Source organism: Somniosus microcephalus, chromosome 9 (assembly GCF_052327205.1).
Source record: "Somniosus microcephalus isolate GS21.2 chromosome 9, FLI_Smic_1.0, whole genome shotgun sequence".
NCBI lineage: Eukaryota > Metazoa > Chordata > Chondrichthyes > Squaliformes > Somniosidae > Somniosus > Somniosus microcephalus.
Genome location: NC_140995.1, coordinates 91047819 through 91191997, shown reverse-complemented (window position 1 = coordinate 91191997; position 144179 = coordinate 91047819). Strand labels below are relative to the sequence as shown.

Here is a 144179-nt window from a genome sequence, read left to right as displayed (position 1 = left end):
AGCATTCGTAATAAGGTGGATGAATTAGCTGCGCAAATAGAGGTAAACGAATATGATATGATTGGGATTATGGAAACATGGCTCCAGAGTGGCCAAGGCTGGGAACTCAATATCCCGGAGTATTCAATATTCAGGAAAGATAGGCAAAAAGGAAAAGGAGGTGGGGTAGCATTGCTGGTTAAAGAGAAGGATTAACACAATTGAAAGGAAGGATATTAGCTCTGATGATGTGGAATCTGTATGGGTAGAACTGAAAAATACCAAGGGGCAGAAAATGTTAGTGGGAGTGGTATATAGGCCTCCAAACAGTAATGCGGAGGTTGGGGATGGCATAAAACGGGAAATTAAAGAAGCGTGCAATAAGGGCACAGCAGTTATCATGGGTGACTTTAATCTACATATAGATTGGGCTAACCAAATTAGTAACAATACTGTGGAGGAAGAATTCCTGGAGTGTATAAGGGATGGTTTCCTGGACCAATATGTCGAGGAACCAACTAGAGATCAGGCCATCTTAGACTGGGTATTATGTAATGAGAAAGGATTAATTAGCAATCTTGTTGTGCGAGGCCCCTTGGGTCGGAGCGATCATAATATGATAGAATTCTTCATTAAAATGGAGAGTGAAATAGTTGACTCGGAGACTAGGGTCCTGAATTTAAATAAAGGAGACTACGATGGTATGAGGTGAGAGTTGGGTAGGATTGATTGGGGAATGTCACTCAAAGGGTTGATGGTGGATGGGCAATGGCAAACATTCAAAGATCGCATGGATGAACTACAGAATTTGTTCATCCCAATTTGGCATAAAAATAAAACAAAAAGGTGACTCAACCGTGGCTAACAAGGGAAATTAGGGATAGCATAAGATCCAAGGAGAGGACATATAAATTGGCCAGAAAAAGCAGTAAACCTGAGGATTGGGAACAGTTTAGGATTCAACAAAAGAGGATAAAGGGATTAATTAAGAGGGGGGAAATAGAGTATGAGAGTAAGCTTGCAAGGAACATAAAAACTGACTGTAAAAGCTTTTATAGATATGTGAAGAGAAAAAGATTGGTGAAGTCAAGCGTAGGTCCCTTGCAGTCAGAATCAGGGGAATTTATAATAGGGAACAAAGAAATGGCAGACCAATTAAATACATACTTTGGTTCTGTCTTCACAAAGGAGGACACAAATAACCTCCCAAAGATGTTGGGGAACACAGGGTCTAATGACAGGGAGGAACTAATAGAAATCAGTATTTGTAGGGAAATGGTGTTAGGGAAATTGATGGGATTGAGGGCTGATAAATCCCCAGGGTCTGATAATCTACATCCTAGGGTACTTAAGGAAGTGGCCCTAGAAATAGTAGATGCATTGTGGGTCATCTTCCAAAATTCGATAGACTCTGGAACAGTACCCATGGGTTGGTGGGTAGCTAATGTTACCCCACTGTTCAAAAAGGGTGGTAGAGAGAAAACAGGGAATTACAGACTGGTAAGCCTGACATCGGTAGTGGGGAAAATGTTAGAGTCCATTATAAAGGATGTATTAGCAGAGCACTTGGAAAAAAGTGACCGGATCGGACAAAGTCAACATGGATTTACAAAAGGTAAATCATGCTTGACTAATCTACTGGAATTTTTTGAGGATGTAACTGGTAAAATAGATAAGGGAGAACCAGTGGATGTGGTGTATTTGGATTTTCAAAAGGCTTTCGATAAGGTCCCGCATAAGAGATTAGCGTGTAAAATTAAGGCATATGGGATTGGGGGCAATGTATTGACTTGGATAGAGAACTGGTTGTCAGACAGAAAGCAAAGAGTTGGAATAAACGGCTCTTTTTCCGAGTGGCAGGCAGCGACTAGTGGGGTACCGCAGGGATCGGTCATTGGACCCCCGCTATTCACAATATATATTAATGATCTGGATGAGGGAACTAGATATAATATCTCCAAGTTTGCAGATGACACAAAGCTGGGTGGGCGTGTGTGCTGTGAGGAGGATGCCGAGAAACTCCAGTATGATTTGGACAGGTTGGGTGATTGGGCAGAAGCATGGCAGGTGCAATATAACATGGATAAATGCGAGGTTATCCACTTTGGTGTCAAAAACAGGAAGGCAGATTATTATCTGAATGGCAATAGATTGGGAGACGGGGAAGTGCAACGAGACCTGGGTGTCCTTGTGCACCAGCCGCTGAAAGTAAGCATACAGGTGCAGCAGGCGGTTAAAGAAGGCAAATGGTAATTTGGCCTTCGTAGCGAGAGGGTTTGAGTACAGGAACAAGGATGTCTTGCTGCAGTTGTACAGGGCCTTGGTGAGACCTCATCTGGAGTATTGTGTGCAGTTTTGGTTGCCTTATCTGAGGAAGGATGTCCTTGCCATGGAAGGAGTGCAGCGAAGATTCACCAGGCTGTTACCTGGGATGGCAAGAATGACGTATGAGGAGAGATTGGGTCAATTGGGCTTGTACTCACTGGAGTTTAGAAGAATGAGAGGGGATCTCATCGAAAGTTTTCTCCCTGATTCCTTTTGAAAGGAACCGTTCCTTTAGATTGGAAAATTGTGCATGTCACTCTGCTATTTAAGAATGGCGAGATAGGACAACCAGGGAAATATAGACCAGTTAGCCTAACATCTGTTGTTGGGAAATTGCTAGAGTTTATAATTAAGGATAGGGTGACTGAACACCTTGAACATTTTCAGTTTATCACAAAGAGCCAGCATGGATTTGTGAAAGGTTGGTCATGCCTGACAAACCTTGATGTAAGAAAACTACTAGGCACTTGGTCTAAGCATTAAACAAAGCTTTAATCAACTGTTTTACAACATGGAGGTCTAGTTGTGTCCTTCACTAGTTCCTGTTAAGAATGTCCCGCGCAAGCTGGGCCCATGCCCGATTATTTATACTCTCCCTGGACAGCGCCACCCGAAGGCCGCTCAGTATTATTTCATAAGTCTTTCTTTCATGAATGACTGATTCATGTCAAACCTGATTGAATTTTTTTGAGGAGGTGACTAAAGTAGTGGACAGGGGAATATCTATGGATGTTACTTATATGGACTTCCAGAAGGCATTTGATAAAGTCCCACAAAAGAGGGTGTTAACTACGGTAGAAGCCCACAGAATTGAGGGCAAGTTATTGACCTGGTTAGGAAATCGGCTGAGTGGCAGGAGACAGGTAGTAGGCATAGTGGGTAGGTACTCAAATTGGCAGGAGGTGACTAGTGGTGTCCTGCAGGGATCTGTGTTGGGGACTCAACTATTCACAGTATTTATTAACAACTTAGATGATGGCATAGAAAGTCATGTTTCCAAATTTGCCAATGACACAATGGTAGGCGGCATTGTAGGCAGTGTAGATGAAAGCATAAAATTACAAAGGGATATCGACAGATTAAGTGAATGGGCAAAACTGTGGCAAATGGTTTTCAATGTAAGCAAATGTGAGGTCCTAAAAAGGATAGAACAGGGTACATTGTAAATGGTGAAAAGCTAAAAACAGTGGAGGTCCAAAGAGACTTGGGGGTCCAGGTACATAGATCATCATTAAAATATCATGAACAGGTACAGAAAATAATCAAAAAGGTTAATGGAATGCTGGCTTTTATATCTGGAGGACTAGAATACAAAGGGGTAGAAGTTATGCTGCAGCTTTACAAAACACGGGTTAGACCACACCTGGAGTACTGTGAGCCGTTCTGGGCACCACACCTTAGGAAGGATATATTGGCCTTGGAGGGAGTGCAGTGTAGGTTTACCAGAATGATAACCGGACTTCAAGGGTTAGTTACAAGAAGCGATTACACAAATTAGGGTTGTAGTCCCTAGAATTTAGAATGTTAAGGGGTGAGCTGATTGAAGTTTTCAAGATATTAACGGGAACAGATAGGGTAGATAGAGAAAAACTATTTCTGCTGTTTGGGGTTTCTAGGATTATGGGGCATAGCCTAAAAATTACAGCCAGACCTTTCAGGAGTGAAGTTAGGAAACACTTCTACACACAAAAGGTGGTAGAAGTTTGGAATACTCTTCTGCAAACGGCAATTGATGCTCAATCATCGTTAATTTTAAATCGAAGATTGCTAGCTTTTTGTTAACTAAAGGTATTAAGGGATATGGGCCAAAGGCGGGTTAGGTCACAGATCAGCCATGATCTAATTGAATGGCGGAACAGGCTCGAGGGGCTCAATGGCCTACTCCTGTTCCTATGTCCCTATGTTCCTATGACTTCAATTTTACTCAGGCTCCTTGAGGCCACACTTGGTCAAATATGCCTTGATGTCAAGGGCAGTCACTCACCTCACCTCTGGAATTTAGCACTTTTGCTTATATTTGGATCAAGGCTGCAATGACACCTGGAGCCGAGTGGTCCTGGCAGAACCCAAACTGATAATTGGTGAGCAGGTTATTGGTCAGTAAGTGTTGTTTGATAGCACTGTCGATGGCACCTTCCATCACTTTTCTGATGATTGAGAGTAGACTGATGGGTGGTAATTGGCTGGATTGGATTTGTCCTGCTTTTTGTGGACTGGACATACCTGGGAAATTTTCCACATTGTCGGGTAAATGCCAGTGTAGTAGCTGTACTGGAACAGCTTGGCTAGAGGTGCGGCTAATTCTGGAGTACAAATCTTCAGCGCGACAGCTGGGATCTTGTCGGGACCCATAAACTTTACGGTATCCAATGCGCTCAGCCATTTCTTGATAATACGTGGAGTGAAGCGAATTGGCTGAAGACTGGCTTCTGTGATGGTGGGGACCTCAGGAGGAGGCCGACATGGATCATCCACTCAGCAGTTCTGGCTGAAGATGGTTGTGAACGCTTTAGCCTTGGCTTTCACGTGCAGGACTCTGCCATTATTGAAGATGGGGATGTTCACAGAGTTCATAGTTGTTTAATTGTCCACCACCATTCTCGACTGGATGTGGCAGGACTACAGAGCTTTGATCTGATCCGTTGGTCATGGGATCGCTTAGTTCTGTCAATAGCATGCTGCTTCTGCTTTTTAGCATGTATGTAGTCCTGTGGTGTAGCTGCACCAGGTTGGCACGTCATTTTTAGGTAGACCTGGTGCTGCTCCTGGCTCTTCTACACTCCTCATTGAACTAGGGTTGGTCCCTTGGTTTGATGGCAATGGTAGAGTGAGGGATATGCCAGGCCATGAGGTTACAGATTGTGGTGGAATACAATTCTGCTGCTACTGATGGCCCACAGCGCCTCATGGATGCCAAGTTTTGAGCTGCTAGATCTGTTCTAATCAATTCCTTTTAGCACAGTGATAGTGCCACACAACACGATGGATGGTGTCCTCAGTGTGAAGACGGGACTTCTTCTCCACAAGGACTGTGCGGTGGTCAATCCTACCAATACTCTCATGACAGATACATCTGTTGACAAATGCATCTGTGACAGGTAGATTGGTGAGACCGAGGTTTTTCCCTCAAGTTGGTTCTCTCACCACCTGCCGCAGGCCCAGTTTGGCAGCTATGTCCTCCAGGACTCGGCCAGCTCGGTCAGTAGTGGTGTTACTGAGCCACTGTTGGTGATGGACATTGAAGTCCCCCACTCAGAGTACATTCTGTGCCCTTGCTACCCTCAGTGCTTCTTCCAAGTGGTGTTTAATGTGGAGGAGTACTGACTCATCAGCTGAGGGAGAGCCCAGGAGGTTTTCTGACCTGATGCCATGAGACTTTATGGGGTCCAGTGTCAATGTTGAGGACTCCCAGGGCCACTCCCTCCTGTCTGGTGAGACAGGACATAACCAGGGATGGTGATGGAGGAGTCTGGGACATTGGCTGCATGGTATGATTAGTTGAATTTTGCTTGACTAGTCTGTGGGACAGCTCTCTCAATTTTGGCACAAGTCCCCAGTTAGTGAGGAAGACTTTGCAGGGTCTACTGGGCTGGGTGTGCCTTTGTCGTGTCTGGTGCGTAGGCCGATCCGTCTGGTTTTATTCTTTGTAGCGGTTTGGTAGGCCATTTCAGAGGGCAGTTAATAGTCAACCATATTGCTGTGGGTCTGGAGTCACATATAGGCCAGATCAGGTAAGGATGGCAGATTTCCTTCCCTAAAGGACTTTAGTGAACCAGATGGATTTTTATGACAATCCGATAATTTCATGGTCACCATTACTGATACTAGCTTTTTATTCCAGATTTATTTAATCTAGCAGCGTGGTGGGATTTGAACTCATGTCTCCAGATCATTAGTCCAGGCCAGATGGATTACTAGTCCAGTAATATAACCAAGCTACTATACCTACTTTAAGGAATCTGGCCAGGTAATACTGTCAGATTATCATAGAGTCATAACGGCACAGAAGGAGGCCATTCGGCCCATCGAGTCCATGCCGGCTCTCTGTAGAACAATCCAGTCATTCCCATTCCCCCCGCTCTATCCCCATAGCCCTGCTAGTTTATTTCCCTCAAGTGCCTATACAGTCTCCCCTTGAAAACATTGCGTATCTCCGCTTCCACCACTTCCGTCGGCAGCGAGTTCCAGGTCCTCACCACCATTATGTACCAAGTAGATGGCCCAAGATTCCCTGGGCCACCCCAGGTGTTGACTATCAACCTGTCACACATTTACTGCTTACTCATGCCAAGCACTCACACATTTCTTTCATTGTATCTCATGCATATTCATTCTTTAGCAGGAAACATGGTCAAGATGCAATGTACAAATGAAAACCTTGCCATACTTACATCTTCCAAGCACTTCACAAATAAAACCACTGTAACACAAACATGGTAATTTATTGGCACTCTAAATGGGTTGCAGGTTGGGTTCATGGCAGCCATTAATGATGGCCTGTATTTTGGGAAATGCAGCAACAGGGAGAATTGGCAGGCATGTAATGGTATTCATTGGAAAAAAGATAAAAGTGAAGGCCATGTTGACTGACACATCAATCACCCATCAATATGTATGTGGTTAGCACATGAGATGAAATTGCAGTGTTAGCTGGGAATAAGTCATGAATTTTGCCAATGGGGAGCTTTTGGAGGCGGGACTCCCACTTGTCGGGTTTCAGTCCCGCCTCCATCGACTTCTGGCCAACCCATGCTATTTTCCCTTGATTGATCTTGTTAGGCCCGCCCAACGGGTTTAGCAGGCCAATTAAGGGAAAGCCGGTGACAGAGAACATCAGCATATGACGTTTCATCTGTCAAATATTTTTGACAGATGAATTGTCATAATTTGACAGCTCTGTGAAGCTGTCAAACACTGACATTCTATGTTGTTTGACGAGTCCTTGAATTCAAGACTCACCAAACCTATTTTGTGAGCAGAAATGAGATGGTTGTTGCATCGGAGAATGCAGCAGCCATTCTGTCATCTCTGCCGGTGAGATACCTGAGTCTCCAGTTCCCCAACTGTTGAGGCATGCAGGAAGAAACAAAGGTGAGGAAACATTTTCTATCACTTTTCACTCACCTCACACACTTACCTCTTCACACTTGCACCCATCACTTACCTCCACAGCGCACTTTTGGACCCCCGCAGACCCACTGCTTACCTTGCTGACCCTGGCTGGGTTTCCCGACGTTGGGAAGCCCGTACTTGCAGGGATAAAATGGGGATAATCCTCTTAACTGCCTGTTAATTACTGTAATCCCCTTCCCGCCTCAGGGAAGCGGCTCCCAGCGCGGGTCGGGTACCCGCCTCCTGGGAAGATGGCACGGAGGCGGGTTGGGGACGGGATGGGCACCCGCCCCCAGATTCTGCCATTTTCCCGGCAGTCCTGCCTCCAAACCCGCCTCCCCAGGGCTGGCAAAATTCCCCCACAGTCATAACAGTTGAGGATAGGTGTAACCTTGCCCGCCACTGGTCTCCATTTGGAAATTGCCTACAGGTGTATTTGCTACAGATTGCAAAGCTCTAGAACTGTCTCCCTGCTGACCTGGAGTAAACTGGGGCAGTTGTCCTTGAACATTGACAGGTAGGTGTACCAAGACTTGTAGATATGGTATAGTGCCTGCTGTTCTTCCTGGTGTACTTTCTTTCATCTATTGCCACTTCAACTGTGTATTACACCGTATTTGAAGTGGTCTAAAAACATTTATTGTAAGGAGTAAATACCAATTGGTCTCCCCAAAATTGTTGCAAAACTATGTATCAATTTTTAAAAAATAGAAATATGGAGAACATTTCGAATAAAAACACAATACTAAAAAGATACCGCAACAAAGAAAAATTACACAGAAAGGTTATCCATATTTCTATATTTTTTAAATTGATATGTAGTTTCACAACAATTTTGGGGAGGCCACTTTAAGAATTCCTTTCCACATGGAACTTTCCTTGCTCCCATTCAAAATTGGAGCACAAGGGAAAAGAGCAAACCCAGAGCAAAAGCTGCAGGCCCTGTGGTGTATGTAACCTGTTCCACCTTAAGAGAACTTAAGCCTGTTCCACCTTAAGAGATGTACTACTTTCTCTGGCTGCTGTATACGTAATACCGGTGGTGACCACCGGTATATAAGCATTGTGTAGTAATATTGTATTTAGTATAGTCCTGACCTCCAACCAGTAAAGACCTGTTGAACTTTAATCTTGTAGTCTGTGTTAGTAATTACAACTAGAACACACAGACTTAACAGTGGCGACGAGTCCGATTCTTACCCTGCGGCAGTTTATATCCACGGCGGCTTCGTCCACAGAACGGACGTCGAAGAGAGGCTTCCACCCTCATCACCCTGCTGGAAGACACGTCGCGCAGCAGACATCGAGAAACCAGAGTGCAGAAGACATCCTGAACTCGAAGCCTCCATCAGCGGCTGTCAGCTATCTTCTTTCTACCTCGGTGGTGGGTAAGCCGGGCAGCGACGTGAACAGAAAGTCGGCCGCGTTGGCTGTACAGACGGGGAGGGAAGACGGAGGAATAAGGGCGGTGAGATCGATCGCGACCGGAGATAAGGGCCGGGCCGCATTCGGGCCGAAAGGCGCAGCGCGGGGACATCGATCGCGGCTGGTGATAAGGGCCGGGCCGCATTCGGGCTAAAAAGGCGCAGCGTCTGGGGCAACTGAAGGCGCGAGAGCCGCGGTGAAGCGGAGACAGCGTCGGGGGACGGGTGAAGACCACCAAGCGCGGGAAAACCGCCATTTTGTAGGCGGAGGACGAAGACAAGAGCGGGAAGCCGCCATCTTGGATAAAAATTAAAATAAATTAAATTGCAACGATGCCTAAACATGGGAACATTAATACCTTTGATAGCGACATCGAAGATTGGGCCATGTATGTAGAACGCATACAAAATTATTGTAAAGCAAATAAAATCCCAGATGAAGAGAAAGCACTAACATTATTAAACTTAATGGGTGCGAAGACATACGGGCAATTGAAACACCTTTTATCACCAGATGAACTGGCGGATAAGACGTTCGAGGAGATTGTTACTGTCCTGAAAAATCATGTAAACCCCACGCCGCTGATGCTAGCGGAACGATTTAAATTTTACAGCAGAAGGCAGCTGAAGGATGAAAGCAATGCTGAATATTTAATGGAATTGCGTAAGCTAGCAAAGTACTGTCAGTTTGGAATGAGACTGACAGAGGCGCTACGAGATAAATTTGTGTGTGGTTTATTAAAAGAAGATACACAAAAGCGACTGCTCGAGGAGAATGAGCTGACGCTTGAGAAAGCGGTCACTATGGCAGCAGCACACGAAGCCGCAGCGAGAGGCACGGCAGTAATGCAACTACGGTCACCGGAACTCAGTACAAATAAATTGGGTTTGAGTACTGTAAAATGTTATCGTTGTGGAAAGACAACGCACGATCAGAACCAGTGTTGGTTTAAAAACCAAGAATGCAGAACGTGTGGCAGGCTTGGCCACATAGCTAAAGTATGCCGGTCAGGAAAGAAGACCAGCAACAAAAAGTCACTGCAAGGAAAATACATAAAGGTACACAAGGTGACAAAGAACAGTTCGACCGAACAGAAGTCAGATTCAGACGCTAGCAGTAATGAACTGGGTAGCTTAAGAGTACACAACTTTGGTAAGGATGCAGATCTCCAGACAATTTGGGTCACCCTTCAGATAGCAGGAGTCCAAGTAAAGATGGAATTGGACACTGGATCGGCATTGACGGTCATGAATAAGAAAGATTACAAAAGGTTATTCCAACATATTCCCCTACGGGATACGGAGATTATATTGAAAACATACACGGGGCAAAGAGTGTACCCCATCGGAAAGATAGAGGTAAAAGTGGTCCACAAGGGCGAAGAAAGCCAAGTAATGGACTTATATGTGCTACCTGAAGGAGGTCCACCACTACTGGGACGGGAGTGGATTAGGAAAATGAATATGGACTGGCACTCCTTGAAGGCACTAACGGTAGATTCCGGGGAAACAGATGTCAAACCTAAACGATTGTCCAAAATATTGGATGATGCTAAAGAGGTGTTCCAGCAGGGACTGGGAACACTGAGAGGAATTACGGCAAACATCAAGATTGATGAACATGCACACCCAAAATTTTTTAAAGCCAGACCGGTACCCTATGCAATACGACCTACTGTAGAAGCGGAACTGGAAGCGCTAGAACGTTCAGGTGTACTGTCTAAGGTAGATTGGAGTGAGTGGGCTACGCCCATTGTTCCCGTTATGAAACGTCCTTCGAGCAACAAGCCAGGAGAACCAGGGAAGGTTCGCATCTGTGGAGATTTCAAAATCACCGTTAATCCGGTGCTTCACACGGTGCAGTATCCGCTTCCGCGGATTGAGGATATTTTTGCTTCGTTGTCTGGCAGGAAACACTTCACCAAGATAGACCTGGCGCAGGCGTACTTGCAGATGGAGGTTGAAGAAGAGTCACGCCAATACCTCACGATCAACACGCATCGAGGTTTGTACCGGTACAATAGGCTGGTTTTTGGAGTGGCATCGGCTCCAGCAATTTGGCAGAGGGCCATGGAGCAGGTATTACAGGGAATTCCAGGCACACAATGTTACCTGGACGATATTCTGATTACAGGTGATAGTGATGAAGAACACCTCGCAAACTTGGAACTGGTGCTCAACAGACTGAAAGAGTATGGACTTAGAGTTAATCGGCAGAAATGTGAGTTCTTCCAGAAGCGGATCTCGTACTGTGGTCATGTCATTGACTGGGAGGGGCTTCATAAGTCTCCTGACAAGATAGAGGCAGTTGTAAAGGCTCCCGCTCCGGATAATGTCTCTCAGTTGAGGTCGTTTCTAGAATTGATTAACTATTACCATAAATTTCTACCAAATCTATCCACGGTACTGCACCCGCTAAATGCTCTTTTACAGAAGGGGGTACCATGGGAATGGAGCGAAAACTGTAAGAAGGCATTTCGCAAAAGCAAAGAATTGATCACCTCAGAGGAAGTGTTGGCTCACTTCAACCCAACACTGCCTATTTGGTTGGCTTGTGATGCTTCTCCATATGGTATTGGGGCAGTACTCTCACACAAGTTGCCAAATGGCACGGAAAGGCCAGTCGCGTTTGCATCCAGATCATTGACCTCCGCTGAGCGCAACTATGCGCAGATCGATAGGGAGGCTCTCAGCCTTGTATGGGGAGTGAAGAAGTTTAATCATTACCTGCAGGGCCAAAAATTCACACTTCTGACAGACCATCAGCCGTTGGTATCCATTTTTAACCCTAAGAAGGGTGTTTCAGTGATGACAGCACAGCGTCTCCAGAGATGGTCCCTTTTCCTAGGGGCACATCAATATCAAATAGAATTCAAAGGTACGAAGCAGCATGGCAATGCTGATGGGCTGTCGCGCCTGCCACTACCTGAAGAAGAAGAAATGACGAAAGTTGACCCTGTTGAATTATTTCATTCGACCATCATCGAGTGTTTACCAGTCACCAATGCAAGTATTGAAAGAGAAACCAGGAACGACCCGACACTGTCCAGAGTCTACGAGGTGACAGTGAAAGGATGGCCAACACGTGGTGATCCTCTGTTACCGGCATTCTCGGCAAGGCGAGACCAGCTGTCCGTCTGCCATGGTACTTTGATGTACGGGACAAGAGTGATTATTCCTCCCAAGTTAAGGGAAAGAGTTCTAAAAGAACTGCATGAAGGTCATCTGGGGGGAGTTAAGATGAAAAGTCTTGCTAGGGCTTATGTATGGTGGCCGGGTATTGACCAACAGATAGAGGAGTTGACGAAAAGCTGCGCTGGGTGCCAAAAAGTGCAAAATGCACCTCCGATCGCACCACTACACCCATGGGAATGGCCTTCAGCCCCATGGCAACGCGTACATATTGACTTTGCTGGTCCATTCATGGACTCCATGTTCCTAATTGCGGTGGACGCACATTCCAAATGGCCAGAAGTGATCAAGATGAATACCACTACTTCAGAAAAGACAATTGCGGTGTTAAGAACAATATTCGCAAGGAACGGATTGCCAGAACAGATCTGTTCGGACAATGGACCACAGTTCGTGTCGGAAGAATTCCAAAAATTCTTAAAGAAGAATGGGATGAAACATTATACCTCTGCCCCATATCATCCGGCGACAAACGGGTTGGCCGAGAGATTTGTCCAAACATTCAAAAAGGCAATAAAGGCCATGAACGATGATCAGATTCCGCTACAGCACAAGGTGGACAATTTCCTAATGGCATATCGAAACGCCGCTCATGCAGTGACTAACCAAAGTCCTGCCATGATGTTTTATAACAGGAGGTTGCGGTCCAGGTTGGACTTGTTAAAACCAAATGTGCGGAGGGAAGTGGAAAACAAACAGTTCCGGCATATTAATAACAAGACCACTCGAAGTTTCGACGTAGGACAACCAGTGTTGGCAAGGGGCTATGGAAACGAAAAATGGCAGTCCGGAACAAGGACCTCTGATGTACACAGTAGATATTGGTAACAATGTGATAAGGCGTCATGCGGATCAACTGGTCGAGAGCAAGGGTCGAACCCATGGTTGCGACAGAGACAACTGTGGAAGACGTTAATGAACCTGAAGCATCTACCTCGGCAGGGAATGTACCTGATGATGATAACACCCAATGCATGGGAGACCAACTAGAGGAGTCACCTCAGCAACAGGAATCAGAGACCACTGAAAGGCATTATCCAAACCGAATCAGAAGGCCTCCTGACAGACTGAACCTTTGAACTGTTTATACCTGAAGTTATATATGTTATTATGTTATGTTAAATGGGGATATGACTGTTAAGCTAAAAAGGGAGGATTGTGGTGTATGTAACCTGTTCCACCTTAAGAGAACGTAAGCCTGTTCCACCTTAAGAGATGTACTACTTTCTCTGGCTGCTGTATACGTAATACCGGTGGTGACCACCGGTATATCAGCAGTGTGTAGTAATATTGTATTTAGTATAGTCCTGACCTCCAACCAGTAAAGACCTGTTGAACTTTAATCTTGTAGTCTGTGTTAGTAATTACAACTAGAACACACAGACTTAACAGGCCCCTATTACATTTTTTCTTGTAATTTTTCCACTCTTTTCCCCCCCTCCCTTTCCTTTTGTTTCTCTCTCACACCTGGCAGCTATCTCTTGCCCTGCCAGTACACTTCACACCTAATCTCAGCCTATTACCATCTCGTCTAGCTTTGAATACCTTTTATTGTCTCTTTTACCACTTTTGTTTCATTTACTTCTTTTGTTCCGATCGCAGCCCTGCCTTCGATCTATTTTCTTTTCTTTCCAGTTTTGAAGAAGGGTTCGACCCGAAACGTCAACTCAAATTTCTCTCCACGGATGTTGCCTGACCTGCTGAGTTTTTCCAGCATTTTCTGTTGTCATTTCAGATTTCCAACATCTGCAGTATTTTGCTATCGAATTAAACTTGGTGTTCGTTTAAGTAATCTTGCATCAAATCTGGGGCCTTAATGAAGCAAAGGACTTGCTCTTCCAATTCTGTGATTTCCCCCTGTACCCAGTGTGAACCTGCTCTCCAATCTGTGAATTCTTAATATAGACCATGCTACAAGGTATGAAGGTATTTTGTGTCAGTGTCAATCTGGCTCAGTGATCACATGCTTGCGTCTGAGTCAGAAGGTGTTGGGTTCAAAACCGGGCACTGTTTTAGTGCAGTGTTGAGTGAGAACTGTTTTGTTGGCTGTTCAGGTGGATGTAAAAGAGCCTATCACTATTCAAATTAAATCAGTGGGTTCTCCTGGTGTCCTGCTCAACAACCATTCCTTAAACAACACTACCAAAACAGATTAACTGGTTATTTATCTCATTTGCTGTTTGTGGGACCTTGCTGTCTGTAAAATGGCTGTTACATTTGCCTAGTGATTGTAATTCAAAGTAATTAATTGGCTGTGACGAGCTTTGGGATCTCCTGAGGACATGAAATTTGCAACATAAATGTAAGTTCTTTATTTATTGTTGTAAACTGTCAACTCTCATAAGCACGCCTGTACAGAAAGTGAAATAATAGCTGCATATGAACAGCTAATATGAGGACATTTCTTATTAGTTTTAAGGTATTAGCTTCTAAGAAAAAATACAAATGAATACATGTTTGATTTTTGCCATTTAAAAAATATATAACAGAATGTCATTTACTGCTTCCAGCAACTTGGAATTTGGAAAATGTACTTACGCTTCTTATTCCAAGTATTGTCGAATGTGATAACACCTATATCTGTTCAATAAGAATCTAGACTAATTTTCAAAGTATAATTTACAAATTGGCATCATAATCTATCTCATGGTATTAATTTAACAACAGATTTGTCACCAAGCTAGTAGCTGTTTTGTATTCACTGTTAGGAAAATTTGTGTCTGCTACTGCTGCTATTTCTGTCATGGTGGGAAAGAAACAGGATTTGGGTAAGATTATTAACCTGCATATTTTCAGTGGTCAGTAAGCCTAATGAAATTAAATACAGGAATGCATTGGAATGGTATATGATTACAGAGGTCATTTTCTGACATTTCATTGCCAGCAGAGAGCCAACCTGCCAATAGCGCAAATCAAACATTCAGGTGCATGCTGTGCATGATTTTCTGATTGTGGCTGAAAAGTCAAAGGAAATGCAATGAATTTCTGATGCACGATCTCAGCAGGCAAGGCTCCCCACCAGCGGTGCAATGTTGGAAAATTAACCCATGTAAACCAAAACAGATTTATTTGAACCATGTATAACTCATTGACATGAAGGTATTGGGAATAGTGTGTGCAATTTTGAACATTCTACCTTCAAAGGGATAGTGATGCAGTGGAAGTTCCACTTGCCTGGTATAGCATTAAGCTATTTAGAATTGGAGCTGCTAGGATCAATTTCTGGTTGTGCTGAGTTAGTTGATCTCAGCTGGGGTAGCAGTTGGAGTGCTACAATTGATGTCCCTGGGTTAGGTAAGGTAAAAATTAATGAGATGGTTCACCTGTGGAAGGTTCTGTAGGGCTGTTCTGTTGCACCCCAGTAAAAGTTAGCGTGATAAGTTCTCACGGAATCTCGCTTGATAGGAGTATGGATAATAGGATCAGAGATGGAGGTCAATGTACTCAGTTCATAGTACTTTTGATTTTCCAGTTACTCAGCCAGGAGCGGAGTCTCCTGAAATTTACCCAGGGTCTTCAGGAAAGAAGAAAATAGGAAATTAAAAATATGATGTAATGGAGAGAAGAGCAATGAGGACTTAAAACTAAGCAGCTAAAATTCCTCTATTTATCAAAAAAGTAGGTGTTCATAAAAAGTGATGGAATCTGGGAAGAAAGCACGAACAGACTATTCATGTTTGTTTGGTGCTTCTCTGAAGATTCCTAACTCCTCCAAAAATGGATTAACAAACCTAAATGAAAAATAGGTAAAGAGCAATCTATCAGATGTCAAAGCTTTGTTACAGGCCAATTACGAGATTAATTGTGCAGCATTGGAGGATCATTGAAAGGTTAGTATTTAACACCCGTTCAGACCCAGAGTTAATGATCCAGATTGCCTGCCTATGTCTCTGCTGATTTTTTGATTGACCTGGGGAAGATGCCAGCTCAAATGTGCTTGGGGACGTGCTCCCGTGTTCCTGTCTGCCCCCATTTTCTGGTGAATAGGACAATGTAAATTAAATTTTACTGATGGGAAATATGGCCTCCACGTCCATCATATTTCCTGTTTTTTTCCCCAACAGAACGCTGGATGTAGCTGCCGTTTGTTAGGTCCTGGCATCCAGCATTCTAAGCTTGACAGATGGGTTTTGGGGATTCTTTGAGGGTCTTGTGCAAGTGCTGTCAGATTATGGCTGTGGACAGGCTTACTGCTCAGTAAATAAATTTCAAGAAAAATATAATTTCTGGCAGAGGCCATGGAGCATACTTCCCATATGCAGGTGATGCTCGGGCTGGATATACAGTTGAGGTCATAGGGGCATCTCGAGGCATGCAGAAGGCAGAAGTCCCACCCTGTTAGAGATGTGCCCCCATTGTAAAATCCAGCCCAGTGAAGTTAAGGAGAAACGTCCCCTTTCAAATGTGACGATTTTAATATTTTTCTTAGAAATGAACCACAGAGCTTATTGTTACAATGTTAAAACGGCAACTAGAGAACTTTTGCACAGAAAAACTGCATTCAGAAAAGCTATACAGTCTGTTGAAACTGAAGCTGCAAGCAGACCTTCTTTACTGGGATTTATACATAACTTGAAGGAGGAAAATAAATTACTGCAGTGGGATGCAGAAGAGAGATTACCTCCGTACCATTGGACTCCATGTCACTGAGAGGCATTGTGGTTTCCCATGGGGAGAAGGATAATAGGAGGAACAATCATGCCTACAGTACTCTTGCACACCGCCTGTCAGCCAACTCACAGAATCATTGGTTGAGGCATAGAAATTTGTTATCTTCGTGCCCTCCTAACTGTGGTCAGTGTCTGGCCTGAGATGAAGATTTAATTTGGAAAAAAATAAAGGGAGTTTAAATCCATATTTATTCCTAATAGTATAACAGCAGCATTCAAAGATAAAACCATGATAATCATAACTCAGTGCTGTTTTGATAGCATCTGTGTGACCAGATGGCTGGTGAAAGGGTTAAGCATTAGCACTTTGGAAGTGTCAAGCTGATCCATTGATTGTTGATCTGGCTGAGTGACAATTCAGATTTTAATTTCTGTGCACCAGTTAACAGATGGGTACAAATATCAGGCTACCATCAAGGCGGGGGTGGGGTAGGGTGGGGTGGGGAGGGGGGTGGCTACAGTACTGAGGAGCAAAGATGATTGGCAGATATGTTGACATTTTATTTTCCCTTTTGATTTATAAAGGTATGTCAGTCCTTTTGAGTGATATGGCAGCTATTTTATTGTTTTCAAATCCCTCCATGGTCTTGCCCCTCCCTATCTCTGTAATCTCCTCCAGTCCCACAACCACCCTGAGATATCTGCGCTCCTCTAATTCTGGCCTCTTGAGCATCCCTGATTTTAAGTGCTCAACCATTGGTGACCGTGCCTTCAGCTGCCAAGGCCCTAAGCTCTGGAATTCCCTTCCTAAATCTCTCCACCTCACTACCTCTCTTTCCTCCTTTAAGGCACTCCTTAAAACCTACCTCTTTTCCAAGCTTTTGGTCATCTGCGGTAATTTCTCGTTATTTGGCTCGGTGTCAAATTTTGTTTTATAACGCTCCTGTGAAATGCCTTATGACGTTTTGTTACGTTAAAGGCGCTATATAATAAAATGACGCATGACTCTTTTGGCTCAGCCCCATCCCAAATAATAAAAAGTTTACCAGCACTTACTGGGCCGTAATTTGCGACCCCTACGGGTGCGTACGACGTGTGTGTGTGCCCGTAGGGGCCATGCAAGTTCCGGGTTTAGGCATGCAAAGCACATGCACGAAAACCCGGAACTTGCGATCTGTCAAGAATCTTTTTGACAGATCCACCGCATCCCCGGGAAAGGGGCCTCCGCAGGCGGAGAGTTGCGCTATTTGCCCACCGAATGTCCTTGAAATTCTTACGCTTGCTTTTACCAGCATAAGTATTTAAAAAAATAGAAAACCAAAATTTTATCACACATTAAAAACCCTGTCCAATAAGGTAAGTTTAAGTTACATTTTTAATTAAATGGCATTTTAATTAATTTTAAATATGTAATTAAAAAAAAACTTATTTCACGTGTTCGTGTATTTTTTAAGTGATCCCCATTTATACTTATGGGAGTTCCGTATATACGGAATCCCCATAAGTATGAATGGGGGGATTCCCCTTCTTTCATTGGTTGGGCCAGCCCACGTGATCCCAGGGGCATTTTCGAACTGCATGTGCCCCTGGGATATGTGGGCCTCTACCCACGGGTACCTGGAGAGGCCCAGGAGTGCGAGTCTTTGTACCACCAGGTAAATTCGTAAATTTTTTTGTAGGTCAGAGGCATCCGCCCACAGGAAGCCCCCGACCGCAAATTTTGGGCCATTATTACTATTCTATTTTTCAAAATAATTTCAAAAAATTATTTTAACATTTGCAATTTGGCTAATTATACAGAAATAGCAAAATGAATCAATTTCCATAGGACTCAGGGAATAAAAACCTTTTTTCCTATTGACTTTGGCTATCATAGAGGAACAAACATGGGGAAAGGTCGCCTATGTGCAAATCTCATGATAACAATAAATATCCAATGTCATCATTATTCTTTTATGAGGTATGAGTTAATCCCCACCCCCTCCCCTGCAAGATCACTCAGAACAACTAAAACAATTTCAGTTCAGAGAGAACAGAGCATTCATAACTCAAACACCACCACAATATGTAAAAAGAAAAAAGACTTGCATTTCTATAGTGCCTTTCATGACCACCAGATGTTCCAAAGCACTTTATAGCCAATGAAGTACTTTTGAAGTGTAGTCACTGTTGTAATGTGGGAAACGCGGCAGCCAATTTGCACACAGCAAGCTCTCACAAACTGCAATGTGATAATGACCAGATAATCTGTTTTAGTGATGTTGATTGAGGGATAAATATTTGCCAGGACACCAGGGATAACTCCCATGCTCCTCTTCGAATTAGTGCCATGGGTTATTTACGTCCACCTGAGAGGACAGACAGGGCCTTGGTTTAACGTCTCATCCGAAAGACGGCACCTCCGACAATGCAGCACTCCATCAGCACTGCACTGGAGTGTCAACCTAGATTTATGTGTTCAAGTACCTGGAATGGGACTATGAACCTACAACCTTCTGACTCAGAGCGAGTGTGCTACCCACTGAGCCACAGCTGATATGTAACAAGGTTAAATTCTACCATTTTTATACTTGAACTCTATGTGGACTCAGAGCCATTTCTTTCCATTTCCAGGACTATCATCACATCCATGGAGTTGCAAATAGCTTGCAGCAAGTGTGAAGCTCTGATGACTATTCACATCACAAATCACCAGGTCTGATTGGCTGCATTAGTAGCACTCTTGTCGCTGGGTCAGAAGGTTGTAAGCTTGAGCTCCATAATGAAGCTTAAACTCATAAGAGGAGACTTTCAATTGCCACCTGCCCGTTTCTCACCTGAAAAGCAGGTGATCGGTGGTTGAAAGCCTGGTGCGGACCTTGTGCATCCATTTGCCCACCTGAATCAACTTTCAAGCCGGCCTTTAAATGGGTGCTCAGCACTCCCGCCCAAAACCAGGCAGGAACCTGTTTAAATATCCTGTGCCTGTTGTTCGAGCCTGATTGTAACATCCAAGGAGAAATGGACACTGAGAGGGATCGCTGAAGGGCCTTCCACAAAGGTAAGTTTTTTTTAAAGATTTTTGTGGGGCCCTCCTTCAGGTCCCACTAAAATCTTCCGGCCCGGTGCCGACCTGCTATCGCTTCCCCCAGCATCCGCTCTGCGACCTCCTCCCAACAAGCCTTACCTATTCCAAAAAGAAAATACTGCAGATGCTGGAAATCTGAAATAAAAACAGAAAATGCTGGAGACACTCAGCAGATCAGGCAGCATCTGTGAAGAGAAAAACAGAGTTAATGTTTCAGGTCGATGATCTTTCATCAGAACTGGAGCAGAACTTCTTCAAGGTGGACATTCCTGGAAGAGAGGTGGCAGTGAATTAAACACTAATACAAAAAGGTTTTTAAGCCTTACCTATTATCCGGCTATGTGGAGTATCAGGCCCATTTTACTCCTGAGAAAACATGCAGCAGGCGCCCATTTGGTGCCGAGAATAGGTAATGAGGCCCGAACCTGTGAGTAGATTGGGCCTCCCGATTGCTGCAGGTAAGTAACTTGGGGCACTTGAATTGCCTACCTGCCCAGTTTCTGCTGAGTGGGTAGGGTTAAAAATCGCTCCCCTGAATTCCGTGTGTCCTTTTGTGTGTGCATTTTGGCTGCTGCTCCAGACCCAAGTCCCTTACCTCTATCTCCTTTTCTTTTTTCTCTTGGCTCCTCTCAGGCCCTACTCTCCTGTCTCCTCCCTTGCTGTCACCTACCTCCTTCCCATCTGCTCACCTTACTCGCCACTGACCCCTTAGACTCTGCCGGTGAAGAAAAGGTGGCAAAATAGATTTGAGGTGCAGATTAGCCATGATCTAATAGAATGCTGGAACAGGTTGAGGGGTTGAATAGCCTACTCCTCTTCCTATATTACCCCACTTAACCATTTTATCGCCACATCTTCAATCCCTACTCTCTACAGAAACCCACTTAGTTGTATCTTGAACTAATTTATACTGTCTATTTCAATGACATCCACTTGCAAATTATTCCACAACTTTGCTGCCCACTGGGCAAAGAGATTCTGTCTGATTTCCTTATTATTCCTAACTTCCTAATTTGTAACTTAAGACTCTTGGAATTTGAACCCTTCTTATATTAAGGAACATGCCTGGAACAATCTTGTAATTTGCCTCATAATCTAGATATCACCAATTAGGTTACTTCAAAGTCTCCTCTTTTCTAAATAAAGCAATTCCAACTCTTTTAACCTTTCCGCTTAACTTGTCCTGATACCAAGAATTATCTTCATCGCTCAGCTCAGTATCCTTACAAATTCAACATTATTTTTCCTCTGATTAATGGATTGAAATCCTTTATAAGCTCATTTTACTATACTAGTTACCATGTTTGCATTAAATTCCTGTGCATAATTTTAATAAAGTTTTTGACCTCATTATTTAGCACAAAGACAATCTTTCTATCTGTCCCTTCTATTACATGTACTTTTGACTAGCCATACAGGCAATATTAATTTCAAGTAATGAGAATGGATGCAGCTATGATAATAGAAGGAAGGCAACCTGTCCTACCCAGGTAATTTATTTGTATTCTGTCACATGCTGGCAATGTTAGTATGAATGGTCACTACTATGTTTGACCTTGAATCCCGTAGAACCATAAATGTTTACAGCATAGAAGGAGGCTATGTGGCCCTTGGTGTGTATGCAGGCACTTTGTTATATTCAAAACTAATCCCACTGCCCCACTTTTTCCCCATAACTCTGTAATTTGCTCTGCTTCAAAGGGAGTATGGTAGCATAGTGGTTATGTTACTGGACTAGTAATCCAGAGGCCTGGACTAATAATTCAGAGATGCGAGTTCAAATATCCCACCCTAGCAGCTGGGAAATTTAAATTCAGCGAATTAAATAAATCTGGAATTAAAAAGCTAGTATCCGTAATGGTGACCATGAAACTACTGGATTGTTGGAAAAACCCAACTGGTTCACTAATGTCCTTTAGGGAAGGAAATCTGCTGTCCTTACCTGGTCTGGCCTATATGTGGTTCCAGACCCACAGCAGTGTGGTTGACTCTGAACTGCCCTCTGAAATGGCCTAGCAAGCCACTCAGTTGTACCAAACCACTACAACAAAGTCAGCACTGTGGGAGTACCTTCACTGCAGCGGTTCAAGAAGGTGGCCCACCACCTCCTTCTCAAGGGAAACTAGTGATGGGCAATAAATGCCGGCCTTGCCAGTGACGCCCACATCCCATGAACGAATAAAACAAAACACAGTGGACCTTGCATCAACCATTCTCTGTGGGCTTTAATGCCCTTTCTATAAATGGGTGGCCAAAGCTGCCCACAGTACTTTATCTGTGGCTTAATCAATGTTTTATATAAATTGATTATTGCTTCTTTGCACTCTATGACCCTATTTATAAAACCCAAAATTCTTTTAGCTTTTTTATGGGTTTATCCATCTACACTTACACTTTCAGTGAATCATGCATTTAAACCTGTAGATCTCTCTGTTCACTCATATCTGTTGTGTATGTACCTTTAAGAGAATAACTGGTCTCAGACTGCAGTACCGGCAGTGACCACCCCTGTATAAAAGGCGCTAGAGAGCCTCTGTTTTGTTAGATTCGTTTATGCCTTTCACCAGTAAAGTTCTGTTTGTTTCTCTCCTGCTAGTCCGTGTCTCAATCATTCACGGACTTAACAATATCTTTCATTGGTTTTCTGTTAAGTATATACTCCCATTCCTTGGTTTCTTCTCACACGTATCCACATTCTGCCCATTCTACTAACCTGTTCATATCATCCATAAGTGTTTTACAGTCCTCCATACAGGTTTGTCAAACCTCCAACTTTTGTGTCATCAGCGAATTTAGATATTGCACTCCCTATACCCAAGCCGAAATGGACTGCTGGATGGAGTTTCTCACTTTGGTATGGGATATTCCCTCAGTTGAAATACATGACAATTAGTTACTCCCTAACCTATATCCATGCTATTCATCCAATTAGCAATGGAGGCCGCCATAATAGGAATATATACCATGTTGCTGTTCTCTTGCTGAGTTTGCTACATTATGCTGTTTATTTATTTGTACTCTTGAGTGTGACTTATACTTCCACGTGTACATGTCACATAATATAATTATCTGGCTACTATTAATTGGATTTGCCTAACAATACTCTTAATTCCTGTTTTCATCATTTTAATTTCATGTTGCAATTTGAGAAGAAGCATCCACACTCCTTACCTGAAATGTTAATTATAGTGATGCGTGGAAGTAGGCCAGCATCAAATGTACCCAGAAAATTGTTCCCTTTATTACTGTAATATTAGGATTTGTTTCAGCATTACTTTGTGTCTGCTGAAAACATTCAATATTAAGCAGCCTGGAGAATTTGGGATTCCCTGGATCTGCTGGGTCTAAGGATTAAAAGTTAAATCAGATACCATTATGCACGAACATATTTATGTTCTGCATTGTATTCCAATGCACATTGTACCATGTGCCATTTCTGACATGAAGCATACTCTACGATGTTGACATAAGTAGTGCATGTCTTCAAGCACCATTACATTTTGGCTATATTAAAATGGGCCACATTGGTGCATGCTCAGAAGTACCCACTCTGTTGGAAAGTTTGGTTTGAAGAATTGTTCTGAAACAATGCAAATAACGGTGCTTATTATAAATAAAAGTTATGAGTTGCCTTGTCAATTTCATAAATGGACAGTGGGGAACTGGCCAGATGGAAAATTGGGACATTTCCTGAGTGCCAACGTAAATGGTTCCTTTGCACTGTATTATCAATGCCCTCTTTCTTTCTGTGAGAATCGCAACAAATCCCACGCTTTTTTAGGGGGAGCTAGTCTGCCCCTGTAAATGGATTAATTGACAATATGGGCACTCTTGTCATTCTGAAAGAGAGGTAGCCATCAGTTTTTACTGCAGCGGTTCAAGAAGGCAGCTCACCACCAGCTTCTCAAGGGTAATTAGGGATGGGCAATAAATGCTGGCCTTGCCAGCGACGCCCACATCCCGGAACAAATTAAAAAAAACATAAGTTTTACAGATTGATCGCACAAACAATTTTTGGACATTTGAATATAATAGGCGAATACTATGTGATGTACATGAGGAGCTAAAGGACCATTTAAAGCATCAGGTTAACAAACTGTAATGGCAGCTGATGTGACCACACTGCTCAGTTTTTACACTGCAGGCACCTTTAAGATCCAAATCAAAACACCTGTGGACATCGGCTTACAATACCTCAAGTAGTTTGGTATGTTACAGCTACTTTGCCAAGGAGCATGCATCACCATACTGACTTCCCAATGTCTGCAAAACAGCAATAGTTGACCAAGGGGATGGTCTCTGCCACTGCCGAGTCTTCCAATATCTTTGTTTCATTCATACACATCTACCCAGCAATTCACCTTCTGAGATTGCACTAAAAGTAAAATCTTACATTCAATCAACATGGTATGTAATGTCAAGAATATCATCACATGTGTGCACAATTATTCTAGCAGCATCCATGACTCTTTCATCCTAGCCTGTTCTAAACCAAACAGAAGGAGAATTCAGTGTTGAATGAATGCCATTCATTAATCCACACACCTCAGTGTCCAGGATTTACATCTGCGTTGTCCTGAATTAATGCCAGTCTTTCTTTAGTGGGTAATAAAGAGCCTATGATCTGAAGCAGCATCCTGAGTGTAATAGCAAATATTCAAACCATGGATAAAAATAGCACAGTCAGGTTCAATTATTACAATGATAATCAGAGAGCTTACATTTACTATTTTAAAAAGGCAGAGCTGAATTCTATTTTCGCTGTGAGCATGGCTTCTGACACAGTGTGCTTTATAATAACTCAGGGTACTGCTTTCGATTTTCTAATTAGTGCCAATGATTGAATACTAACAAGATAATTTAAATCGCCATTTAATGACTATAGAAAAAGCTGCAGCAAACTCACCATTATAAGGCTAATTCCCTTACAAATATTTTGAAACACAGGTGGCTCAGCTGCACAGGGGAGGAAGAAAAAGAGTGGAAAAGCAATAGTGGGAGGGGATTCGATATTTGGGGAGCAGACAGGCGTTTCTGCGGCCACAGACGTGACTCCAGGATAGTATGTTGCCTCCCTGGTGCCTGGGTCAAGGATATCACTGACATTAACTGCAGGACACTTTTTGTGGGGAGGGTGAACAACCAGAGGTTGTTGTCCATATCGATACCAACAACATAGGCAGAAAGAGGGATGAGGTCCTGCAGGCAGAGTTTAGGGAGCTAGGAGAGAGATTAAAAAGCAGGACTTCAAAGTTAGTAATCTCCGGATTACTTCCGGTGGCACGTGCTAGTGAGTACAGGAATAGGAGGATAGAACAGATGAATGCGTGGCTGGAGAGATGGTGCAGAAGGGAGGGCTTTAGATTCCTGAGGCATTGGGACCGTTTCTGGGGAAGGTGGGACCTGTACAAGCTGGACGCGTTACACCTCAACAGAGCCGGGACCAATATTCTCGTGGGGAGGTTTGCTAGTGCTGTTGGGGAGGGTTTAAACTAGCTTGGTAGGGGGATGGGCACCAGCATATAGGAGTAGAAAAGAGGAATAAGGTGCATAAAAGAGTGAGTGTGTTGGATAGTACTAGAGAAGAAAGTAGTACTAGAGGCAGAAGTAGTAACATATTAGATAGGAGCAGACTAAGAATGACTACGAAAAATTCAAAAATGTGTTTAGAATGCATGTACATAAACACGCAAAGTGTGGTGAATAAGGTTGGTGAGTTACAAGCACAATTAGCCATGTGGCAATATGATGTTGTGGCAATAACAGAAACGTGGCTTAAAAACGGTTTGGACTGGGCACTTAATATTCAAGGGTACAAGGTGTTCAGAAAAGATAGGGAAAGAAAAAAGGGAGGTAGGGTGGCAGTGCTGATTAAGGAAGACATTGTAGTGTTGGAAAGGGAGGATGTTCTTGAGGGGACAAGGACAGAATCCATTTGGTTAGAGTTGAAGAGCAAAAAGGGTATGATCATGCTATTGGGGGTATTCTATAGGCCTCCAAATAGTGAGAGAGAGGTAGAGGAGCAAATCTGCAGGGAAATCGCAGAGATATGCAAGAGCTATAGAGTGGTGATATTGTGGGACTTTAGTTACCCAAATATCGATTGGGATAATGCTAGGGTAAAGGGAAAGGAGAGGGAGGAATTTCTGAAATGTGTTCAGGAGAATTTCCTTGACCAATATGTTCTTGGCCCAAGTAGGAAGGAGGCATTGCTGGATCTGGTGCTGGGGAATGAGGTGGGCCAGGTCGACCAAGTGTCTGTGGGAGAACACTTGGGTATGAGTGATCATCGAATCATAAGAGTTAGATTAGCAATGGAGAGGAGCAAGGAACAATCTAGAGTGGAACTTCTAAACTGGAATAGGGCTACCTTCAATGGGATGCGAAAGGATCTAGCCAGGGTAAAATGGAACCAAAGACTGACAGGAAAAACTGTAACAGAACAATGGGTGATCTTTAAGGAGGAGATGTTCCAAGTACAGGCTAGGTACATTCCAACAAGAGGGAAGGGTAAGGGAACCAAAGCAAGGGCTCCTTGGATGACGAGGGAGATAGAGAAGATGATGAAACAAAAAAAGAGGGTGTATGATGCATGTGAGGTGAATTCTTCAAGGGAGAACCAGACCAAATACAATAAGTTAAGAGGGGAAGTGAAGATGAAAATTAGATTGGCAAAGAGAGAATATGAGAGTAGAATGGCGGTTAACATAAAAGGGAACCTAAAAATCTTCTACTGGCATGTAAACAGTAAGCATGTAGTAAGAGGCGGGGTGGGGCTCATTAGCGACAAAGAAGGTGTTATATGCTTAGAGGCGCAGGGCAAGGCAAGAATACTCAATGAGTACTTGTATCAGTATTTATAAAGGGAGTTGTAGTGTATGTAACCTGTACCACCTTAAGAGGATACCTTAAGGTGATGGACTACTTTTTGATGGCTCCTGTACATTGTAGTACCGGTGGTGACCACACCGGTATATAAATCCTGCAGAGCAAAGTGTATCCCAGTTCAGCCCTGAGACTCAATCACTAAGAGTCTTCAGTGCATTTCTGGCTGTCTCAGTCAGCAGGAGGAGAAGGAGCAGCCAAACCAAGAGAGTGGAGAGTGGAAAGTGGTGGTCTCCTGACCAGGAAGAGGAGGAGAACGATAGACCACCACCTCCACCTCCTCCACCATCATCACAGCAACTGAGGTGCCTGGAGAGATAGGACAGAGGAGGAGAAGGAGAAAGGAGGCCAGCAACAACACCAACCAGGGGAGAGGCCTTTCCATTACTGCCTCCCCAAATTGGCCTCCACTTCAGGAGAGGGAGAGAGGGGAGAGAAACAACCAACAACCACCAACTGTTTGGAAGGAGGGAAGAACAAAATCATCTCTTCTGAACATCTGCAGGAGGGTGCTTTTTGGGGCACTCTCCCAAAGACTTTGTATTTTAGGTGGGGGGAGAAAAGAAGAAACAAGGTCGGATCATCAAGGGGTGTAGTGTGTGTGTGTGTGTGGCTCTTGTTAAAAGCTAGGCCACGCACACCACTAATAAGCACCCCTTCTATTGCCTGGCCTGGGAGAGCTGGAGCTGCCTAGGTGAAGTCTTTAATTCCATTAATTGCATCGTTAAGACCTGCTGCAGGACTGAGCCTGGGCATCTCCAGCTTTCCCAGGTGAAGACATCTTCTCCCCCTGCAAGAAGACCACCACCACCAAAGACTTTTAAATCCCATTGGAGAGTACACCCCTGCCAACACCCACCCACCATCCTGAGTGGCAACACTGCCCTTGCGGCCTCCCTCCTTCCCACCCCCCTCTCTCTCTCTCTTTGTCTCTCTCTGCCTATTTCTCTGAGGCACCTCATTTTCATCTCTTTTTATTAATTGCCTATTGAGCAGAGGGGAGAAGGCCCCTCTCCCAATTTAAATCAATAAGGGGGAGAGGTGTGCCTTCAATTTAAACAGCTCCCTCTGCTCAATAGAGGACCAAAAAAATACCTGAGGCCATTAAAACCTTCAGGCCTGTGACTTGGGGTGAGTGTAGCCCTTATAAAAGCACCCCAGAATGGCGACTGCATCTTCGCCGGTGGCGGGGCAAGCCAGGACTTATGCGGGAGTGGCAGCCACAGCCACAGCTGCTCCCACTGCTTCTGCTGCCCCGTCACCATTCAGATTAATAACAAAAAAGCTTGGGGTGAAGAGCTACACTCACCCAACTATGACCATTGAGGCCTGCGTTAAAGCCATGGCTGGGGTTGTCGGCCCCTCAGCCATCGTCGCGGCCTCAAAAATGTATGGGAAGGCTGTGTTCTTCCTGGGGTCGGAGCGGGCGGTGTCCCTGGCCGTCGCCAAGGGGCTCACCGTGGGCGGGACCTTCCTGCCGGTGGATCCTCTCGAGGCCATCGCGCAGAGGATCATCATTTCCAACGTCCCGCCCTATGTTCATGGTGAGCTCCTCCTTCCCCATTTACGTCAACTTGGGGAGGTGAGGTCGGGGACCACGCCCATCCCGCTCGGCTTCCGGGAGGCCAGCCTTCGCCACGTCTTCTCCTTCCGGCGCCAGCTGTTTATCCAGCTGGCGCGGGAGGAGGACACCGACGGGGCGTTCGTCGTCCTCCACGAGGGGACCGCCTATCACGTCTTTTGGATGTCGGACGGTGTACGGTGCCATGCCTGCAAGGAGGTGGGGCACATTAGGAAAAACTGCTCCGCCTCCAAGGCCGCCGGATCATCTCGTGCGGCCGAGGCTAGCACCACCGCCGCTCCTCCCCCCCGGATCTGCCTGCGCGTCGAGCACGTCTGATGCGCGGTTGACGTCGGGGGCCGATGCCACCAAGGCCTCTGGCGGCGGGGAGGAAGCATGACCGGCCGGAAAGCAGGCGCGGGGAAAAAATCCCCGTGGATGGCCAGCCCTTGCCCCTTGAGCCCCTTACACACGCGCTCCTCGCGGAGTTAATCGGGGCAGACGCAAGCGGGAGGGGCCTCGTGCCCGAGCCTGTGGCCGCAACCGCCGCAGTGGTAACGCCGATACCTGCGGCCGGGCTCGGGCCCGAGGAACCCGACAAACCTGCTCCGCCGGAGCGAGCTGAGGAGGAGGCCTTTGCAGACACGGAGGTCTCCCTCGCTCCCTCCGTGCTAAAAAGAAGGCGCGACCACCTGGAAGAGGAGGAGGACCGGGAGGAGGAAGGTCCCTCCGAGTAGGGGGAGTCGTTGCCCGCCGTGGGTACTGCGCCCCCCCACCCCCCGCTGTCGTCATCACCAGCGATCGGCAGGGGTCACCTGTCCCTCGGGAGGCTGAGGTAGGTGTGTCTGTCCGGCACGTGCCTCCCGGGGATGGGGACGAGACCCTGCCTGTGGGGGGGGTCACGGAACAAGCCGCAGCGGAAAATGAAATTGACATTCTATCGGTGCCGTTACCCCTCGCTGGGTTGGGCGGCCTGGGGTCTGGGTCGGGCGAGCTCGGGGATAATGAGCTCGCCCAATGCGACCCGGACATCTCCCAGGGGCTGCTCGACCTGGTAGAGGTTTTTATTCAAAACACCCCATCCGCTGGGTCGGAGGTTGGTGGCGGGGAGGAGGATGGCCCCCTGGCTGCGTCTCTGGTGCCGGACATACTGGAGGAGCTGGGAATTGTTCTCTCCCCGGTTTCTCCGGTCGTTCCGGTGTCTGGGGCGGAGGGGAGCTCTGAACCGCCGCCGTCTTCTGGCCCAGCACCCCTAGAGGAGCCCAGGGAGGAATCCTCTGCCGCCGATCCTGGGGGTGGGATCCGGGTGGAGGCGGGGCTGGCTGGTGTGGCCGAGCCATTCGCTGCGCACTGCGCGGCGGACGGGTCGGCCGCTGGTGACGACCCCCTGGAGGAGGATGGGGACTCGGTGATGGGCACGGAGGACGATTCGGACTCCAGCGCCGACGAGGCGATGGATGACCTCGTGCCCCTTGCCGAGTCTCCCCTCATTCCCGTAAGGGAACTCCGGGATTTTATGGCCACGTGCCTGGGTCGGCGCAATAAGGTCCGGCTGGCCCTCGACAGGTGGTCGGAGCTGGCGCTGCTCATCGTATCCGTCCGCACCGCCGTTAAGATCATGGGCGCGGATGAGGGTGTGAACCCGCTCGAGCTGCGTCGGCTCAGAACGTTTCTCACTGGGCTGCTGAGGAAGTGGCGGCTGACCAGCGGCTGCACTTCCTCCCCCCGTTAGGTGTAGGTAGAGGTTGCACTATGCTTCTGACATGAAGATAACCATAGCCAGCCTCAACATCAACGGCAGCAGGGAGGCGCGCCGCAGATTCAATAACTTCTCGGTCCTTTGGGACGGGAAGTATGCGGTGTGCTTCCTGCAAGAAACCCACACCGTTCCGGGAGACGAAGCCACGTGGCTCCTGGAGTGGCAAGGAGGGGTCAGCATGAGTCACCTCTCCAACAATTCCAGTGGGGTGGCTATCTTGCTGGCCCCGCATTTTCAGCCGGAGATCTTGGGGGTCAAGGAGCATGTGCCGGGCCGCTTGCTCCAGGTCACTGTTCGCCTGGGGGGCGTGCCGCTCCATCTAGTGAACGTGTACGCCCCTCAGGCCGGTGTGCAGCAAGTGCGCTTCTTTCAAGAAGTCTCCGCTCTTCTGGGCTCCATCGACGTGGGTGAGTGCGTCATCCTCGGGGGGGATTTTAACTGCACCCTCGAGGCGAGGGACCGTCCGGGTCCCCCGCGATGCCCGGCGGCGATGGAGAAGTTGAGGGAGCTGGTCGGGTCCTTCGACTTGGTGGACGTCTGGCGAAATCTTTATCCCGACTCCAGCGCCTTCACTAGCGTGAGGTCTGGAGGAGGAGGGTCCAGAATCGACCGCCTCTACATTTCCCGGGCGTATGTCTCCTGTGTTCCGGCGGCTTCCATGCGGCCGGTGTCGTGCATGGACCACCACCTGGTGTGGGTGGAGCTCGTTCCGCTGCGCACGCGGGGGTGGTCCGCGTACTGGCACTTTAACAACCTGCTGCTGGAGGACGCGCGGTTCCGGGATTCATTTCGTCGGTTCTGGGCCGACTGGAGAAGGAAGCAGGGGGCTTCCCCTCCTTGAGGCTGTGGTGGGCCGTGGGCAAGGCTCACGTCCGTCTCTTCTGTCAGGAGTACGTGAAGGGGTCGACCAAGAGGCGAGAGGCCCGGGTCGGGCGGTTGGAGAAGGAGGTGCTCGACCTGGAGTCCCGTCTCGGTCAAGTCGTCGGGGACCCGGCCCTGCGGAAGGTGTACGAAGAGAAGAAGGGCGCGCTGAAGGACCTGCAGCTCGTCGGGTCCCGAGGCGCGTACGTGAGGTCGCGGATCCAGCTCCTGCGGGACCTGGACCGCGGCTCCCCCTTCTTCTACTCGCTGGAAAAAAGACGGGGGGTCCGTAAGCAGCTCTTGGGGCTGCTGGCCAACGACGGATCTCTGGTCTCGGATCCGGAGGGAATCAGCGCGGAGACCCGCGCCTACTACGGGGCTCTGTTCTCTCCGGATCCATCCAGCGAGGATGCGCGCAGAGTTTTGTGGGAGGACCTGCCGAAGGTCAGTCCGGAGGGCGCCGAAAAATTGGACGCTCCGCTAAGCCTGGTGGAGCTGACCGGCGCCCTCCGCCAGCTCTCTAGGGGAAAGTCCCCGGGGCTGGACAGGCTGACCGTGGAGTTCCACAGGACGTTCTGGGACGTCTTGGGGGGCGACTACGCGCGGGTCCTGGGGGAAAGTTTGGCGACCGGGGAGATGCCCCTCTCTTGGCGCAGGGCGGTCATTGTCCTGCTGCCTAAGAAGGGCGATCTCCGCCTCCTTAAGAACTGGCGCCCGGTCTCCCTCCTCAGCACGGACTATAAAATCTTTGCCAGGGCCATGTCTGCTCGCCTTGGCACCGTGCTGGCCCACATGATCCAGCCCAACCAGTCCTACACGGTCCCGGGCCGGACCATCAACGATAACATCCATCTGGTCCGAGACCTGGTCCACCACTCCCAGAGGGCTGGTCTGTCGGTCGCCTTCCTCTCCCTGGATCAGGAGAAGGCGTTCGACAGGGTGGATCACGAGTATCTCTTCGGGACTCTGCGCGCATTCGGGTTTGGGACGCTTTTCGTCGCCCGGATCCGACTTCTGTACGCCGCCGCAAAGTGTCTGATTAAAGTTAATGGGTCCTTGATGGCGCCCCTTCGCTTCGGGAGGGGGGTGCGTCAGGGATGCCCCATGTCCAGTCAGTTATACGCCATTTGCGTGGAGCCATTCCTGCGCCTCTTGCGGAAGAGGTTGATGGGACTGGCTCTGCAAGGGCCGGGCATGGAGGTGGTCCTCTCAGCTTACGCCGATGGCGTGCTCCTCATGGTCACGGATCCCGCTGACTTGCGGAGGATGCGGGAATGCCAGCAGATTTACTCGGACGCATCCTCCACCAAGATCAACTGGGAGAAATGTTCCGGACTCCTGGTGGGTCAGTGGCAGGTGGACTCCCTGCCGGAGGAGTTCAGGCCTTTCGCCTGGAGCACCACACACCTCCTCTATTTGGGAGTCTACCATAGCCCTGCCGAGGACGCCTGGCCAGCGAACTGGCAAGAGCTGGAGGCCAAAGTCACCGCTCGCCTAGGACGCTGGACAGGACTGCTCCGAGTGTTGTCCTACAGGGGTCGAGCGCTGGTCATAAACCAGCTGGTGGCCGCCATGTTGTGGTACCGGTTGGTCACTTTGATCCCCCTCCCTGCGTTTGTCACCAAGATGCAGAAGAAGCTCATCGACTTCTTCTGGGACAAAAGGAAGCACTGGGTCTCTGCCGCAGTTCTGTGTCTCCCGCTTAGGGACGGCGGTCAGGCGCTGGTGTGCCTTCGCACCCAGGCTGCGACTTTCCGTCTTCAGATGCTGCAGAGATACCTGTACGTCGAGAATCCTCTGAGATGGTGTGCGCTGGCAACGTTTTTCTTCCGCCAGCTGCACGGCCTCAATTACGACACGCAGCTCCTGTTTGTGAAAGTGGGCGGCAGGCGTGCCGACCTGCAGGAGCTGCCTGTCTTCTACCAGGAACTACTATGGGTTTGGAACTACGTCGCTTCCAGGTGGAGCTCTCCCCCGTCAGGAGCGGCGGCTCTCCTTCGGGAGCCGCTGCTCAGGAATCCGCACCTCCATGAACGCGGGTTCGGGCGGCTGGCGGAGGGCAGGGCTGTGCCTGGCGGGGTGACCAGAGTCGGGGACCTGCTCGATGGCGGAGGAGCGGGCTGGATGGCGCCGGAGGAGCTGGCGTGGCGCCTGTCCTGGGCCAACGTCCGGCTCGCGGCCGAAGCCATCGAATCGGTGAAAGTGGCACTGGGCCCCGACTCCACTAGGTGTATCAAGGCGGCTCAAGCACATGGGGCGATCCCGTCCGAGCTTACCCCCGTCCGGACGGAATTCCTTATCGGCGTCCGGCCCCGAAACTCCCCTCGGGAGCTGGCGTCTCACAACTTGAGCCATCTCGAGGAAATACCCTCCGTGCCTTTTCATTCCGCGCAGAGGGGTTTCCTGTACGGGCTGCTCCTGCAAACTCTCCGCTTTGCCATCTTCGTCTACCGTCCGGACACGCCTTGGCGTGGCGTCTTGCCGACTGGCGGTGGCAGAGGTCCCCAATGGAGGGCTCTCTACGCGGGAGTCCTCCCTTGTTCCATCGGGGACTTGGCCTGGAGGGTGTTGCACGGAGCGGTCCCGTGCAATAAGGTTTTAAGTAGGTTCACGGACTCCCAGGCCGCCTGCATTTTTTGCGGCCTGGAGGAGTCCGTGTTTCACGTTTATATGGAGTGTGAGAGGTTGCAGCCCCTCTTTCACTACTTGAAGGGGCTGCTCCTCGATTTTTGGTTGCACTTCAGTCCCACGCTCTTGATCTACGGTCACCTGGTGCGGAGGGGAGCGGACAGGCTGGGGGACCTCCTTGTGGGCCTGCTCCTGGGCCTGGCTAAAAGAGCAATCAATTGGTCCAGGCAGTGGGCGGTCGAGGGGGTCGTCCAGCCGGATTGCCTGCCTCTCTTCCGCGGCCATGTTCGCGCCCGGGTGGCCCTGGAGATGGAGCACGCGGTGTCCACCGGTGTGCTTGAGTATTTCCACGACCGGTGGGCGCTGCGGGGACTGGAGTGCATCATCAACCCGGAAAACCAAATTTTAATTTGATTTGTTAAGATTTAGTTGAACTTTTGTTTATTTACAGTCCAATTGGGTTTTTTGGGTTCAAACAAAAAGAGGACCCTCAATCACTAAAGACCTGTTTACTTACTTCTGTAGTCTGTGTCCTGTTATTCAGTATAACTGCAATTGAAACCACAGACTCAACAGTGGCGACGAGTCTGATCTTACCTTGCGGCAGTTTTGCATCAAAGGAAGCTTCGTCCTCAGGAACGGGCGTCGAAAAAGGGCATCCGCCCTCAACATCCTGCATCGCACGGGAGGCCATCGGAAACCCGGGTTGGTTTGCTGACCACGAAGTCAAGCATCAGTGAGCATCCCTTCTACGACAGCGGCGGGTAAGCCCGATCGAGCGGCACGGGGGGGAAGTCGGCCGAGTTGTCAGGGGAGAAGGGGAGAGAAAATGATGAAAAGGGCGGTGAACACGACCGCAGCCGGTGTCAGGGGCCGGACTGCAATCGGGCAGAGACGCGCAGCAGCCAGAAAAGCGTTTATGGCCACAGGAACCGCGGGAGCGGCGGGGGAACAAGAGCAGCAACTCAGGGGAAAATAAAGGACCACTGGGAGGCGTGGACGGCAACAGCGCGGGAATCGCCATTTTCAGTCGGTGGGGGAAGAAGACACGCGCGGGAAAAGCCGCCAAGCGCGGGAAAAGCCGCCATTTTGAGAAAAAAAAAAAAAATAATATCCAAAGGGGAAAGAGAAACTCAGCAAGGATGCCAAAAATGGGTAACATCACTGCTTTTGATAACGATGTGGAAGATTGGGCCACTTATGTGGAACGCATCGAAGTTTACTGTACAACGAATGAGGTACCGGAGGATAAGAAAGCACTAACCCTATTAAACTCAATGGGTGCGAAGACGTACGGGTTATTGAGGAACCTTGTAACACCAGACAAACCGGTAGGGAAGAGTTTTGTGGATATTGTTACTATCCTGCAGGAGCATTTAAACCCCACGCCGCTGCTGATAGTGGAACAATTTAAATTCGACAAAAGAATTCAACTTAAAGAAGAAAGCAACGCTGAATTCCTAACAGAACTGCACAAGTTATCAAAGTACTGCCAGTTCGGAACAGGACTAGCAGACGCACTGAGAGATAAGTTTGTGTGTGGGCTCCTAAGGGAAGGAACCCAGAAGCGACTGCTGGAGGAAAAGGATCTTACGCTGGACAAAGCTTTCAGCATTGCAGCATCCCATGAGGCAGCAGCACGAGGTGCTGCAGAGATACAGCAAAGGCCATTGGAATTCAGCACCAATGAAATGGCATTGGGCACAGTAAAGTGCTATCGTTGTGGAAGGGCAACGCATGACCAGAACCAGTGCTGGTTCAAAGATAAAGAATGCAGGCAATGTGGCAAACTTGGTCACATAGCGAGAGTATGCCGGTCAGGAAAGAAGACCAGCAGCAAAAAGTCATCGCAGGAGAAGTACAAAAAAGTACACAAGGTGACAGAGAACAGTTCGGATGAACAGAAGACGGATTCAGACTCCAACAGTAAGCAACTGGGTTGTCTCAAAATACATAATGTGGGAAACACAGCAGACCACCAAACTATCTGGGTCACGCTTCGGATAGCAGGAGTCCAAGTGAAGATGGAATTGGACACTGGGTCGGCATTAACGGTCATGAACAAGCAAGATTACAAAAGGTTATTCTCGCACATTCCCCTGAGGGATATGGAGATTGTATTGAAAACATACACGGGGCAAATAGTATACCCCAAAGGAAAGATAAAAGTAAACGTGGTCTACAGTGGTAAAGAATTTCAGAAAATGGACTCGTATGTGTTACCTGATGGAGGTCCGCCACTACTGGGACGGGAATGGATCCGGAGAATAAATGTGGACTGGCATTCCATACAAGCACTGACTGTAGATGCCTGTAAGGAGGACGACGTCAAACCTAAACGACTGTCCAAAATCTTAGATGATGCTAAGGAGGTGTTCCAACAGGGACTTGGAACACTGAAAGGAATTACGGCAACCATCAAGGTTGAAGAACATGCAAACCCAAAATTTTTCAAAGCCAGACCAGTGCCTTATGCGATACGACCTGCTGTGGAAGCAGAGCTGGAAGGGCTAGAATGTTCAGGGGTACTGTCCAAGGTGGACTGGAGCGAATGGGCTACACCCATTGTTCCTGTCATGAAGCGTTCGTTGAGCAACAAGCCGGGGGAACCTGGGAAGGTTCGCATCTGTGGCGATTTCAAGATCACTGTTAATCCGGTTCTTCGCACGATGCAATATCCGCTTCCGCGGATTGAAGATATCTTCGCTTCGCTGTCTGGCGGGAAACACTTCACTAAGATAGACCTGGCGCAGGCGTACCTACAGATGGAAGTTGATGAAGCGTCACGTCAGTATCTCACGATCAACACGCATAAGGGCTTATATCGGTATAATAGACTGGTTTTTGGAGTGGCATCGGCTCCAGCAATTTGGCAAAGGGCCATGGAGCAGGTATTGCAGGGAATTCCAGGCACACAATGCTACCTGGATGACATCCTGATTACAGGAGATAACGATAACGATCACCTCGCGAATTTGGAGCAGGTGCTCATCAGATTGAAAGAATATGGGCTCAGAGTTAATCGCCAGAAATGCGCGTTCTTTCAAAAGCGAATCTCGTACTGCGGCCACGTCATTGACCGGGAGGGGCTCCATAAGTCACCTGACAAGATCGAAGCTGTTGTAAAAGCTCCTGCACCGGAGAATGTATCCCAGTTGAGGTCGTTCCTCGGGTTGGTTAACTATTACCATAAGTTTCTTCCAAATTTATCCACGGTGTTACCCCCGCTAAACACTCTTTTGCAAATGGGAATACCATGGAAGTGGAGCGATGATTGTAAGCGGGCTTTTCAAAAGAGCAAAGCACTGATCACCTCTAAGGAAGTGTTGGCTCACTTTAACCCAACGCTGCCTATTCGCTTAGCTTGTGATGCTTCTCCATATGGTATCGGGGCAGTGCTCTCACATAAGTTTCCAGATGGCTCGGAAAGGCCAGTCGCTTTTGTAAAGTCTGTGGGTTATATGGTGAATTAATACACAGACTACAAGAGTAACTTTAACAGGACCTTACTATTTGAAGGTCAGGGCGAATCTGCCCAATAAATCCTTACACAGCACTTATATACCGGTGTGGTCACTCCCGGTATTACAGTATACAGCAGCCAAGATAAAGTAGTGCAACACCTAAAATAGTTCTCTTAAAGGTGGACGGTTACATACAATAGTTCTCTTAAAGGTAGAACGGTTACATACACTACAATCCTCCCTTTTTAGCTTACAACATACTTATTCCCCATTAAACATAACATATATCCAACTTCATGTAAAAACAGTTCACAGATGTAGTCTCTGCGGAAACAGTTCACAGATTCAGTCTTTGCGGGAAACAGTTCACAGATTCAGTCTCTGCGGAAAACAGTTCACAGATTCAGTCTCGGTGTAGTCGGTTCACGTTGCTGGAGTGACTCATCCAATAGTCCTTCACTGGACTTAACAGCTTGAACTTCCGTCACTTCTGAACCAGCATTGTTGACTTCTAAAAGCTTGAGTACCTTGGGAAGTTTTTCTACTTCCAAACTGATTTGGCTCCGTACGGAGAGACCACGTGCGTGACCTGGTAGAGGTGATAATGGTTCAGATGGTCATCATCTTCTGCTTCGTCTTTTCCTTTTCTGCTTCTTGGAGACTCTCTGGGCTCCACTGTCAGCTGCCAGCTCATGCACCGTTCCTCCTTCTCGTCCTCCTTTTTCCATAGTAGCGCCACCATCTCCCGATGTTCCTTAGACTTTAGGTGATTCTTCATGGTTTCTGCACTTTGGGAGTTTTCATCACAAGCTGGGCAGAGCAGGTCATCGTAATATTCGGTGTCGTCCAACAGGTCATGGTAATATTCAGTGTCATCCTGAGCTAGGCCAGCGAGAGGGTCTTCTATTTCCTCCATACCCAGCTGGACGTTAGCCAGCTTTTGTTCCAAATCCAGACATCTTTCCTGAAGAGACTTCTTCATGCGTTCAGTTTCATCCAGCTTTTTCTGGGCTTCCTGCAAGTCTTTTACTACTGACCTCATTCGTGATTTCAATACTTCAACTTCATTGGGAGATTGATTGATTGTATTATTCAATCCCTCTACTGGAGCAGCTGTTTCAGCATTCTGTTGTTCAACATTGACATGAATCAGCGTACTTTTGGCATCCAAGGTTTGCTCTGCTGCCATCTTCTCAGTCTGTGTTGCAACCTCAGCTATTCCAATAACTTTTGGGAGCTCCAAACCCCTCTCCTTTGAAGATTTAGACTCATGTCCAAATTGTTCCCATTTCAGAGTCTTGTCCCTCAGCATATGAAGGAGTTGGCTGACCGTTGACTCTTCTGACCTCATCCGTTTCCCAATAGCTGCAGGGCTGTTTATAACCTTGCCCTGGGGCTCCTTTGCTGTTTCTACTTCACCATCATCTGCAGCCTCCACCATTCGAATTTCCACAAATGAATCGTCCGGTGATGCTGCACCCAACTTCAGTAGGAGCTCGGAATTCATGGCGACCAACTCAGCCTTTTCTGCCTGCAATCTGCTAACAAGCGCCCTCAGTTGCTGAACATCTTGCTCCACCAGATTAGAGCACGCACCTTCAGAAACCGAATCAGCTTTGATTCGTTTGGCCTCCTTGCGCAGACGGTTTGTGTGCTCCTGCTCCCTTTTCTCCCTCAGCTGTTTCTGTTGTCTTTCCAGATTCTCCCACTCTGTGTCAAAGAACGTTTTCATTGCTTTTATCTCTTGCTCGAGACGGCAACTCAATTGTTCTAATTGCTGTTGTAATTTGAAATGGAGTTGAGTTCGAGCCCGGTGTTCCTCAGACTTGTGCATGTCTGTAAACTGGACAGACTCAGAATTCTCTGCCAAACTATGTTGTTGTTGTTCAGTGGAATTCTGTTCTGAAACTTTGTTCTCCTTTGAAGCATCAGTATTTATGCACTCCTTCGTTTTTCCAACCTTAGTCAGCAAGTCCATTTTAGACTTGTCTTTCGCACCTGGGCTGGTCTTGTCGTCATCCATTTCAGAGTCTGAGCTGATTGTCTTCACCGAGTTCTCACTCGTTATTGCTTTTAGGTAGTGCCATTCCATGTTTATTTCCCTGATCCACTCCTGTCCCAGAAGTGGTGGACCTCCCTCAGGTAGTACATATAAGTCCATTCCTTGGTGTTCTTTGCCCCTGTCTCTCACCTTGACTTGTATCTTTCCCATGGGGTATACTTTATGCCCCGTGTATGTCTGCAATACGATCTTGGTATCTCTCAAGGGTATATGTGAGAATAGCCGGTTGTAATCCCTTCGATTTATGACTGATAGGGCTGATCCTGTGTCCAATTCCATTTTCACTTGGACTCCGGCTACTTTTAGTGTGACCCCGATAGTTTGTAGGTCAGCTTCCTTACTCACATTGTAAATTCTCAGACTACCCAGTTCTTGGCCGTTCGGGTCTGAATCCGAATTCTGTTCATCTGAACTCTTCTCAGCCACCTTGTATACCTTGCTGTACTTTTCCTGCGGTGACTTTTTTCTGTTGTTGGTCTTCTTTCCTGACCGGCATACTTTAGCTATGTGACCAAGCTTGCCACATTTTCTACATTCCTGGTTTTTAAACCAGCATTGGTTCTGGTCGTGTGTTGTCTTCCCACAACGATAACATTTTGTTGTACCCGAAGTCATTTGATCCACGCTGAGTACCGCTGCCTTCAGCTGCATTTCCGCAGTGCCTCTCGCGGCTGCTTCGTGTGATGCTGCAATAAGGACAGCCTTGTCAAGTGTAACATCGTTCTCTTCGAGCAGTCGCTTTTGTGTTCCTTCCTTCGACAACCCGCACACGAACTTGTCTCTCAATGCCTCTGTCAGATTTTCCCCAAACTGGCAGTATTTCGCTAGTCTACGCAGTTCGACCAAGTATTCCGCGTTGCTTTCCTCTTTCCGTTGCGTTCTCGCATAAAATTTGAATCGTTCCGCCAACATCAGTGGTGTGGGGTTCAAATGATCCTTCAGGACAGCAACAATATCAGCGAAAGTCTGATCCGCCGGTTTAGCTGGTGATAGAAGATGCTTCAATAGCCCGTATGTCTTCGCCCCCATTGCGTTTAATAAGGTGAGAGCTTTATCATCATCTGCTATTTTATTGGCCTCACAATATATCTCGATGCGTTCTATGTACGTGGCCCAATCTTCCACCTTGGAATCGAAGTTGTTGATGTTACCATGCTTAGGCATCTTCACTATCTTTTTGAGAAACCACAACGAATTTGTTCGTTACTTTTTTTTTCCAAAAATGGCGGTTTCCCGCGCTTGTCTTCTTCCCCGCCCACTTTCAAAATGGCGGTTTCCCGCTTCTGTCTTCTCCCCCGCCTACTGGCGGCTTCCTGCGTTTCTTCCCCTGGCGGGAGGGGTAAGCTTTCCTTCGGGCGACGACCGCTGGCTTTCGGAGTTCGCAGCCTGCGCGCCGGCTTCAGTGCGTTCCTTGTTCCCTTTTCTCGGCCGGCAACCGGCGCTGAGGACAACCCGTTGGCGGCGAACAGTTCCAGCCGCTGGGCGGAATCTCGCTCGGTCTCCCTCGCTCGGTCCCGTTCCCCCTTCACTCGGGCTCTGTCTCTCCCTCAGCGGCTTCCAATCGCGCCTCCCAGCCCTCTTGCAGTCCGGTCCTTTCCTCCCCCGGCTGCGGCTGAGTTCTCCGCGGTTTTATTTATTTTTATATCTTCCCGCGCCTTACGATCCCGGTCGCAGCGCCTCGTGGCCTCGGTAGCTGCCCGGCCTTTTTCGCCGGTCGCGGTCTAGCTGTCTCACGACGCTGTTGCATCTCCCAGCCCGCTTGTAGCCCGGTCTCTCACACCGGCTGCGTTCCCGCTTGTAGCCCGGTCTCTCACACCAGCTGCGTTCCCGCTTGTACCGCGGCTTCCGTGCCCTACGCTGCCCCAGTCTCAGCGCCTCTGGGCCCGACTTCTGTCCGGCTCCTTTCCCCCGACCGTGGTCGAGTTCACCGCCCTTATCCTCCGTTTCTTTTTATTTTCCCCCTACTCACAGTCAACGTGGCCGACTTGCTTCTCTTGGCTGATCGGCTCACTCACCGCCGTGGCAGAAGGGACAATAACAGCCTGTTGCTGATGGAAGGCTTTGTGTCTGAATCCTTCCTTCTTCCTTGCTCTGCAGACTCGAGTCTTCTCTCAGCAGAACGACGAGGGCGGGTGCCTCTTCTCGACGCTCGTTAACTGCTTCGGGTGTGTCGCTGCCGCAGGGTAAGATCGAACCCGTCGCCACTGTAAAGTCTGTGGGTTATATGGTGAATTAATACACAGACTACAAGAGTAACTTTAACAGGACTTTACTATTCGAAGGTCAGGGCGAATCTGCCCAATAAATCCTTACACAGCACTTATATACCGGTGTGGTCACTCCCGGTATTACAGTATACAGCAGCCAAGATAAAGTAGTGCAACACCTAAAATAGTTCTCTTAAAGGTGGACGGTTACATACAATAGTTCTCTTAAAGGTAGAACGGTTACATACACTACAGCTTTCGCATCCAGATCATTGACCTCCGCTGAGCGCAACTATGCTCAGATAGATAGGGAGGCTCTCAGCCTCGTGTGGGGAGTTAAGAAATGTAACCATTACCTGCAAGGCCAAAAGTTTACGCTGCTGACAGATCACCAGCCGTTGGTTTCCATTTTCAACCCTAAGAAGGGTGTTCCGGTAATGATGGCGCAGAGGCTTCAGAGATGGTCCCTTTTCCTAGGGGCACATCAATATGATATTGAATTCAAAGGTACAAAACAACATGGTAATGCTGATGGGCTGTCGCGCCTGCCACTATCTACAGCGGAAGAGGCACCGGCAGTTGACCCTGTAGAGATATTTCACTCAACCATCATCGAATGTTTACCAGTCACCAATGCGGGTATTGAGAGAGAGACCCGAAATGACCCGACACTGTCTCGGGTCTACGACTTGACAGTGAAGGGATGGCCAGCACATGGCGAACCACTGTTACCAGCATTCTCAGCCAGACGAGAACAGCTCTCCGTATGTCAAGGAACATTGATGTATGGAACAAGGGTGATTATTCCTCCAAAATTAAGAGAGAGAGTTCTGAAAGAATTGCACGAAGGTCATCTGGGGGGAGTCAAGATGAAAAGCCTTGCTAGGGCTTATGTGTGGTGGCCAGGTATCGACAAACAAATAGAGGATCTGACTAAAAGCTGCTCAGGGTGCCAAAAAGTTCAAAATGCACCTTCAATTGCACCGCTGCATCCGTGGGAATGGCCTTCAGCCCCATGGCAACGTGTGCATATCGACTTTGCAGGTCCATTCATGGATTCCATGTTTTTGATAACAGTAGACGCACATTCTAAATGGCCAGAAGTGATTAAGATGTCGACCACTACCTCTGAGAAGACGATCGCAGTTCTAAGAACCATATTTGCAAGGAATGGGTTGCCGGAGCAAATATGTTCAAACAACGGACCACAGTTCGTGTCAGAAGAATTCCAGAAATTCATGAAAAAGAATGGGGTGAAACACTATACATCTGCCCCATATCATCCGGCTACAAATGGGTTGGCCGAGAGATTTGTTCAAACGTTCAAAAAGGCGATCAAGGCCATGAGTGAAGACCATATTCCACTACAACACAAGGTGGACAATTTCCTGATGGCGTATCGAAATGCCACGCATTCAGTGACAAATCAAAGCCCTGCCATAATGTTCTATAACAGAAGGTTGCGGTCCCGGTTGGATTTGTTAAAACCCAATGTGCGAAGGGAAGTCGAAAACAAGCAATTCCAGCATGTAAATAACAAGGCCACTCGTAGTTTTGAAATAGGACAACCAGTGTTGGCCAGGGATAATAGGGATGACAAATGGCAACCTGGAACAATTCGTGCACGACAAGGACCCTTGATGTACATGGTAGACGTTGGAGAGAACGTAATACGACGTCATGCTGACCAACTTGTGGAATCGAGAACAAGGGTCGACCCCATGTCTACGGCAGAGACACCAGTTGAAGAACGTATTGAGCCTGTAGCATCTACCTCAGACTCGAACATACCTGATGATGTTCAATCCATAGGAGATCAAGTGGATGAGTCACCCCAGCAACGAGAACCAGAGACCCCTGAAAGGCATTATCCGGGCCGGATCAGGAGGCCTCCTCAGAGACTGAATCTTTGAACAGTTGTGTGTAAATTGTATATATGTTATCCATGTAATGTTTAATTTGGGGTGTACACTGTTAAGCTAAAAGGGGAGGAATTGTAGTGTATGTAACCTGTACCACCTTAAGAGGATAGCTTAAGGTGATGGACTACTTTTTGATGGCTCCTGTACATTGTAGTACCGATGGTGACCACACCGGTATATAAACCCTGCAGAGCAAAGTGTATCCCAGTTCAGCCCTGAGACTCAATCACTAAGAGTCTTCAGTGCATTTCTGGCTGTCTCAGTCAGCAGGAGGAGAAGGAGCAGCCAAACCAAGAGAGTGGAGAGTGGAAAGTGGTGGTCTCCTGACTAGGAAGAGGAGGAGAATGATAGACCACCATCTCCACCTCCTCCACCATCATCACAGCAACTGAGGTGCCTGGAGAGATAGGACAGAGGAGGAGAAGGAGAAAGGAGGCCAGCAACAACACCAACCAGGGGAGAGGCCTTTCCATTACTGCCTCCCCAAATTGGCCTCCACTTCAGGAGAGGGAGAGAGGGGAGAGAAACAACCAACAACCACCAACTGTTTGGAAGGAGGGAAGAACAAAATCATCTCTTCTGAACATCTGCAGGAGGGTGCTTTTTGGGGCACTCTCCCAAAGACTTTGTATTTTAGGTGGGGGGAGAAAAGAAGAAACAAGGCCGGATCATCAAGGGGTGTAGTGTGTGTGTGTGTGTGGCTCTTGTTAAAAGCTAGGCCACGCACACCACTAATAAGCACCCCTTCTATTGCCTGGCCTGGGAGAGCTGGAGCTGCCTAGGTGAAGTCTTTAATTCCATTAATTGCATCGTTAAGACCTGCTGCAGGACTGAGCCTGGGCTTCTCCAGCTTTCCCAGGTGAAGACATCTTCTCCCCCTGCCAGAAGACCACCACCACCAAAGACTTTTAAATCCCATCGGAGAGTGCACCCCTGCCAACACCCACCCACCATCCTGAGTGGCAACACTGCCCTTGCGGCCTCCCTCCTTCCCACCCCCCTCTCTCTCTCTCTTTGTCTCTCTCTGCCTATTTCTCTGAGGCACCTCATTTTCATCTCTTTTTATTAATTGCCTATTGAGCAGAGGGGAGAAGGCCCCTCTCCCAATTTAAATCAATAAGGGGGAGAGGTGTGCCTTCAATTTAAACAGCTCCCTCTGCTCAATAGAGGACCAAAAAAATACCTGAGGCCATTAAAACCTTCAGGCCTGTGACTTGGGGTGAGTGTAGCCCTTATAAAAGCACCCCAGAATGGCGACTGCATCTTCGCCGGTGGCGGGGCAAGCCAGGACTTATGCGGGAGTGGCAGCCACAGCCACAGCTGCTCCCACTGCTTCTGCTGCCCCGTCACCATTCAGATTAATAACAAAAAAGCTTGGGGTGAAGAGCTACACTCACCCCACTATGACCATTGAGGCCTGCGTTAAAGCCATGGCTGGGGTTGTCGGCCCCTCAGCCATCGTCGCGGCCTCAAAAATGTATGGGAAGGCTGTGTTCTTCCTGGGGTCGGAGCGGGCGGTGTCCCTGGCCGTCGCCAAGGGGCTCACCGTGGGCGGGACCTTCCTGCCGGTGGATCCTCTCGAGGCCATCGCGCAGAGGATCGTCATTTCCAACGTCCCGCCCTATGTTCCTGGTGAGCTCCTCCTTCCCCATTTACGTCAACTTGGGGAGGTGAGGTTGGGGATCACGCCCATCCCGCTCGGCTTCCGAGAGGCCAGCCTTCGCCACGTCTTCTCCTTCCGGCGCCAGCTGTTTATCCAGCGGGAGGAGGACACCGACGGGGCGTTCGTCGTCCTCCACGAGGGGACCACCTATCGCGTCTTTTGGATGTCGGACGGTGTGCGGTGCCATGCCTGCAAGGAGGTGGGGCACATTAGGAAAAACTGCCCCGCCTCCAAGGCCGCCGGATCATCTCGTGCGGCCGAGGCTGGCGCCGCCGCCGCTCCTCCCCCCGGATCTGCCTGCGCGTCGAGAACGTCTGATGCGCGGTTGACGTCGGGGGCCGATGCCACCAAGGCCTCCGACGCGGGGGAGGGAGCGTGTCCAGCCGGAAAGAAGGCGCGGGGAAAAAATAAACACCTTAGGGCAGGTCCCCCCGTGGATGGCCAGCCTTTGCCCCTTGAGCCCCTTACACCCGCGCTCCTCGCGGAGTTAATCGGGGCAGACGCGAACGGGAGGGGCCTCGTGCCCGAGCCTGTGGCCGCAACCGCCGCAGCGGTAACGCCGATACCTGCGGCTGGGCTCGGGCCCGAGGAACCCGACAAACCTGCTCCGCCGATGGAGCTGAGGAGGAGGCCTTTGCAGACATGGAGGTCTCCCTCGCTCCCTCCGTGCTAAAAAGGCGTGACCCCCTGGAAGAGGAGGAGGACCGGGAGGAGGAAGGTCCCTCCGAGCAGGGGGAGTCATCGCCCGCCGCGGGTGCGCCCCCCCCCCGCTGTCGTCATCACCAGCGATCGGCAGGGGTCGCCTGTCCCTCGGGAGGCTGAGGCAGATGTGTCTGTCCGGCGCTTGCCTCCCGGGGATGGGGACGAGACCCTGCCCGTGGGGGGGGTCACGGAACAACCCGCGGCGGAAAATGAAATTGACATTCTATCGGTGCCGTTACCCCTCGCCGGGTCGGGCGGCCTGGGGTCTGGGTCGGGCGAGCTCGGGGATAATGAGCTCGCCCAATGCGACCCGGACATCTCCCAGGGGCTGCTCGACCTGGTAGAGGTTTTTATTCAAAACACCCCATCCGCTGGGTCGGAGGTTGGTGGCGGGGAGGAGGATGGCCCCCTGGCTGCGTCTCTGGTGCCGGACGTACTGGAGGAGCTGGGAATTGTTCTCTCCCCGGTTTCACCAGTCGTTCCGGCGTCTGGGGAAGAGGGGAGCTCTGACCCGCCGCCGTCTTCTGGCCCAGCACCCCTAGAGGAGCCCAGGGAGGAATCCTCTGCCACCTCAACAGGAGGATAGTCAAGAAAGTAAACGGTCCGACAAACCCCCTCAGGGATCTGGAAAACATGAAACCCCCAAGAGGGAGGAACAAAAATCAGTTAAAATAATTAAAGATAAAGCAGCAAATGAAGCTCAGGATCCTGAGGATTAACAATCCCAGGATTGAAGGCCCGACACCCAGCCAGGGCCTTTTGAATTCCCCTATGCCTTGGCAACCTTGCCCACAAACACACAAGTGAAGGCCCTGTTTGATACGGGAGCTGATTACACTGTAATAGATCCTGCAATTATAAAAACTAAGTGGACAGGTTTGGGAAGCCCAATTTGTAAAAAATCATTAGGGGGATTCACACAAGACAAAACCAAAATAATTAATTTTTACAAGATACCTATTACTATATATGGAATTACGGTAACCCTAGACATAGGACTGGTACTACAATTGGCCTGTTCCCTCATTATAGGACAACCAGATATGAAACATTACCTTAAAATTTCAACCAGACCTGTAGAAGCATCCACAGACCAGGATGACAGGGAAAAACATGTTCGAACACAGCTTGATTAAACTTCCCTAGAGGGGGGAGGCAAAGACCTCCTCAAGCAACTCATTAACAAATACTATCCTTATCTACAACGCCATCCAAATCAATGTGCAAAGATAGAGCATCTCCCCATCATGGAGGGTGATGATACGGAGGAGGGAATCAGACAAATACCTATGAGACCGCTTACAGAGTAACATCAAGTTATTTAGTGTGATGGGTCGTCAATGACGATTAAAAAGAGACATCCCAACAATCCTCAGCTGGGATGGGGATAGTAGTAGGGACTTTGAGGTTCCTATTCTTTTTATCCAGAAGAATTACTGTCTACAACCCTTGGCCATAAGACAGCACAATATGCTGAAGCCACAGCATTACGGTATGCTTTAGAGAAAGCAAACCTTATTAAACCCACACTGTGGGAAGATACTCACCGTTCGAGAATGGAGAAAAAGAATTGTCAGCTGATTCATGTAAACGGGTATACCACTGGGACAGTACATGCAAAAGGAAACAGTCTTGCAGATGAACAAGTGAAACGTTCGGTCTGCATGACACCCCTTCGAGAGGGGTCTGCCAATGTTAGTGTAATCACTAGGGCAGAATGGCCAGCTAATCAGGATGAGGAACTGATTCAGCTATTAGACCCAACAAAAGAGAATCCACCACGATATCCACCAAAGTATTTTTACTCGGAAACCCCTACGGGTATTGTACTAGTTAAGTTGCCCAAAGGAAACCGAGAGGTACCCCCAAGACACAAACAAGAACAGCTTGTAACAGAAGCTCACGAGGGCATAAGTCAAGCACATTGTGGTGCCAGAACAACATTCTGCAAATTGACCTCCTTGTATTGGTGGCCAAGCATGCTTAAAGCCTGTAAAACATATGTGGCAAATTGTGAGCTATGCTATTTAACCAATAAGTCATCACTAATTAAGCCACCACCATTGGTTCCTGTGAAAGCTGATGAGCCAATGGGAAAATTCTTTATTGACTTTATTGGACCACTTCCCTCGTCTTTGGGATATAGACATGTTCTCGTTTGTGTAGATGGATGCACTTCCTTCTACTGGCTGATCCCCACAAAAACTGTTTTGGAAAACACACTTGCCAGGGCTATTTCTGATATAATTACTGTAGCTGGTGCACCCAAAATCTTACACTCTGATAAAGGTGGAGCCTTTGTATCTAAGGTCTTTAAAGACTACTGCAAACAAAGGGGAATTGGGTTAGCGCACAGCATGCCACGTCATCCGCAATCAGCGGGGCTGGTGGAACGTAAAAACCAGGAAGTAAAAAAGCTATTGGTCAAACTGTTGAGAATCAGGTGGAATAAGTGGACCACCATCATTCCGGAGGTGCAGCTATCACTCAAGATAAGATTTGAGAATGAGGATCTCTGAGGATAAGAAATGTAAGCTGTTTGTTTTTGAATTGTTAATGTTGCGACTGAATTCACCAGCTGTTAACTACATGTTGGTTCTTTAATAAATCTATATTTTTTTAGAATTGTCTCAGAGTACTTCTGTATCAAACTCACGAACTCAATTTCTGTACATCTTTTGTGAGGAGTTGCAGAATTCTGGGGGGGTTTTCCGGACCCTCATAATATCTGGAAGGTTACAGTCTAGTTAAACTTATTAAAGTACTACCTGGAGGACGGTAACATCTTCAAGTCATTCCTTTCCTTTAGGGAGAGATAGTCTGGAACTTTAGACCCATTTAAGCGTCTTACAGGATTCGGCTATCTCTGACTTTAGTTGAAGGCGAATGTCTGGGGAATACACCTGATCCGGGGTAGCCCGAAAAGGGCTAGGACTAGTAATTATCCCTTCAATACAACAACAACTTGTGTTTATATAGCGCCTTTAACATAGTAAAATGTCCCAAGGCACTTCACAGGAGTATTATAAGATAAAAAATTTGACACTGAGCCACGTAAGGAGAAATTAGGGCAGGTGACCAAAAGCTTGGTCAAAGAGGTAGGTTTAAAGGAGCATCTTAAAGGAGGAATACAGAGAAAGACAGTGACAAAATACAGGAAGACATTAATAAACTTGCAGAATGAGGGTGTAATTGGCAATTAATTTCAATACGGATAAATGCGAGGTAATACATTTTGGTAGGAAGAATAATGAGGCTACTTACTCCTTGGAAAATAAGGGGGAAAAATTTGGTTGATCTGCGCCTCCTTAAGCGGGCGCTAACGCGGTGCCAAGTAACTAGCAGCTGGGCGCGGTGCCGCTAACGCCTCCCACGAAATTCAGTGGGAGGTTAGTGGCGGTGGTAACCATTAGCACCCCGCGGCGCTGCGCAGCCGGTGGTGACGTCATCGCTGTGCACAGCGACCTGCTCGTGCCCCAGCTGCGATCTTTGGTAGCGCCCCCTGGCTTACCACCGGACGCTATGTCCGACAGGGTCAGAGGGGCATACCTGTGGCCGGGGCAGTGCAAATTAAAGGGAAGGTGCCGGGCGGCCATTTTTCTTGCTGGCTGCCTGCCAGCACCTGCCCCCTTTGCCGTCCCCGGCCTTCTGTGCAGCCCCCCCCCCACAGAGTGCTGGCTGCGCGCCGTGAGCCCAGCACTTCTCGAGTGCCAGACTCGTTTGCCGGCACTCCGATCCCTGGTGCCCCTGCTGGGCCCCGGGTCGCGCTGCACTAAGCCTCTCCCCTTTAATAAGGGGTGGAAGGCCTGCAGTACCGCGGCACGTATCACCGCGATATTCACTCGCAGCGCCCCGAGAGGGAGGCAGGGCACTTCCAGTGAAGTTAGCTCCCCAAAGGGGGCACGACCCAATTTTCCCCCCTAAGAGTCTAATGGGGTAGGGTAACAGAGGGATCAAGGGTTCAGATACATAAATCATTAAAAGTTGCAATGCAGGTTATTAAGGCCATTAAAAAAAACAAAGCACTGGGATTCATTTCTAGAGGGACAGAATTGAAAAGCAGAAATGTTATGCTAAACTTGTATCGAACCTTGGTTAGACCGCACTTGGAGTACTGTGCACAGTTCTGGTCTCTATATTATAAAAAGGATATAGAGGCATTAGAAAAGGTGCAAAAAAGCTTTACTAGACTGATACCAGAGCAGAGGTTGGGCTGGATTTTTACCAGCCCTGAGGAGGCGTGTTTGGAGGCAGGACTGCTGGGAAAGTCAAAAAGAATGGGAGCGGGTCCCGAACCCGCTCCCAACCCACCTCCAACTGATCTTTCCGGGAGTCGGGTCCCCTATTTGCACAGGAACCCGACTCCTAGCGGCGGGAAGAGGATTATAGACACTTAACTGCCTGTTAACAGGTAGTTAACAGGCAGTTAAGAGGCTTTTCCCAATTTTTTAACTGCTGCTGCAGGCTTCCCGATGTCGGGGAACCCCGCCAGGGTAAGTGAGTTGTTATGTTGGTGTTTGGATGACAGCTGCAGAAGTGGTGAAGGATGCATGGGATAATGGTTAATATCAGAGGTAAGGAAATGTTGAGAAAGTCATTTTTAATGTGGTTAGATGTTTCTGCAGGTGACAAGCTGTGAAGTGTTTGTGTGGCCTCATCTCATCAGGAGAAGTGACAAATGGCTTCTGCAATCTCAGCTGCAGCTGCCATCTGTTTCATGCTAAGGAGAGAGTAATTGGAGAGTCTGGATGCAAGGGCTCACTTGTGTACAGTGATTGTCAGTGTTTGACAGCACTTCAATGCTGTCAAACACTGACAATTCATCTGTCAAACAAGTGTGGTGCATATGCCTTTAAGAAAACCAGCTGAAGCGTCATCAACTGATGTCATCTGACACCGGCTTTCTCTTAATTGGTCAGCAAGCCCGCAGGGCAGGCTTAATAAGGCCAATCAGTGCAAAATAGCGTCTGTTCGTCAGGGGGTGGGACTAGAACCCGGAAGGCAGCAGTCCCGCCCCCAACTCGTCTCGGTAAGTAAAATCCAGCCCGTTTATCTATCAGGCTGGGGCTCTTTTCACTAGAAAAGAAAAGACTGTGGGGTGACCTGATAGAGGTCTTTAAGATTATGAAACTGTTTGATAGGGTAGATGTAGAGAAAATGTTTCCACTTGCGGGTGAGACCAGAACTAGAGGCCATAAGTATAAGATAGTCACTAATAAATTCAATAGGGAATTCAGGAGAAATTTGTTTACCCAGAGAGTGGTTAGAATGTGGAACTCACCACAGGGAGTAATTGAAGTGAATAGGATATATACATTTAAGGGGTAGCTAAATAAGCACTTGAGGGAGAAAGGAATAGAAGGTTATGTTGATGGGGTTAGATGAAGTGGGTTGGGTGGAGGCTCGTGTGGAGCATAAACATCAGCATAGACCAGTTGGGCTGAATGGCCTGTTTCTATGCTGTAAATACTTTGTAATTGTAACACTTTAACAATTATAGTACTTGTAACAAGCAAATATGGTAGTGTATTACTGGACTAGTAATCCAGAGAACGAGAATTCAAATCTCACCATGCAGTTTGAGAATTTGAATTCAGTTTTTAAAAATCTGGTAATAAAAAACAGCAAAATGACCATGAACCTATCAGATTGTCGTAAAAATCTAACAGGTTCATCAGTGAATTCAGTTGTCCTTAGCCAGTCTGGCCTATATGTGACTGCAGTCCCACACCAACGTGGTTGAATCTTAACTGCCCTCTGAAGTGGCCTAGAAAGCCACTTTGTTGCATCAAACAGAAGTCCCACCACCACCTTCTCGGGCAACTATGGATTGGCAATAAATGCCAGCCTTGCCAGCAACATCCACATTCTGAGAATGAAAAAGGACATAGCTTTGCTTAGAATACAGATGACTGTCTAAGTGCCATGCACAGGCACAGGTAGAGCAAGGGCTCTTATCTATTGCTGATATCTCACCAGCCCCAGCCTCCAAACCACATGGATTACTTTGTGCTGGGAGTATTGCATAATTATTAAATTGAGGAGACCAAAGCATAAAATGTACTTGAGGACTTCTGGATGTGCCACTACTGCACCACAAGTGGAAATTGTAGTGTATGTGCTTTAAGCCAGAACTACTTTTTACAGCTCCTGTATACTGTAGTACCGGCAGTAACCACACCGGTATATAAGCTGTGCGCATGCCTCTGTACTCCAGTCTAGAGATGACCCTCCTCCAGTAAAGACCTGTTGTTTGTTATGTACAGCATCCGTGTAATTCTTTATCCACTGAACCACGGATCTAACAGTGGCGACGAGTGTTGATGCGAATCTACCTGCAATATTAAACAAAAAAAAAGTCAAGTCCAGGAACACGGGTGTCGACCGCGAGCAACCGCCCAGCAGTCAGGCAGAGATCCAACTTCGCTGGGGAGGCTGTGGAGAGCCGGGCTTAGTTCCCCAGCCACAGCGAGCAGTAAGAGACCGACGACAGGTCCAGAGCAGACCCTTCCCGAGCAGCGGCGGCTGGAGCCGACCGACGGCAGAGAGAGAGAGCCGGGCAGCGTCGACGGGGTAAGGAAGAGGGTGAAGAGAGCAGGGCGCAGCCAGGGATTGATCACCGAGCGGCGTCGAGGAAAAATACTGCAAACCGGAGAGAGGATAAGAAACAGCCGGGTTCTAGACTGAGCGGCGTCGACAAATATCAAGAGAAGAACACGCAGAGCACAGCCAGGGATCACGGGCTGATCAGGGTCCGCGGGGCAAAGCAAGGGGAGACGCCATTGAGCCGCGGAGAAGCAGGGAGAGTGCGGGAGGCACCATTGAGCCGTGGAGAAGAAGGAAGAGCGCGGGAGACGCCATTTTGCGAAGCCGCAGTGGAGAAGATGGGTGAGCGCGGGAAGGAAGGAAAGCGCGGGAGACGCCATTTTGTGCCAGCGGAGAAGAAGGGGAAGAGCGGGAGGCGCCATTGGGGATAGTTAACGCACAACCAAGGATGCCGAAGAGTGGCAGTATCTCTACGTTCGACAATGAAGTCAAAGATTGGGCGACATATGTGGAACGTATTGAGGTGTACTGCAGGGTGAATGAAGTGCCAGATGCTAATAAAGCACTGGTTCTGTTAAATTCCATGGGTGCAAAAACTTATGGGTTGCTGCGAAATCTAATAACCCCAGAGAAGTCGGTAAACAAGGAATTTGGAAGCATAGTAGAAATCCTACAGGACCACTTAAGCCCCACACCGCTGCTGATAGCAGAACGATTTAAGTTCCATAAAAGGAACCAACACAAAGACGAAAGCAATGCTGAGTACCTAACGGAACTGCGCAAGCTATCGAAATACTGCCAGTTTGGAGCGGGACTAGCAGACACGTTAAGGGACAAGTTTGTGTGTGGGCTACAAAGTGAAGGAACCCAGAAACGGCTTCTAACAGAAAAGGACCTTACGCTGGACAAAGCTTTCAATATGGCAGTATCACATGAAGCAGCCGCAAGGGGCGCTGCAGAGATACAACGGAGACCGCAAGAATACGGCATCAACGAAATGACCTATGGAACAGGGAAGTGCTATCGCTGCGGCAGATCAACACATGACCAGAAAGATTGTTGGTTCAAGGACCAAGTGTGCAGACAGTGTGGGAAGGCAGGACACATAGCAAGAGTCTGCAGGTCTGGGAAGAAAACCAACAGTAAGAAATCTCCACAGGAGAAGTACAAAAAGGTACACCAGGTGATGGACAGTGGTTCAGACGAACAGAAAAGTGACACAGACTCCGGAAGCAAGGAGCTGGGTTGTCTGAAACTACATAATGTAACCGAAATAGAGGATCACCAGACTATCTGGGTTACACTCAAGATAGACGGAGTCCAAGTGGAAATGGAATTGGACACAGGGTCAGCTCTAACAGTCATAAATCAAAGAGACTACAAGCGGCTATTTTCACACATACCCTTGAAAGCTACAGAGATTGTCTTGAAGACGTATACGGGGCAAAAAAGTCTACCCCAAAGGAAAAATAAGGGTGAAAGTGACATATAAAGGTCAGGAAATACCTAAAATGGATATATATGTATTGCCAAATGAAGGACCACCACTGCTAGGACGTGAGTGGATCCGGAAGATACATTTAGATTGGCATTCCATACAGGCACTGAAGGTGGAGGCCAAAAAGGATGACGACGTCACACCTGGCCGACTGTCAAAAATGCTAACGCAAAAGAAGTGTTCCAGGAGGGACTAGGAACACTAAAAGGAATAACAGCAACAATTAAAATAGAGGATAATGCAAGCCCAAAGTTTCTGAAGGCCAGACCAGTGCCTTATGCGATCAGACCAGCGGTTAAAGCAGAGCTGGAAGGGTTGGAACGTTCAGGAGTACTGTCCAAAGTGGACTGGAGCGAGTGGGCTACACCCATCGTCCCTGTAATGAAGAGGTCGTTGAGTAATATGCCTGGGGAACCAAAGAAGGTCCGCATCTGTGGGGATTTTAAGGTGACAGTGAACCCAGTCCTTCACACGGTGCAATATCCGCTTCCACAAATTGAGGATATTTTCGCCTCGCTATCTGGTGGTAAATGCTTCACCAAAATTGATCTAGCCCAGGCGTACCTGCAAATGGAGGTAGAAGAAGCTTCGAAATATTACCTTACGATCAACACCCATAAAGGTCTCTATCAATACAACCGGCTGGTGCTTGGAGTAGCCTCGGCTCCGGCTATCTGGCAAAGGGCGATGGATCAGGTCCTGCAAGGGATTCCAGGGACCCAGTGTTATTTGGACGACATCTTGGTCACGGGCGAAAATGACGGTGATCACCTCGCTAACTTGGAGAAGGTGCTCGCCAGATTAAAGGAATATGGGCTACGAACTAATCGCCAGAAGTGCGAGTTTTTCCAGAAACAGATCTCGTATTGCGGCCAGGTCATCGATGAAGAGGGGTTACATAAGTCCCCTGACAAGATTGAGGCAGTAGTCAAGGCTCCAGCACCGGAAAATGTGTCACAACTGAGGTCGTTCCTCGGGCTGGTAAACTATTACCACAAGTTCTTACCAAATTTGTCTACGGTACTACACCCGCTGAACACCCTACTGCAAACAGGGGTACCATGGGAGTGGGATGACGAACGTAAACGAGCTTTCCAGAAGTGTAAAGAATTGATCACATCAAAAGAAGTGTTGGCCCATTTCAACCCAGCACTACCAATTCGTTTGGCATGTGATGCTTCACCCTACGGCATTGGAGCGGTGCTGTCGCACAAATTCCCAGACGGGTCGGAGAGGCCAGTGGCCTTTGCGTCTTGGTCACTAACCTCAGCCGAGCGCAACTACGCCCAGATTGACAGGGAAGCCCTCAGCCTAGTATGGGGAGTAAAAAAATTCAACCATTATCTGCATGGGCAGAAGTTCACCGTGCTGACTGACCACCAACCACTTGTCTCCATCTTTAATCCTAAGAAGGGCGTGCCAGTAATGACTGCACAGCGGTTACAAAGATGGTCCCTGTTTCTAGGGGCAAATCAATATGAAATAGAATATAAAGGCACGAAACAGCATGGGAATGCTGATGGGCTATCGCGCCTGCCACTGCCTACTGTGGAGGAAGCATCAGCAGTGGACCCTATCGAGATATTTTATTCGTCGATAATTGAACGATTGCCAGTAACAAACGCGGATATAGAGAAGGAGACCCACAATGATCCGACGCTGTCACGGGTATATGAATTGACGGTGAGGGGATGGCCAACACATGGCGACTCACTGTTGCCAGCATTCTCATCCAGAAGAGAACAGCTGTCAGTATGCCAGGGGACAGTGATGTGTGGATCCAGAGTGGTGATTCCACCCAAGTTAAGGGAGAGAGTGCTAAAGGAGCTACATGAAGGTCATCTGGGGGGAGTGAAAATGAAAAGCCTTGCTAGGGCTTATGTGTGGTGGCCGGGAATCGATCAACAAATCGAAGACCTAACTAAGAGCTGCTTAGGATGCCAGAAGGTCCAAAATGCACTGTAGTGTATGTAACCGTTCTACCTTTAAGAGAACTATTTTATGTAACCGTCCACCTTTAAGAGAACTATTTTAGGTGTGGCACTACTTTATCCTGGCTGCTGTATACTGTAATACCGACGGTGACCACACCGGTATATAAGTGCTGTGGCAGAATTTATTGGGCAGATTCGCCCTGACCTTCGAATAGTAAAGTCCTGTTTAAGTTACTCTTGTAGTCTGTGTATTACTTCGCTATACAACCCACAGACTTTACAGTGGCAACGAGTTCGATCTTACCCTGCGGCAACAATACTTCTGAAGAAGTACCGAGCGTCAAGAAGAGGCACCCGCCCTCGTCGTTTTGCTGAGAGAAAACTCGAGTCTGCAGACCAAGAAAGGAGGAAGATTTCAAACACGAAGTCTTCCATCAGCAACAGGCACGGATTGTCCCTTCTGCCACGGTGGTGAGTGAGCCGATCAACACGAGAAGCAAGTCGGCCACGGTGACTGTGAGTAAAGGGAAAATAGAAACAAATAAACGGAGGATAAGGGCGGTGCACTCGACCACGGTCGAGGGGGAAAGGAGCCGGACAGAAGTCGGGCCCAGAGGCGCTGAGACTGGGGCAGCGTGGAGCAGAAGCCGCGGTACAAGCGGGCTGGGGAGCGTCGTGAGACGACTAGACCGCGACGGCGAAAAAGGCCGGACAAATACCGCGACCACGAGGCGCTGCGACCGGGATCGTAAGGCGCGGGAAGATATAAAAATAAATAAGCCACGGAGAACTCAGCCGCAGCCGGGGAGGAAAGCACCGGACTGCGAGAAGCTGGGAGGCGCGATTGGGGTGAAAAAGGCCAGACAGTGATTGAGGCCACGAAGCGCTGCGACCGGATCATAAGGCGCGGAGGCAATAGATAAATAAATAACTAAATAACCCGCGAAGAATCAGCCGCAGCCGGGGAGGAAAGGACCGGACTGCGGGAGGTCTGGGAGAGGTGTTTAAAGCCGCTGAGCGAGAGCCGAGCGAGCGGGAGAGACAGAGCCCAAGAGAGAGCGAGCGAGAGCCGCGCGAGCGGGAGAGACAGAGCCCGAGAGAGAGACTGAGCGAGGTTCCGGCCAGCGGCTTGCAGCAGCTGCCGTGAAGGACCAGGAGCTGGATCTGTCCGACGCCAACTGGTTGTCCCCAGCGCCGGTTGCCCCTGCCGAAAAGAAGGGGGGGGGAACAAGGAATGCGATCGGCTTTTCTAGCACGCGCTTCAGAATAAACTGAAGCCGGCGCACAGGCTACAAACCCCGTAAACCAGCGGTCGTCGCCTGAGGGCAAAGCTTACCCCTCCCACCAGAGGAAGAAGTCAGGCGCGGGAAACCGCCATTTTGCCAGTCGGCGGGGAAGAAGACAAGCGCGGGAACCCGCCATTTTTGGAAAAAAGAAAAAGTTAAAAAGTTAAAGAGAAATCCTGTTGTTTCGCAGAAAGATAGTGAGAGATAGTGAAGATGCCTAAGCATGGTAACATCAACAACTTCGATGCCGAGGTGGAAGATTGGGCCACGTACGTAGAACGTATCGAGATATATTGTGAGGCCAATAAAATAGAAGATGATGATAAAGCTATAACCTTGCTAAACTCGATGGGCGCGAAGACATACGGGTTATTGAAGCATCTTCTATCACCAGCTAAACCGGCGGATCAGACCTTCGCTAATATTGTTGCTGTTCTGAAGGATCACTTTAACCCCACACCGCTGATGTTGGCGGAACGATTCAAATTTTATGCGAGAACGCAACGGAAAGAGGAAAGCAACGCAGAATACTTGGTCGAACTGCGTAGATTGGCGAAATACTGCCAGTTTGGAGGAAATCTGACAGAGGCATTGCAAGACAAGTTCGTGTGCGGGTTGTCGAAGGAAGGAACGCAAAAGCGACTGATCGAAGAGAACGACCTTACACTTGATAGGGCTGTCCTTATTGCAGCATCACACGAAGCCGCAGCGAAAGGAACTGCGGAAATGCAGCTAAAGGCAGCGGTACTCAGTGTGGATCAAATTACTTCGGGTACAACGAAATGTTATCGTTGTGGGAAGACAACACATGACCAGAACCAATGCTGGTTTAAAAACCAGGAATGTCGAAAATGTGGCAAACTGGGGCACATAGCTAAAGTATGCCGGTCAGGAAAGAAGACCAACAACCAAAAAAAGCCATCACAGGAAAAGTACAACAAAGTACACAAGGTGGCTGAGAAGAGTTCAGACGAACAGAATTCGGATTCATACCCAAACGGCCAGGAACTGGGTAGTCTGAGAATTCACAATGTGAGTAAGGAAGCTGACCTACAAACTATCTGGGTCATGCTAAAAATAGCCGGAGTCCAAGTAAAAATGGAGTTGGACACTGGATCAGCCCTATCAGTCATAAATCGAAGGGATTACAACCGGCTATTCTCACATATACCCTTGAGAGATACCAAGTTCGTATTGCAGACATACATGGGGCATAAAGTATACCCCATGGGAAAGATAAGAGTCAAGGTGAGAGACAGGGGCAAAGAACACCCCAGAATGGACTTATACGTACTACCTGAGGGAGGACCACCACTTCTAGGACGGGAGTGGATCAGGAAAATAGAGATGGAATGGCACTACCTCAAAGCAATAACGAGTGAGGACTCGGGGCAGACAATCAGCTCAAACTCTGAAACGGATGACGATAAGACCAGCCCAAGCATGAAAGACAAGTCTAAAATGAACTTGCTGACTAAGGTTGGTAGAACGAATGTGGGCATAAAGGCTTATGCTCCAGAGGAGAACAAAGTTTCAGAACAGAATTCCTCTGAACAACAACAACATAGCTTGACAGAGAATTCTGAGTCTGTTCAAGTTACAGACATATACATTACTGAGGAACACCGAGCTCGAACTCAAACTTATTTCAAATTACGACAGCAATTAGAGCAATTGAGTTGCCGTCTCGAACAAGAGATGAAAGCAATGAAAAAGTTCTATGACGCCGAATGGGAGAATCTGGAAAGACAACAGAAGCAGCTGAGGGAGAAAAGGGAGCAGGAGCACACAAACCGTCTGCGAGAGGAGGCCAAATGAATCAAAGCTGATTCGGTTTCTGAAGGTGCGTGCTCTAATCTGGTGGAACAAGATGTGCAGCAACTGAAGGCGCTTGTTAGCAGGTTGCAGGCAGAAAAGGCTGATTTGGTCGACATGACTTCCGAGCTCCTACTGAAGTTGGGTGCAGCATCACCGGACGATTCATTTGTGGGAATTCGAATGGTGGAGGCTGCGGATGATGGCAAAGTAGAAACAGCAAAGGAGCCCCAGGGCAAGTTTGTAAACAGCCCTGCAGCTAATGGGAAATGGATGATGGCTGAAGAGTTAACAGTCAGCCAACTTCTTCATATGCTGAGGGACAAGACCCCGAAATGGGAAAAACTTGAACACGAGCCTCAATCTTCAAAGAAAAGGGGTTCGGAACTCTCAAAAGTTATTGAAATAGCTGAGGTGGCAACACAGACTGAGAAGACTGCAGCGGAGCCGCTCTTGGATGCCGAAAGTACGCTGACTCACGTCAATGCAGAACAACAGGATACTGAAACAGTTACTTCAGTAGAGGGATTGAATAGTCCGATCAATCAATCTCTGAATGAAGTTGAAGTATTGAAATCACAAATGATGTCATTAGTAAAAGACTTGCAGGAAGCCCAGGAAAAGCGGGATGAAGCTGAACACATGAAGAAGTCTCTTCAGGAAAGATGTCAGGATTTGGAACAAAAGTTGGCTAACATCCAGCTGGGTAGGGAGGGAATAGAAGACCCTCCCGCTGGCTTAGCTCAGGATGACACCGAATATGACCATGACCTGTTGAGCGACACCGAATATTACGAGGACCTGTTCTGCCCAGCTTGTGATGAAAACTCCCAAAGTGCAGAAACCTTGATGAATCACAAAAAGTCTAAGGAACATCGGGAGATGGTGGCGCTACTACGGGAGGAACTGTGCAGGCAGCTGGCAGCTGACAGTGGAGCCCAGAGAGTCTCCAAGAAGCAGAAAAGGAAAAGACGAAGCAGAAAATAATGACCATCTGAACCATTATCACCTCTACCAGACCACGCACGTGCTCCCTCCGAATGGAGCCAAATCAGTTGGAAGTAGAAAAACTTCCCAAGGAATCCAGTGGTTTTTAAAAGTCAGCAATGCTGGTTCAGAAGTGACGGAAGTTCAAGCTGTTAAGTTTAGGGAAGGACTATTGGATGAGTCACTCCAGCAACGTGAACCGACTACACCACCGGGAACTGCTACACCACGGAGGCGTTGTCCGGACTGAGTTAAGAAGCACAGGAGACGCCTCCACAGAGACTAAATCTGTGAACTGTTTTCCACAGAGACTGAAATTGTGAACTGTTTTCCACAGAGACTATATCTGTGTATTGTTTTACATGAAGTTGAATACATGTATGTTTAATGGAGAATAAGTATGTTGTAAGCTAAAAAAGGAGGATTGTAGTGTATGTAACCATTCTACCTTTAAGAGAACTATTTTATGTAACCGTCCACCTTTAAGAGAACTATTTTAGGTGTGGCACTACTTTATCCTGGCTGCTGTATACTGTAATACCGACGGTGACCACACCGGTATATAAGTGCTGTGGCAGAATTTATTGGGCAGATTCGCCCTGACCTTCGAATAGTAAAGTCCTGTTTAAGTTACTCTTGTAGTCTGTGTATTACTTCGCTATACAACCCACAGACTTTACATGCACCACCACATGCCCCTCTACACCCAAGGGAGTGGCCCTCCTCTCCATGGCAACGGGTGCACATTGATTTCGCTGGTCCATTCATGGACTCAATGTTCTTAATAGCAGTGGATGCTCATTCAAAGTGGCCTGAGGTGATAAAGATGTCTTCAACCACTACAGAGAAAACGATTGCAGTCCTACAGACCATATTTGCCAGAAACGGTTTGCCAGAGCAGATCTGCTCCGATAATGGACCACAGTTTGTGTCCGACGAGTTCCAAAAATTCATGAAAAGGAATGGGATAAGGCATTACACATCCGCCCCGTATCATCCAGCCACCAATGGATTGGCTGAGAGGTTCGTACAAACCTTTAAGAAGGCGATAATGGTCATGTGCGACGAGGAAATTCCACTACAGCATAACATGGACAATTTCTTATTAGCCTACCGAAACGCGACACATGCAGTTACCAACCAGACCCCGGCCATGATGTTCTTTAACCGAAGGTTGAGATCTCGTCTGGACTTGCTCAGACCAAATGTGCGAAGAAATGTTGAGGACAAACAATTCCAGCACATCAACGAGAAGCCGACAAGGAGCTTCAATGTAGGGCAACCAGTCTTGGCCCGTGACTATCGAACAGAGAAGTGGCAACCCGGAACGATATGTACAAGGCAGGGGCCATTAATGTACACAGTGGATGTCGGGGAGAACATTGTGAGACGCCACGTCGATCAGATCTTAGCGTCACAGGAAGGCGTCAACCCCATGTCTCGAGTACCTGGGGATGAACCCGACATACCGGTAGCATCTACTTCAGACCCAGTAGCAGTGGAACCCGATGAACTACCCGATGAAAAGGGGTCAGAATCGCCTCTGCACCAAGAACAAGAACCTCCGGAAAGGCGCTATCCCGAAAGGGTCAGGAAGCCGCCCCAAAGACTGAATCTATAAATGGACTTTTTGTTATTGAATGTACATGTAAAAATGTAATTGTTACTTGAATATTAAGGGGGTATTATTAATCTAAAAAGGGAGGAATTGTAGTGTATGTGCTTTAAGTCAGAACTACTTTTTACAGCTCCTGTATAGTGTAGTACCGGCAGTAACCACACCGGTATATAAGCTGTGCGCATGCCTCTGTACCCCAGTCTAGAGATGACCCTCCTCCAGTAAAGACCTGTTGTTTGTTATGTACAGCATCTGTGTAATTCTTTATCCACTGAACCACGGATCTAACAGAAATCTCCCTTAATCAATGATTTGGATTGTCAGAAGGCATTTGATAAGGTGCCACACAAGAGGTTATTAAACAAAATTAGGGCTCATGGGATTGGGGGTAATATACTAGCATGGATTGTGGATTGGTTGATGGACAGAAAACAGAGTAGGAATAGAGGGGTCATTTTCGGGTTGGCAGGCTGTAACTAGTGGGGTACCGCAAGGATCAGTGCTTGGGCCTCAGCTATTCACAATCTACATCAATGATTTGGGTGAAGGGATCAAATGTAATATATCCAAGTTTGTTGATGATACAAAGTGGGAATGTAAGTTGTGAGGAAGATGCAAAGAGGCTTCAAGCGGATATAGACAAGCTAAGTGAGTGGGCAAGAACATGGCAAATGGAATATAATGTGGAGAAATGTGAAGTTATCCACTTTGGTAGGAAAAATAGAAAAGCAGAGTATTTTTTAAATGGTGAGAGATTGGGAAATGCTGGTGTTCAGAGGGACCTGGGTGTCCTTGTATACGAAACACTGAAAGTTAATATGTAGGTACAGCAAGCAATTAGGAAAGCAAATGGTTTATTACCATATGCCTTTATTACAAGAGGATTTGAGTATAAGAGTAAAGACGTCTTACTGCAATTATATAGGCCCTTGGTGAGACTACACCTGGAGTATTGTGTACAGTTTTGGTCTCCTTACCTAAGGAAGGATATACTTGCCATAGAGGGAGTGCAACGAAGGTTCACCAGACTGATTCCTGGGATGGGGTATTGTCCTATGAGGAGAGATTGAGTAGACTAGGTATATATTCTCTAGAGTTTAGAAGAATGAGAGGTGATCTCAATGAAACATACAAAATTCTTACAGGGCTTGACAGGGTAGATGCAGGGAGGATGTTTCCCCTGACTGGGGAGTCTAGAACCAGGGGTCACAGTCTCAGAATAAGGGGTCAGCCATTTAGGACTGAGATTAGGAGAATTTCTTCATTCAGAGGGTGGTGAATCTTTGGAATTCTCTACCCCATAGGGCTGTGGAGGCTCATTCGTTGAGTATATTCAATACAGAGATCGATAGATTTTTGGATGTTAAGGGAATCAAGGGATATGGGGATAGTGCAGGAAAGTGGAGATGAGGTAGAAGTTCAGCCATGATCTTATTGAATGGTGGAGCAGGTTCGAGGGGCTGAATGGCCTACTCCTGCTCCTATTTCTTATGCTCTTATGTTAAGTTTTCTGTTATCTTACTGAAATAGTTATACCATAATCTTTAGCACTAATGTTTTATCTTGTACTTTGCACACCAGCAATTTATCTGAAGATTTAGGACTGATAGTTAACAGAACAGTTAATAATTACAAAACACGGATCCTGAAAAACAGACTTGGACCTCTGCACATACTAAAAAATTTCAACATAGATATCCAGTATTGCTGTAGGTGAGAAAAGGACGAAAGGAACAAGCTTTGTCTTTGTTAACTCAACCTTGGCTATGGATGCAACTACAGGAAAACTGAATTTAAAACGTGAAGTAGGATTAATTAGTGCTGTTTGTTTAATTGTAGGGACAATGATTGGATCTGGCATCTTCATGTCACCAGAATGGGTGTTACGATATATTGGGAGTCCTGGAGCCAGCCTTTTGATATGGACAGCCTGTGGGCTGGTGTGCATCGTAGCTGCTTTCTCATATGTAGAACTAGGGACTGTCATAAAAGAATCTGGTGGAGAGTACATATACATCTTAAGAAATTTTGGTCCTGTCCCTGCTTTTCTGTTCTCCTGGACCTCTGTGTTTGTAGCGAGACCTGCTGGTATTGCGGCAATATCTCTGAGCCTGGCGCAGTACGTTGCAGCTCCATTTTATGAAGGATGTCCACCACCTTCAGCCGTGATAAAATGTACAGCTGCTGCTAGCATTTTAATTATAGCTATCATAAATGGTCTTAATGTGAAACTGGCAACCCGTATTCAAAATATCTTCACTTTTGCCAAACTACTGTCCCTGCTTGTCATTGTGATAGGTGGGATAGTGTTGATCTTTAGGGGACACACACGCAGCTTCCAGAATGCCTTTCAAGGAACAATGGGAGGAATTGGCTCAGTGGGAATTGCTTTCCAACAGGGGATGTGGTCCTATGATGGATGGAATAACTTAAATTATGTGACCGAAGAAATCAAGCGCCCTGAGGTAAGTGCAAAACAAATATTTTTAAGGCAGCACTAAATGATTTTTAAAAAGTACTACTTCAGTACAGTACTAATTATCATTAGCAACATAGATTAACATAGTCCAGCCTCCTGTTTATGTTGAGCACCTAGTGTTGTACAGCCAGCATATAAATCCATGTAAACAATTGAATGCAACTGCTCTTTATAATGCTGGCTTCCAACGAGATAGCTGCAGAAGTTATTTTATGGCTTTTGTTAGTTAAGCCACTTTAGACAGGTTCTTTCTGCTAAAAAGGCAGACAAGTTTGAACTTTTTCAGAAGTATTGGGAGGATACCGAGAATAGAGACTAGGATTGCAGGAGTTTATGGCTCTAAATCATGAGCTGCACTTATTTTCTTCTGGGGCGCTGCGCCCGGGACCCCCACCCTCTACAATTGCGTGCCCCACCCGCCCCCTCCCCCGCCAGGCTGCAGCTTCGGCCCAGTTTCCTTTGCCAAATTTGGTGAGCTACATCAGGACGCCTGTTTGGCACCCTGCAGCTCGTATGGCAAATGTAAATGAGGCAGGGCCTCAAAATTACAGGGGGCACTCCCGACTGAGCGACTGACCAGCACACTCCACCAGTTGGCCACCCAAAGGTCAATATTGTTGACTCTTAACTGCCCTCTGAAGTGGCATAGTGAGTTACTCAGTTGTATCAAATTGCTAGAAAGTAAAACAAGAATCAAATTGTACGGACCACTTGGCTGCAACCTAGGCATCGAATCAGGACACAACAAAGGCACACCCAGCACAGTCGACCCTGCAATGTCCTCCTCACCAACATCTGGGGACTGGTACCAAAGATGTGAGAGTTGTCCCACAGTTGAGTCCATGGCTTCTTCAGCAGCAATTCCCAAACTTGCAACCTTCACCACCTAGAAGACAGTAGGCACATGGGAACACTATCACCTCCAAGTTCCCCTCCAACTCACACAATTTCTTCACTTGCGCATATATCGCTGTTCCTTCATCATTGCTGGGTCAAAATCCTTGAACTTCTTACCTAACAGCATTGTGGAAGTACCTTTACCACATGGACTGCAGTGGTTCAAGAAGGCCCACCACTACCTTCTCCAGGGCAACTAGGGACGAACAATAAATGCCAGCCTTACTAGCAATGCCCCATCCCAGAATAAATAAAAAACAGAATTATGTATATATACTTGCTTCTGCTTTAAGCTGGTAATGTAAGGTTCAGTTACAGATCCACATTACTCTATCAACATTGTCAACCTTGCATTTAGCACAAAACTTTTGCTTCAGTGTTGAACTTCATTTTATCCTGAATTTCCACTGAATGCTCCGCTGTTCTAACTTCTGCAACAGAGTCAGTGTGTAACAACAGCTGAGGGTAACTAAATGAGCAATGAAAACAGTTATAAATTGTTGGATTTGAATTAACAGTTATTTCTGGTACACAGTTACAATCCAGGGCATAAACCGATGAATGCAAATATATTTCACTCATCTTCCTGACACTAAAAATAAGAAATATTTGAAATCTCAACACAATGACACAACACGTCTCCGCCCTTGCCTCAGCTCATCCACTGCTGAAACCCTCATCCATGCCTTTGTTACCTCTAGACTTGACTATCCAATGCACTCCTGGCTGATCTCCCACGTTCTACCCTATGTAAACTTGAGGTTATCCAAAACTCGGCTGCCCGTGTCCTAACTCGCACCAAGCCCCGTTCACCCATCACCCCTGTGCTCGCTGACCTACATTGGCTCCCCGTTAAGCAGTGCCTCGATTTCAAAATTCTCATCCTTGTTTTCAAATCCCTCTATGGCCTTGCCCCTCCCTATCTCTGTAATCTCCTCCAGCCCCACAATCCCCTGAGATATCTGCGCTCCTCTAATTCTGCCCTCTTGAGCATCCCTGATTATAATCGCTCAACCATTGGTGGCTGTGCCTTCTGTTGCCTAGGCCCTAAGCTCTGGAATTCCCTGCCTAAACCTCTCCGCCCCTATACCTCTCTTTCCACCTTTAAGACACTCCTTAAAACCTACCTGTTTGACCAAGCTTTTGGTCACTTGCCCTAATTTCTCCTTATGTGGCTCGATGTCAAATTTTTTCTCTTATAATATTCCTGTGAAGCGCTTTAGGATGTTTTTCTATGTTAAAGGCGCTATATAAATAAAAGTTGTTGTTGTATTTATATTTATTTAATTATCGTACCCATAGTTTAAATGAAATAAAGGAAAAAAACTAAGTGTATGTGATGAGCACCAGCCCCATGTGAGTGGCTGTCATGCTATGGGACCAGTACGCGTTGACCACTCTGTGTGCCAGCACAAGTGCTTCTTCGCCACCCTCTCCACCAATACCGGCCTCAGTGCCAGCAAGTCAACTTGGCCAGTCTGCCCGGCAGCAGCTGAGGTTCAGCAGTCTGCAGCTGGGTCCTCACAAGATCGAGCACCCAGAAATCACCAACCACAAGCATCTCAAGGGTTTTAACATGAGCAACAGCCGCCTGCCACCAGCTTTGCTGAGGCCACTAGGGGAGCACCTCGTAGGAGTACCAGAGTCAGTAAACCTTCTTTTACAAAAAAGCTCTATGGGTTGATCACTTGGGTGAGAAATGAATGGAAGGCAATTATTATGTTTGCCATTAAATTAATCACATTTATCACATTTGGCATTTTGATTTGCAGTGTGGTTTAATAACAACTTCTGATTCTGTATTGATATGGAAGCTGGTTGAATGATTTGAATGCTCTTTAATACAGGTTGATGGAAGTGGTGAAGGATGTAACAAAGACTTTTCAGTAGAGCAATGCTGTGTAAGTTTTCAGAGCAGGGGAATGAGCAAGTCACTGGAATCGCTGAGCAATTAACGCATCCCTCAGAGATCTTACTGCAAGGTGTTGAAGTGGCCCTCCCTCTAATATTGCTTCTTCACCCTTCCCCTGGAATTTTTTTTATCTGATGAGGATCGCTGCTGCTGCTGCGCCTCCTCCAAATGCTGACCTTTTATATGGCGAGGTTGTGCAGTGTGCAGCACACCACACCGTTACGATGCTGGAGACTCTTTGTGGGACATATTGTAGGGAGTCCCCAGACCTATTGAGATACCTAAACCTCTCCTTCAGCTTCCCTATGCTGTGCAAGTTGTTGTTGTTGTTGCTCAATAATGACCCTGGTCATTCCTTGGCTTTGATTATACTTGTGTTGCTCAGGCATGGTGGGGTTGCGGAGCGATGTCATGAGCCACATCTGTCCCCCAGCAGTCGTCCTGCCACAGTCCTGGAAGGGTTGAATATTGGGTGGATGGTTCAGTGTTTCAGGATAAATGCATCATGACAGTTGCTTGGATACCTTGCATGATCCTCTTTCTGTAATCGGTCACTACCTGGACATTAATGGAGTGGTAGCCTTTTCTATTGACCAATACTGCTGGCTGGTGTTCTCGTGCCCTGATGGCAACATTTGTGCTGTCAATAACGCTCTGGATGCAATAAAAGACTGGCAATTCAAATAGCACAATGATCCTGTGATCCAATGAGCTGCAGGTAGGTGTCCCATTAAATACTTCTTCAGTGGCTCTCAGACACTAATTCCGCTGGTTTTACTGGCAAGTCCGGCACTGGATGGAACTGCAATGATTTTTAGTTAAAATGGCATTGGGGTCCTAATTGTATCATGGGACCTGATTTTAATATATTCATGAGGACCCGGCCTGCCTGCGGTTAAAATGGCAGGGGGCGGGAGCGCATCAGGAATGGAATGATAGGTACTTTATCACTGTTTTATCTGCCTGTTCGTTGGGCAGGCAGGCTTAAAATCAGGACATATATAAATGCAAGTTACTGTCAAACATAAGAAAAGGAAAGGTGTTGTCAATGCTAGCTCCTTTCTTACATGTAGAATTAGGTCATAAAAGAATTCTGATGGAGAATAAATATACATCTATAGAAACATTGGTCCTGTCCCAGCTTTTCTGTTCTCCTGGACCTCTGTGTTTGTGTCTAGACCTGCATATCTATGACCCTGGTTTAGCACATTGCAGCTCTATTTTATGAAGGTCATCCAGCATCTTCAGTCTTCTTCTTAAGCAGTCCCTCGGAACTGAGGATGACTTGCTTCCACATTAAAAATGAGTTTGCAGGCGACTGATGAGTCCAATGCGGGACCTACAGTCTCTGTCACAAGCGGGGCAGACGGTGGTTGAAGGGGCGGGTGGGTAGGGTGCTTGGGTTGACGTATGCTGCTTGTGCTATCTGCGCTTGGCTTCCGCTTGCTCTTGGCGAAGAGACTCGAGGTGTTCGGCGCCTTCCCGGATGCTTCTCCTCCACTTTGTGCGGTTTTGGGCCAGGGATTCCCAGGTGTCGATGGGGATGTTACACTTTTTCAAGGAGGCTTTGAGGGTGTCCTTGAAGCGTTTCCTCTGCCCACCTGGGGCTCTCTTGCCATGCCGGAGCTCCGAGTAGAAAGCTTGTTTTGGGAGTCTCGTATTGGACATGCGGACAATGTGACCCATCCATCGGAGCTGATCGAGCGTGGTCAAAGCTTCGATGCTGGGGATGTTGGTCTGAGCAAGAACACTGACGTTGGTGCGCCTATCCTGCCAATGGATTTGCAGGATCTTGCGGAGGCAGCGTTGGTGGTACCTCTCCAGTGCTTTGAGGTGCCTGCTGTACATGGTCTTCAGTAGTGATAAAAGGTATAGCTGTTACCAGCACCTTAGTTATCATAAACTGTCTGTCATGGTTGGGATATTGTGGCTATTTTTTCATAAAAAGGACGTGGTCATCAGTGATTTTAATATGTATTTTGGGCAGAAGCTTGTCTGAAAGTGAGTAGTTTCCCCAGATAGCCCCATGCTGGGCTGGCCATCCATAGACAGACAAAAGGTAATTTAAGTGTACTCGTTTTGCACAGATCCCCAACAATGGCCCATTCATTAGCAATGCCAGGTCGTTCAGGAGACATTCAGCACCTTAGTGTTGCTAAGTTTCTTTGATCCCTGTGAGCCTTTGAAGAGAGACACCTGGGGGAATTTTAACCCCCAAGAATGGGTGGGTTGGGGTTGGGTGGGAAGTGAAAATTGAAGTGTGACCGCAACCCGGCTCCAACACGCCCACTCCTGGGTATAAAGTAACCTTCTCGCCGGAGGCAGCGCGATCATTAGGATAGGTGGTCGGTAATAAACACAGCCTTTAACATCATAATTACATGGTAATGAGAGGATCTTCAATTGATTTAAACAGTCTTTTGAATTTAACAGCTCCAGCTCGTGTTTCCAGGGCTTGAGAAACTCGCCAGTGAAAAGGAAGCGAGTTTGAGGTGCACTTCATGGGGGGTCTTTGAAGTTCAGGTTACCCAATCTCAATAAAGGCTCAGTGCTTACAGTTGCTTTGTCAATTCCCTCTGGCAAACGTTTAGCAGAGAGTTTTTGTCAGCATAAAGGTTTCTCAGAAGTTTGGAGGCTTTCAAACAGAATACCAACAGGATGGGATGCGCCATGGATGTATTGGCAATACATCGGACTAGAAAGTCAATCACTATCTATGGCAGTCATGAAGTGTTGTGGTGGGATCAGCACGTGCACAGGGGAGAGGTCCACAGGAGAGAGGTGCACTGGAGAGAGGGGCAGAACAGCAGAGAGAAGACCAACAGAGGGGCCAAGATTATTGGAGGCACTACCCAAGTGAAAGGGACTACAGACAGAGGCTCAGCTTCCTTGGCCTATCTGAAGAGCAGTGCTTCCGTTGGCTCAGATTGACCTTGCAGGTGGTCACTGACATCTTCAGTCTCCTTCAAGAAGAGCTGCTCCCTGCTGTACCTGGTGGCCATGCATTGCCCATCGCTGTCAAAATCACTGCACCCTCAATTTCTTTGCCTCCTGCTCCTTTCAGTGCACCACCGGAGACATATTGAGAGTCCCTCAGTAGGCTGCTCATAAATGCACATGGCAGGTGATGGTTGGCTTGTTTGCCGGGGCTAGGAGGAGGTAAGTAACCTTCCCGTGATGACAATGGCCAGAATGAGTGGGCACTCACATTCGCCTCTGGCCGACTTCCCACAGGTACAGGTGCCATCGATTACACGAATGTGGCAATCCGAGCACCGCCGCAGCAACCAGGAGTTTTTGTAAACCGCAAGGGATTTTATTCCATCAATGCACAGCTGGTGTGCAACAACAAGAAGAGGTTCATGCAGGTGTGCGGCAGACTCACTGAGAGCTGCTATAATGCTTCATATTGTGGCAGTCCAACATTTCAGGCCTTTTCGTTCCAGTAATCGGACTGAAAGGATGGTTTTCAGTGCAGCCTGGAGAGGCAAAACCCAAAAGGAAAAATGTAATGATTCAAGTCGAAATCGGAGAATCCGACCCGCTAGCATTACATCTGGGTTTCACGCATGTAATCTCCCCGCCCTCTCAGCTCAGAACCCACCTTCATATTAATATCTGGTCCTGAAGTCAGTCAGCAGCTGGCTGCAAGTGGGGCACATCTGCCCTCCCACTGCTCTGTATGTGCTAGCGCGGTAACGGGACCTGAGAGTATAACAATAAAACTCCCTTGCATGTATACTCCTTTAATCTCTCCAAAGGTGGATCAAGTTAACACTATCTGAGGCGTTGTTTGGTTCAGTTTGGAAACTGCTTTATTCTACAGTAGGCAACACAAACAGAATACTTAACAACAACTTTTATTTATATAGCGCCTTTAACGTAGTAAAATGTCCCAAGGTGCTTCACAGGAGCTTTTTAAACAAAATTTAACACCAAGCCACATAAGGAGAAATTAGGGCAAATGACCAAAAGCTTGGTCAAAGAGGTAGGATTTAAGGAGCGTCTTAAAGGAGGAAAGAGAGGTAGAGAGGCGGAAAGGTTTAGGGAGGGAATTCCAGAGTTTAGGGCCTTGGCAGCTGAAGGCACGGCCACCAATGGTGGAGCGATTAAAATTGGGGATGCTCAAGAGGCCAGAATTAGAGGAGCACAGATATCTCGGAGATTTTGGGATGAAGCTTGCTTGGCACAATTAGTTCAACTTCTGCTTATGTACTTTTACAAAAATAATGAACACACATATACTAGCTCACTTCGGGGGGATCCTTTACTTAATGTAAAAACATAAATTCTCCCTTACCAGGGCAAGGGTTCCCCACTTGCAGCCTTTACTACTGCTTTACTTACTGACTTCTGTGTTGATTTTTAAAAAGCCTTTGTTCAGAGACGGGCAAAGATCAAAGAACTTTGTCAACACAAAGGTGCTAGATGTCTCCTGAATAACCAGACATTGCTAATGAAACAAGCCATTGTTCAAGAACTCTTCAGAACAATGGCCTGACCCGCATTTAAAACACCTCTTGACTGCTACTGGCTTGTCAACTCACCATGGGCCTGTCTGGAGCAGCTAACCCCTTTAAGACAAGCATCAAATCAAAACACATTTTAAAACATTTCAGTGGGATCCTCCTCTGTAATTGTGCCTGAAATTGGGAGCGATTGTGACAGAGAATGATGGAAAATGTGGGTGGTGAGGCCTATCACTGCTTCACTGCACCTACCGGCACTGCTGCAAATCACTTCTTCTCCAATGCAAATAGCGAGGGGGGTGGTGGGTGGCGGTGCGGGGAGCAGGTCTTGGGTGTGTCCCAAGAGAACTTCACAATCATCCACCCCACCTACTGCTACTTTCCGGGGCCACCAGGGGAAAGTGCTGATAATCCCCAGGAAATGGCGGTAACAGCAGAGTACACTTCTGTGGAATGCATTGGGATGTCTTCCTATGTTAAAGGCGCTATATAAATGTAAGTTATTGTTGTTGAATTCTCCCAGTGGAGGCAGAGGGTCTTGTAGCTTCCTATCCTTCCATTCCAGCTTGCACATTTCTGCCAAGGTCTACCAGGAGGGAGATCTCCTGCCTCTTTAACTGCCCCTCTGCCTCTTCTGATACTGCAGCGACATGACCACTGTAGCACCACTGGGATTTTGTGGATGGGGCAATGGCACACTCCCTCCCTGAGCGGGGAGGGATCAGTCTGGGGGATGTTACAGAGATAGGGAGGGGCAAGTTCATAAAGGGATTTAAACACGACAATGAGAATTTTAATTTTGAGGTGTTTGGGGACCAGAAGTCAATGTAGGCCAGCGAGCTATGGGGTGATGGGTGGCACCTAGTGCTAAAGTTCATAGAAGATGGGAGGCTGGCTGAGAAAGCATTGGAATAGTCGAGTCTGGAGATAACATAGGCATGGATAAGGGTTTAAGCAATAGATAGGCTGAGGTAGGGGTGGAAATGGTCAACATTACGGAGTTAGAGGTAGGCGATCTTTGTGATGGAGTAGATATTGTCATGAATCTTATCATTCATGGAGAAATGGCTCATGAAATAACACTGCGTGGCCAGCTGGTGGTGCCATCCAAGGAGTATAAATACTCAGGTGTGGGCCCAGCTTGTTCAGGACGTTTTTGTAACCAGGAACTAGTGATGTAACTAGAATCTCATGGTTGTGAAACAGTTGATTAAAGCCTTGTTTTATACTCAAACCAAGTGCTCAGTAGTATTTTTACATCGATTTAATCAACTGTCCTGCTCCACACTCAGTGGTTTTGAGAACAATTTGAGTGGTTATGACTCAAATTGTAGAAGGGAACTCGGACGAAGTAATCAATCCATCATGGAGAAACTACTCAGACCCACCCGTCTTGACCTGGACCCGAATTCACTTACAGCTGCTAAGGTATGGAAACACTGGTATCGTACCTTCAGCAACTTCCTTGAGGAGTGTGGTGAGAATGTTCCTAATAAGTTACGAATGCTTGCCAATTATGTATCCCCTCATGTGTTTGACTATATCGAAGACTGTGTAGACTATGACGCCGCTATCCAAATACTACAGCAACTATATGTTAAGGCCCCAAACAAAATTTTTGCTCGGCATCTATTGGCCACAACTCAACAACAACCCGGGGAATCACTTGACGAATTCCTTCAGAAACTTTGCAGGCTCAGCAAGGATTGTAATGTTAATGCTGTCACAGCTGACCAGTACCAGGAGGAGTTAATTCATGATTCCTTTATTAATGGAATTGCGTCTCCCTTCATACGTCAGTGTCTGTTGGAGAATAAAACCCTCAAGTTACAGGCTGCCTATGACCAGGCATGTTCTCTGGACTTAGCAAAGAGGAATGCAGATACCTATCTTTCACCACGTGCACGGGCTGCTGCTATCACTTTTAGTGACTCCTTCGATAGGCCTCGGGCGGAAGCCCTCACTGATGATGACTCCAATCTGGCTGATGACAGCCCTACCCTAGTAGCCTTCACTGATGACGACCCTGCCCTAGCAGCACCTTGGCAATCTGGAAGGAAGGGTTTCTTCTGTGGAGGTGCATTCCACTATAGGAAATTTTGTCCTGCTCGTAATGCAGTCTGCAATCATTGCAGTAAGAAAGGTCACTTTTCTAAGATATGCCAGTCAAGAGCCTCTGTTAGTTTTGCAGCTACTATCTATAAAACTGCTCCTCCCCCAAGAACCACTACTAAGGTTACAGCTGTCAAGGGCAAAACTGCCCCTCCTCCCATCACAGCTGTTTTCCCCCAAAGTCTGTCCCATGCAGCCACGAAGGTTTCGGTAAATGGACACATTTTGAGTGCACTAATCAACTCATGCAGCTCTGACAGCTTCATTAGTGAGCGGGTTGTCAGTAAGTTAAAACTGCATATTTACCCCTCAGACAGGGAAATTGCAATGGCTCGGACGACACTGACCACCAACTCTTCCGGCTTTTGTCTTGTCGACCTTATTCTCAATGGCTGCACTTATTTCTCCACCCGGCTCGGGGTGCTCAAAAACCTATGCAATGATGTGCTCCTGGGACAGGATTTCCAGAAACAACACAAAAGACTCACTTTCGAGTTTGGAGGGTCAAAGCCGGAGCTTACTATTTCCAAAGTACCGTTTTGTGCACTTTCGGCGACTTTGCTCGATGAGCCCTCCTTGTTTGCCAATCTTTCTCCCCGATGTAAGCCCATAGTCACTAAATCACGACGTTTCAGCCAAGATGATTGATCCTTTATCGAGGCAGAAATCTCTCGCCCTCTAGCTGACGGTATCATTGAGCCATGTTCATCTTCCTGGCAGGCTCAAGTCATTGTTGTTAAAAATCCTCTGAAGCAACACAGGAAAGGTCTTTGTATCGATTACTTGCAAACTATTAACCAGTATACCGACCTGGATGCCTAGGCACCCACTACCACGCATCGATGACATGGTCAATAACCTTGCCAATTACAAGGTATTTTCAACTTTTGATTTAAAGAGTGCATACCATCAAGTACCGTTAAAGGACTCTGACAAAACATATACAGCCTTTGAGGCCAATCAAAGGCTTTATCAGTTTTGTCGCCTTCCATTTGGGGTCACCAATGGGGTGGCTGTCTTTCAATGGGCAATGGATAGCCTCGTCAAACAGAACTTAACGGACACTTTTCCATAGCTGGATAATATTACCATTGCTGGTCATGACCAGAAGGAGCATGATGCCAACCTCCAGAAATTTTTTTACGTTCTCAGTCGTCGCAACTTAACCTTAAATGAGTCCAAATCTGTGAAATCAGTACCATCAGTCAACATCCTTGGCTACTGGGTGGGCAACGGTGTCATCATACCGGATCTGGAGCGACTTCATCCGCTTCAGGAGCTCCCTCCCCCTACAAATCTCAGCTCTCTTCGTCGGGCACTTGGCAAGTTCACCTATTATGCGAAGTGGATACCCCACTTCTCCGACAAGATCCAGCCCCTGCTTCACGCGAAGTCATTTCCGTTGGAAGCAACGTCTATTTCAGCTTTCAACCTCCTCAAGCGACAACTGGAAAAAGCCACGCTTCGTTCCATCGATGAAAATCTTCCTTTCGTGGTCGAGTGCGATGCATCGGATGTGGCGATCTCGGCTACCTTGAATCAAGGTGGTCGACCCGTTGCATTTCTGTCCAGAACTTTGCAGGGTAGCGAGCTCCATTATCCTCCTGTCGAGAAGGAGGCTACAGCTATCATCGAAGCAGTACGTAAATAGAGTCATTTTCTTGCTCGTCGCCATTTCACGCTTATAACCGATCAGCGCTCCGTGGCCTTTATGCTGTATAACCGGAAATGCACTAAGATCAAGAATAACAAAATACAACTCTGGAGGATGGAATTGGCCGCCTTTGGCAACACCATACATTATCGACCCGGCAAAGAGAATGTGGCCCCGGATACCCTCATGCATGCATTCTGCTCTTCTATGTCAACTTCAACTCTTGCAGATCTTCATACTGACATATGCCATCCTGGCGTTACCCATATGTTGCACTTTGTGCGATCTAAAAATCTCCCATTTTCTACGGAAGATGTGAAAAGAACTTGCTCCACCTGTAGAATCTCTGCGGAATTAAAATCGCAATTCTTCCGTCCATCGGATGGCTCGCTCATACATGCTATGCAGCGACTCAGCATTGACTTTAAAGGGCCATTGCCTTCCTCAACGCGAAACACCTACTTACTTACTATGGTGGACGAATATTCACGCTTTCCCTTTGCTTTCCCCTGTCCCAATATGCTTATTTCCACAGTGATCAAATGCCTTGATCAAGTCTTTCCCCTTTGCGGTACAGCCAATTTCATCCACCCTGATCGGGGTCCCTCCTTCATGTCAAACGAACTCAAAAGTTATCTTTCCCAACGGGGAATCGCCACAAGTAAAACGACACCGTATCATCCCATCGGTAACGGACAGGTTGAGAGATACAACGCTATCATTTGGAATGCTGTTCGTCTTGCACTGAAGTCACGCAACCTACCGAACCAGCAGTGGGAAACTATGCTCCCTGACACGTTGCATTTCATCAGGTCTCTTCTTTCTACGTCCACCAATGTCACTCCTCATGGGCGATTCGTCAGGTACCAGTATTGCTCCACTCATGGGACGTCCCTACCATCATGGTTGGCAGCTCCCAGCCCCGTGCTGCTCCGAAGATTCGTCCGATCTTACAAAAACGATCCCCACATCAACGAGGTGGAACTAACAGACGTTAATCCCACATATGCGCACGTGCGGTACCCTGATGGCCGTGAGTCCACCGTTTCACTCCGAGATCTGGCTCCCTGTCCAACCAGTCCCACGGACCCAACTGATAGAGGGACCCATAGTAATGATACCGACGCTCTGCGCTCCTTTGAGGATGACGCCCTACCTGGGACATCAAGGGATCTGCCGGCTACTCCACCGGATCAACTCGAGGAGCCGAGCGCTCCCCACGGGATGGCCACCCGAAGCCAGGATGCCGGTCAATCCCCGGCTACCAAGCAAGATGAAGCCAGCTCTGCGCCTGAGGGGAACCGCACACAGAGTCACGATCTCCCCCGTCTCCCTCAGGTCAATCAAGGTGACACGGGCCCTGTTGATCTACCAGTATGGACCAAGCGACCCACGGACCAAGACACGGTCCGAGGAGACGTGCCTTCCAGCCACAAAGATCTAAAAGACTGCGGCTATTCGTGGTCTGCCTAATCCGCTAGAAGGAAGCCGTCGGACTTCCAAATCTTTCAGGCGGGAAGAATGTCATGAATCTTATCATTCATGGAGAAATGACTCATGAAATAACACTGCACGGCCAGCTGGTGGCGTCATCCAAGGAGTATAAATACTCGGGTGTGGGCCCAGCTTGTTCAGGACATTTTTGTAACCAGGAACTAGTGATGTAACTAGAATCTCATGGTTTTGAAACAGTTGATTAAAGCCTTGTTTTATACTCAAACCAAGTGCTCTGTAGTCTTTTTACATCAGATATGGCTTCAGAAGCTTAGTTGAATAGACTAGCGAGATTGCAAACAGTCTGGTTCAACTTAAGACAGTAGCAGGGTGAGGGGGGGTGGTGGTGGGGGGATGTAATCGTTGTTGAGGGTATGGAGTTCATGGCAGAGACCAAGGATGATGGCTTCAGTCTTCCCAATATTTAACTGGAGGAAATTATGGCTCAACCAGGACTGAATGTCAGAAAAGCAGTCCAAGAACACAAAAGCAGTGGAGAAGTCAAGAGATGTGATGGACAGGTAGAATGTCATCAGCGTACTTGAGGAAGCTGATCCCATGTCTGGAGATGACATTGCCAGGGTACAGCATGTAAATAAGGAACAGGAGGCACCAAAGATAAGTTGTTTGGGGATTCCAGAAGTAACTGTATGGGGACAGGAAGAGAAGCCACTTCTGGAAATGCTCTGTCTATGATCGGATAGGTAAGAGTGGAACTAAGTGAGGGTGGTCCCACCAAGCAGATAGTGTTGTTGACCATGTTAAATGCTGCAGAAAGGTTGAGAAGGACTGGAAAGATAATGCACTACAGTCACGGAGAATGTCATTTGTGACTTTCATCAGGGTTGTCTCTGTGCTGTGGGAGAGGCAGAAACCTGGTTAAAGCGATTCAAAGATAGAGCTGCGGTAGAGATGGGCATGGATTTAGGATGTGATAACACATTCAAGGACTTGAGTACAAAGGGAATTTGGAGATGGGGCAGTATGCAAGGACAGAGGTGTTGAAGTTTTTTTTTCAGGAGGAGGGTAATTATGGTGGTTTTGAAAGGGAGGAGGATAATGTTCGAGGAATGGGAACCATTTACAATGTCAGCTAGCATAGGGGCCAGGAAGGGAAGTTGGGTGGTCAGTAGTTTTGTGGGAATGGGGTCAAGGGAGGAGGAGGTGGGTCTCATGGAAAAGATGAGCTCACCAGGGCGATGGCAAAGAAAGTAAAGAGAGACGTGGTTCAGGGCTCGGACAGGGGAGGCTGGAAGGATGGGGAAAGTTTGGCTTGGTGGGCAGGGGAAAGAGGAGGAAGTAGCAGATGCAGCTGAATGGATGGTCTCTATCTTGAGAGAAAGAAGTCTATGAGCTCCTCTTACTTGATATTTAAGGTAAGAGTGGAGGGGGCACAGGAGAGGGATTCAAGGAGAAGGTTGGCATTGGAGAAAAGAAGTTGAGAGTTATCTTTGCATTCTTCAGAGTTGAGAAAAAACTGAATGGTAGAAATATAGAAAACTAATTGGCCTGCCATATATTTGCAGCAATTTCTGTCCACTCTTCATGTGTGAGCCTGGACAATGAATATTCAAATATGAAAAGAATTACTGCTCAAGACGTGTCCTCACCTGAAACTAGGTTTTCAAGACCCTGGGCCTCCCACGCAATGGGCGACTTATCAAAACATCAAGATGCACTGCAGTGGTTTTCCGTTCATGGAAATCAATGGATGAGAAATTGAAAGAAAGACTTGCATTTATATAGCACCTTTCATGACCACACTTATCTATACAGCTCAACATCACATAATATGGTGCATTTACCAATGGAAGCCATTGACTTTCTTTTGCATTTTCATTTTTGAAATGCCTTTGAAAATTTTGATCAAAGTAAACCTGTATCAAGAATGCACTGAATTTTCTGTTTCAGGTGAACCTGCCTCGAGCTTTATTGATTTCGCTTCCACTGGTGACACTGCTGTATTTACTGGTAAATGTGAGCTACCTGGCAGCCATGAGTCCAGCTGAGATGATGACATCTGGTGCTGTGGCTGTAACGTGGGGGTAAGTTACTTACATAACATAAATTGTGATTTTATTTTGTATGTTTATTCAAAGAATGCTTTTGGCAAGTGAATTCTCCATAGTGGCTATTTTTATTCAGCAGATCCCATAGAACCAAAGAAGTTTGCAGCCCAAAAAGAGGCCATGATGTCCATCATGTTTGTGCTAGCTCTTTGTTGGAATAATCCAAAACTAATCCCACTACCTCGCTTAGTCCCCATAGCCCTGTATCATCTTCTACTTCAAATGTTTATTCGTTGTTCCCTTAAAAGATGCTATGATCTCTGCCTCAATTACTGCTTATTGCAAAGCATTCGATGCTCCAATAAACCCCAGCGTAAAGACATTTCTCCTAACCCCTCTCGTCAATCTCCGAGTGATCATTTTAAATTGATGGGCCCTCATTGCTGACTCCCTACTAGAGGAAATAGTTTTTCACTATTCACTTGTACACGGAGGTTTAGGGAGGGAATTCCAGAGCTTAGGTCCTCGGCAGCTAAAGGCACGGCCGCCAATGGTGGAGCGATTAAAATAGAGGATGAGCAAGAGGCCAGAATTGGAGGAGTGCAGATATCTCAGAGGGATGGAGGAGGTTATAGAGTTAGGGAGGGGCGGGACCATGGAAGGATTTGAAAACAAAGATATGAATTTTAAAATCAAGGTGTTGCTTAACTGGAAGCCGGTGTAGGTCAGCGAGCACAGGGGTGATGGCACAAGTTAGTATATGGGCAGCAAAGTTTTGAATGAGCTTAAGTTTATGGAGGGCAGAAGATGGGAGGAGAGCCATAGGTACATTGGAATAGTCAAGTCTAGAGGTAGCAAAGGCATGGATGAGGGTTTCAGCAGCAGATGAGCTGAGGCAAGGGCGGAGACGGGTGATGTTATGGAGATGGAAATAGGCGGTCTTAGTGATGGCACGGATATGTGGTCGGAAGCTCACCTCAGGGTTAAATACGACATCAAGGTTGCAAATGGTCTGGTTCAGCCTCAGACAGTGGCTACGGAGAGGGATGGAGTCAATGGCTAGGGAACAGAGTGTGTCACAGGGACCAAAGACAATGGCTTTGGGCTTTCCAATATTTACTTGGAGAAAATTTCTGCTCATCCAGTAATGGATGACGGACAAGCAGTGTGACAAATCAGAGACAGCGGAGGGGTCGAGAGAGGTGGTGGTGAGGTAGAGCTGGGTGTCATCAGCGTATATGTGGAACCTGATGTTGTGTTTTCAGATGATGTTGTCGAGTGGAAACATGTAGATGAGAAAAAGGAGGGGGCCAATGATAGATTCTTGGGGGACTCCAGAGGTAATGGTACGGGTGTGGGAAGAGAAGCTATCGCAAGAGATTCTCTGGCTATGACTGGATAGTTAAGAATGGAACCAGGTGAGGGCAGTCCCACTCAACTGGACGGTGGAGGAGAGGCGTTTGAGGAGGATGATGTGGTCAATCATGCCTGACTTCCCAAAGAGGCCGCAAACCATGGTGGAGTGTACCAGTTCCAGGCCGGGGGCTGCACAAATCCCTGGAGCACTTGAACCCACAAACTTCTGACTCAGAAGCAGGAGTTCTACCACCAGCAATGGCCCATGAGCTTTTAAAGTCGGCCCCACAACACCATCCCCCCCCGAAAGAGATATCTGCGCTCCTCTAATTTTGTCCTCTTGAGGATCCCTGATTATAATTGCTCAACCATTGGTGGCCGTGCCTTCTGTTGCCTAGGCCCTAAGCTCTGGAATTCCCTGCCTAAACTTCTCCGCCTCTCTACCTCTCTTTCCTCCTTTAAGACGCTCCATAAAATCTACCTCTTTGACCAAGCTTTTGGTCACCTGCCCTAATTTATCCTTATGTGGATTGGTGTCAAAAAATTTTTTGTCTTAAAATACTCCTGTGCGGTGCCTTGGGACGTTTTACTACGTTAAAGGCGCTATATAAATACAAGTTGTTGTTGGAAAGAGCACTCCTGCAGCACCCGGCTCCACATTCAGCTAAGTCTATTCAGGCAGAATGTTTAATGGCTGCCAATGAGCTACACCCGCTTTGCACTTCTGACCAACACAAATTTCACCCCCGTGAGTCTTATTATCTACACGCTGTATCATCGACTTACACATCACCCAATAGGCTGTTATAATTGCATTGAGGCCCTATCTCTGTGATAGGATCTTGATTTACATAGATAAATGAGGCTCCTACCTATTCAGGATGGTGTCTGGACTCCCTAGTAGAAGGCTGCAGCAAAAATGACTGTAGAGTGGGAATAGGGCAGCAAGCTGACCACCTTGATTTTAACTCCATTACTGTCCCATTTCCCACTGAGCAAAAGTTAAAATATCCCTAATAATTCATGTGAGTAGCGTTTTATCAGCAATATTTTAGTAACAGTCCCCTTAACACCAGTCACAGTATGAATAGTGACTACAGTATTGTTTTTCATAACTTCCTTCTAAATGTTTTCTATTTTCAGAAACAAAGTGCTGGGCAGCTGGGCATGGTTTATTCCACTATCAGTTGTACTTTCCACATTTGGGTCTGTAAATGGTAGCTTCTTCACGGGAGGGCGCAGTTGCTACGTAGCAGCCAGAGAAGGTTCAATGGTAAGGTCATAGAACTGTTACTGTGCTTCATACATATAATAGCAATTAAGAACTGTGTGTCTCTCGCACCTTTAATAAATAGAGATAGGATAAGGGAAAAGTGGTGCTGGCTGGAATCTGAAGGAAAAAGCTTCTGGGAATGAGAGAATGAGAGGCAGAGAACTAGAAATGGTCTGTGGGAGACACCCCAGCCTACTTGTTAACTCCTGCCACGATGGTGGGAAACTGAGGGACAGGCTTTTTTTATACAGAAAGCAGTGTTAACTGAGAACACATAAAAACATGGAACAAGAAATGACCATTCTATCAAGGTTGTTCCTTCCACAAACCAAGTATAATCTTTTCTATCAGGAACTCTATCCTAACTATTAAATCATCTGACAAAAAGTTCTGCAAAATTCAAGAATACTTATTTAACCTTGAATCCTACATTATCATTCCTTAATGAGTTGGAGGACTGAGAGCCTGCGCACAAGCTGTGCACCAGGCTTATTAGGCCCCAGCTTTAATGCAAATCAAACGTCTGCTCCAGCTGCACGGTAAACATTTGGAATGGGTGCAAAAAAGGAGGCTGCTATTCAAAGATTCAAAATAAAATTGTCATCCCTGTCCCTGGGCACTCCTGGAATCTCTGACCCAGTGCACCTCTGTGCCCAGAGCGACTTCCCCCATGCCAGACAATTGCTCTTCACTGGCTGCTGCAGCCTGACATTGTAGCCCTGGCGCTCATAGCACATCATGAGTGATGCAGAGTGCTATAAAAATGAGCTTTTGGAGGGAGACAAGTCAATAGAAAGGAAAATCGAGTGGGGTGTATAACGGGTAGCCGATCTGCTCTCGCCCATTGTACGCCCCTGCCAAAGCTGAATTTCACCCCCTAAGTGTCGACAATAACATATTGAAAAGTAACAGTGTGCATCCTACCAGATAGCTGAACTGGGTATCAGATTTGTGTTCTGATTTTAGGGAGATGGCTGGTCTGCCTTGAACATCATTAAACATTTTTCTGAGGTTAGTTCTGCCTTCCACCAGCTAATAGAGAGTCACACAGCCTTGGAAGTGCTAGCCTGATCAGCTAAGAGGAAACCTGTTTAAGGAGAGATTGTTAGGGGCAAAGCCTATAAACCTGTCCTACTAGAGTCTGTATTATATTCTAATCTAGGGTTGACAACCTCCTGCAAATAAGATGTTGAATCAAGTACTTTCAAGCCTCTTTGGGCAATGACTGTGAGGAACAGGTTCTGGGGCATCAGTGAGCGAGATGCATAGCTCTGCCATTTGTTACAGGGAAGCAGGGAGCTCCCATGTACTGTAATGCTGGTACATCCAGCGATAGCAATGGCCAATTGTGGCCTGAAATTTGGCTTTGTCACCTTGCAGGCATATTGCAAAGCTGGTGCACAGCAGGTAACCCTCCTCGCAACCACCTCATGCAGTACCATCTCCACTTCAGCAGACAAACAGGGGGGTCAGCTGTTGGGTTGCTCTGCCTTTTGTTTGGAGAATATTAGAGTAAGATATGAGAAAAAGAACAAAGGGAAAGTGGGAAAGAAGTTACCGAATCACTGAATGTTAGGAATAATTTATTCCTAGGAAGATTAACAGAGCAGTTATCCTCTAAATGGGTCTGATAATGTCATAAAGTGAGAGCAAATCTTTGGCAGTTTGTAACAGCCACTTGAATCAAAAACCACTCAGGTACACCATCTGATATGTATCATTTCAATTTTAAATGGGGTTTTATTTTGTTTTTAGTCAGTTTTTATATTGGTTGCAGATTGTGAGGCTATCGATAACTATCAATGTGCACAGAAGAGGGTTCCCAGCATTACTACAAGTTTATTAAGAAATAATGGGGGTAATTCTGTGATCCCATGCTTGTAGTAGAAAGTCACACTCACCAAGAGCATAGATTGAAGATGGGGGTACAGCATTGCAGCCCTGCTTGTACACACGGCTCCCTGCTGTGAGCATGGGAACACAGAATTATCCCTAACATTCCTAAGCTTGATTCTGTGCTAAGTTAGCTGATCTCAGCCAGGTCACTGGTAAGTGTCAGCCTTGGCTCAGTTGGTAGCACCCTCACCTCTGAGTCAGGAGGTTGTGGGTTCAAGTCCCACTCCAGAAACTTGAGCAGAAAAATCTAGGCTGACACTCCTGTGCAGTACTGAGGGAGTGCTGCACTGTCGGTGGTACCATCTTTTGGATGAGACGTTAAACCGAGGCCTCGTCTGCTCTCTCAGGTGGACGTAAAGGATCCCCTGGCACTATTTCAAAGAGCAGGGGAGTTATCCCTGGTGTCCTGGCCAATATTTACCCCTCAATCAACATCACTAAAACAGATTATCTGGGCATTATCACATTGCTGTTTGTGGGAGCTTGCTGTGCACAATTTGGCTGTCGCGTTTCCTACATTACAACAGTGACTACACTTCAAGAAGTACTTCATTGGTTGCAAAGTGCTTTGGTGGTCGTGAAAGGTGCTATATAAATGCAAGTCCTTCTTTTCCTTTTTAAGGACACTACAGTTAGACTCAACGCCCTTGTGCTGGGGAGGATGCCTGCTCCTTATTGCTATCTAGTGAGCCCCCATGGAAAATACATGTGTACGGACATCATGTGACAACTGCATCAGACTCCGCTGTTCACATTCAAATCTTCCTTCTTCCAGTTCTGATGAAACGGCATCAACATGAAATGTTAACTCTGTTACTCTTGCCACACATGCTGTCTGACCTGCTGAATGTTTCCAGCATTTTCTGTTTTCATTTTAGCCTAGTAACACTCATTGTGTAGGCTCATGCATGAAGAATGACCACTTGAGCAAGGTATTAGACAGTACCTGGCACAGAAGGAAACATACCCTAGTGTGACTCAGTGTTCAGCAGAGAAGGATAGCAAATTAGAAAAGAAACCCATCATGATAAATTTCTAAAATGTGACAAGAATAATATGCACTTGATTACTTAACATATGAACCAATGGACATTAAGATACTCTTTTTTACATTATGGAACTTCTACATTGTAATTCAAAAACAGGTTGATGATGATTGTTTTATTTTTTTTCTCCCAGCCAGATATTCTGTCCATGGCTCATGTGCACCGTCTGACACCATTGTCGGCCCTTATATTTACAACATTCATTGCTTTAATAATGTTAATCCCAGGGGATTTTGGGTCCATAATCAATTATTTCAGGTTTGTGCAGAACAGTTTTTTTTAATGTATCTAGTAAAATATTAAATTCCTGAAATTCCACAGGGCTGTTCCAGTCTCCCAGCATAACTCTGGTGGACCCCCCAAAAAAGGTTAGCGACTTGGTGCAATCTGGTTACGTCAGTCTCCCTTTGGAGTTATGCTAGGAGACCAGAAGAACCCTGGAGAAGTTAGTGTCACATGCAGACATCACTTCGTAGTTGTCACACTTTGTTACAGATCCAAAACAATGATAAAATGCTGTGCCCTTCTTAACTGGAGCCTGAAACTGGCAGCCATATTCTAATTTGTGAAGTTCCATGATCAAACAACAACAATGTGATATGAGGCTGCGCTTGCTTATCAATTATAATTTGTAACCTTATGGGGCATAGTTCCACATTATAATAATACATTGTGCATTACATGGTTCAATCTTTATACTTCACACTTTTATTATCTTTATAAAACAGTCAATCATTTAACTTACCATGGGTGATCTGCTTATACATGTGTGTATATTTATAGCAATTTTACATTTGTCCTTAAAGGGAGTAACCAGGTTTAACACAGCTCTGTCTTAGTAGTGAATAATACACCAGTGTCTGTTACATGATATGTGGCAAGTAACATTCACGCCACGCAAGTGCCAGGCAATGACTATCTACAACAAGCCAGAGTGGCTGGAGCAGACCTGGGAGTGGATTGAGGAGCGCGGCGGCAGTTTAAAAGCGGCGGCAGCGAACGAGGCCCAACCAGAGCGGCTGGAGCGGACCTGGGAGTGGATTGAGGAGCACGGCGGTAGTTTAAAAGCGGCGGCAGCGAACGAGGCCCGACCAGAGCGGCTGGAGTGGACCTGGGAGTGGATTGAGGAGCGCGGCGGCAGTTTAAAAGCAGCAGCAGCGAACGAGGCCTGACCAGAGCAGCTGGAGCGGACCTGGGAGTGGATTGAGGAGCACGGCGGCAGTTTAAAAGCAGCGGCAGCGAACAAGGCCCGACCAGAGCGGCTGGAGCAGACCTGGGGGTGGATTGAGGAGCGCGGCGGCAGTGAACGAGGCCAGACCAGAGCAGCTGGAGCAGACCTGGGAGTAGATTGAGGAGCGCGGCGGCAGCGAACGAGGCATACCAATTCAGCAGCGGGGGAGAGAGGTAAAAAGTAATCAAAGTGTGACGTCACCAGGAAGCAGGTAAGTGATTGGTTGGTGAGTATTTCTCTCTTTTTTAAACTTTAACTCTGGTTTATAGTTACTAAGGTCTCTCTGGTGTAGCGGGGACTGTTGGTAAACCATTTAACTGTAGTGTAATTAGTGGGATTGATTGATTTAATTCAAATTCAATTAATTAAAGGGTAAGTCATGGCAGGACAGCCCAGCCATGTGGTATGCTCGTCCTGCGATATGTGGGAACTCAGGGACACTTCCTGTGTCCCTGACAACTACATGTGCAGGAAGTGCATCCAGCTGCAGCAACTGACAGACCACATTGCGGCACTGGAGCTGCGATTGGATGCATACTGGAGCGCTCGCGATGCTCGGGACATCATGAAAAGCACATTTACGGAGTTGGACACACCGCAGGTAGAGGTTGGACAGGAAGAAAGGGAATGGGTGACCAACAGGCAGAGTGCTAGGCGCAGGCAGGTAGTGCAGGGGTCCCCTGTGGACAACCCCCTCTCAAACAGATACACCACTTTGAGTGCTGTTGGGGGGGATGGCTTATCAGAGGAAAGCAGCAGCAGCCAACTTCCTGGCACCAGAGGTGGCTCTGCTGCACAGCACGGGGAGGAAAAAGAGAGGTAGATCTATAGTAATAGGGGATTCTATTGTAAGGGGAATAGATAGGCGTTTCTGCGGCCGCAAACGAGACTCCAGGATGGTGTGTTGCCTCCCTGGTGCAAGGGTCAAGGATGTCTCAGAGCGGCTGCAGAACATCTTGGAAGGGGAGGGTGAACAGCCAGTTGTCGTGGTGCATATAGGCACCAACGATATAGGTAAAAAGCGGGATGAGGTCCTAAATGCAGAATATAGGGAGTTAGGAGGTAAATTAAAAAATAGGACCTCAAAAGGTAGTAATCTCAGGATGCTACCAGTGCCACGTGCTAGTCAGAGTAGAAATAGAAGGATATTTCAGATGAATACGTGGCTAGAGGAATGGTGCCAGGGGGAGGGATTCAAGTTCCTGGGACATTGGAACCGGTTCTGGGGGAGGTGAGACCAGTTCAAACCGGACGGTTTGCACCTGGGCAGGGCTGGAACCGATGTCCTAGGGGGAGTGTTTGCTAGTGCTCTGGGGGAGGGTTTAAACTAAAATGGCAGGGGGTTGGGAACCTGAGCAGGGAGACAGAGGAAAGGGAAACAAGGATAAAAGCAAAAGATAGGAAGGAGAAAAACAAAAGTGGCAATCAGAGAAATCAACGGTTTAAATCAAACGTGGCCACAGTAAATAATAATTCTAATAGGTCTAAGAACGTTAAAAAAACAAGCCTGAAGGCTTTGTGTCTTAATGCGAGGAGCATTCGTAATAAGGTGGATGAATTGGCTGTGCAAATAGAGGTAAACAAATATGATTTGGTTGGGAATACGGAAACCTGGCTCAAGGATGGCCAAAGCTGGGAACTCAACATCCAGGGGTATTCGATATTCAGGAAAGATAGGCAAAAAGGAAAAGGAGGTGGGGTAGCATTACTGGTTAAAGAAAGGATTAACACAATTGTAAGGAAGGATATTAGCTCTGATGATGTGGAATCTGTATGGGTAGAATTGAGAAATACCAAGGGGCAGAAAATGTTAGTGGGAGTGGTATATAGACCTCCAAACAGTAAGGCGGTGGTTGGGGATGGCATTAAAAGGGAAATTAAAGAAGCGTGCAATAAGGGCACAGCAGTCATCATGGGTAACTTTAATCTACATATAGATTGGGCTAACCAAATTAGTAACAATACTGTGGAGGAGGAATTCCTGGAGTGTTTACGGGATGGTTTCCTGGACCAACATGTCAAGGAACCAACTAGAGATCAGGCCATCTTAGACTGGGTATTATGTAATGAGAAAGGATTAATTAGCAATCTTGTTGTATGAGACCCCTTGGGTCGGAGCGATCATAATATGATCGAATTCTTCATTAAGATGGAGAATGAAGTAGTTGACTCAGAGACTAGGGTCCTAAATTTAAATAAAGGAAACTACGATGGTCTGAGGAGCGAGTTGGGTAGGATTGATTGGAGAATGTCACTCAAAGGGTTGATGGTGGATAGGCAATGGCAAACATTCAAAGACCAAATGGATGAACTACAGAATTTATTCATCCCAGTTTGGCATAAAAATAAAACAAAAAAGATGACTCAACCGTGGCTAACAAGGGAAATTAGGGATAGCATAAGATCCAAGGAGAGGACATATAAATTGGCCAGAAAAAGCAATAATCCTGAGGATTGGGAGCAGTTTAGGATTCAACAAAGGAGGACAAAGGGATTAATTAAGAAGGGGAAAATAAAATATGAGAGTAAGCTTGCAGGGAACATAAAAACTGACTGTAAAAGCTTTTATAGCTATGTGAAGAGAAAAAGATTGGTGAAGTCAAGCGTAGGTCCCTTGCAGTCAGAATCAGGGGAATTTATAATGGGGAACAAAGAAATGGCAGACCAACTAAATACATATTTTGGTTCTGTCTTCACAAAGGAGGACACAAATAAACTCCCAGAGATGCCGGGGAACATAGGGTCTGATGAAAGGGTGGAACTGAAAGAAATCAGTATTTGTAGGGAAATGGTGTTAGGAAAATTGATGGGACTGAAGGCCAATAAATCCCCAGGGCCCAATAATCTACATCCTAGGGTACTTAAGGAAGTGGCCCTAGAAATAGTAGATGCATTGCTGGTCATCTTCCAAAACTCGATAGACTCTGGAACAGTACCCATGGATTGGAGGGAAGCTAATGTTACCCCACTATTCAAAAAAGGTGGTAGAGAAAAAGCGGGGAACTATAGACCGGTAAGCCTGACATCAGTAGTGGGGAAAATGCCAGAGTCCATTATAAAAGATGTAATAGCAGAGCACTTGGAAAGCAGCAACAGGATCGGAAAAAGTCAACATGGATTTACAAAAGGTAAATCGTGCTTGACTAATCTACTGGAATTTTTTGAGGATGTAACTGGTAAAATAGATAAGGGAGAACCAGTGGATGTGGTGTATTTGGACTTTCAGAAGGCTTTCAATAAGGTCCCGCATAAGAGATTAGCGTGCAAAATTAAGGCACATGGGATTGAGGGCAAGGTATTGACTTGGATAGAGAACTGGTTGGCGGATAGAAAGCAGAGAGTTGGAATAAACGGGTCGTTTTCCGAGTGGCAGGCAGTGACTAGTGGGGTACCGCAAGGATCGGTCCTAGGACCCCAGCTGTTCACAATATACATTAATGATCTGGACGAGGGAATTGGATGTAATATCTCCAAATTTGCAGATGACACAAAGCTGGGTGGGAGGGTATGCTGTGAGGAGGATGTCATGAAACTCCAGTACGATTTGGACAGGTTGGGTGATTGGGCAGAAACATGGCAAATGCATTATAATGTGGATAAATGTGAGGTTATCCACTTTGGTGGCAAAAACAGGAAGGCAGATTATTATTTGAATGGCAATAGATTGGGCGAAGGGGAAGTGCAAAGAGACCTGGGTGTTCTTGTGCACCAGTCACTGAAGGTAAGCATGCAGGTGCAGCAGGCGGTTAAGAAGGCAAATGGTATTTTGGCCTTCGTAGCAAGAGGTTTCGAGTACAGGAACAAGGCTGTCTTGCTGCAGTTGTACAGAGCCTTGGTGAGACCGCACCTTGAGTAGTGTGTGCAGTTTTGGTCGCCTTATCCGAGGAAGGACGTCCTTGCCATGGAAGGAGTGCAGCGAAGATTCACCAGGCTGATACCTGGGATGGCAGGAATGACGCATGAGGAGAGATTGTGTCAATTGGGCTTATACTCACTGGAGTTTAGAAGATTGAGAGGGGATCTCATCGAAACCTATAAAATTCTGTCAGGCCTGTTCAGACTAGATGCAGGAAGGATGTTTCCGATGGCCGGGGAGTCCAGAACCAGGGGTCATAGTCTAAGGATAAGGGGTAAGCCATTTAGGACTGAAATGAGGAGGAATTTCTTCACCCAGAGAGTGGTGAACCTGTGGAATTCTCTGCCACAGAGGGCGGTGGAGGCCAGTTCATTAAATATATTCAAGAAGGAGTTGGATATATTTCTTAAGGCTAAAGGGATCAAGGGATATGGGGAGAAGACAGGGACAGGGTACTGAATTTGGATGATCAGCCATGATCTCATTGAATGGCGGAGCAGGCTCGAAGGGCCGAATGGCCTACTCCTGTTCCTATCTTCTATGTTTCTATGAGTCTATCCACTGCCCCTTAACATTCAGTGGCATTACCTTCGCTGAATCCCCCACCATCAACATCCTGGGGGTCACCATTGACCAGAAACATAACTGGACCAGCCATATAAATACAGTGGCACCAAGAGCAGGTCAGTGGCTGGGTATTCTGCGGCGAGTGTCTCACCTCATGACTCCCCAAAGCCTTTCCACCATCTACAAGGCACAAGTAAGGAGTGTGATGGAATACTCTCCACTTGCCTGGATGAGTGCAGCTCCAACAGCACCCAAGATGCTCGACACCATCCAGGACAAAGCAGCCCGCGTGATTGGCACCCCATCCACCACCTTAAACATTCACTGCCTCCACCACCGGCGCACCATGGCTGCAGTGTGTACCATCTACAAGATGCACTGCAGCACCTCTACACTTAGAAGGACAAGGGCAGCAGGCGCATGGAAACACCATTACCTGCAAATTCCCCTCCAAGTTACACAACATCCTGACTTGGAACTATATCCCCATTCTTTCATCGTTGCTTGGTCAAAATCACAGATCACAGAAATCACAGAAACCCCACAATGCAGATAGAGGCCATTTCGGCCCATCGAGCCTGCACCGACACATATCCCACCTGATCCCTGTAACCCCTACACCAACACATATCCCACCCTATCCCCGTAACCCCACGTATTTAATCCCCCAAACACTAAGGGTCAATTTATCATAGCCAAGCAACCTAACCCGCACATCTTTGGACTGTGGGAGGAAACCGGAGCACCCGGAGGAAACCCACGCAAACACGGGGAGAATGTGCAAACTCCACACAGACAGTCACCCGAGGCCGGATTCGAACCCGGGTCCCTGGCGCTGTGAGGCAACAGTGCTAACCACTATGCCACCGTGCTGTGGCATAGTGGTTAGCACTAGTCTTGGAACTCCCTCCCTAACAGCACTGTGGGAGTACCTTCACCACACGGACTGCAGCAGTTCAAGAAGGCGGCTCACCACCAGCTTCTCGAGGGCCATTAGGGATGGGCAATAAATGCTGGCCTTGCCAGCGACGCCCACATCCCAGGAACGAATTTTAAAAAAGCCTTTGTCATTATAAAATAGCATATTATCTGACTTATTATGAACAGCGCCACAGAAGATCATCCAAAATTGTTATAAAAAAACATGAACTTGGCAAAAGCTCTTTCATTTTTCAGTATTTCCTAATGTTTTAATTTTTTATCTGTTTTGCAGGATTTACACACCCATATAAATTAGACATCTGAAGATACAAGGCATTGTGCTTCAGTGCAAAAGCATTTAAAGGGACAGGCAGCTATTGCAGCTGTGTTTTGATAAGTTTTTTGTCCTTCAGAAGATGTTTTTTTTCCTGTTCTATTCTGTAAAGCGGGTTTTGTAGGAGAGATGTTGGTGAACCCCCTCTAAGTAGGATCTGAGTCAGGGGTCCTTCATGTAATTACACCTTAAATCCCTTACATGAACTGCCCTCCCTACAGCTTCACCAGTCCCTCAGCAAAATAATTATCAACTAAACATTTGAGAACAATTCCTGAACTGCTGAGCAGACAATCTCTCTCACCTGATGATACAATATGAAATACCATTACCTGTACAAGAATAATCTCTGGATACAGTGCAATTCCCAAACTGGGATGTGTGGCTCTAGTGTATGCCAAATCAGTGGGCTGAATTCCAAAAATGTGCTCCTGGTGTGTAAATCTGAGTCAGGAGTGCTGAAGATGAAAATTTACTCCAATATGTTTTGTGGACTTTTAGTGTGTCTAACAACATTTAGTGTGTCTAATGCCAGTCTAAATGATTCATAAAGACTACTCAATATTTGGCTATTTGAAAAGCCCATTGGGTCCTTGAACAGCAAGTCGATTTTCCAAATATGTGTACCTGGTGGATGAGGCACCATGATACAGGCACACATTTGGAAGATCAGTTATAGTATATTAAAGTTTTAAATAGTTTGTTTTTGAAATTGTGCTGACTCTGCTACAACCGCTGTCCACTCACTATGTCCTTTTCTTACTTCAAAGTTTTACAGCTTGGATTTTTTATAGTTTAACCTTTGCTGCATTGGTGTACATGAAAATTAAGAAGCCACATCTTCATCGGCCCTTCAAAGTAAGATTTATTTTAATATTATTACTTTCATGAAAGTACCTGCATGTTTGTTCAGCATTTCTAACAGCAGTTTCAATTGTTTGTGACATCAAATAGCCGCTTTTAATAATTTTCAATTTGTTATGAAAGAAACATACTCAGTACCTCGTGGTTATTGATTCACTATTATTGTTAAATAAATATATATTGCTCTTTCACCACCTCAAGCTGCAGTAATTTCAAAATTCATAGATGTAGGAAAAGAAAGCCTGCTGCATGGGGGTGGGGGGGGGGGGTGGGCGGGGGGAGGAATTTGATTGACTTTTGGTTTCAGTTTTGAATTCTGCCTTGGAGGTCCTAAATTTACTGTGCTCTTATTCCTCTTCATTCAAAGTTGGCAAATTCAAATTAGCTGTTAATTCAATATGAAATTGTTCAAAGAATGCCTCCTGTGCTGTTTTATCAAAATTACTCCATTCAGACTTATGGATTGTTTGAATTTTATTGAGCAAAAAAATGACTTTGTAGTAATAGGAGTAGAATGTATTCTAAAGATGCAGTTGTACATCTGAGTGGCTGGTATCTTTCCTTAAACTGCTGGGAGTCATAGGCACAGCTGGGAGCTTGCACTGCACCACTTCAGGAAACAGATCCATACTTTCTCCTCCAATGCAAGAATCAAATAAAGATTCAAGTACCACTTGCCAGATCCATCAGTTCACCAGTACCACCAGGCACAACAAATGTATAGCATTACAGATTCTCTCTGCACCCTTCCCTATTAGACTGACATTGAAAACCAACATGCAATAGGTCATCAAAGATCAGGAGTCCTCTTCTATTACCGTATCCTAACTCGCACCAAGTCCTGTTCACCCATCACCCCTGTACTCTCTGACCTACATTGGCTCCAGGTCCAGCAATGCCTTGATTTAAAAATTCTCATCCTTGTTCAAATCCCTCCATGGCCTCACCCCTCCCTATCTCTGTAGTCTCCTCCAGCCGACAACCCTCCGCGATCTCTGCACTCCTCTAATTCTGGCCTCTTGAGCATCCCTGACTTTAATCGCTCCACCATTGGTGGCCATGCCTTCAGCTGCCTAAGTTCTAAGCTCTGGAATTTCCTCCCTAAACCTCTCTCTTCCCTTCTTTAAGACGCTCCTTAAAATCTACCTCCTGTCCTACTACCTCATGTGGCTCGGTGTCAAATTTTGTTTGATAATGCTCCTGTGAAGCACCTTGGGACATTTCACTATTTTAACAGCGCTATATTAATGCAAGTTGTTGTTATTGTAGAATGTGCCAAATATATTTTTCATATATATAAATTGGCTAGTCTGGATTAACAAAAAAATGTCCAAATTTAAGTCTTCAGTGCAATCCGCCTCATCCTCTCAGCATCCAGTAACAATAATTTGGATTTATATAGCAACTTTAGCGTAGAAAAATAACCCCAGGTGCTTCACAGAATTGTAATCAGACAAAAAAATTAAGTCTGAGCAAACAAGGAGATATTAAAAGGGGTCACTAAAAATGTGGTCAAATAGGTGGGTTTTAGGGGGTCTTAAAAAAGGAGGGAGGCAGAGAGGTTTAGTGAGTGAATTACAGACCACATGCCTGAAGTCATGGCCAGTAGTGGTGGGGGACGCACAAAAGGCCAGGGTTGCAGGAATGCAGAGTTCTATGAGGGTTGTAGGGCTGGAGAAGATTACAAAAATAGGGAGGGGCAAGGCCATAAAGGGAATTAAACACAAGAATTGGAAGTGTTGGGGGGATTGGGAGCCAATGTAGGTCAGCGAACACAGTGATGTGTTAGCGGGAGTTGGTGCGGGATAGGATATGGGGTGCAGGATAGGATATGGGATGTAAATGATTGGATTAGCTGACGTTTATGGAAGGTGGACGATGGGCGGCCAGCCAGGAGAGCATTGGAATAGTCAAGTTTGGAGGTGACAAAGGCATGGATGAGGGTGTTGGGAGCAGATAGACTGAGGTACTTGTGGAGACGGGTGATGATACGGAGATGTAAGTAGGCAGTCTTTGTGATGAAGAGCATATGGGGTTGTAAAATCAGCTCAGGGCCAAATAGAATGCTAAGGTTGCAAACAGTTGTTTAACCTGAGACAGTGGGCAGCGAGGGGGCTAGAATTGGTGGCAAGGGTACAGAGTTTGTGGTGGGGCCCAAAGACAATAACTTCAATCTCCTCAATGTTTAACTGGAGGAAATTGCGACTCATCCAGGTATGGGTGTCGGACAAGCAGTGGAGGGGCGGAAAGAGATAGTGAAGCAAGAGAACTGGGTGTTATCAGCATACATGTGGAACTGCATGTCTTCGGTTGATGTCGCCATGGGGCAGCATGTAGATCAGGAAGAGGAGTATGTCAAGGATAAATCCTTGGGAACTTCAGAGGTAACAGTGTTGGGTCTGGATGAGAAGCCATTGCTGGAAATATTCTGGTGACAATGGGATAGTTTAGAGTGGAACCAAAAGAGGGCAGTCCCACTGAGCTGGACATCAGAAGAGAAGTGTTGGAGGAGGATGGTGTGGTCGACCATGTAATAGGCTGCAGAGAGGAAGAGAAGGATGAGGAGGAATAGTGCAACACAGTCACAGAGGATGTAATTTATGACTTTGATTATGGCAGTTTCAGTTCTATGGCGGGGTGAAACCAGATTGAAGAGGTTCAAACATGGAGTTGCAGGCACGACTTTGTGAAGCGACAATACATTCAAGGACTTGAGAGGAAAGAAAGTTAGGAGATGGGGTTGGAAAGTAAAGACGACTTCACAAACCTTCTTCCAGAATACCATCCTCTCAGCTAAGGAAGATGCATAGAATGGATATGGCGGGGAGGCGAGGCACGGATGGATGGAGAATGATATGTATGGTACTTGCATATTGTTAACTGAACATAAGGTGGCCCCTGATGGGAGTAAGCACACTGTAGCAATTACACACCAAGGTCTCTCTTGTATTACTTTTGTTATTCTTTGATGGAATGTTCTAGAGGGTCTGGATATAAAAGTAGCTAATTATTACTACACCAATTTTCTTTGGACAAAACAGTGAAGAATTAAGTGACAACAACTTCTATTTGTATGGCACTTTTAATGTGACAATCGTCCCAAGGCACTTCAGAGAGAAGAAAGCAGCACTGAGCACTGACAGATTTGGGGGAACGACCAAACGTATGGTTGAAGAGATCGGTCCTGAGGAGGTTTTTGAGAAAGTTAGCAAGATGGAGAGGTTTAAGAAGGGCATTCCAGAGGGTAGGACCTGAATGGCTGGTGGCCCACACAGAGCTGTTCAAGTGGCGATTCGTGGCTTATGTCTAAATTGTCATTGCCTGCTATGGTTTCACTGTCTTGATATTCTGGGTGACTCTCCTCCTGCAGAGTTTCAACACACTCCTTTTGCGACTACTATGCCTCTATCTCCCCAGATATCTTCGCCCTACAGCTGTCATTTTTGGGGTCATGGTCTCGCTCAACCAACTTACTTTTACCCTTCCTGGTTTGGTTTCCTTTCTCAGGCCAGATTGTGGTGATCTTTGTGCATCTCTTGCACAGCCACTTGCGAGAAAGGAAGTGGGCGGCTGCAGAAAGTGCCATCAATAGACGCAGAGTTGCAATTAGTGGGAGCAAAATAAGAGTTAGAGGTAGCAGCTTCCTTGGGGAGTGAGGGGACTGCAATGGTGGAACAGAGGCTGCACAGGAAGAGGCAGATATTGTTGCCATTAGGACGGAATTGTCAATCCAGGTCAAGTTGGAGTACTGAGGTCTGTTTGTCAGAACCTCCTACAGACTGTGAAGGAGGTACACAATTATATTATACAAGAAAAAATATATTGTAGTAGTTACTACCTCCATAAATAAATGCTAAAGTTGCTAAATGTAATAAAATGGCAGGAGAACAAAAAGAAAATCAATGTCTTATATTTGCATTCATTGGAAACTTTCTCCACTTTTAGGTGCCGATGCCTATTCCAGTGTTCATGCTAATTATTTCAGTCTCCCTGGTGGTGGCGCCACTCATTGGCAATCCTCAGATTGAATACTTATTTGTTATTTTGTTCATTGCGAGTGGTCTGCTGATTTATTTTCCATTGATTCACTTCAAACTATGCACAGGCTCAATGGCCCAGGTCACTATGCTTCTGCAGTTGCTGCTAGATGTTGCACCAACACAGGCAAACCTGGATTAATTAGTCAAAAAGCAAAATACTACAGATGCTGGAAATCTCAAACAAAAACAGAACAATGGAAACACTCTGCTGGTCAGGCATCATCTGTGGAGAGAACAGACAAGATGCTGCAGCACCCTAACTATTTTTTTTCTTTTTTATTATTAAGGATCTTTTCACAATCAAAAAGGAGGGTTGATTTGCTCTGTGCTCTATTCATAGTGAAAATCAGTGATGCATTTACAAACGACAATTTTATGACTAGGCTACAAATATCGCACAGAGAAAATCTTCCTTAACAATAAGCAATCATGCAAGATGACACCAGGCCACTAAAAATACCACTCTGCAACCCACCTCATAGATACATAGAAGATAGGAGCAGGAGTAGGCCATTCGGCCCTTCGAGCCTGCTCCGCCATTCAATGAGATCATGGCTGATCATCCAAATTCAGTACCCGGTCCCTGCCATCTCCCCATATCCCTTGATCCCTTTAGCCTTAAGAAATATATCCAACTCTTTCTTGAATATACTTAATGAACTGGCCTCCACCGCCCTCTGTGGCAGAGAATTCCACAGGTTCACCACTCTCTGGGTGAAGAAATTCCTCCTCATTTCAGTCCTAAATGGCTTACCCCTTATCCTTAGACTATGACCCCTGGTTCTGGACTCCCCGGCCATCAGAAACATCCTTCCTGCATCTAGTCTGTCCAGGCCTGACAGAATTTTATAGGTTTCGATGAGATCCCCTCTCAATCTTCTAAACTCCAGTGAGTATAGGCCCAATCGACACAATCTCTCCTCATACGTCATTCCTGCCATCCCAGGTATCAGCCTGGTGAATCTTCGCTGCACTCCTTCCATGGCAAGAACGTCCTTCCTCAGGTAAGGCGACCAAAACTGCACACAATACTCAAGGTGTGGTCTCACCAAGGCCCTGTACAACTGCAGCAAGACATCCTTGTTCTTGTACTCGAACCCTCTTGCTACGAAGGCCAACATACCATTTGCCTTCTTAACCGCCTGCTGCACCTGCATGCTTACCTTCAGCGACTGGTGTACAAGAACACCCAGGTCTCTTTGCACTTCCCCTTCTCCCAATCTATTACCATTCAAATAATAATCTGCCTTCCTGTTTTTGCCACCAAAGTGGATAACCTCACATTTATCCACATTATAGTGCATTTGCCATGTTTCTGCCCAATCACCCAACTTGTCCAAATCGTGCTGGAGTTTCACGACATCCTCCTCACAGCATACCCTCCCCCCCCAGCTTTGTGTTGTCTGCAAATTTGGAGATATTACATCCAATTCCCTTGTCCAGATCATTTATATTGTGAACAGCTGGGGTCCTAGGACCGATCCTTGTGGTACCCCACTAGTCACTGCCTGCCACTCGGAAAACGACCCGTTTATTCCAACTCTTTGCTTTCTGTCCGCCAACCAATTGAATGGCGGAGCAGGCTCGAAGGGCCGAATGGCCTACTCCTGTTCCTATCTCTATGTTTCTATGTTTCTATGTTTCTATCCAAGTCAATACCTTGCCCCCAATCCCATGTGCCTTAATTTTGCACGCTAATCTTCTATGCGGGACCTTATCGAAAGCCTTCTGAAAGTCCAAATACACCGCATCCACTGGTTCTCCCTTATCTATTTTACCAGTTACATTCTCAAAAAATTCCAGTAGATTAGTCAAGCATGATTTACCTTTTGTAAATCCATGTTGACTTTGTCCGATCCAGTCACTGCTTTCCAAGTGCTCTGCTATTACATCTTTTATAATGGACTCTAGCATTTTCCCCACTACCGATGTCAAGCTTACCGGTCTATAATTCCCCTCCTTTTCTCTACCACCTTTTTTGAATAGTGGAGTAACATTCGCTACCCGCCAATCCATGGGTACCTTTCCAGAGTCTATCGAGTTCTGGAAGATGACCAGCAATGCATCTACTATTTCTAGGGCCACTTCCTTAAGTACCCTGGGATGTAGATTATCAGGCCCTGGGGATTTATCGGCCTTCAGTCCCATCAATTTTCCTAACACCATTTCCCTACAAATACTGATTTCTTTCAGTTCCACCCTTTCATCAGACCCTATGTTCGCCGGCATCTCTGGGAGGTTATTTGTGTCCTCCTTTGTGAAGACAGAACCAAAATATGTATTTAGTTGGATTGCCATTTCTTTGTTCCCCATTATAAATTCCCCCGATTCTGACTGCAAGGGACCTACGCTTGACTTCACCAATCTTTTTCTCTTCACATATCTATAAAAGCTTTTACAGTCAGTCTTTATGTTCTCTGCAAGCTTACTCTCATATTCTATTTTCCCTTTCTTAATTAATCCCTTTGTCCTCCTTTGTTGAATCCTAAACTGCTCCCAATCCTCAGGATTATTGCTTTTTCTGGCCAATTTATATGCCCTCTCCTTGGACCTTATGCTATCCCTAATTTCCCTTGTTAGCCACGGTTGGGTCACCTTTTTTGTTTTATTTTTATGCCAAACTGGGATGAACTAATTCTGTAGTTCATCCATTCGGTCTTTGAATGTTTGCCATTGCCTATCCACCATCAACCCTTTGAGTGCCATTCCCCAATCAATCCTACCCAACTCGGTCCTCAGGCCATCATAGTTTCCTTTATTTAAATTGAGGACCCTAGTCTCCGAGTCAACTATTTCATTCTCCATCTTAATGAAGAATTCGATCATATTATGATCGCTCCGACCCAAGGGGCCTCTTACAACAAGATTGCTAATTAATCCTTTCTCGTTACATAATACCCAGTCTAAGATGGCCTGATCTCTGGTTGGTTCCTCGACATATTGGTCCAGGAAACCATCCCGTAAACACTCCAGGAATTCCTCCTCCACAGTATTGTTACTCATTTGGTTGGCCCAATCTATATGTAGATTAAAGTCACCCATGATGACTGCTGTGCCCTTATTGCACGCTTCTTTAATTTCTCTTTTAATGCCATCCCCAACCTCTGCCTTACTGTTTGGAGGTGTATAAACCACTCCCACTAACGTTTTTTTCCCCTTAGTATTTCTCAATTCTACCCATACAGATTCCACCTCATCAGAGCTAATATCCTTCATTACAATTGTGTTAATCCCTTCTTTAACCAGTAATGCTACCCCACCTCCCTTTCCTTTTTGCCTATCTTTCCTGAATATCGAATACCCCTGGATGTTGAGTTCCCAGTCCTGGCCTTCCTTGAGCCACGTTTCCGTAATCCCAACCAAATCGTATTTGTTTACTTCTATTTGCGCAGCCAATTCATCCACCTTATTACAAATGCTCCTCGCATTAAGACACAAAGCCTTCAGGCTTGTTTTTTTAACGCTCTTAGACCTATTCGAATTATTATTTACTGTGGCCATGTTTGATTTAAACCGTTGATTTCTCTGACTGTCACTTTTGTTTTTCTCCTTCCTATCTTTTGCTTTTATCCTTGTTTCCCTTTCCTCTGTCTCCCTGCTCAGGTTCCCAACTCCCTGCCATTTTAGTTTAAACCCTCCCCTAGAGCACTAGCAAACACTCCCCCTAGGACATCGGTCCTGGCCCTGCCCAGGTGCAAACCGTCCAGTTTGAACTGGTCCCACCTCCCCCAGAACCGGTTCCAATGTCCCAGGAACTTGAATCCCTCCCCCTGGCACCATTCAAGGCAGTTCATGGAAGCAGTCCAGAGTGTAATTCTCCATCTATTGTTTCTTCTATCCCTGCACTATGTGTCTCCTCCTAATGGCCAACTCAAGATTCAGAATATACAGGTTTGGGAGCAGCCTGCATTGTAGCATTCTACACTATAAAGAGTAACAATCATTTTGTTAAATGAATAAAATGTTTACCTTTTTTGAATAACATTTTAATACATTGCTAATGAGCAGGTATATTTGTTGTTAGTGAAATGTTTATTATGTTAACGAAATAAAATCATTGTATAAATTACCCAAAATAAAGAAAAAGGATGACAGCGATGTTAGTGCCAGTCCTACCTTTACAGTGCAAATGAAGTTAGTAAGAATTGCCAGAAGAATCTGAAAAAGTAACTGTACCTTTAGACAAGATTTCACTTTGCTATTAAAGAGGTTTCAGCAACATCTTCAGAACTGCAAGTTGCCAGGTGTAACAGCATTTCTTTGGGCTTTGGCTTTTTTAACTAGTATTATTTCATTAACTATATCTGTTATTAACTACTGTTTGAAATGAATTGTTGGTACCAGATCTAATGTAAATGCTTCAGAGCTGATTTTCCCCAGGCTTACTGATATCATGCAAGACCAATCTTGTGGGTTTCTAAGGTCAACCTCATTGTGTAGCCAGTGTAAACTCCCAGCCCAGATTGGTCCTGTGGTGGGAGCTCTCTTGTCAGTAGGAGGAGGCAGGAAATAGTGTGCAGCTGCAGCTCTTAAAGGCTGCATCTACTATTTAAAGCGGCTGCTTCATTGTTTTAGAGCAGAAAATTCAAAATCCAGTGACGCAGATCAGCTTAATTTTCAGTTAGTGCTTTGGAGATATTCTGAAAGAAATGTAGCAAATGACGGTTGCCCTGTTGTGATCGCAGGGCAACGTCTCCACAGGATGTGTGCATCATTTACTGTTAAAGTCTTCTTTCTTATATGCTCCAGATCTCCCTTTAAACTCAGACTTCATCAGCCAAGAACGTGTCTGACTCGGATCAGCCATTGTATATGGGTGATTTAAGCTCACTGCACATTCGCCCCTGAGAAAATCAGGGAATCGCACCTGTGCTAATTTCCATATCGCTGCTGTTGATTTTCATATAAATGGAGTTATTTTTACAAGAGCACTTTTGAATGTCCAGAAGATAAGGCATGACACACAATCAATGAAAAATCTGGTAACAGCCATTCTCCCAATTTCCCAGCCCTTGATTGCCCATTCCACTCTGACCCCATTGATGATGACAGTTTTATTATTATTAGAAATATATAAGCCAATCCTAAACCTATTAATTGGTTTATACCACTTTTTATCTGTGGGTGGCGCTCTAACCCAGCTTCAAGTCTTTCTAGCAGCAGTCCTAAGTAGGTTTATTTGCTACATTAGAGGCAGGAAGAATTCTACTGGTTTCACTTGTCATAAAATTAGTGCTTATGTTAAGATGCAAAGCTATGGCAAAAACAGAAGTTCTGTCACATGATTTAAGAAAAGAGCTCCTGTCAAAATAAGACAGATTGACTACCACTTTGTACAGAGAGTTACATGACTATAGTTATTGGCCAGTTATACTCAATAGATTGTGTTGATGCAAAGTGATTTCAGTCTTGCATAACACAAGCTTAAGGAGGTAGTCTCAGAACACTTTTGCTTTACACTGGCTGTAGTGTACAATGACACAAAGGGAATTTTAATAGCAAGTTCCTGGACAACAAACACATATCACTGTATCAAGTAACTTAAACATATGTTACACATGCTGGAGTACTATTACACCATGTGGCTCATATTGCAGAGACTGTGCTTTAACTTTGCTAAATGTTACATGCAAATAACATTCTATACATATATTTCAAATCTTGTTGGTGTGCATTTCCTGTCTGTGGAACTTTGCTCCCCATTGTCACATTTTTGTACACTTTTTCTGGCAACTTGTTTCCACTATAAATTCCTATATCCATATTTTTAATTGGTTTTGACTATGTAAACTCTTCACTGTCTTTACATAACCAGGCCAATAAAATGTTTTCTGATGATTTTTAATCGTCAGTTTTTTCTCAGTGATTGAAATTATAATATCCAAAATAATGGTCTAAACAAAAAAAATTTAAATGCAAAAAATGACATATTTCACAATAACATGATTACTTTTATCTATTGAATTGTCTTTTAATGCCTTCATTAAAGTTTTAACTCTCTCTCTTAACAACCTCCTCCAAAAGTTGGACTTGATATTCTTGCCCAGAGCTGTGATTCTGTGAGCTGAATTTGGATTGTGCAAGGTACCTAATTTCCCAGGATACACCCATACCCTTCAGCCAGTTGTAAAATATTTTCCCTGAGGTTCTTGCACTTTTTGCTCAGTAGCTTTTCTTCAAATAATTTTGAAAAACAAGAGGACAATTTTCAAGAGTTTTATTGAGATAAAATTAAATTGAATATTTTCTTTTAAACAGAGAGGCTGTGAAAGTTTGTATGTGAGAAACAAACTGACAGTGCACTGATTAAACACCTGTTGTAGCTTTGCTTTGATTATAGTGGTGAGAGAAAGGATCAGGTCAGCCTACTTGTTACATTCAATGCATCTTGTACTAAAGGTTTTTTTCCCAATCAGCAGATCGACATAAATGGTTTCCAGTGGATGAATGTTGTGTTGTTCTTTTCTGTGACGATTTAACTGTTTGACAAGTGCTAATGTGAATGCTACACTTCCTTTCACCATGTAAGGAAAGGGCTATATTTGCTCACTTGTGCGTGTTTAAAAGCACAAAGCCTTAAAAAGTGTATTGCTTAATGGAGTTGCATCTTCATTTAAAAAAAATGTTTGGCAAGTGTTTGTGTTGAGAGACGCACAGAAAAGTCATGTAACATTTTCTCTTACTATCACGCACAACTGGTACATTTTGATATGACTTTTGTCATTGTGTCTTGTGACAAAGTAAGGTTTACCAAGCACTTTCTCATGAAGAAAATATCCCCTATACAGCCTGCCCTTGACCTAAAAGCTGTGCGAATGAAGATTTGACTGTCCTATTAATCAGAATAAACTGCTGAAAAGCAGTAACAGGCTCCTATTACAGACAACCGAATCAGAAATAAATGTGCATTTTTTTAAAGTACTGCATTTTGAAAACTAAAAGTTGATTTTAGGAGATATTTGTTGAGAAATATGTTTTGGTTTTAAGCCAGTGCCACTTTAATTATTCATTTCTCAAAACAAATCTGACCAACAAAATAGTCTGACCAAGACCATATCAAACAGATGACGTGAATCATATGATATCACCAGAAAGCTGACTGTGTTTTGAAATTCTCTTACATTGGAATCCTTGGAGACAGTCAAGCGAGGGCAATCCACTGCCTTTCCAAAACAAACACACACTTAACCTTATAAATCAGAATTTAATATTTAACCATCTGAACATTGGTCTCTTGTCCCTCTTTCCAAGATCCTGGCTCCATCTCCAATTTTACTTATATCTTGGGATAAACACCAACCATTTCCTGTATTTTACCATGGCTTGTATCCACAGTTAGCCCTAGGCAGATGAGGTCTGTGGGTGCCCAAGGCTAATAAGGGAGGGGAATTGTAATTAAAAATATGAGTACTAATTTAATTGGGAAGACAAATATTACCAAAAATGAACTTATTTAATTGAAAACCAGATGATTTGGGCATGCAATGACTGAATCCAGTCAACACTCCTACTAAATTGTTAACACATAATACAACTATATACTGTAGTGAATGCTCCATTCAGGGAAAATAACTACCACTTGGGGCATGGAGCTGAAATGGGGTGGGAAGTTGAGACCACATTTCCAACCTTTTCATTTACTGACATTTAATAATAATTACCCTCAGTTACTGTTTTAAATTTGCCCATTGATTACATAACAGTAACATTCTCTCCCCACGGAACTTATCTCTTCCTATCTCGACTCTATCTTTTCTCCCCTTGTCCAGTCTCTTCCCACCTACATCCGCGACTCTTCTGACGCCCTCCACCACTTTAACAGTTTCCAGTTTCCTGGCCCCAACCGCCTCCTTTTCACCATGGACGTACAATCCCTCTACACCTCCATCCCCCACCAGGATGGCCTGAGGGCACTCCGCTTCTTCCTTGAACAAAGGCCCAACCAGTCCCCATCCACCACCACCCTCCTCCGGCTGGCTGAACTTGTTCTCACATTGAACAACTTCTCCTTTGACTCCACTCATTTCCTCCAAATTAAAGGTGTTGCTATGGGTACCCGCATATGTCCTAGCTATGCCTGCCTTTTCGTGGGATATGGGGAACACTCTTTGTTCCAGTCCTACTTGGGTCATAGAGTCATAGAGTCATAGAGTCATAGAGTAATACAGCACGGATAGAGGCCCTTCGGCCCATCGTGTCCGCGCCGGCCATCAAGCCCTGTCTAATCTAATCCCATATTCCAGCATTTGGCCCGTAGCCTTGTATGCTATGGCATTTCAAGTGCACATCCAAATGCTTCTTAAATGTTGTGAGGGTTTCTGCCTCCACAACCCTTTCAGGCAGTGAGTTCCAGACTCCAACCACCCTCTGGGTGAAAAAGTTCTTTCTCAAATCCCCTCTAAACCTCCCGCCCTTTACCTTGAATCTATGCCCCCTAGTTATTGACCCCTCTACTAAGGGAAAAAGCTCCTCAGCATCCATCCTATCTATGCCCCTCATAATTTTGTACACCTCAATCATGTCCCCCCTCAGCCTCCTCAGCTCCAAGGAAAACAAACCCAACCTGCCCAGTCTCTCTTCATAGCTGAAGCGCTCCAGCCCTGGTAACATCCTGGTGAACCTCCTCTGCACCCTCTCTAACGCGATCACATCCTTCCTGTAGTGTGGCGACCAGAACTGCACACAATATTCCAGCTGTGGCCTAACCAGTGTTTTATACAGCTCCATCATAACCTCCTTGCTCTTATATTCAATGCCTCGGCTAATGAAGGCAAGTATCCCATATGCCTTTTTTACCACCTTATCCACCTGTTCCGCCGCCTTCAGGGATCTGTGTACTTGCACACCCAGATCCCTCTGACCCTCCGTCTTGACTAGGGTCTTTCCATTCATTGTGTATTCCTTTGCCTTGTTAGTCCCCCCAAAGTGCATCACCTCGCACTTTTCCGGGTTAAATTCCATTTGCCACTGTTCCGCCCATCTGACCAACCCATCTATATCGTCCTGCAGACTGAGGCTACCCTCCTCGCTATTCACCACCCTACCAATTTTTGTATCATCCGCGAACTTACTGATCATACCCTTTACATTCATATCCAAGTCATTAATGTAGACCACAAACAGCAAGGGACCCAGCACCGATCCCTGTGGTACCCCACTGGCCACAGGCTTCCAGTCACAAAAACAACCTTCGACCATCACCCTCTGCCTTCTGCCACTAAGCCAGTTTTGTATCCAATGTGCCAAGGCACCCTGGATTCCATGGGCTCTTACCTTCTTGACCAGTCTCCTGTGCGGGACTTTATCGAAGGCCTTACTGAAATCCATGTATACCACATCCACTGCGTTACCCTCATCCACACACCTAGTCACCCCCTCAAAAAATTCAATCAAATTAGTCAGACATGATCTTCCCTTGACAAAGCCATGTTGACTATCCCTGATTAATCCTTGCCTCTCCAAGTGGAGACAAATTTTGTCCCTCAGGATTTTTTCCAATAATTTTCCTACCACTGATGTTAGGCTCACTGGCCTGTAGTTCCCCGGTTTTTCCCTACTACCCTTCTTGAATAATGGTACTACATTAGCGGTTCTCCAGTCCTCTGGCACATCCCCTGTGGCCAGAGAGATCCTGAATATATGTGTTAGAGCCCCCGCAATCTCCTCCTTTGCCTCACACAGCAGCCTGGGATACATTTCCTCTCCCTCACCTCTTTTTCCGGTACATTGATGAATGTATCGGTGCCGTTTCCTGCTCTCACCCTGAACTAGACAATTTCATTCACTTTGCCTCCAATTTCCACCCTTCCCTCATCTTCACATGGTCCATCTCCGACTCTTCCCTTCCCTTCCTCGATTTCTCTGTCTCCATCTCTGGGAATAGGTTATTGACCAACATTCACTACAAGCCCACTGACCCCCACAGCTACCTGGACTACACTTCCTCCCACCCCGCCTCCTGTAAGGACTCTATTCCATTCTCCCAGTTTCTCCATCTCCGCCACATCTGCTCCGACGATACCACCTTCCATACCAGTGCTTCCGACATGTCTTCCTTTTTCCTCAACCGAGGATTCCCCTCTACTGTGGTTGACACGGCCCTCGATCGTGTCCGTTCTATCTCCCGCACTTCTGCCCTCACCCCTGCCCCTCCCGCCCGGAACCACGATAGGGTTCCCCTCATCCTCACCTTTCACCCCACCAGCCTCCACATTCAATGGATCATCCTCCGCCATTTCCGCCACCTCCAACATGATCCCACCACCAAACGCATCTTCCCCTCCCCTCCCCTTTCAGCATTCTGTAGGGACCACTCCCTCCGAGACACCCTAGTCCACTCCTCTATCACCCCCAGCACCCCTTCCCCTTCGCCCAGCACCTTCCCGTGCAAACGCAGGAGATGCAACACCTGCCCCTATACCTCCCCCCTTCCCATTGTCCAGGGCCCCAAACACCCCTTCCAGGTGAAACAGCGATTTACTTGTACTTCTTGCAACCTAGTATATTGTATTCGCTGCTCACGATGTGGTCTCCTCTACATTGGGGAGACCAAATGCAGATTGGGTGACCGCTTTGCGGAACACCTCCGTTCAGTCCGTAAGGGTGACCCCGAGCTTCCGTCGCCTGTCATTTCAATTCACCGCTTCATTCCCACTCAGACCTCACCGTCTGCGGCCTCTTGCATTGTTCCACAGAAGCTCAGCGTAAGCTCGAGGAACAGCACCTCATCTTCCGATTAGGCACTTTACAGCCTTCCGGACTCAATATCGAGTTCAACAATTTCATATCATAACCTCGGCCCCATTATATTTTTATATATTTTTTATCCACACTTTTGGTTTGTGCCTTTTCCTTTTTTTTCTCTCCCACATGGCAGCTGTCTTTCATTCTGCCAGCGCATTTCACACTTCATCTAGAGCCATCCTTTGTCTTTTTACCTGTCCTATTACCATCTCGTCTCGCCTTGAATATCTCTTAATGTCTCTTCACCTCTCACAGAACTTCCCTTTTGTTCTTTCATCCCCTCCCCCATTTCCCAGCCCCCTAGCTTGCTTTTTAATCTGTTTCATTTTCTGCTTTTTTCTCAGTTCTGAAGAAAGGTTTCGACCTGAAACGTTAACTCTGTTTCTCTCTCCACGGATGTTGCCTGGCCTGCTGAGTTTTTCCAGCGTTTTCTGTTGTTATTTCGGATTTCCAGCATCCACAGTATTTTGCTATCATAACATTTCAAGTTCACCTGAGTGAACCTCACTTATTTTGGCATACTATTTTAATGCAGTTTACTCTGAAAAATATACATGACAGTTCCATATGCCTAATGTATTGATTGAATATGCATCACTATTGACAACATGCCACTCCTGTTATCGACCATCAGATACAAACACGCGACTAATGGGTACTGAAGGATATTCAAATCATCATAGATCCTTTCTGGCATAAGTAGCCAGAAATTATTTTAGTTTAGGCTGTAGTTGTAGCCAGTGTTTGAAGAATAATTGCTGCCATCCAGTGTAAACTGCTGACACCCCCACTGGCCCATCTAAATGATGACATTCATATCGCTTCCTCAACACTGGCAACTTTGGGCATAATTTACAGCTACTTGACTTGACGTCGTTTGCAAAATACAACGTCGAAACAGAAAAGCAAACATGGGCAGGTCAGAATCTTTTTTAATAACAACCGCCTATCTGAATGTAAAAGTGCAGTTTGGATTATTTATTTAAAAGTAAACATCTCTCCACTGGGGAGGGGTGCTTTAACTGAACTTTCTTGCTGCCTCTTCCAGTCTGGGAGCTGACTAACCTCTTGCACTTTCCATCAGCACGGCTCCAATCACCGAGCGGCTGCAGCCGATGAGCTCAACCAGGAGCCTCCCATTGGACGGCTATATTTAGGAGCAAGCGCTGCCGCTTTAAAAAGCGAAGGAGGCGGATTCAATCCATACACTAAGTGCGAAAGGCGGATGTAGATTCAGACTCGCTGCTTTTTTTTTGTGCTTTAACTTATCTTGTGCACAAATAGTAAGCCTATTTTTTCAGCTGAAAATAAAAAGAGGAAGTTTAACCAGACTCATGGCTGCTATCAGGAAAAAGTTGGTGGTGGTGGGCGACGGTGCCTGCGGGAAGACGTGTCTGCTGATCGTCTTCAGCAAGGACGAGTTCCCCGAAGTCTATGTGCCCACCGTGTTTGAGAACTACGTGGCCGACATCGAGGTGGACGGTAAGCAGGTGGAGCTGGCGCTGTGGGACACGGCGGGGCAGGAGGATTACGACCGCCTGCGGCCCCTCTCGTACCCGGACACGGATGTCATCCTGATGTGCTTCTCGGTGGACAGCCCGGACTCGCTGGAGAACATCCCCGAGAAGTGGGTGCCCGAGGTCAAGCACTTCTGCCCCAACGTGCCCATCATCCTGGTGGCCAACAAGAAGGACCTGCGGAACGACGAGAACGTCAGGAACGAGCTGGCTCGCATGAAGCAGGAGCCGGTGAAGACCGAGGACGGCCGGGCGATGGCCGTCCGCATCGGAGCCTACGATTATCTGGAGTGCTCGGCCAAGACCAAGGAAGGGGTGCGGGAGGTCTTCGAGACGGCCACCCGGGCAGCCCTGCAGAAGAGACCCCGGCCCAGCAAAGGCTGCGCCAACTGTTGCTCCGTCTTATGATGCCGCTCATCTATTTATTATCAAAGCTGATCTCTTATTTGACGAAGAAGCGAACAATTTTTCTTTAAAAGGGGGGGGAAAAATGGGGATCACTGAAAGGGGAGGGGGGGCTTTTTTGACCGGTCGATCACCTAGAGTTTTTAACATTTTTAATTTAAAGGAAGATAAGCTTTTCACATCGCATCACATTCACTGCGGACGGGACTGGAGTAGTGAACCCGAGGGGGTTTGTGCAGACTATGATTCGGCAGACGGGACTGGTTTATAAGGGACTATCCATGTTTCTGGGTTTTTTTTGTTGAAAAATTGAACATTTTTCTTCTCAACTGTGAGAAGCGATCAGGACTTTGTTTTGTTTCCCCCCCTCCCCTCAATTTGCTTCTAATTGTATCTGGTGCGCGGATGGCAAGAAGCGGAATGGGACGATGGCTTGTGAAGGGTTTCGGGGTTGATGTGAGCTGGATCACCCGGCAAAGTCGCAGTCTACTGCAAGAGCACGTTAGGCACTTACCGCTCGGACACACTCGTGGCCACCGCATCTCGAACTGTTCCCCCCCCTCCCCGACACACGAGTGACTGACTGCTCCATCTGAGAGTGATTATCGCCAATCGTTAGACATGCCTTTAGGCAAACCTTGTTATGGCAGCACTAGACAAACTTTTGGGACACAGAAATGTGGTTTGGGTCAGCAAGAGGAATTGGAAAAGTACATTTTCAGTGTGCTGATTTTTTTTTTTTTTTGTCTGAAAATCTGTACTCTGATCTTTAAAAGAGGCTTAAAATGTGTTAATATTTTTGATACGTCTCCAAGTGATACTGAGGTTGGTCATTGTCTCAGTTTTAAAACCCAACAAGAAAATGGCGAAGCTTGGAACTGAAGCCAAGACGTACGTTTGTTTACACGATTATGTACTTAATTATAAGCTGTGTAAACCCGTTTTCACGAAAGGTATTAAATATAATCAAATCTGACCCTTTTTTGTTTGGTTTTTTCTTTTCTGACCGTTTAAAAAAAAACTCCAGGTTTTGAAAGAGCCTTTACACCGGGTGACTGAGTCTGCGCGGTTTTCTTGGATTTTAATTTTCACGTTGATGGAGCGTGCAAACACATGGAGAAAGGGGGTGGAGTGGCTCATTCTTGGCTGTCATGGAGCTGATTTACTTTGGTGCATACAAAAAAAAAGTGGGTTTTTTTACACTCCTACCCAAAATTATAGTCATCCTCTTTTTGTTAACTGAGTCAGTCTTTGAAGGAATGGGTGCGGTCAGTTTTCTGCAGACTTGCTGCACTCCTTTGGGTCCTAATGCCAACCATGTTCACCATGAACGCTACGTTGATATGATTTACATTTATGTAAATGTATGCGCTCAGCCTAGTTTGTATTGCGATTACTTTTAATCTTGCCACTCCTAGTTCATTGGCAAATTGAAACATGTTGATAAACATTTGCCTGTATAGTTCATGTGCTCCAAATACAGGAACTTGACTGATGACTGTCAAAAGATATGGTTTAAATAACATGCAACAAACATTTTTTTTTTTAAGATTTAAAATCGGTAGCAGTGAGGAAACTAATTATATTGCTAAAGTTTACACAAACATCCTGTAAAATGATGAACAAACACTCAGGATTTTCCTTGATGGCCCATTCATAAAGGCTGTACAAAGCTGCCAGCTTAACTTGGTCTGTGCTGTGTTTGTGCATGTGGGTTTGGGCAGCAGTTGGGGGTGTGACTGTTGCCACTGGTGTCCCTGTGTTAGGAAGAGAGGACAGGCATTGGTGAGGGCTCCTGCTCTTCTGTTGTTGGAAAGTGCACGTATGGAGCGAGGACTGTGTTGAATCATTTGCGATGCCCTTCATGATTGAATAGGCTGTCTAGTCTCAAATCACCAGAAGGTGGCTGGTGCTGCCCTAATCAATCACATCCTTCAGCACAAGAAAGGCAGAAAGTATTTTCAATTCCAATTAGATATAGTGGGGATGATTTTCCACGGGGTTCTCCCAATCATCTGCAGTGACTTAAGTAGAACAGCTACGGAAAAACGACAAGGTGTTTGTGACTTTTCTGGAGTTTCTGTGGCTGTTCTGCCAAAGTTGTGACGGTCAATTGTAACCCCTACAAAAATTCACTCCCCCCACCCCTTAAATATCGATTTTTATATATAGATGCTATTGCTAGACCTTTCTAGATGCTTTGTTCAATATTAGTGTGGAAAATATTTAAACTGGCCTATTTCATTTGTGTAATATCTCCTGTATCGGGCAGTGTTTTACTTCTCCCACACATTTTGAAAAATACAAACGTACATCTATTCTATGACTCCCATTCATGAATTGCTGAACAAAAGACCATGAATAACAGGAGTAACCATGTTTTTTTTTTCAATGTGGCAGCTGTTGTGTTGGCATTAAATTATCTAGAATATTGCTTAGCCATTTCTTTATTTCCATATATGCTACATTGCCATTCTTTGGATTTATTTCACTATTGTCTGTGCCACATGAGAACTGAGACTTTCCTGCTATTTGAACTCCTGCTCTCTCAAAGGAGGAAACGGGCATTTAGAAAATTTTGGTTTGTTGGTGAAGTACCTCCTTTAATACAGTTTCTTTAAACATACCTACTCAAATGTTAAAAGTATCTTTTGTTTAATAACCATTTTCTTGGCTGCATTTTCTTAACTTTTGATTCCTGTCACCAAATAAACAACAGTCCTGTTTTAAAAGGAATAATATTTTTCTTTATAAACTGAGCCTCAGTGAAAAGTAATGAACATAATATGGTATGCTTGGTAGAAAACATGCTGAAATTCTGGAAAACTAAAAATGCTAGAAATACACAACAGGTTTGTCAGCCTCTGAAAAGACTTAACATTTTAGAAGAAAAATGTTTAGTGCTGTAATAATAGTAAAGCTAACTGGGTGAATCAAAAATGAAAGCAGAATTTGATATACATGAGAATGCATCCCTTGCATGCTAATTCAATGTGTCCTTACGAACCTATGCCTAAATCATGCCAAATAATTACTGTTTGTGAGATCTTGCTGTGTGTAAAGTTGACTTGTTTGTCTATGCAGTCACTTCACTTCAAAGCAATTGTATGTGAGGTGGTTTGAGACATGATATAAGGCACTATTTTCTAAATGCATGTTTTCTTTCTCAATCCTGCTTCAAGTATGTTGTAGGACTCTAATTGGTAGATATTTTCCCCCACTCATATTGGGAGGAAACAATGGGGATGAATTTCCCCATGTGGAATATAATAGGTACAATCTTGATCCTGAAACTCCATGGTACAGTTTATTGGAGCTACTGCGTTGCTCCATGTTGAACACTTTGTATATTCTGGATGAAGGGAGATAAGAGTTTACTCAAATTGATAAACCTCACTTTTTTAAAAATAGAGCTGCTTAACATAATCTCTATACCAAAATACAGATAACAATGAGCTACTCAATTGGGCTGCACTTGCTCTTTACCTCAGTCATGCAGTAAAACTCAAATGAATGGTAGTTCTCGTCTAGTACTGCATTTTTTGTTTCAATCACCCCAGTTTTTCTTTTTTTCCTCCAAGACTAAAGGTATTGACTCTTGCTGGGATACATTTCTACAGGTGTCTGGTGTCCTCTGGTACCTTCTCTGAGGGGCCATTCTTCATAGGGTTGATTCTGTGCTCGAGGCAGGGAGCAAAACTTTCAGGGACCGTATATTGGGAAATCGTGACCACATAGCCTATGCTTTTCCATCCATTTAAAATGGCTGCACCATTGTAATTTCCCAATATGTGCTGCTCCCCATTGGGAGTGCTAGAATGTGGAATCACCATGTGTGTACTTATTTGACTGCAGGAGACATCAAATCCAAGCCCAGAGACACAGGCCACTTGTAACTCCCTTTCTGCCATTTCCAATGTGCATTTTTCAATAGAGGCGGATAGTGATCAGAAGCAGGGATCCTTTGCTGATTTTTATCACCTACCCTAGCCTTAGGGGCACCGAGGCTGACTCAGCATATATCAGGGGTTGAATTTAGGATTTTCAGCTCAAATGACTCAGTACCACATCAGACAATGCATTTTCTCACTGACCCAGTACAGGAACATTGTGGTCTACATTTAACATGGTTGCACTCATTTTATTATGAGCATAAAACAGACACAGCAATGACATTTAGCAGTGGGGAAAAAAACCACTTAATTTGTGCATATGCCTGGGCCACTGCTAAATTCAGCGTGGCCTTTTTATAAAAAAAGAGATCAAGGTTGGCTGCCTGAAATGTGCGCATCCTTCATTTGAACATTGAAATGAGACTCCTGCGCCAACTTCCAGATCCATTGCAGCAATTGCTGATAAGTAGTTAAAGCTTTTGGTCCTTACAGCGATCATTGGAGGCAGCGGAAGAAACCTGCAGGGGAGTTTTTTAACTTACCTTAATGAGGAACAGCTGTGCTCCTCCTGCCTCTACGTGCCTCCTGTGGACTCTGTTAGCTCGAGCCTGCCCCCTCCCAATTGCCTCCTCTGCCCTCACAGACTCACCTGTACATCTTGGCCGGCATCTGAACCAGTCAAAATTCTAAGGGCCTGGGCTGGTGAGCTGCATTGGGGCACCTGCCTGACACCCACAGCTCGCAGTAGTTATGGTGATTAGGCCTGAGAACAAATTTAGAATGGCCCTTGGGCCTCTCCATTCTGATGCGCCACACAGATATGACTGTTTTGGGAGCTAATGGATTTAGGTCTCATTGTCTCCACTTTTATATTCAGCTCTCTCTCCCTCAACAACAGTATTGACAATCATTATTGAGTGATGAAGATCAGTATCTTGTTCTGTAAATTGTCTGGACCAAGTAGTAACTCCACACAGACCATGACTCAAAACCGGAACCTTCGAATCTCTTCGATTCAGTTAAATACTGAGGTAGATTTTCATCTTGCTGCCCAGGTGTGAAGCTGGCAATGCGGATTAACCACCTGTTATAGGAACTTCTATAATGGGCAGCCGATCCACAATGGCAGATTCATGCCCAGGCGGCAAGCTGAAAAGCTATCCCACTGTTTCTACCAACTGAATCATCGGGGGAGATGCTAAGGCTGTGTCAGTATAGCACCATTTGAATGTTGTGTGCAAATGGCTCTGCCTCATAACCTTGAATTAGATTCAGAAACTTAGTGCAAGATGGTGAAAAATGTAGGCGATACCAAAGTAGGAGGTGATCTTCTAGAGGATCCCTGTCCATCGCTCCCAAAATTCCCTGTTTAAATCTCTTCAGTTCAGCTTCTGTCTTTTTCACAACACCAAAATTGCCGTGGTCAAAGTCATTCATGAAATCTTCTGTGGTGCATTATCCCTCCTTACCCTTCTCAACCTCTCTGCAGAGTTCAATACGGTCAGTCACGTCAATTTTCTTCAGCTATCCAGCTAAAGGAACTACACTAGCATAGGTTTGCTTCTACTTGTCCAAATACAGCCAACACATCTCCAGACCTGCAACATCACCTCTGGATTCACCAAGGATCTATTGTTGCCTACATCTCTTCTTCATGCTGCCCCTTAGTGACATCAGCCACAGGCACAGAATCAGTACGCCGACAACACCCAGCTCGATCTATCGACCACTTTCCTCGACTCCAGAACCACCTCTATGCAGTTGGACTACCAGTCTGACATCACGTTATGGATGAGCAAAATGTTCTTCCAACTGACGATGAGGAAACATAAATTCCCTTCCCTTGGCACAGAATCCATCCTTCTATCCAGCCACCTGCTCAGGCTGAACCTAACCACATAAAATCTTAGTGTACTGTTCCCAAACTCCTCCATCACCATCCCTGGGTATGTCCTGTCCCACGGGCAGGAGAGACCCACCAGAGGTGGCTGCACAGTGGTATACAACTGGAAGGAGTGGCCCTGGAAGTCCTTAACATTGACTCCTGACCCCATGAAGTCTCATGGCTTCAGGCCAAGCATAGGCAAAGAAACCTCCTGCTGATTACCACCTACCACCCTCCCTCAGCTGATGAACCAGTACTCCTCCATGTTGAACACTGCTTGGAAGAAGCACTGAGAGTAGCAAGGGCACAGAATATACTCTGGGTGGGGGGCTTCAATGTCCATCACCAAGAGTGGCTCGGTAGCACCACTACTGAACGAGCTGGCCGAGTCCTAAAGGACATAACTGCCAGTTTGGACCTGTGACAGATGGTGAGAGAACCAATACGAGGGAAAAACCTACTTGCCCTCGTCCTCACCTATCTACCTGGCGCAGATGCATCTGTATATAACAGTATTGGTAGCAGTGACCACCACACAGTCATTGTGGAGACGAAGTCCTGTCTTCACACAGAGGATGAAAGGATAATTACTAGTTCTAGCCCCTTTAGGGCTACCCCAGATCAGGCGTATTCCTCAGACGTTCACTTTCAACTAAAGTTTGAGGTAGCCGAATCCCAAAGATGCTTAATTGGGTCTAAAGGTCTGGACTATCTCTCCCTAAAGGAAAGGAACAACCTGAAAATGTTACCATCCTCCAGATAGCACTTTTAATAAGTTTAGCTAGACTGTAACGTTCCGGATATTATGAGGGTCCGGAAAACTCCCCCAGAATTCTGCAACTCCTCACCAAAGAGTGTACAGAGATTGAATTTGCGAGTTTGATACAGAAGTATTATGTGAGACAATTCTAAAAATATATAGATTTATTAAAGAACCGACATATAATTTACAGTTGGTGAGTCAATCGCAACATTAACAGTTCCAAAAAGAGAAAGCTTTACAATCTTATCAGAGATCCTTACTCTCAAATCTTAACTTCACAACAGTTTTACAGTTCTTAAAGTTTATTCAGGATATCCACCAAAATCAAGTACAGAACCTTGATCCCCGAGGTACAAAGAGTTGTAGACTTACAGAGCTAGCTCTGAAGCCTTTAAGCGAGTCTATTATCCCATTTGAGAGTTCAATATTTATACCCTTTTCCAGTGGTATTTCCTTTAAGGTTTTCTGCTGATGTAAGCTAATTATCTCCAGTCATTTTTCTGCTGACCCCTGCAGTTCTTAGTCACCTCAGCTGGTAGCACCATGTCTCCCCTCTAGGTGTGCTAAGCTTATCATAAAAAACGGCATAATCAGCAGGTGCGCTTTACTTGGTATCATTTTTATGAAGGCAGATGATTGTTACTTTTATGTGCTCCTTTGCGAGGTGTAAATTAGAACACCTTGTACCGGGTAACTATTGTCTTGCTCCCAAAGATCCAGACTTCAGGAGCCTTTAACCTTCTGTTTCAATAAGGTTATTGATTCAGTGTCAACAACTTATCTTATCTCAATAGCCAGAATGCTATCACAGCTTTTTCATTGTTAGGTTTCTAGATTTCCAGACCCAGTTTGTCATGTTTTAATAAGGCCAAAATTCTTTCCTAGAATGGTGTATTTTTCTGAATATGTTATATTGCTTATTCCTTCACAAGGACACCCTCCATTGTGTTGTGTGGCACTACCACCTTGCTAAATGGGATAGATTCAGAACAGATCTAGCAGCTCAAAACTGGGCATCCATGAGGCGCTGTGGGCCATCAGCAGCAACAGAATTGTATTCCACCACAATCTGTAAGCTTATGGCCCGGCATATCCCTCACTCTACCATTACCATCAAGCCAGGGGACCAACCCTGGTTCAATAAGGAGTGTAGAAGAGCATGCCAGGAGCAGTACCAGGTGTACCTAAAAATGAGGTGCCAACCTGGGGAAGCTGCAACACAGGACTACATGCATGCTAAAAAGCAGAAGCAGCATGCTATAGACAGGGCTAGGTAATCCCACAATCAACGGATCAGATCAAAGCTCTGCAGTCCTGCCACATCCAGTCGTGAATGGTGGTGGACCATTAAACAACTAACGGGAGGAGGAGACTCCATGAATATCTCCATCCTCAATGATGGTGGAGCCCAGCATGTGAGTGCAAAAGACCAGGCTGAAGCATTTGCAACCATCTTCAGCCAGAAGTGCCAAGTGGATGATCCATATCGGCCTACTCCTGAGGTCCCCACCATCACAGAAGCCAGTCTTCAGTCAATTCAATTCGCTCCACGTGATATCAAGAAACAGCTGAGTGCACTGGATACAGCAAAGGCTATGGGCCCTGACAACATCCCAGCTATCGTACTGAAGACTTGTGCTCCAGAACTAGCCACGCCTCTGGCCAAGCTGTTCCAGTACAGCTACAATACTGGCATCTATCCAACAATGTGGAAAACTGCTCAGGTATGTCCTGTCCACAAAAAACAGGACAAATCCAACCTGGCCAATTACTGCCCCATCAGTCTACTCTCAATCATCAGCAAAGTGGTGGAAGGTGTCATCGCCAGTGCAATCAAGTGGCACTTACTCACCAATAACCTGCTCACTGATGCCCAGTTTGGGTTCCGCCCAGACCACATGGCTCCTGACCTCATTACAGCCTTGGTCCAAACATGGACAAAGGAGCTGAATTCCAGAGGTGAGGTGAGAGTAACTGCCCTTGATATCAAAGCAGCATTTGACCGAGTGTGGCATCAAGGAGCCCTAGTAAAACTGAAGTCAATAGGAATCGGGGGAGAAAACGTTCCACTGGCTGGAGTTATACCTAGCACAAAGGAAGATGTTTGTGGTGGTTGAAGGTCAATCATCACAGCCCCAGGACATCGCTACAGGAGTTCCTCAGAGCAGTGTCCTAGGCCCAACCATCTTCAGCTGCTTCATCAATGACCTTCCCTCCAACATGAGGTCAGAAGTGGGGATGTTCGCTGATGACTGCACAGTGTTCTGCGCCATTCACAACTCCTCAGATAATGAAGCAGTCCATGCCCACATGCAACAAGACCTGGATGACGTTCAGGCTCGGGCTGATAAGTGGCAGGTAACATTCGCACCACAGAAGTGCTAGGTAATGACTATCTATAACAAACAAGAGTCTAACCACCTTCCCTTGACATTCAACAGCATTACCATCGCCGAATCCCCCACCATCAACATCCTGGGGGTCACCATTGACCAGAAACTTAACTGGGCCAGCCACATAAATACTGTGGCAACAAGAACAGGTCAGATGCTTAGTATTCTGTGGCAAGTGTCTCACCTCCTGACTCCCCAAAGCCTTTCCACCATCTACAATGCATAAGTAAGGAGTGTGATGGAATACTCTCCACTTGCGTGGATGAGTGCAGCTTCAACAACACTCAAGAAGCTCGACACCATCCAGGACAAAGCAGCCCGCTTGATTGGCACCCCATCCACCACCTTAAACATTCACTCCCTCCACCACTGGCATACCGTGGCTGCAGTGTGTACCATCTACAAGATGCACTGCAGCAACTCGCCAAGGCTTCTTCGGCAGCACCTCCCAAACCCGCGACCTCTTACACCGAGAAGGACAAGGGCAGCAGATGCATGGGAACACCACCACCTCAAAGTTCCCCTCCAAATCACACATCATCCTGACTTAGAAGTGTTAAGTCCGTGAATGATACAGGGGTGGTCACTGCCGGTATTGCAGTCTGAGACCAGTTACTCTCTTAAAGGTACATACACAACAAGAAGTATATCGCCGATCCTTCATCGTCGCTGGGTCAAAATCCTGGAATTCCCTATCTAACAGCACTGTGGGAGTACCTTCACCACACGGACTGCAGCGGTTCAAGAAGGTGGCTCACCACCACCTTCTCAAGGGCAATTAGGGATGCGCAATAAATGCTGGCCTTGCCAGTGACGCCCACATCCCATAAAAAATGAATAATGAAAAAAAACTTAGAACTGAGTTTCAAAACCTCATCCTATCTATCACCAAGGTAGCTTCCATTTACCTCTGCAACATTGCCGCTATGTCACCCTTACCTCTGCTGAAGCCCATATTCTGCTTTTCTCACGTCTGGTCTTGATTTCTCTAATGTCCTCCTTGCGTGCTTCCTATCCTCCACCGCCCCAAAAACTCCAACTTGTTTAAAATTTAGTTGCCTATATCCTGTCCCACCTGTCAGTCACTGCTGGCGTCACTGACCTACATTGACCACATTGATTTTAAATCCTCATCCTCATTTTCAAAGATCTCTAAAACTTGTCCCACCCTTTCTCTGCAACTTCATATCAACTTGTATCCCCTCCCACACCCTTTGGTCCTTCAATTCTGGCCTTTTGTGAATCCATCCTCTTCAGTTTATCCCACCACTAGTGGCAGAGCCTTTAGCTACTTCTATAATTCCCTGCCTAAACCTTTGCACCACTCCACTTCTCTGTCCACTTTCAATGACTTCCTTAACACCTGACATTTTGATGAAGCTGTCAGTCACCTTGCCTAACTTTCATAGTAAACAGTATGGAAAAGTTAGGTCTGGAAAATTACTTGAAGTGTCAGACAAGGAGACAGAGGTTCAACTTAATAAAAAGCAAATTTAGAACTGATCTGGAAATTCCTTTCACACAAAGAGTGATTATTACCTGGAAATTGACTCCTAGGTAGAGTTAGTGCAGGAAAAAAAACTTGAATTATTTAAGAAACAATTGAATGCTGCAGTGGGGTCTGTTCAGGTCTTTTTGTGGATGGACGAACTAAAATAGGACATATGGCCTTCCTCAGTCATATTTACCATGTGATTTTGTAATAGAGAATTACAGTCCTTTCGCCATGCCTATTCATTCATCAGTCAATTTTAAGACAGTAATCCAACTAAATTGGTTTGGACAACATCAAGAACCATTGGAGAAAAGCTCAGGTGGTTTATGTTAACCCAGCAGTTAAATTATTGTCTTAAATTCACTGATAACTATTATCTTGACTGATGCGTACCACTTTCTTACCACTGTAGTTCTGCACTTGAGGGTGCCACATGATATAAGATATATCAATTTTATAACATAGCACATAAAGGGATATTTTATCTCTGACACAGAGCATGAAAAGAATTATATTTAAGAAATCTAGGACCTGCAGCGTCACTGGATTATTTTTATGGTAGAGTCCAGGACAGTATACTGTCTTATATACACTATGAGGCTGATATCCTAGTGTTAGTGGCAGGTGGCGAGTGCTGGTAATTTCCAACACTGACCCTGCTGGATTTTGCAGGATCAGTGGGAGGTCATGCCACTTGCGTGACCCGGCAGAGATCCACACCACTAGCGGTCCATCTTTAGCACCTGCCTTTCCCTGAAACTGTAAAGTGCAGTGGAAACGTGCCATTCAAGAGTGGGTGGGGACTGTCTGGGTCCTTTCCCAAAAGAAGCAAGTCACGTTTCTTTGGCGCCCTTTCTTAGAGGGCCAGAATGTGGTCCAAAATCTTGCACCACCTTTGGGGATTCAGGCTACGATCCTTGCCAGGACTTTAGGTAGGGCCCACCACTCACATGCAGTGGCCATGTACCATCACTGATGCTCTGCTGGGTTCCTAAGAGGTGATGGGGGCGAGGAGGGAGACTGCCCACACCCCCACCCATTTCTCTTGTTTCCTTCTGCATTGATGACATTGTCTGGGGCAAGTGGAGGCTCCACCCCCAACAGGCCAATTCAGGAATTCTTGGGCATTCAGGTGCTGACCTAATTTGCAGCCTCACCACCACACTCCTGCTAGAATTATGATAAAAGTGTACCAGAAGGGCTGCTGATTTTTGGCCTCCTTCGCCCCACCCCCCTCCCCCGAGCTTCCTGGCTTTCCTTAACCAATGCAGTTTCCTGAACACAGAAATGTGTTTGTGACTTATAAAAGCCAGTGCTTCTCCTACAGCTGTAAGTATGTAAATGTTTAGATTCAACATCATGTTGATACTGCATCACCCCTCCCCTGAACATTATGTGACATTTTGATGCACAACTGAGCTCTGGAGTTATTACAGCCTTATGTGAAGTATGTGCTGTCTGTTTTTTTATCTCTAAACATTTTCTCTTGTGGTTTGTACATTGCATTAATTTAGTCACTGGATTTTCTCAGTATATAAACAGCAGAACTAATTGAAATCATCCTGTCTCTTAGAATACTGACATAGCTCACTGAATGCTGTCGACGTTTTTTCTCCCCTCCTCTTTCTCAAGGTGCTCACTGATGCTGGGGTACAGTTCCACAGATGGCAGCTACCCAAGTGGCCATTCATCATACTCAGTAGGGCTAATTTTCTGATTTTGCATTCTATTGTAAATTTGGCCATGTGCTACATATGATTCTCTGGCCACGGTGATCATGCAGAACAAGCACTGGAATATCCAATATGTGCTGTCGGGTGCGCGAAGTTTGAAAACGTGTTGATAGACTATTTGGCAATTTGGATGATCAAAACTAAGTTCAATCCTGTCGTTATCTACTATCCAGTAAGAGTCATCAGATAGTGATCAGGAACAGGAATCTGAGAAGATTTTTCCCGTCTACCCGGGGGACATAAAAGAGGATAATTGTAGCTCCCCTGCTGCTATCATAGAATCATAGAATGAAACAACACAGAAGGAGGCCATTCGACCCATCGTGCCTGTGCCGGCTCTTTGAAAAGAGCTATCCAATTAGTCCCAGTCCCCTGCTTTTTCCCATAGCCCTGCAATTTTTTGCCCTTCAAGAATTTATCCAATTTCCTTTTGAAAGTTATTATTGAATCTGCTTCCTCCCCCCTTTGAGGCAGTGCATTCCAGATCATAACAGCTCACTGAATATTTTTTTTCCTTATATCACTTTTGGTTCTTTTGGCAATTACCTAAAATCTGTGTCCTCTGGTGACCCTTCTGTCACTGGAAACAGTTTCTCTTTATTTACTCTATCAAAACCCATCATGATTTTGACCAGCTCTATCAAATCTCCCCTTAACCTGCTCTACTCTAGGGAGAACAACCCCAGCTTCTCTAGTCTCTCCGCGTAACTGAAGACTTTTATCCCTGGTTCCATTCTAGTAAACCTCCTCTGCACCCTCTCTAAGGCCTTGACATCCTTCCTAAAGAGTGGTGCCCAAAAATGGACACAATACTCTAACTGGGGCCTAACCAGTGTTTTATAAAGGTTTAGCATAACTTCCTTCCTTTTGTACTCTATGGGCTCGATTTTCATTGAGCCGTGGCGTCGGGCTTGGAGGCGTGCGGGGGGTTAAAATCGCAAAAATTGGCGGGCGGGACCCCTCCCACCTGGTTCCTGACTCCGAGCAATTTTAACTCAGGTGTGTCTGATGGTCCCGACTCCGTCCCGCATCCAACAGGCGGGACTGGTCGTTAAGGCCCTTAATAACCACTAAATGGCCTCTATAATCCTATTTTAAAAGGCCCTTGCGAATTTAACCCTTTTCCCACGTAAAACATGCCTGGTGGGAAACACGAATGTGAAACCTGGCGGGAGCACTATTGGGTTGCTGACTATCAACTGCAGGTCAACCATTAAAGAGGAGATTTGATCAGCCATCATTTGCAGGTGGCAGGACTTAGTGGTCTCAGGTCTGGGGCAAATTTTAGAAGGCTTAACCACACCTGTGGAAGGTTGGAGCTGTAAGGGGTGGTGTGTGTGGTCAGCTTTGCCTCTGACTCCCTGAGCCGTTTGAATCACTCCCACTCCCTTGGTTCTAGACTTTGGACTTATTTGGGAGTTGTAATGAAATTGCAACAGATAACTGAGTTGGTGAAAAGAACTTGGATTTTATTTGAGACAGGAAAATATACACAACACAATATTTTTATTACTCTAAAAGGGGGAACACTTCGGAATATGTGAGGGAGAATGACAATAGACAAAATTCTTCACCCCTCCCAATCCCACTACACTAACTAGGTTGGATTCCAGAGGACCAGGGAAATGCTCACCAAACGACTTTCTTGACAGTTGTAGAGGTTCGCGATTTTGGGGTTCTCTTTGTGTGGCGGTTGGGGCCTGCCATACCCCGGACGTGGTGGCAGACTTCACCTGCATTGGTTTTTCAGTCTTCGCATGTCTGCTGATGCGGTCAGGTGCGTATTGGATCTATCGGGTAAGTACCAAATTTCCTTTGGTTAGGTATAGGTTTTAGAGTCTTTCTCATCAAATCTTACCCAGGGGTAAGTCAGGATAGCATGTAGAGTGGAAACAAACTTGCGAATCTTCGGTTTCTTCCAGGTTGGTTTCTTGTTGGTCGCGGTGGCCTAATATTACCCAGTTGTTGGTAATATCGTTGGTTGTTTGTTTCTTGGGGCCCTTGGTTGCCGTGATTCCTTTTCCTTTCCTCAAGTCTCCGATTCTCTGACTGCTGTGATGATGAGGATGAATGTTCGATGATGCTGGATGAACTGTGACTTCTCCCGTGTTATTGTTCCGAAAGACTGTGTTGAACTGACAAAGCAGGCCTCAATTATACCGTTTTGAGGCCTTGCTTATCTGCCCGCCAAATCTTCTCTGGCTCATTGTTAATTTTGGCGGGCTCATTAACTTTAATAGTTTTTAAATTCTTTATCTAATTTCGACTTGGTCCCATCTATTTTAATTGATTTTAAACAGTTTTGGGATTGCTTCGAAATCGGTTTAAGTGTGTGAAGTGGTTTTTGGATGCCTCTGTGAATAGTTTAAACTGTTGTTCGATTGTCCCCGACTGCTGGGGTCAGGGTCCCTTTTGTTGATCAGTGGCATGTACTGTATTATTCATGTTCTTGATGACTCGGTAGTATTTGGCGGGAACTGTACTTCCGTAGGCCTATTGTCTTTATGTGGAATGACTGAGATGGTCCAGAACATTCCCAGACAATCTGGCCTTTGCCAATATTCAAACTGTTTGTCCTACAGGGGCCCATCCCAACTCCTTTTGTCGCAGCCTTTCACAGGCCTGGACATGTCCCTTTTAAAATGACCAAAATCCTGGGGTTTTGACTTTAAGCCCCCTTTTGGCCCAATATTCTTTTAAACAGTCCAAAAATCTCTTCTCTTCTTGGTTTGGGGGAATCTGTAGAATTTTGCAAGCCTTACAGAGCCTCACACCCATCTCCAGTGTGACCTCCTGGGAAAACCCACTCGCCACCTTCACTCAGCGCTTCCTCAATGGAGGCATATACCAGAAGCATGGGAGCCATTTACTTCCTTCCCATCTGAGCATTAGAGGAGCTCGAGCACCAGCCGCAGCAGCAGCAGACCAGGAACAGCAGCAGCACCAGCAACAGCAGCAGCAGCAGAAGCGCCAGGCTTTTGCTCACCCACCTGAAGCTGCACAGGCCAGAAGGGGCCAGCGCCTGGAAGTGGCTGGAGAGCACCTTGCTGCACATCAGGGGGGCCATGGGGACCCGTATCTGCAATGGCAGTCCTACTCGGAAGGACTTCCATGAAGGTCTGGTTTCTCTGTTCAATAGATGACCATCGCTCCTCCAGAGATGTCATTCTATTCTGAACACTCACCATGTTTTCTGCACTCTGGCGACTTATCACCTCCATGGAGGTTGCTATCCTTTCCATGGTGATGCATTCATGCGCCAATGACTCCACAAAGGCTCTGCTCATGTTTGCTATGGACTCCTCCATTCGCTCCACACTCACAGCGACCCTAGAGACAAAACCTGCCAGAGACTCCGACATCTGTGCCTGGAGTTCAAGCACCTCTGATCTTGTGGATAGACCCAGAGGCAGAGGGTCGACATGCTGCTGAGCCGAGCTGGCAGAGTCCTGTGCCCTCCGACTAGGACTCTCCACTGCTGTCCCTGTCTCCACAATCTGCGGATGCTCACTTGTGAGCTGTGATACACCAGGTGACAACACTACTCTATGTCCCGAAAGTCCCACCGAGGTGTGAGTGTCTGCGCTGGTGCTGGGTGCACTGAATTCTGCTGACACTGAGCCCTAAGATGTTGCAGCTTCCTCTGAGGAGTCTGGAGGCTCAGCCTCTTCTTCCTGGCTAGTGGGGACGGATGCTTGTGGTGGTCCTGTGGGGGAGTAAAGGAAAGAGTCAGAGATGTGATGTAAAGGCTACATGCACATAGCTTTTGGCAGATGCTCATAAGTCCATCTGTTACAGCTTCACAATCATTATCAGCGACTCATGCAATGTCAAAGAGAGAGATGGGAAACTTTTCTGTCACCAGCTTGCTGTGCTACACCCGTCTGTCTGTCCCCCACTGCGAATCATCCTCTATTCCCATAATTTCCAGGATGGCCTCCTCCCAGGAGGTCAGGTGGGCTACTGAGGCTGTCCCTCCTCCTGTCCTGGCTCGCTCTCTTTTGTCATGAGCTCTCTTTTCCTGCAAAGAGGGAGACAAGTGGAGGTTGAGTGAGAATGAAGGAGTGAGTGTAGAGATTCCATAGCATACATACTTAGAAGGAGACAAAGATGGAGTGAGGTTGCCAGACCAAGGGCCCTCCCTGTGTGTTGTCAGTTGTTTTCATAGCATCACAGTGATAGGGAGTGTGAGGGCTGCATGGTCGAATAGTTATGTGAATGTGAGCATAGAGAGAGAGGGAATGGGTAAGGGTGCATGGGATGTCAGTGTCAAGTGGGATGTGGAGGAAGAGATTGCTAAAGCTGAATGCTGGTGAGGAAAGGCAATGGGGAGCAGATTGAGGATGATGGGAAATTCATACTCACTTTTCCAGTGCGCAGAAGGCCATGAAATCTCTTCCTGCACTGTATCCAGGTTCTGCGGGTTACTGATAATGAGTTGACCTCCTCTGCCATCTGGATCCACACAGCCTTGGTCTGCTGGGGAGGCTTCTTCCTCCCTGAAGAAGGGAAGAGCACCTCCCTGTTGGCCCTAACCCCATCCACTAATGCCTGCAGTGCCACCTCATCAAAGCGAGGAGCTGATCTGGCCCTCCCGCTTGTCATATTTGCTACAGCTCCCTTACACTGCACAGTCAGGAAGCTTGGCAGTCTGCAGAAGAAGCAAGGCTTGCTGTGGACCTTAAATGCAGCAGAAATGATGATGTCATCGGAGGGGGCTTTCAGTCATGAAAAACCCATTTGCAAAGGCTTCCCACACGTTGGAAATCAATTGGCCAATTGAGTTAAAATTGCATCAATCTCCCACATCCATTTAGATTCGTGTGGGAAACACGAAATTCGGATAACATGACACCATCCCGCACCTGAGTTAAAATCTCCCCCTATGCCTCTATTAATAAAGCCAAGGATGCTGCATGCCTTTTTAACAGCCTCTCGACTTGTCCTGCCACCTTCAAAGATTTGTGTACATACACTCCCAGGTCTCTCTGTTCCTGCACCCCCTTTAAAATTGTACCATTTAGTGTGTATGGTCTCTCCTCATTTTTCCTACCAAAATGAATCACTTCACACTTCTCTGTGTTAAATTTCATCTGACACGTGTCTGCCCATTTCAGCGGTCTGTCTATGTCCCCTTGAAGTATGCTATTATCCTCCTCACCATTTACTACATTTCCAAGTTTCATGTCATTGACAAACTTTAAAATTATGCCCAAGTCCAGGTCATTAATATATATCAAAGAGCAGTGGTCCCAATACCAACCTCTGAAGAACACCACTGCATACTTCCCCCCAGTCTGAAAAACACCTGCTCACCCGTAGCCAATTTCGCATCCACGTAACCACTGCCTCTATAATTCCATGAGCTTCAATTTTGCTAACAGGTCTATCATGTGGTACTTAATCAAACGCCTTTTGAAAGTCCATAGACACAACATCAACTGCACTACCCTCAGCAACCCTCTCCGTTACTGGAGTACTAGATATTCAAACTGGGACCAGCGGACATTGGGGGGTACATGAGATATCCCAAGGGATCAGTGTGGAGATCAGATTTCTGGCCATCTGTAGCCAGATATATCTCAAGCTATGATGAGTAGTGTCTTGTGAATTCAATATTCTATAATTGCTTTATTTTTCTGTAATGGTTGATTTACTGCACGGGGTTTTCTACTACTGTGCTCGCTGGCCCACAATTTTCTTCCCAGACGAGCACACCAGCATTATTTCTGTTGCTGTATAAGCACTGGTTAAAAATACTTTCTGCAGTGATGGTGCTGCTTTCCTTTGGTAGCTGGCATTGCGCTTCAAAAGTTAGGCCAGGGATCCTCACAATTTATGGCAACTAGCAAAACATAACACTTTATGGTCAGGGTTTAAACTTTAAAGAAGAACTACATAACTTATGGTAGATGGTAAAAAAGGACAACATTTAATCACTGAACTTCTTGACAACAGTGGTGCACTTTTGACAGAAAATTTAGCTTGGGAATATCATTTACAAATTTTAAAGAACAGGGAGTCTTGCTTTAACAAGAAATAATTCTGCACCAAGACTGTTTCTTGCTTTGTTTTCCTTTGGATTCTTTGTTGATTACACAGAGAAAAATAATAGACAATCTGAACCTACTATTAATAGCTTTTAAAAATGTCAGCCAAAATATAACTCAATATTTTACCTTTTTGCTAAAATGTCCTTCGGAGAATGGCAGACATTGGGGGTGATTTTCATTCAGAAGTCGGGAAGGAGGCGGGACTACAACTTTTGGGGTTGTAGTCCCGCCTCCATCGAGTTGTAGCCAATCCACGCGATTTTAACTTGATTGACCTTGTTGAGCCCACCCAGCGGGCTCAGCAGGCCAATTAAGGGTCACCCGGCAACAGGTGACGTCACAGACTGAAATTTCATCTGTCAAGAGATTTTGACAGATGAAATATCAGTGTTTCACAGCTGTTTGAAGCTGTCAAACATTGACAGTCTTACTTCTAACCTGAGTCCTTCTACATAGACTCAGTTAGAAATCTCACCGGCACAGAAAGCTGCAGGCTGTCACTTTTGACAGTTTGCAGCCATTCTGCTTTCTGTGCCGGTTAGACGATGGACTCCCAAAACCTAGAGGAAGGAAGGCTGAAAAGGTAAGTACAGGTAATTTAAACTTCTTTATACACTTTAGACACACCAAACACACTTACCTTTGCACTCATGCACCCATCACTCACCTGAACACCGATATCTCGACCCCTCCAAGTCCTTCAACCTGACGGCCCGACTCCTCTAACTTGGCGTGGTTTGGAGCCGTCGGGAATCCCACACTTCAAGCTTTAATATAGGGGTTAGGCTAAAAACTGCCTGTTAACTACCTGTTAACAGGCAGTTAATTGGCACTAATCCCTTCCCGCCTCAGGTAGGCGGGTCCCAGTGTGGGGTGGGTGCCCACCTCCTTTGAAACAGGCATGGAGGCGCATTGGGGGTGGAATGGTGGTGGGACCCCCGAATTCGGGACTGTAAGATTCGCGAAATTTTCATAATTGATCACGCAAGAAGTTAGGGTTAATAAAACAGCTTTATTGACCAAAAGAAGCTTGTACAGAGAAACCTTTGATAAAAGGGCACACAAAATGGCTGCCAGACCTCGTGACCAGCTTCTGGGACCATTTGAATTTCTGTTACTGCAAGCCAGACAGGCTTGTGGATTGAGGACATTAAAAGCCCGCGGAAACCAGTTTCGGGAAACCGAAACTCATGGAACTGAGCATACATATTGATTAGCTTCTAAGTACAGGACAGATTTGGGTGGCAGGATGAGGCCCATCAAGAAATGGGCGGACAATTGAGTGAACACTTTAACCCATTTACTGTACAAAGAGAAGCCGTTTAACAGCCATCAAGGGCAATCTCCAGACCGATCAATATACAAGCCGAGTTACGGTGACAAAGCAAAGACATTATCGGCCCAGGAAGGCCAGTTAAGCTATCACCGACTCCCGTTATGAAGACAAAACACCCCTGCAGAGAGTTCTGCCCGCCAAAATTATTATAAAGACAGGACTATGATTTGGCGGGAGATAAGAATGTTCCAAAAAGGTATAACTGTGGATTGAAAAAGTCCATCAGGGGCTTCACTTGGGCTTGACTTGAGCTTCACTTCGGATTCACTTCTTGGACGCTTCAGAAACGCTTCAGGAAGGACTCTTCGGTTAGACAGCACTTCGGTTGCGGAACGTGTTCGGTGTTCGGGCAGGCAAGGCCCGGCCACGACGGGAAGACGACGAGGGTGGCCCGGGTACTTTTGTCGGGAGATCATCGACGACCCAGGCCGAAGAAGAAGACACCCTCAGAAGGACAATTATCATGACCGTATAAGAGGACACTCAGGGCCCGGCACTCCAGTGTCTCAACATCACATCGGCAATGGATTCACCCATGTGCATCCAGTTCTTAAAGTCACGTCGGTAATGGATTCATCCGTGGCGAGCGCTCACCAAGGCTGTATCGGCTGCCTCATCGCAGGAGAACCAAGAGGAAAACAAGCTGCGCCAGAACTTTCCAAACCCACGTGACGACGGAAGCTGTGTCGAAAGGCTGCAAACCCCTTTTTCGCAATTCTTAAAGTGGTGAGCATGATCCCGAGTTCCTCAAATCGAAACTTAGTTAGGTCTAGGGGAGGGGGTTAAGGGTAATTGTAATGTGTTACCCCTTTTACGATGTGCCGTGTGTTCCCCATTTCCCTAGAGTTAAGTTTATAGATGTGTGCATGCTTGTAGTTGCTTTAATCTGTGCATATGACATGTATTTTATAATGCTGCAAACTGTTCAATAAAGGCATCCATTTTGTGCTATTCGACCTGGTCTATTGAGTTTTCTCTGCACTACAGCTCCCTGCACCTAAGTCCAAGGTCGAGAACCGTAGGGGCGAGTGGGTCGAACCACTCATGGGTAATTATTGCAAGAAGCCTGGCAGAAGACCAGAGCAAGCAAGAGAAACCCCCTACAGGACTTTAACCCCCCCCCCCACACACCTCCAATCCCGACTCCACGGGTCAATGAAAATCGACCCCATTGTGTCTAATTTGCTCAACGGTTGGTTGAGGTGCAGAAGCACTGGTTGGAGGTGGTGCACTATTTGATCCTCCTTTCTCTGCTTTCTTCCTCACAGCTTGTTTGTCCAAGACTTTCTTAACATGCTGTTGCCTTGACTGCGTGGGCCTGATATCTAGCCAGGGACTTTCCTGGTCTGTGTGGATCAGTACCAATTTGGCAATGAGTTTACCCACTGAGCCATCAGGGCGTACATTGGCATTTCTTAATACAGTATTTATGAGTTGTTCCTCCAAACCCAGGAACCCCTGGGTGGGCCTTAATAGTAACTGTTAATCTACAATGATAACAAGTACTCCTAATTCGTAACAGGAAGCAGTTTGTCATAGCAACCCAAATTACACAAACAAGTGAGCACAGTGCACTCAGATCAGAGGGATAGGAACCAGCAAAGATTTATTTATGGCAATTAATTTTAAAAAGGTTGAGAAATATAATTACATTTATTATTTCATTACTCGGAATTTAGTTTCCCTTTAATCGTAATCACCTCCCTTCAGTAGTCAAAGGGAAAATATATCTTCAATCAGGAATAAGAGAAAAAGCATTTTTGACAATCCTAGTTGCAGGAAATTTCCTGAACAAAATTTATTGAGTCTGTCATAACTGTTGTCTACAATGTGACCATGGAGTCTGTGTGACAATTTTTTTCTTCCTCATTGGTTAAGTCTTTAAACCTATATTTTTCTCCTTTGTAATTAGTTATTTTATGGGGGTGATTTTAACTCAGGTGCGGGATAGTGTTGTGTTATCCGAATTTCGTGTTTCCCACACAAATCTAAATGGATGTGGGAGATTGATGCAATTTTAACTCAATTGGCCAATTGATTTCCAACGTGTGGGCAGCCTTTGCAAATGGGTTTTTCATGACTGAAAGTCCCCTCCGATGACGTCATCATTGCTGATGTATTTAAGGTCCACAGCAAGCCTTGCTTCTTCTGCAGACTGCCAAGCTTCTTGACTGTGCAGTGTGAGGGAGCTGCAGCAAATATGACAAGCGGGAGGGCCAGATCAGCTCCTCGCTTTGACGAGGTGGCACTACAGGCATTAGTGGATGGGGCTAGGGCCAACAGGGAGGTGCTCTTCCCTTCATCAGGGAGGAAGAGGCCTCCCACTCAGACCAAGGCAGTGTGGATGCAGGTGGCTGAGGAGGTCAACTCCTTGGGAGTCACCCGCAGAACCTGGATACAGTGCAGGAAAAGATTTCATGACGTTCAGCGCACTGGAAAAATGAGTATGAATTTCCCATCACCCTCAATCTGATCTCCATTGTCTTTCCTCACCAGCACTCAGCTTTAGCAATCTCTTCCTCCACATCCCACTTGACACTGACATCCATGCACCCTTACCCATTCCCTCTCTCTCTATGCTCACATTCACATAACTATTCCACCATGCAGCCCTCACACTCCCTATCACTCTGATGCTTTGAACACAACTAACAACACACAGGGAGGGCCCTTGGTCTGGCAACCTCACTCCATCTTTGTCTCCTTCTAAGTATCTGTGCTATGCAATCTCTACACTCACTCCTTCATTCTCATTCAACCTCCACTTGTCTCCCTCATTGCAGGAAAAGAGAGCTCACAACAAAAGAGAGCGAGCCAGGACAGGAGGAGGGACAGCCTCAATAGCCCACCTGACCCCCTGGGAGGAGGCCGTCCTGGAAATTATGGGAATAGAGGATGATTTGCGCGTGGGGGATGGACAGACGGGTGTAACATAGCAAGCTGGTGACAGAAAAGTTTCCCATCTCTTTGACATTGCATGAGTCGCTGATAATGATTGTGAATCTGTAACAGATGGACTTATGAGCATCTGCGAAAAGCTATGTGCATGTACCCTTTGTATCACATCTCTGACTCTTTCCTTTACTCCCCCACAGGACCATCACAAGCATCCGTCGCCCCTAGCCAGGAAGAAGAGTCTGAGCAGCCAGACTCCTCAGGGGAAGCTGCAACCTCTGAGGGCGCAGTGTCAGCAGAATTCAGTGCACCCAGCACCAGCGCAGACACTCACACCTCGGTGGGACTTTCGGGACATAGAGTAGTGTTGTCACCTGGTGTATCACAGCTCACAAGTGAGCATCAGCAGATTGTGGAGACAGGGACAGCAGTGGAGAGTCCTAGTCGGAGGGCGCAGGACTCTGCCAGCTCGGCTCAGCAGCATGTTAACTCTCTGCCTCTGGGTCCATTCATAAGATCAGAGGTGCTGGAACTCCAGGCACAGATGCAGGAGTCTCTGGCAGGTTTTGTCTCTATGGTCGCTGCGAGTGTGGAGCGAATGGAGGAGTCCATAGCGAACATGAGCAGAGCCTTTGTGGAGTCATTGGCGCATGAACGCATCACCACGGAAAGGATGTCTACCTCCGTGGAAAGGTTTGCTACCTCCGTGGTAAGGCTGGCTACCGTAGAGGAGAGGATGGCTACAGTAGAGGAGAGGATGTCTTAGTCACTAGGTTATGGAAAACATGGTCATTGTTCAGAATAGAATGACATCTCTTGAGGAGCGATGGGCATCTATTGAACAGAGAAACCAGACCTTCATGGAAGTCCTTGTAACTGGTAAAATAGATAAGGGAGAACCAGTGGATGTGGTGTATTTGGACTTTCAGAAGGCTTTCAATAAGGTCCCGCATAAGAGATTAGCGTGCAAAATTAAGGCACATGGGATTGGGGGCAAGGTGTTGACTTGGATAGAGAACTGGTTGGCAGATAGAAAGCAAAGAGTTGGAATAAACGGATCATTTTCCGAGTGGCAGGCAGTGACTAGTGGGGTACCGCAAGGATCATTCCTACGACCCCATCTGTTCACAATATATATTAATGATCTGGACAAGGGAATTTGCAGACGACACAAAGCTGGGTGGGAGGGTATGCTGTGAGGAGGATGTCGTGAAACTCCAGTACGATTTGGACAGGTTGGGTGATTGGGCAGAAACATGGCAAATGCACTATAATGTGGATAAATGTGAGGTTATCCACTTTGGTGGCAAAAACAGGAAGGCAGATTATTATTTGAATGGCAATAGATTGGGAGAAGGGGAAGTGCAAAGAGACCTGGGTGTTCTTGTGCACCAGTCGCTGAAGGTAAGCATGCAGGTGCAGCAGGCGGTTAAGAAGGCAAATGGTATGTTGGCCTTCGTAGCAAGAGGGTTCGAGTACAGGAACAAGGATGTTTTGCTGCAGTTGTACAGGGCCTTGGTGAGACCGCACCTTGAGTATTGTGTGCAGTTTTGGTCGCCTTATCTGAGGAAGGATGTTCTTGCCATGGAAGGAGTGCAGCGAAGATTCACCAGGCTGATACCTGGGATGGCAGGAATGACGTATGTGGAGAGATTGTGTCGATTGGGCTTATACTCACTGGAATTTAGAAGATTGAGAGGGAATCTCATCGAAACCTATAAAATTCTGTCATGCCTGGACAGACTAGATGCAGGAAGGATGTTCCCGATGGCCGGGGAGTCCAGAACCAGGGTCATAGTCTAAGGATAAGGGGTAAGCCATTTAGGACTGAGATGAGGAGGAATTTCTTCACCCAGAGATTGGTGAACCTGTGGAATTCTCTGCCACAGAGGGCGGTGGAGGCCAGTTCATTAAATATATTCAAGAAGGAGTTGGATATATTTCTTAAGGATAAAGGGATCAAGGGGTATGGGTAGAAGGCAAGGACAGGTTACTGAATTTGGATGATCAGCCATGATCTCATTGAATGGCAGAGCAGGCTCGAGGGGCCGAATGGCCTACTCCTGCTCCTATCTTCTATGTTTCTATGTCCTTCTGAGTAGGACGGCCATTGCAGATACGGGTCCCCATGGCCCCCCTGATGTGCAGCAAGGTGCTCTCCAGCCACTTCCAGGCGCTGGCCCCTTCTGGCCTGTGCAGCTTCAGGTGGCTGAGCAGTAGCCTGGCGCTCCTGCTGCTGCTGCTGTTGCTGCTGTTGTTCCTGGTTCTGCTGCTGCTGCTGCTGCTGCTGCTGTTGTTCCTGGTTCTGCTGCTGCTGCGGCTGGTGCTCGAACTCCTCTAATGCCCAGATGGGAAGGAAATAAATTGCTCCCATGCTTCTGGTATATGCCTCCGTTGAGGAAGCGCTGAATGAACGAGGCGAGAGGGGTTTCCCAGGAGGTCACACTGGAGATGGGTGTGAGGCTCCAACCTTCTACAGGTGTGGTTAAGCCTTCTAAAATTTGTCCCAGACCTGAGACCACTAAGTCCTGCTACCTGCAAATGATGGCTGATCAATTCTCCTCTTTAATGGTTGACCTGCAGTTGATAGTCAGTAATCCAATAGTACTCCCGCCAGGTTTCACATTCGTGTTTCCCACCAGGCGTGTTTCATGTGGGAAAAGGGTTAAATTCGCAAGGGCTTTTTAAAATAGGATTATAGAGGCCATTTAATTGTTGTTAAGGGCCTTAACGACCAGTGCCGCCTGTTCGATGCGGGACGGAGTCGGGACCATCAGACATGACTGAGTTAAAATTGCTCGGAGTCGGGAACCAGGCGGTGGGCGGGGGGAGTCCCACCCGCCAGTTTTTGCGATTTTAACCCCCCGCACGCCTCCAAACCCGCCTCCATGGCTCAATGAAAATTGAGCCCTATGTGTTTTTTTTATTTGCAAACCATATTTTCTCAGTATATAAACAGCAGAATGGATTGAAATCATCCTGTCTCTCCCCAATCACATTCCAGTAAAAATAAATGCAGTGAGCTATGCCTTCATGACAGGCCTCACTCAGCAGACTATAAGTCACTAACATTTAAAGTTGTCACATACACAAACAATTTTTTTTTTAATGTTTAAAAATCACAAACTTGCCCATAAACTTGGCTCCAACAACTTCTCTTTCCCTTTCACAAGCTGCACAATGCTTCTGAATATCCTGAATTTCAGGTACGCATTCCCTTCAATTGGGTACAACTTCCCAGCAAACAACCCAGCAACCCAGTTATTAAATTTGCCAATTTGTATACCAAGGACTTGGAGCAACTTCATCTTTCTTTAGCAAAGGAACTCACATAACCAACCACATAGCAATCCCTCCTCCCCAAGTATGTAGAGAAAGCAGTCTACTAGGGTTTGTCCATTTGTCCAGCTGGCAAAGGAATTCCCAGAAGCCATTGCACTGCTATCCTAGGTGTATCTCTCAACAAAACTGCAGTGTTCTGCTCTATCCTGATCTCTCCTCGCTTTTTCCATGGTCACTACCTTCCTGGTCACTCTGGCCTATAAATTCGGCGACGCCCCGCCAGCACGTTTGCGCCGGAAATTTAGCGCCCGCCGCCGAGCCAGTGGTGCCCGCCCCAAATTCACTTTCAGCGCCCCAAAGCGGAAGCGGGCGCTGGTACAGGGTGTGCCCGCTCCGCTTGGGGCGCTGAAAGTGAATTTCAGCGCTGCCGGTCCCGCTGCGCCACCCGATGCGGAGCGGCAGGCTGCTGTACTGCAGGCCTCCCCCTTCTCTTAAGGGGGAGGTGCCTGCAACGGCCGGAGCCCCGTTGAAAGTGCCGGCAAAAGAGCCCGGCACAACGGCGAAGTGCCGGGCTCCACGGAAACCAGCCGGCAATGCCGCGGGGGGGGGGGGGGGTGGAGGAGGCCAGGGAAGGAGGTGCGGGCAGGCGGCCGCCGAAAAAGCGGCCGGCCGCACCTCCGCTTTAAATAGCGCCTCTAAGGCTGCAGCACGGCCAGGTTTTCAAAACGTTGTTAGCGGCCGCCAGGGAAGAGGCGGCCGCTACTGAAGATGGGGATCGGCGTGGTTTCGGGCGGTACCGGGGCGCTGCGCACACCGATGACATCATCGGTGCCGGCGCAGCGCTACCGGCTTACGCCGATTTAAAGGCCCACCTAATTTCAGCGGCGACGCAACTTCCGGCGCAACCCACTCTTGCGCCCCTAAATGGGCGCAAACCCAAGGGAATTTCTAGGCCTCTGGCCTAGAAATTGGGTTTTGGCTTAGCCAGGGCTTTAGCGCCGGAAGTTAGTGCCGGCGCTAAGTCCCCTGCGCGCGCCAAAAATTCAGTGGCGCCGCGCCCAAACGGCTGCCGGCGCTACTGAAGGGTCTTTGCGGCGGTACGTCGGCGCTAACTGCCGTTTCGCGCCGCAATTCCGGCGCTGCGGCACCCCAACTTTTGGGGTTGTAGTCCCGCCTCCATCGAGTTGTAGCCAACCCACGCGATTTTGACTTGATTGACCTTGTTGAGCCCACCCAGCGGGCTCAGCAGGCCAATTAAGGGCAACCCGGCAACAGGTGACGTCACAGATTGATATTTCATCTGTCAAGACCTTTTGACAGATGAAATATCAGCGTTTGACAGCTGTTTGAAGCTGTCAAACACTGACAATCTGTACCTTCCTTCCTCTCAGGATGATTTAGAGATCTCTCCGGAAGAGAAAGCTGAATGCTGCAATTTTTGACAGATCACGGCCATTCTGCTTTCTGTGCCGGTGAGATGAGGGACTCCCGAGACCTGAAGGAAGGAAGGCTGTAAAGGTAAGTAAAACTTCTTTAAACACACAAAACACACTTACCACTGCACTCATGCACCCATCACTCACCTGAACACCGGACATCTCGACCCCTCCAAGCCCTTCAGCCCGACGGCCCACCTCACTAACTTGGCATGGTTTGGAGCCGTTGGGAATCCCACACTTCAAGAATGAAAATAGGGATTAGGCTAAAAACTGCCTGTTAACTACCTGTTAACAGGCAGTTAATTGGCACTAATCCCCTTCCCGCCTCGGGGAGGCGGGTCCCAGTGCGGGTCGGGTACCCGCCTCCTTTGACATTGGCATGGAGGCGGGTTGGGGGCGGGATGGGTTCGTGCCCCCCCGATTTCAAGATTTTAACCCCCCCCACGCCTCCAATTCCGCCCCCATGGCCCAATGAAAATCCTGCCCCTTGTCTCTGGAATAAAATCCATACTTTATTTATTTCAGAAGTGCTGTGGGGAGAAAAGAGAAAGACAGAGAGACAGATGCTATTGGAAGTAAGATAGATGTTAGAGGGAGAAAGATATGATTAGGGTAGTGGAAGAGAATGGGATAGCGATTCTGTTCTGGATTGGGGGAAAAGGAGAGTGAAAGACAATATTGGGGCCCTGCTTGAAGAGGCAGAGAGACACACAAAAATAGAGAGTCACTATTTGAGATGTGGAGAGAGGGAAAGAGAGACAGGCAGACAGACTCTTTAGAGTGGGGCAAAATGAGACAGGCATAGACAGTTTCCTGCAGGTGCTTGGGAGAGGTGACAGGGGGATGGCAGCACATTAGCTCCTGTGAGTGGCTCCTGTGTGGGTTGGAGAGAGAGACCCATTGAGGAGGAAAAACCTTGCTTGATGGGTTGGGTAGAGACTGTTGAGACAGGGGAAGACAGAAGACCTTGTTGAACAGGGAATGTTACAGGACGAGAGAGGGAGAGAAACTGTGTTATGGGCAGTGGGACATCACTGACTCTTCTGGGAGAAGAAGAAAGGTTTCTGTTGGAGTTTACGTTATGAAACATGGCATCCTCTGATGCTAGTGTATTATAAGAACACGCTAACTACTTGGCACTTACTATCCTTAACCTTGATTACACTATAGCTCTCAATTCAGATTACCCCAAACTTAGATTTGTTTTGAATTAAAAGTATGGGGTACAAATTTGTTTATTTCATTCTTAACTCGGAACAAAACTCATCCACCTCTGGATGCCAATTTAAAATGGACTTGTATGGTGGATTTGAGCAGGGTTGATAGAAACAGTTTATTTTAAAGTTTGCATTAATTACTTTACATTATTTTTCTATTCCTTTAAAATTTCCTCATGCAAACAACCATTTCCGAGCCAAGAAATTAGTGCCTGTTCCCGGATGGGCTTCTGTCAATCCAACTGTGTGACCAGCTGTTTAGAGTCATACACAGCGAACAGAGGTGACTTCCTTTTGATTTTTCTTCATTGACACTAGGGAAGTAGACTATATTAGCTCATACTTTCCAATCTAACATTGGCAACTCGGTATGTGGGAGATTTAGATAGAGGAATCTCCATCCTACCATTGCATGTTTCAATAGCTTCCTGTCTTTTTTAATTCGTTCCGGCCAGCATTTATTGCCCATCCCTAGTTGCCATTGAGAAGGCGATGGTGAGCCGCCTTCTTGAACCGCTGCAGTCCTTGTGGTGAAGGTACTCCCACAGTGCTGTTAGGGAGGGAATTCCAGGATTTTGACCCAGTCACAATAAAGGAACAGCGATATGTTTCCAAGTCAGAATGGTGTGTAACTTGGAGGTGATGGTGTTCCCATGCGCCTGCTGCCCTTGTCCTTCTAGGTGGTGGAGGTCACGGGTTTGGGAGGTGCTGCCGAAGAAGCCTTGGCGAGTTGCTGCAGTGCATCTTGCTATATTACCCACTGCACAACTGGGCAGTGTGATTTGGATCACCCATCTTCTTCCCCCTTGGGGTATACCATGGTACATCCACTGGCTAGTCATTTAATAACATTCAACATTGAATAAAGTGCAGTGAGGTAGAATTGTAATCTCTGAGGAGATCAAATTCACTGTGGATCTATATAATCAAAAAATAATTTGATCCCTTTAGATTACAGGATTTCAGTCTCTGTAAGCATTTAGAAAGAAGTAAAATTTAATAATTAAAAGCATTATTAATTTATTTTCTACAATTGTTTGTCTAATGAATAGAATAACCTCTTTTCAACATTGCAACTCTTCCAAAGTTCAGAATATTTCATTAATAATGTCCCCAAATTGTTTGCAAGTGACTAAAGCACGTTAGAATCACCATTATAATAATTCAGGAGTGAGACTTTGCAAATGAAAATTTGATACAATGGGCTAGATTTTCAGTTGCTTGCGCCAGCAGTTAGCGCCTTAAGAGAAGTGATTTTCGGGCGCTATGCGTGTAGCGCCTGGGCGCAGCGCAGTTTGCGCCCCGCCCCAAATTAAGTTGCCCGTTAGCGCCGGCGCAAAGTTTAGCGGCCGGCCGGATGCGCGCGCAGAAAATGACGTCACATCCTCGTGCAACGCCCTTTGGCCGCCCCGAATCCAAACTTCAGTCGGACCGCCCCATTGTGCGGCTGGCGTCCAGAGCGTTTGTAAAATGGAACGCAACACACCCTGGGGAGCGCAAATTAAAGGGCACTCGTGAAAAAGGCACTCTGCATGTGTTGTGTGGAAGTAACCAGTGTGTTGTTGTAAACGGTGTATTTATGTTTCCGGCCACCACAACATTCCTCCTCCTCCTCCTCCTCCTCCTCCTCCTCCTCCTCCTCCCAGACTTTGCATTTGAAAAAAACACATGCACCCTTCCCCTTTAAGAGCTCACTGGCACCAGAGTGTCTGCCGTGCGCTGCGCCCGAGCTCGGGTGTTGCGCTCTCCACCGCCGGCTTAGCGCCTAAAGATACTAGTGGAACGCCTCTTTTAGCGCTCCACCAACCTCTTAGGGCGAAGCCACTGAATTTCCGGCAACGGGGCGCTACTTTGGGCGGGCGCTAAGCTTAGCGCCCCAAAACTGTCTATACTGAAAATCTAGCCCAATGTGTTGTCCACTGAATTTACTTTGCAATGTATTGCTCTTTATTTCTTAATTCAGCACAGGCTGGAGGTCATGATTTTCCAGCAACTCACTGGATAAACTTGCTGAGCAATTTGTGGAGCCCTGGTGATGGTTTTTTAATGAGATTGCCACATTAGTGCTAATTGTTGTTAAATTGTTAAGTTCTGTGTTATTTATCTGCACCCATTAGGAATTGGGTTTAGACTTGCGAACTGAAAACCATTTTATTTAGGGCTTAAACTCATTGGTGACAGAGCAAAGAGATTTTCGTTTCAGGAATGAGAGAACAGCTTGCTGATAAATGCAGCACTCAGTCTTCATGCAGAGTGAGAAATCATGATTAGCTATGGGATACAGTTGAAATCCCTCAGGGTGAGGTCAAATTTAAGCTTGGTCTAAGTATATTAACTGCTGCATTCATCTATAGTCACCTATATTTGCTTCCTAAGGCTCGACAACTAATTCTTATAGAGAAGGGTCTCACAGTAACAGCTCCTTTGGGACTAATCTATTCATATTATGGAAAAGCCTTCTGAGTTAGAGCCACAACTAACGTATGCCAAGAGAAAGAAAATATAAAACCCTGTGAACATTGAATCAGCCAATTCTATGACTCAAATGTTTAGTCAGTAATTTTATGACCATTTGCATGATTTTGTGAAGCATGGATTGCATTTGGCCTTGTAAGTGGTCTGACTGGGGTTTGGTATCCTTTTGTTAGACAGTTTGGCTAGGTTTAGACTGTCATCGAAATAGATTTAGGTTCATTTTAGCTTAAGATCTCACTTTCCTGTCAGGAAGTGCGCTGACCAAAGAATTAAATTACAGTGCCTTATGCCATCAAGATAGCCCCATATGAATTGTGTTGCTTCATCAAGTTCTGTAGTAGGGATTGTTGCAATTAGGGATGGGCAATAAATGCTGGACTTGCCAGCGATGCTCAAATCTCAGGAATTTAAAAAAAAAGTTAAGGCAGTATTCACTTCCATGCTGTGATGTTTTTGCTTTTTTCTGGTCTTTAGCTGTTAGAGTCAAAGGCAGGTGTCCTTCATTGATGGGGAATGAAAAATTCTGTATGCATGACATGTATCCTGATTTCGACCATGTCCAGGGAAACATTCTGAACACAGCATCTATAAATATAAAAGGATATGTCTCTCTGTCTGTCTGTCGATCTGTCTGTCTCTCTGTCTGTCTCTCTGTCCGGCTATACAATCAAAAGTTATAGAGTGTACCTACATATATGTTATATCAAAAGAAAGCTCATCATTAGGGGACTCTTGTAGGCATATTTACTTTTTGCTCCGACAAATATTGTGCCGACGGTATCCAAAAAAGCGTTAAAAATTCCGCTCATTATCCGCTCATTTGCATCGAGGGGGGCGGGTTCATTGTGTGTGCGGGCGGGCCATCCTACAGTTGAGTGATGTGATGATTGACCAATCCTACAGTTCAGTGACCTGACGGTTGACCAATCGGTGCATGTGTGGGCGGGCATTATCATTCTGAACCGAGGTGAGTGGCCGCCATCTTGATTCCAAACTGTTCATTTCTTATTCCCACTTTCTGCGTGTTTCTTTTCAAATCTACATTTCCAGCAAAAAAAAAGTTGCTTTTAAAACACACAGGGCTAGATTTTCAGTTGCTTGCGCCAGCAGTTAGCGCCTTAAGAGAAGTGATTTTCGGGCGCTATTCGTGTAGCGCCCGGGCGCAGCGCAGTTTGCGCCCCGCCCCAAATTAAGTTGCCCGTTAGCGCCGGCGCAAAGTTTAGCGGCCGCCCGGATGCGCGCGCAGAAAATGACGTCACATCCTCGTGCAACGCCCTTTGGCCGCCCCGAATCCAAACTTCAGTCGGACCGCCCCATTGTACGGCTGGCATCCAGAGCGTTTGTAAAATGGAACGCAACACACCCTGGGGAGCGCAAATTAAAGGGCACTCCTCCTGCACTATAAACGGCAGTCTGCATGTGTTGTGTGGAAGGATCCAGTGTGTTGTTGTGAACGGTGTATTTATGTTTCCGACCACCACCACCACCACCTCCTCCTCCTCCTCCTCCTCCGAAAAAAACACATGCACCCTTCCCCTTTAAGAGCTCACTGGCACCAGAGTGTCTGCCGTGCGCTGCGCCCGAGCTTGGGCGCTGCGCTCTGCACCACCGGCTTAGCGCCTAAAGATAGTAGTGGAACGCCTCTTTTAGCGCTCCACCAACCTCTTAGGGTGAAGCCACTGAATTTCCGGCAACGGGGCGCTACTTTGGGGCGGGCGCTAACTTCGGGCGGGCGCTAAGGTTAGCGCCCCAAAACTGTCTATACTGAAAATCTAGCCCAAATTGTTTTTAAAAAAAGTTAATTAATTCGTAAACCTTTTCTCTAACATCTAGAATTTTCCTACCTTTCACCGTTTTTCCAGGCTTGTAAGCCTGGGCCTCTGTTGCCCAGCCACGCCCGAGCTAGGCACCTCCCGTCGCGCTCAACAAGCGGCTCGCGATCGCCGCCATCTTTGTGAAGGCTGGAGGGGGTGGGCCTGAGCCGAGCGTCGCCACCGCTGCCATCTTAGTAAAGGCGGGTGGGGCAGGAGTCAGCGCGCGCGACTTGAGTCCGGCCAGGCCTCACGCGGTAGGTTGCGTGGCGGCGTCTCTCTCTCTGCTCTTGAAGCCGGCTCGGGCGGGGGGCGGGGCTCGGGAGATCGGGGTTCGGCAGATCGTGGCTCGGGGGGCGGGGCTCGGAGATCAGGCCTCCGGAGATCGGGGGGGCGGGGCTCGGGAGATCAGGGGGGGCGGGGCTCGGGAGATCAGGGGGGGCGGGGCTCGGGAGATCGGGGCGTGGGGTTCAGGAGATCGGGCCTCGGAAGATCGGGGCTCGGGAGGGCGGGGGGCGGAGATCGGGGCTCAGGGGGCGGGGCTCGGGAGATCGGGCCTCCGGAGATTGGGAGATCGGGGGGCGGGGCTCGGGGGCGGGGCTTGGGGATGCGGGGCTCGGGCTGACGGGGCGCTCCCCTCTCCCCCTCCTTTCCCCCCTCCCCTTTCTTCCCCTCCCCCTTCTTCCCCCCTCCTCCCCCTTCTTCCCCCCCTCCCCGCTCCCCCTTCTTCCCCCCCTTCTTCCCCCTCCCCTTCTTCCCCCCTCCCCCTCCCCCTTCTTCCTCCTCCCCCTTCTTCCCCCCTCCACCTTCTTCCCCTCTTCCCCCTCCCCCTTCTTCCCCCCTCCCCTTCTTCCCCCTCCCCCTTCTTCCCCCCCTTCTTCCCCCCTCCCCCCTCCCCCTTCTTCCCCCCTCTTCCCCCCTCCCCCCTCCCCCTTCTTCCCCCTCCCCTTTCTTCCCCCTCCCCCTTCCTCCCCTTCTTCCCCCTCGCCCTTCTTCCCCCTCCCCCTCCCCCTTCTTCCCCCTCCCCCTTTCCTCCCCCCTCCCCTTCCTCCCCCCTCCCCCTTTCCACCCCCCTCCCCTTTCCTCCCCCTCCCCCTTTCCTCCCCCCTCCCCCCTTTCCTCCCCCCTCCCCATTCCCGTTTCCTCCCCCACTCCCCCTTTACTCCCCCTCCCCCTTTCCTCCCCCCTCCCCTCCCCCTTTCCTCCCACCCTCCTCCTTTCCTCCCCCCCTCCCCCTCCCCCTTTCCTCCCCCCTCCCCACTTTCCTCCCCCCTCCCCTCCCCCCTCCCCCTTTCCCTCCCACCCTCCCCTCCCCCTTTCCTCCCCCCTCCTCCTTTCCTCCCCCACCTCCCCCTTCCCCCCATTCGCTCTCTCTCTTCCCCCCAGTCGCTCTCTCTCTTCCCCCCAGTCGCTCTCTCTCTTCCCCCCCAGTCGCTCTCTCTCTTCCCCAGTCACTCTCTCTCTTCCCCCCAGTCGCTCTCTCTCTTCCCCCCAGTCGCTCTCTCTCTCTCTTCCCCCCAGTCGCTCTCTCTCTTCCCCCCAGTCACTCTCTCTCTTCCCCCCAGTCGCTCTCTCTCTTCCCCCCCAGTCGCTCTCTCTCTTCCCCCCAGTCTCTCTCTCTCTTCCCCCCCAGTCGCTCTCTCTCGTCCCCCCAGTCGCTCTCTCTCTTCCCCCCCAGTCGCTCTCTCTCTTCCCCCCAGTCGCTCTCTCTCTTCCCCCCAGTCTCTCTCTCTCTTCCCCCCCAGTCGCTCTCTCTCTTCCCCCCAGTCGCTCTCTCTCTTCCCCCCCAGTCGCTCTCTCTCTTCCCCCCAGTCGCTCTCTCTCTCTTCCCCCCAGTCTCTCTCTCTCTTCCCCCCCAGTCGCTCTCTCTCTTCCCCCCCAGTCACTCTCTTCCCCCCCAGTCGCTCTCTCTCTTCCCCCCAGTCGCTCTCTCTCTTCCCCCCCAGTCGCTCTCTTCTCTTCCCCCCAGTCGCTCTCTCTCTTCCCCCCCCAGTCGCTCTCTCTCTTCCCCCCAGTCTCTCTCTCTCTTCCCCCCCAGTCGCTCTCTCTCTTCCCCCCCAGTCGCTCTCTCTCTTCCCCCCCCAGTCGCTCTCTCTCTTCCCCCCAGTCACTCTCTCTCTTCCCCCCAGTCGCTCTCTCTCTCTCTTCCCCCCAGTCGCTCTCTCTCTTCCCCCCAGTCACCCTCTCTCTTCCCCCCAGTTGCTCTCTCTCTTCCCCCCAGTCGCTCTCTCTCTTCCCCCCAGTCGCTCTCTCTCTCTCTTCCAACAACAACATGCCCTCAAAAGACCCTCGGCACTGCCGGGCACTTCAGCTAGTATGAATATAAACATGATAGATACAAAAATAGATGATGACTTATGAGGAACAAGAGAAGTACAAATCAGTCCAAAATTATATCCTGTTAGATAGGCCTCAAACTTTGGTTAACTTGTCGGCCAGCAAGTGTTCTGTGAATGGCCACGGCTGACTATTGAGTCTGCTCTATCAGCGGGGTTAGTTATTTCAGATTGGGACGACATTACACCCATCATTAACTTTGGGGCCAGCAATCTAAGTCAATGTCTATGATCACATTAATAATTCAGAGTTAATCGCTATTAGGAGAGTATTAATAAGTAAATATGATTTTGTGGCAAGCAGGAATACTTGCATCCCTTCTTTTTCATTTTTTTTGTTAATCATATATATGTTCCCCAGTATTAAGTAAAGGAGCAAATTAAATTGAGGATACTGAATGGCAGAAACATGGTAGTCTGAGAGTCAGCATGGAATTTCCAACTTAGCTCTCACAACTATTCATTGGAAGAGTTCCAGAAATTTCCAGCTTGCTTCAGAACTTTCTTTTTATTCATTCTTGGGATATGTGCATCGCTAGCAAGGACAGAATTTATTGCCCATCCCTAGTTTCCCTTGAGAAGGTGATAGTGAGCCACCTTCTTGAACCACTGCAGTCCATGTGGTGAAGGTACTCCAAAAATGCTGTTCGGTAGGGAGTTCCAGGATTTTGACCCAGCAACGATGAAGGAACAGCAGTGATATATGCCCATCAGGATGGTGTGTGACTTAGAGGGGAACTTGGATGTGATGGCGTTCCCATCGCCTGCTGCCCTTGTCTAAGAAACCTTGCCGAGTTTCTGTAGTGCATCCTGTGGATAGTACACACTGCAGCCATGGTGAGCCGGTGGTGGAGGGAGTGAATGTTTAGGGTGGTGGATGGGCAGGCGATCAAGCTGACTGCTTTGTCCTGGATGGTGTCAAGCTTCTTAAGTGTTGTTGCAGCTGCACTCATCCAGGCAAATGGAGAGTATTCCATCACACTTCTTACTT

General features: G+C 46.8%; 2 protein-coding genes across 2 annotated transcripts; both read left to right on the top strand.

Annotated features, from left to right (window-relative positions):
- The first annotated feature begins 62852 nt into the window (after positions 1-62852).
- Positions 62853-96646, top strand: LOC147112520 (b(0,+)-type amino acid transporter 1). The gene is made up of 6 exons (XM_085996836.1): positions 62853-63572; positions 78036-78169; positions 80633-80762; positions 83838-83962; positions 91384-91471; positions 95423-96646. Exons 1-6 carry the CDS (start codon positions 62874-62876, stop codon positions 95654-95656), a joined length of 1410 nt encoding a protein of 469 aa, XP_085852962.1. The 5' UTR covers positions 62853-62873; the 3' UTR covers positions 95657-96646.
- Positions 96647-107444: 10798 nt separating this feature from the next.
- Positions 107445-110615, top strand: LOC147112519 (rho-related GTP-binding protein RhoB). Its single transcript, XM_085996834.1, has one exon. It carries the CDS (start codon positions 107595-107597, stop codon positions 108183-108185), a length of 591 nt encoding a protein of 196 aa, XP_085852960.1. The 5' UTR covers positions 107445-107594; the 3' UTR covers positions 108186-110615.
- Positions 110616-144179: the final 33564 nt, after the last annotated feature.

Coding starts and splice junctions, on each gene's coding strand:
- LOC147112520 (XM_085996836.1), top strand. CDS start 62,874: ATGGATGCAACTACAGGAAAACTGAATTTAAAACGTGAAGTAGGATTA. Junction 63,573..78,035: donor AAGAAATCAAGCGCCCTGAG/GTAAGTGCAAAA, acceptor TTTCTGTTTCAG/GTGAACCTGCCTCGAGCTTT. Junction 91,472..95,422: donor ATCTTCATCGGCCCTTCAAA/GTAAGATTTATT, acceptor CTCCACTTTTAG/GTGCCGATGCCTATTCCAGT.
- LOC147112519 (XM_085996834.1), top strand. CDS start 107,595: ATGGCTGCTATCAGGAAAAAGTTGGTGGTGGTGGGCGACGGTGCCTGC.